The sequence below is a fragment of the Ursus maritimus genome, unplaced genomic scaffold (genome assembly GCF_017311325.1).
Source record: "Ursus maritimus isolate PB19 unplaced genomic scaffold, ASM1731132v1 scaffold_17, whole genome shotgun sequence".
Classification (NCBI taxonomy): domain Eukaryota; kingdom Metazoa; phylum Chordata; class Mammalia; order Carnivora; family Ursidae; genus Ursus; species Ursus maritimus.
In genome coordinates this window covers 32,753,457-32,897,635 of record NW_024424119.1, presented here as the reverse complement: position 1 = coordinate 32,897,635, position 144,179 = coordinate 32,753,457, and the positions used below count along the sequence as shown (strand labels likewise).

At 38.0% G+C, this 144,179-nt stretch overlaps 1 protein-coding gene across 1 annotated transcript; it reads right to left on the bottom strand.

Annotated features, from left to right (window-relative positions):
* Positions 1 to 45,705: 45,705 nt before the first annotated feature.
* SMC2 (structural maintenance of chromosomes 2) lies at positions 45,706 to 119,884 on the bottom strand. Its single transcript, XM_040631670.1, has 25 exons — positions 119,683 to 119,884; positions 118,611 to 118,839; positions 117,841 to 117,990; positions 115,576 to 115,698; positions 114,484 to 114,522; positions 111,220 to 111,330; positions 110,992 to 111,036; positions 109,525 to 109,758; positions 109,165 to 109,314; positions 106,271 to 106,504; positions 104,671 to 104,830; positions 91,233 to 91,350; positions 90,181 to 90,319; positions 89,703 to 89,822; positions 87,790 to 87,994; positions 82,069 to 82,204; positions 79,586 to 79,710; positions 74,726 to 74,919; positions 73,616 to 73,759; positions 63,813 to 64,007; positions 61,624 to 61,824; positions 59,527 to 59,643; positions 56,370 to 56,530; positions 52,383 to 52,530; positions 45,706 to 51,377 (listed from the first exon to the last, which is right to left on the bottom strand). The coding sequence occupies exons 2-25, from the start codon at positions 118,776 to 118,778 to the stop codon at positions 51,219 to 51,221; spliced, it is 3,576 nt and encodes a 1,191-aa protein (XP_040487604.1). The 5' UTR covers positions 118,779 to 118,839; positions 119,683 to 119,884; the 3' UTR covers positions 45,706 to 51,218.
* Between the last annotated feature and the right edge of the window lie 24,295 nt (positions 119,885 to 144,179).

Sequence of the window (144,179 nt, the reverse complement as noted above, 5' to 3'; positions counted from 1 at the left end):
GAGCACCTACAGAGGAAACTATTAACAATAGTTATAGCCAGGGAAGGAAATAATGCTGTGAAAATAGGGAATTGGGTGATGGGAGGCTTTAGTTTTTATTTTATTTACTTTTGTTAGAGATAAGATTTTTACTTCTGTGTGCATATTCAGGGTTTTTTTGTGTAATTTAAAAATAAGCATTTTGTTGTTTGCTGATGCCTTTCTTTGCTATGTTGCAAATTAATTTAGAAGATTAAATTATCAAATCGGTGTGAAAGTTTACCAGAATCAATATATGGTGCAAATAGGGAAGTTATATGTAGAGATTAAGTAATTTCCAGCCCTTGAACTGAAACTGTTAGACAAGAATAAATTTTTGATGTTGGAAGCACTAGGGGGAAAACACACATTTTTGCTCTTTCAAGGAAATAAGTGTTTTGTTATTGTCATGAGTTTTAAGGCCTGAAATATTGACTTTTTATCCCGATAAAGATATTTGAGAGTTTTCTATTTTATTCAGCAGTGTTGTAATTGATAATGAACAGAGACAAGACTTCAGAAGCTTTTACAACCAAGCACAATTGTATGCATTACATTTATACATTTGACCTGCTCTGTCACATTTTCTGAATGTCTGAAAAACAAGCAAGCAAACAAACAAAAAGAGTTTTGTTTATTTTTATAGGCTCTTGGATCAATGGGGTCAGAAGGTATATGTCCTTTATGTAACTGCAAATTCAAACAGAAAAGATGATTGCAGAAATGCAACCCAAGGTTTCCTGAAAGAATTATCATAAAATGTAGGTCAGAGGGAACCTCACGAATTCCAAGCTCCTTACAGTATTTGACAGCGTGTGCTTTCTCACCGAGAGTAGGCACAGGTGCTAGACAACTTCAGGTTCTCAACGAGGAACATCCGATCAGAAGGCCTTAAGGACTTTCTCAGGGTTGCGCTTGAGGCCTCTTCTTTTTCCAAGTTCTGCCTTCAACTTTTGCCTCAGGTGTTAGAGCCCCTTCCTGTATTATTGTCATCTTGAACATTTTTGTCACCAACATGTGGGCTTCTTTTCCCAGCCTAGCTGCAAAGTAGAACACAGTCTCCCAAGAATCTACTCTCCTTGCTATTCTGCAAAGAATATAGCCTTTGTGCCCTTGAGCATGAAGTAGCGCAGCAAAAATGCTTCAGAGGCAGAGGCAGAGCAAGAGTGGTCGGGGAGAACATCCTATATGCTATATAAGGATTGCGGTATAAAACCATGGTACAAAATTTTAGGTCTCTGCTGATGCCCAATGGAGGAATTCCAAGATAGTCTGGATGGCTGCCATCTCACTGGTATATAGTTTCATGAACACAGATTTCCAAAAAGCATTTTCTTATTGAGACAATATATATACTAGAAGTATTTTTTCTTGCAATTCTTGATTGTAGGGAGGACAATCTTCTCCCTCACCCTATGGTCCCTGCATCTGACCCTAAAATAGGAACCACTATCCTCTTGAAAGTATAAGCAGAAATTGTCTGTCTCCTCCTTGTCACTCATGCTCACCAGTGAAGGAAGGCCTTCACTGAATGGAAGGAATCACCAGGAGAAAGGCCACTGACTTTCTATTTCTCAATTGTTCCAGAAGTGTAAGGGAGAAAGTTCTTATAGAAATGTTCACTGTCTTCTTGGTTTAAGTTTCTGGTAGATGGATGTGTCTCTGATCCACAAGCCACTGAGTAATGTGGGTGTGTGAGAAAGAAGGAGGTAACATTTTATGAATTTAAGTAACATTTACTGAACTTAGCACGGGAAAGACACATGTACCAAACAAGCCTGATGAAAGAATGAATGAAGACAAGAACAGTTAATATTTAATGAGGGTAAACTACGTGCCAGATGACACTCAATTGGAAACAGGCCACGTTAGAAGGTCCTGCAAGAAACAAAATTCCACCCAGATAATTTCAACTCAAGGGCCTTTAAAGAAGGTACTCTTTACAGAGGACTGGTCAGAGATAATGCCAACAGATGCTGAAGGGCCCAGGAGCTACAAACAGGTGAAAGCCATTAATTATGGCCCTCAGGCCTGAAGGACAAGAGGAAGAAGAGTATCGCGAAGTAAAAGCTGGTGCTGTGGAAGAGGGGCCATGGGACAGGAGGAGCGTGGAATCTTTCACCATAATGTGCCAGTACCAGGACACGTAAGGAGCAAGAAAGCAAAAAAGAAAGACCAACTTCCTTCTTCTCTCCTGTCTCCTATCAGTGCCTTGCATTGGCCAGAAGCAACCAAAACCAGCCAGCCCAGGGAGTCTGGGCAATGCACTGTGTAGGGATCAGCCTTGGGGCACAGAAGAGGGTGGAGAACGATAGAAAAGATGGACAGAACAGGGAGGAAGAAAGCAACCAACACAAATGCAATATAGAATTATCTTTTAATTTTCAAAACTATCTTGTGAGATATAGTTATTCTCATTTTAAAAGTGAAAAAGGTGAGATTTAGGGGCGCCTGGGTGGCTCAGTCGGTTAGGCGTCTGCCTTTGGCTCAGGTCATGATCTCAGGACCCTGGGATGGAACCTGCATAGGGCTCTCTGCTCAACGAGGAGTCTGCTTCTCCCTCTGTGTTCTCCCTCTCTCGCTTTCTCTTTCAAATAAATAAAATCTTGAAGAAGAAGAAGAAGAAGAAGAAGAAGAAGAAGAAGAAGAAGAAGAAGAAGAAGAAGAAGAAGAAGAAGAAGAAGAAGAAAGTGAGATTTAGAGATGGTAAAAATAAGTTGTTCCATTCCTGAGTCCAAAGGCTAAACGATGGAACTATTCGGGATGCAGAGTATGTGCCCCAAAACATTTGTTTTGATAATTAATTGGTTGAATGGGGGCTATATTTGATGTAATTAGGCATGCATTGTCTTTATAAATGTAAGCTAATTAACTACAGTAATTATTGGCCTGTAAAAAAGAGATGACTTTTCTCCCCCGAGTTACCAAATGCCACTTAATTAGGATTAAGCACAACTGAAGGAACATTCAGGATTAGAGTTGAAAGGCAGAAGGAGCAGAGATTCACTACTAGTGAAGAACTCTACGTGGCAGGTTTTCCTCAGGCAGCCAACAGAGCATAAACTAGCTGAGTTCCCCCGAAAACATTTCTCCTCAGGCCTCCTGTGAGATTCAGGCAAAACTCGTCAATCCAGCGTCTGCGCGCACAGCCCATGCCCTGACACTGAGCTGTTCCCTGGGCCTGAAATTCCTCTCCTCCCTTCTCCTGATTTAATTATCCAACTTACCTTTCAAAGCCTTTTCCTCTGTGAAGTCCTCCTGAAGGCAGGGGAGGGTCTTACACCTCCAGGTATTCCTCATGCCTTACAAAGAGCCCAAAACATAAGGCACTCAGTGCACGTGTTCAAGTTAATCAAACTGAGGAGAAAATGTGTTCTGAAGATTGTAGGCTTTGGGGGAAGAAATGTAGAGGGACATAGGCCTGAAAGAGGATAGGTATTAGAGGTTGACCAAAGAGATATAAAATAAAGAGCCATCAGTACAGTTTAAGCACATCTAGAACCAGATGGTATCCCCCTGCAATTGTCTGCAACGCCGTGAGGACGTCTGCTCAGTCTCCCACTCAAAGCCTCCCTCTGTGTTTCTTCGTTTCTCTTCATAGAATTATGCGCATGTATCTCATTACCTTTCTCACTTTGACATTTTCTCCTTTCTTTTATGACAGACAGCTAAAATGGACTTGAATCATTTTGTTCACAAATAAACGTACAGTATTCCTTCCCTAACAGAAAGACTACATTTTAATAGAATCTCTTCACATTAGTCATTATTCTTCTCAAATTTGATTCGTCTTGAAACCGATTATTAAAAGTTTCTCTTGCTCCCCAGTCCACCCATTCCCTCCCTTCCCAGATTTATATGATGAAGTTGATTGCTGTGGTATTAGTTAAGGCATCATACAAGACATGGAGAGCCTATGAAAATGAATAAGAATATGGTTTCTGATGCTAGGGAGTTTAAGCTATAGTAGAAAGAGTAAGAAAAATGCACAGTACTCTCAAGAGTAGAAGTTTTGAGGTGCAGAAATAATTGCTAGGGGGTAGAGAGATGAGAGAACTCATTTCTAATAAGCAGAATTGGAAGGGCTTCATGAAGAATCAAACGTATTTTTATCTTTACCCAGTTTTCAAAGTACAATAGACCTATGTTTATAAACAAAGGAGCAGATAGGAGAATGATGAAGATTTTATCCTATCTCTTCTAAAGAGATAAGAAATGGCATTCTGTAGTGAGAGTGACACTAGAAGAAAGAGGGGCAGCATGCATGCCATGGAGGGATGATCTATAAAATTATCCAATTCAGGTTAAGCAGAAGCTCAGAACCTTACATGACTCAGGAAAGTCATAAATCCCTTCCCACCCAGGACCACCATGTTGTACAACATGAGATGCCATGTACACCATAGTCTAGGTAAATGTGAAACAGTAGGGAGTCATAAGCAGTCTTTTTAGATATTTTTTCCCTTATCGCTTTCTCATGAAATTTTAATACCATGGATATACTGTATGTCTGTTTATGTACTTTATGTATATCTGTGCTTCATACATAAAAGAGCAAGCGGTTTTGTTCCTTCCCTTACCCACCCCCTACCGATAAGAACAAATGTCCACCCTCTTGGAAGTGAAATCATCTGTGTTGAGAATGTATGATGGAGGAGAGGTACCCATTTGTGTTGCAATGGACAACTTTAATACAGACCATAATGTGAATGGTTCTCCAGCTTCCCCATGGCACTTGGAATCTCATGAGAAAGTAGACAATCATTTAGCAGTCCTATGGCAGGCATATTTCACTCGGAGTCATTTTCATTTCAATCTCAAATATTAGGTTATCCCAGTTGACATCTAAGTCACATCATGAATAACAACAAAAGCCATTGCCAGATACAGAGGAGAATTCCCACATTTTTACAAAGCTAATGGAACTTTTCTGAAAAGCTCTAAATCATCAGTCACACAGGCATTTGAGTGGGTAGCAGCCTTTAATGAAAGATTAGGGCTGCCCGTACTCAGACTTTCCCACCCAACACAATTCTCCCCCTGCCCCTCCCCCCGCCAACTTTATTGCATGGGCGTTTGGCTCTTCCGGATTCTGCATCTCTAGCACCTTCATATCATTATTGGCATTATCTTCACTAAGGCTGTTATTCTGAACTGGCAAAGACTTTGAAATATCATTTGTTCATTCTCACTCCTCCTATTAAACTTTTCCATAGAAGAGGACAGTGTAGAGACTTGTTTTCTTTCTGATATGAATTGTCTCCCCAATACACAAAGATATTAAAAGGTTGAAGTGGTTATTGTTCATTATAGTTTTAAGTGACTTTTTTTTCCCATTAAGGTGAGTCATGTATCATTAGAGGTATTTTAGTTTAAAATTGAAAAGGCTCTATTTGGGGCTGCTAGCCAGACTCTTACTTTTCTTCCCATTTTTCAAGTATCGTTCTTGTAATGGCAAACAACAGCAAAACGCTTTCACTGTTCTTTAATGGAATTATCTGTCTTGAGAATAAATTAGATTCTCAAGGGCCTGTTCAAGCATAAGACTCAATGGCCACTTTCAAGTTTTATTAAATATAAGGAAAATTCTCACATAGAAAACAAGTGTAGACCTTGAAACCCCTAAGGTCTCCTCTAACTCTTAAGATTTCAAAAGCAGCGTTTTTTTGTTTTTTTTTTTAATACTGCAGAAAACTTGGAGGGTGCCAGTGTACCAGGTTCAGGTGATAAACTAGAACCACAGTAAATATTTCATCAGCCACTTTCTTCCCCAATATTAACCAGATACTGGTCTGTACCATGCCCATCAATCTCCTTTCTTGCCTAAATTTTTGTGATATTTTATTACTATAAGTTTGGGAGGTTTTACTGCACAGTTTAAAGAATGTGTCCACATTGAAAAGAAACACAAAAGTACCTAAGAATCTCTCTTCTTTAAAACGTCCAGTATTTCCTACAGCGTAATTCCTTCCTCATCCCCTAAAGACAGAGATGTGATCCCATCACGCCAGGCCTTCAGTAGCTTCAAATTGCCATCAGCAAAAAAGTGACAGTTGATTAGCATGACATACAAAGTCATCTCCAGCCTGTTCCCATCTGTATTTATGACCTCATTTCAAGCTAGCCTTTCTCTTACTGTTTCTCTTACTAGACTTTTCTAAACAAGGCTCCCCTCCTCATTTTTATGCTTCTTTGCATGTCATTCCTTCAGTCTAGACTTTAGTTACTTTCTCCTTGCAATGACCATTAACAATGAACAGCTGACGCCTCCTTTAACAAATTCTTATATAACTAGTCGTGCTTTCTTCTCTTTTGCCAGGACGCTTTGCACAGTCTCTGTCACAGTTCTTCTCTGAGTGAATTGCAGTTATTTGTATGCAGACGTGCTCCTGCTGATAGGCAGTCTCACTTTTGAGGGCAAGGACAGTGTTAACTCAGTAAAATGCTTATGACATTATGCATGTATTTATTAGGTGAACTACATAATACTGCTGATACTTAACCATTTTTGACCTACAAAAATGACAATACTTATATTATTTATAATCTACTTCATTCTCAAGCTACTTTTCAAAATCCTGTCAAAAATACACTGAGACAGAGGCAGTCTGCTCAGCAAGTATTGCAGCCGAACCCTTACTTTTCCTGACGCTTCTACCATTGGGTTGGGCCGTGCAGCCAAGTACAGTCAATAAAGCACCAAAAGGTGAACAGAAGTATGTTACTTGCTGGTTGAAACAGTGAAAATAGCATGTACATCTTTCCAGATTCTTCTCTTGCTACAATGACCAGTCTGCCGTTTCCAGATGGTGCAGCTACAGAAGATAAAACTTTAGCATGGGTTGCTGAGTGACATATGGAGCAGACCCCAACACTACCCATAATGGGCACAAATAAGAAATAAACCATTGTTGTGGAAAACCACTGGGATTTCAGCTGTAAATCTGGGTAACCTTATGCATAACCAAGTTAAATAATAACATAGACAAGGAAATGAGGGAAAGGGACATAAAGATAGAGAAATAAGACAGGATAAGATTAAACGCAAAGTGCAAACCATTAATTGTGTCTTCTAGGTACTAAAGGTATGATACAAATTTGATTTGAGCTTCCCTGTGATCAAGAAAAAAGGAGAAACACCATCTCTCACAGAGTTCAACATGTCCAAAAAATGAAAACTAACTTACAACAATGCTTTAAATTTTTACATATATTGAAGGAATAAACATATCATTTTTTTATGTGTAGGCTATTTATCAGGAAAATAGAGATAGCAACATTAGCTCTGGAAAGATTAAAGATTCTTTCTGAGAGTGGGTCAGAGAAACCTCTTAACTGTGTTGAACCTAGTCTAACATTAGATCAATTACCTTTCTATCTCCAGAGGTATTAACCTCAAATTTCCAATTAGCAAATGATTCTAAACAAAAGAAGGCTGATATTGAGGTAAACCATTCAATTCGTACATGCATTTTTAATAAGCTCTTTTTAAAAATATTATTTTAGATAATGCTCAAGTGCATATTAACAAATCCACAACAAAGGATTTTATATTAATAAATTCTTAGCTCAGAGGTGAGAATGACACCTCCAATAATTTGTGAGAATCATAGGGCATAGAGACTGATAATAAGATATGAAAAACTTTATCCTCCAAACTTCTGGTGAAACTAAGACAGTAATTATTTGAGTCATTCTCTCTCCTGTACATGTTTCCAAATTAAGATATAAAGATAATATTTATATGCATATTCAATATATGCATGTATAAGCATTTGAATCAAAAGGCTTGTGAGATTATGGATAATTTGTATTATCTTCTTTACACTTTGCTTTTTTTCAAAATATAATAATAAACTGCATTATTTTTACAATCAAAGAAATGCATTATTCAACATATATAAATTCAAACACTTTGGCATTTTGATCCCACCTCTACTCAATACTATCCACTCACCCACACTTCCTCATTCACAGCCTTGAACTGAAGTTTCTTTAAAGACAGGGATCATATCATATTTACCATTTATTACCCCTTTACTGCCTCTATCATTAAAAGCTTCTCTGAGAACAGAAATTCTTGTTATAAATAAGCTCGATAGGTCTATGAAATACCAAACTGCATTCGCACTGGCAAAAATTATAGAGAAGCCCACTCCTAGTTCATTTTCAAAACTCCTGCTTCAGCTAATGTGTGCCATCAGCTCACGCTCAGCAATGAGATATTCTTGTTTATTTAATATGATCTTGGGTCTGTTCTGTTGTCTCTTTTCTCAAAGCCAAAATCATTCAAACACTTCCTTTCTATGCCCTTTCTATCCACTATTGAAGCCACATGACTCATTTCCAGAAATGCACATCCAGTTTTTCTATTCAAAGCACATGGCATTTCTGCACAGCAGTTAACTTCTCATACAATGCTTTAATAAATTGGAAAGAAAGAAAACTATGAGTGCTTTTTTCATATTAATTGATTTAAAATCTTGAACACTAATCTTTTCACTTGGTGTTCAATAAACAATTATAAAATCAATTTGTCAATGAATTATGCCAAATTGTAATAATATCTTACTTTACCTAAAATTTAGGAAAGGAAACTTAGAAAAATAAAAGGACTACTTCCCTGTTCAAATCATCAAACCCTCCATGTTTTGAGTAAACAACATTTTGCACACACACACATACACAAACACACATATGCACACATAACCCTCCAGGTAGGGCTGAGTGGCTCACCGAAGTCCTCATTTTGTCCTCCCAGATCTTTAGATTCAGGTTCTCCTTAAGTATAGTTCTCACAAATAATCCAAAATAATGTCTTTATATTCCCAAAGTTGAGGCCCTTTTGTTTCCTTTACTCCTGGGACCCAATTTATCTCCACCACAAAGGAGCTATCTGGTATTTTCCTGAAGAAATGCAAAAGACTGCATCATTAATACTTTGATAGAGCTGGTAGTAATATTTAGTTCCCAAAGTCTTTGGGAGGGCAGTCTTGCAACGTATCCAAAATGTTAAATTTCTGCATAAACTCTGATTCCAAATTTTTACTTCTAATAATTTATCCTAATGAAATAATAATGGATGTGTGCAAAGTTTACTTAAAAGAATGCTTATTATAAAATTATGATGTTCCTGGAAAAGCAATCAACAGCTTTTATTTCAAGGTAGTGTGATTATGTCTTTTATTTTCTTCTTGAAAGTTTTATTTATTTATTTAATTTTTCCTATCATAAAAATTTAATCAGACATAAGAATTCCAGTTTCTGATCTGAGGATAGGCCTTGCCTACAGGCAATTGGCAGACTGAGATGACTGACATGAATAATTTCACCTTTCATGTAAGATTTTCCCTCTAGAATCAGAGGGAGGGTGTGGTCAAAGTCAACATTCAGGAAGTAAAAGGAGGGCCATTTACCCACATTGCCATAAGCAGGTTTTTGAAAAAAATCACTTCCCATTTGAACTATCTGAAGCAATTTCTGCTAAAGTCCTTTTTTTAGCTCTTTAGTTTAATAGTCTGTATTTGTTTTCTTCTACAGTTATAAGTCATCTGCCCCCTGGTTTAGTTTGAATTATTGAAAACGCCTCAATAGCAGTGCAAATATAGAAATATTGCTTCTATGTATTAATGTTCCAGGGAATAATCCTGGCCAAAGGCCGTAGCTGACACCCAATAGGTGGTTGATGACAGACATTTGCTGACAAATGTCTGAAACACTTGCCTCAATTTGTAAAAATCTCCAAATTGCCATTTAAACTCTAGAGTTCCCTGTGAAACTGACTGGGGCAGCAGTATGCTGGAGCCAGCTCATACCTACTCGCAAAACCCAATTTTTAAATATTCAGGGAAAGCACACTGGACTTGGTTATCAAAAGACACGAGGGCTGAACCTGGCTGGGTCATTACCTTATCATTTTGAGCAAAGTTATTTAACCTCTTGGAGCCGAAGTATCATTATTCAAAAATTCAATAATTCCTACCTCACAAGAATATTGTGAGGATTAAATAAGAAAGTGCCTGGCTCATAGTAAATATTTGCTAAAATAAGAATATGCTAGCAAAAATTATACCTGACCACGAAAATTCTCCAGCACGTCCAGTGAGCTCCTGGCCATTTTCCTTTACAATGACGCCCCCCCCCCTTTTTTTTTTTTTTTTTTTTTTTTTGGATTTTCTCTAGCATTTCCTTGACTGGAAAAAAATGTTGCAGTAGAAATAAAAAAGACTTGGGTTTCAGTCCAAGCTCTGAACCTGTGATCTGGAGGAACACTCTGGATTACAATGACTGTAACTAATACAAGGCAGGATGACTCTTTAAGGTCCTTGCAAGTTGCAAAATTATATGTTCTTGTTTTTTCAATTTTCCCATACAAACTTTCCTTGTGAATCAAGCTTGAGCCCTTCTGGTTCTCCCATTTCCCACAAAACAGCATCCCTTTCCAAGTAGCTTTAAATATTGTAGTCCCAGCTCAGCCGTGAGAATGTAATAAAGGTTCAAAGAGAGACCGGGAATGTTGCGATACAAGCTTAACTTTAATTACCAATGAAAGAAGCCACTGACAAAGAGAACTTGCTCTCGTTAGTATCGCAGTCGGGCGTCGGAACTAACTGCATTTGATTTACCACGTCCCCACTGACCTTCCAGCTCACTGCCTAAGCTGTTAGGTTTGCCTTGAAGTCCATAAACCTTGGGTCCCTCTTGTTCTCAGTCTGGACCTTGGGCATCACGTAGGCATCATTCACCTTGATTGCCTTAGTGACCTTTCCCTTTCACTCACTGGAGCTTCTGAGATGTTCTCTTTTTATCCTCCACGGTAAAATATCTCTCACAACTGAGATCTCAGAGCCTCAGATAAGAAACCAGTTAAGGTATCTTGGGCCATTTTTCTGTACCTTGAAAAGCTCTTATTGCCATAATATATTGTGTTAGTTTTTTTTCAACAGAATTTCCCTTCTGAGATCCCTGTATCTCTCTTGCGGCCTCTAATTATTCCTGATCTTGAATAGCAGCGTTATAGATTTAATACAACATGTGATACTGATAGTCTGTACCAAAAGCCCAAATTGCTTTAAAGACCATGTATGTAAATTTAACTCGTACCTAAAATGTGTAAAATGTTACCTTTTCACTATGAGGCCACTATTTTCTTTTCAATATTTAGTTCACAAAAGAATTTCTGTAATTCACTTAAGAGGCAACTTGGTAAGGAGGAAATAATCTATTAGGCTTTGAGCTATAGGTTGGATCCAGTTTCTATGGGTTCTACAGAGTCTCCGTCAGAGAAACCCCCGTGTAAACCACGGAACAGCTTGAAACTTCTCATTTCGGGGGAAGCTTGCGTGGTATGTATTTTAAGAGAAGAAATCCAAGACAGCTGAACTACCACTTGAGGGACAGGCACCTGAATAAATCGTAAGGTATAGCTTCTGCTATATATATAAGCACTCTCCAGTTGTTTGGGGGCAGAGCTCTCGCTAGCCGAGGAAGATTTTTGTGAAGACCAGAGTGCTCAACAAGACCGGGGACCCCCCTGGAAGCGGCTGAGGTTGCAGCAGTGATTGGGACAAACTTGGTGCCTTAGTCTACAGCAACAGAAGTACTAAGTGCAGGCCTAAGTGAAGACATGTCTATGTGGTTGGTGAGTGATGTCCAACAGATGCTGAACAAAATTCAAGGGGATTGTGAAATCATGGAGGTGGTCCTGACAACTGTTGGTATTGAGCCTGGAGCTCACCCAGTCCCTCACTGTACTCCCTGCAATGCTACCCAAAGGTCATACCTTTAAGAGATAATACAAAATGTATGAGAGGATCTTGCAACCCGAAGTAAAGCAAACTGAAACAGAATAGTCGCGGCTCCTTTTTGGTCCTCGTTGGATAGAAGTAGGTTCCAGTTCTAGTGCCAACATGCACCAGCAATATGATTTGGGACAAATTCCTTTAACTTTCTAAGCCTTGCCTTCCTCATCAATAACTTAGACAAAATAATGTATACCTTATAAGGTCATTGTAGGGATCAAATTTAATAGTGTGTGTAAGGTCCTTGCTGTATAGTAGGTCGTTAGTTAATGGCAGCTGTCTTTACTGTTAGGCTGATGATGAGATGATGATGGTGGTACTGATTTTTATTTTTATTTATTTATTTTATTTATTTTTTTAAAAGACTTTATTTATTTATTTGTTAGAGATAGAGAGTACAAGCAGGGGAGCCCCAGGCAGAGCAGGCAGAGGGAGAAGCAGGCTCCCTGCTGAGCAAGGAGTCCGATGTGGGACTCGATCCCAGGACTCTGGGATCATGACCAGAGCCGAAAGCAGACATTTAACCAACTGAGTTACCCAGGCATCCCTGGTACTGATTTTTAAACAAGCACTTATCACAGAGTTTGGCACACAGTAAAAAATTAATATTCGTTTTCCTTCGTTCTCGAGATTTCTTTATGTCAAATATTTATAGTGTAGTCTACCTGTAGCTTTTCTCCCTGGTGCCTTAAAGAAGAATTACTGTGTCTTTCAAGAGTTACCACTAATCTTTTCTCCATAGGCACTCTTATGTTTTGTGCTAAGATGTGGGGAACCATGGCCTTTGGAGTCAGAATACCTGGGTTTTTCCTCTTTAACCATTCTCCAAGTATTAATGAACGTTTGTTCTAGAGTCATTTTTCTCTTATTAATGTAGAAAATAATTCATTAAATTAAATAATAGGAAGCATTAATTGTACCAAAGCTCCTGAATCTTACTCCATCCAAAATATAATGACCATTTGAGAATACTTACGGTGTATAGGTGTACTATCTCATTTAATGCTTACAATTTTATTAAGTGATTATTACTGCCATTCTAACTTTACAGATGAGAAAAAATTGGCTGATAAAGGTAAAATAAACCTGGACCAAGGTCACATAGCTAATAAGCAGCATAGTTGGGATTTAAACTTTTGTCTGACTCTAAAGCCTGTGCTTATATCTGTTATGCCATACATCTCCTTGTCAAAGACGGAAACTCTTAGAAAGCTTATTCTCTTAGTGAACTATGAAATAATAAAAATTGAGTGAACAAAATGTCAACTTGTTCATTAAGATAGGAAGTACACAGTATAAAAATGATAAATCAGTTGACTTTTTTTTATAATTTCCTAAAATAAATTAGGAACTGGGAATTAATTTAATGAGTTTTTCTTCCTAATGACATAAGCCTCATATCATTGTAGTTTCCAAAGCAAATTGCCATTTAAGTTATCAAAAGCTATGGATATCAGCCCTTTATGGGACTCAGGGTTAAAAACAGAATTTAATAACTAGAATTTCTCATTGAAGTGGACACTTCTCATTCTCAAAACAAACAAACAAACAAAACTTGTGTTAACATAGATCGTAGCCTACTTTCCTTAACAACTTGAGGATTTTTTTTCTTGTCATGTGTTACCTGCTCCACAAAACACATGCTGCCGATATAAAATATGGCTTGTATACATTTTTAAATACACAATTATAATCTTCAATGAGCCACGTACAAGAGATATATTGGTTCATGTCACTTGCATAAAATGTCAGTCAAGTTGGCAGCTAGTTCACCCTTTTGCTGTCCTTGAAACAGAGCACAGAATGCTGAATCTCACACTATCATTAGTGATGCCAATCAGAATAAGAATCAGTCACTCACTTTTAACTAGAAGAATGAAAAATTGAATTACCTCTGATTTGTCAAATCATTCCATGGAGTAAGGATACTATTAATAAATCATATTAGTCCTACAAATGGACCAGAAGTCCCACCATAACATTTATGGGTGAGCCATTATATTTATGGATTAGAAGGATTCAATCAGGGGTGCCTGGGTGGCTCAGTCGTCAAGCGTCTGCCTTCGGCTCAGGGCGTGATCCCAGGACTCTGGGATCTAGCCCCACATCAGGTTCCCTGCTGGGAGCCTGCTTCTTCCTCTCCCACTCCCCCTGCTTGTGTTCCCTCTCTTGCTAGCTGTCTCTCTCTCTCTGTCAAATAAATAAAATCTTAAAAAAAAAAAAAAGAAGGATTCAATCAAAAGGTTTGGATATTTCTTTAAGTATATTAGTACTTGAAAAGGATTAAATCACTTGAAGTATTATCTGTCCAGTCAATCTACATTTGTTTTGCTCGTTTGTTTATGTGAATATCCACCCTGGACAAGACGATTCTGATCAGGGGATGACAGAACAGTACAAAAAGTTGAGTTGTCTCTATGCTAAAGAATGAGTAATTTACAAAGTCTGCGGAAGAGGTGGCGCTATGATGGGAACAAATGAGGAGTGGTTGAGGAAACTGGACTTATTTAGCCTCAAGAAGATTCAGCAAAGAACATGCTAGATGTTTTCATTTATTTGAAACTGTCATATGGAAGTTGATTAATAAACAAAACAAAGGCGAATAAGTAGTAGACACAAGAAGGCAGATTTCTACTCATCATAGGAGGAGACTAAACATTACAGCTGTGCGTTACTGTTTAATCTGGAAACCACTGAAAATATTCAACAGATTGAGGTTGAGAACATTATAGGGGGAAAATGTATACACACAGAAGAAAACTAGATAGATGGCCAGTAATGTTTCTTTCAGTCCTAAATTCCTCTGGTCTAGAAAATAAGACACAGAGAAGAAATTACCCAAATACATTTTAAAAGAAAAATGACAGAAATTAACAAATACAAAAAAGAAAAATTCAAATTGAGTGTAACATATTGTCACAGGTTGGATTCCTCCAGAAGCTGACTCTAAGACGTAGTTTGCTGAATGCTTATTAAGAAGCTCCCTTAGAGACATCCCTGTGGAAGAGAGGAGAAGGAAGTAGGACTGAGCAGAGAGGGAGGTCACACTATGAAGTAGCCAGGACCAATGGCAGCCTCAGCCTACTCCCAGAGTTGCTCTGGAGCTAGAACACCCCTTAACGGTCATCCTGAGTTGGTTCAAGATGGACAGGTCTTTATTTACTTTTAGCAATCATTCACTAGATGTAGACTCCCCCAGGAAGGGCTGCAACCTTGGGCAAGGTGACTCCCTGCCGCTGAGCCAGACCCTGAGATAGCCTTCAGCTGTCAATCAGCAGCCCTCCCAACAATTGGGGAAGGAGTCTGGGACAACGGATCTCTGGCACCTGGGGCACCCAGGTGTTTCTCATCCTAGGATTCCCTTACCACGCTTTCCTAACTCCCTTATATTTCCCAAGATTCCACAAGATTGGGCTTCCTCTGTGAAGAATGGTCACGGCAACAGCACCTCGTGTCGGATTCCACCATTCTCTGAGCTAATGCTCAGCGCATGCCAGCCCATCCTCTCCGGGTATCTCCACTGGACCCACACTTACTCCCCCACATGCCCTAAACCACCTGGTCCACCCTTTGGGCTCCTGTTTGCCTTCCTGGGAAGCGTCACATTCCCTTCCCTTCCCTGGTTCTGGCTCTCCGGTGTCACTCATGGTGTTCAAAAGAGAACCTTTCCTGTTGGAGGGGCTTGGGTGGAGGGCCCTGCTCCCCCATCTCTGGGTGTTGGAACTTGGGCTGGGTAGAAAGAGGGAGCAATGTGCTGATGCTGTTCTGGGGAAGGCCAGAGGGGCAGACCACGATGGTCTCCTGCGTTGAATTCAAGACCTCCTGCAGCTGCTGGGAGGAAAAACTGCCCCTGAGGATGGTGTGCTGAGCGATCATGTTGCTACAGACTTTGACCTTGCTGGAGGTAAGCTTTTCACCCCTAGAGCCTGTGCTGTATCCTGGGACTTTGGCCACCAGGGACCTGGGCATCCTGAAAGGTGATAAACTCTGGGTACTTGCTTGTGTCCCTCACTCCTTGCCAGCCCCTGGGATGAGACACCGTTACAGTGTGACTCTGACCACTGGGTTAGGGGAAGTTTGGTGTATGGAGATCACTTGATGCAGTTTCCCAGTATTGAATGGGTGAGGACGAGATTGACTCGATATGTACAAGGACGGTAGTGTAACAGTGGTAAATTGCATGGGGGTCGTGGCCTAGCTGATAAGGGACTTGTGCTTGATTCTTGATGTTGCAATTTTATCTTAAGATGGATTGTTGTTGGGCCCACCTAATTTTATGGCGTGGTAAATCTGGAAGAATCAAGCTAATGATCAGCACTTGGGGCTGTGTGGTCACTTGGTACCCCCACGGGTCGGTACTTTACCTCTACAAGGGCTCAGTAGCACACCAGGGGTTGTTTTTCAGAAGATATTGGAGTTTCAGCTGCAGGTGGCTTGGCCCTGCCCTCTGTGTTGTGAATATCTCACTGGAGCTTGTGGGGAGTTCCAACATGCTGTTTTTTCTTATAGCTGGTAATACCACAGGGTCTGTCTGGTTATATGTTCCAAGTGGCAAAGCTGCTTCCACCATAGCCTGGCCTTGCTAAAGAGCTTTTCCTGTTTGGGACCCCACTCAAAGCATCTATGTCACTTGGTAAATGGGTCAGCACATTATTCCCAGTTGTTGAACATACTGCCTTCAGAATCTGAGGAGGCCTATTAGTCATTGTTTTTCCTTGTATTAGAAGGTGAAGATGCATTAGTTTATCCTTTACTTTGTATGGGATGTCCTGGAATACCTGTGACCACTAAACCACTAAATTTTACTGATGTGGCATACTGGAGTCATCCTAGGGTTTATATTCCATGCTCTGGAGTACATGTATCGTAACAAGTTCCCTACCACGTTAGCCCTTCTTGCTCCTCTAGCATAATACACATAATGTCATTGGTACAGTAGATCGACGTGGTATTTTACGAGATGTTTAGGTGGTCCAGACCTCTTCACAATATATTATGATAGCAGAAGGAAAACGTAACATAATCCTGGAACTAACCTGTAAATATATTCCGTTGCCTATTATCTGAATTCAAACCATTTCCGATCCCCTAATCTGATAGTGATGGAAAAAAACGCATTTGATAAATCAGTGGCTACATTTCATGTAACCAGGGCTGTTTTAATTTGCTCGATATTCCACCTGGCTGTAATTAGGACTACTCTTTGGTTGAGTTTGCCATAGTCTAATGCCAGTTTCTAGGATCCATCTGGTTTTTTCAAGAGCCAGAGTAGTGAAATAAGCGGAGAAAGGGCTGGACCACCAACCCTACATTCTGTATCTTAAGACTGGCACTAATTGCTACCAATCCCATGGGATATGGTATTTTCGATTTGCTGTTTGGGAAGGGAGTTTGGCAATGGTAGAAGCTTCCACTTAGAATTTCACACTAGAATGGAGTTTACCCCATAGGCCAAGGACCCAATGTAGGTGGTGTGCCATTATGAACTGTGTCTATTCTGACTACACTTGGAATAGGAAAATGACCACTAGGTGGGTCCATGCACTCAGTGTCCCCCTGTGAGCCAGTATTCATTTATTATCTTGTCTCCATATGCCCCCACTCTAACAGATCATGATGAAACTCCAGGCCTCCTGGTATCAGTTTAACTCTGATTCTTTACTCATTATTCCATAAAGTGTTTGGGTATTTACTTTTCCTTAGGTCACAAATTATCCGAGCATATAACTGGGTCATCTTTGTTAATTTAATCTGAAAATCTGTCTTTTTAATTTATGTGTTTGCATCATTTTCATTAATGTAATTATTAATATACTTAGATTTTGGCCTAACACACTCTTATTGTTTTCCCTTCGTCCTTTTGTTTTTCATTTTTCTGTTTCTCTTGCCTGATTTGTTGTAGGTTATTTGAGTATGTTTTAGTATTTCATTTTAACTTATCTACATAGCTGTTTGATTTTATGTCTTTAGTTTTGTTAGTGATTGCTATAGGGATCTATACAGACACACACACACACACACACACACATGTGTGAGGAGAGAAAGAAGGGGAAGAGGGCAGAGGACATGAATCAGAAAGTAATGAACTAAAGAAGAAAGACTATGCAAAAGCAGCTGTGAAAAAGTACCTAGCCTCTTAATATTTACACATTCTACTAAAAGACAAATTCAACTCTTAGTTATTTTTTTAAATACTGAAACTTTAATTGACATTAAGAATTCTTCTTTTCATTCTTCCTGTCAAAGGTAACAATATCCCAGCTAAACATGCTCCTTATTTCATTTGTCAATATGCCTCTTTTATAATTTGGCCATGGCTAAGAGAGGCTTGGAGGCTGCCAAGGTGGGGCAGAAGTGGTACTTTGGAGAAGAGATGTATGTTTAAGATCAGAAAGACCCATTGACAACCCTGTCAGACAAATTTATAAACTTTTGCTTCCTACAGTCATACATAGTTTAAAGAACTGCAAAAGGAATAAAGTTTGTTTTTGTTTCTATGTTTCTTCCTTCGTTCTGAAGTTTCATGTTTCCCTCTAGTATCATCCTTCTGCCTACACAACTTCCTTCTTTTGGAGAAGATTGAAACAAATTCTCTTCATTTTATTTCATCTACAATGTCCTTATTTTTCTTTCTTTCTTCCTTTCTCTTTCTTTCTTTCTTTCTTTTTTCTTTTTTCTTTTTTTTTTTTAAGATTTTTATTTATTTGAGAGAACTAGAGAGCAAGAGAGAAAGAAAGCATGAGCAGGGGGAGGGCAGAGGGAGAGGGAGAAGCAGACACCAAAATCAGCCACTTAAATGAGTAAGCCATCCGGGTGCCCCTTTCCTTCATTTCTGAAGGCTGTTTTCTCTGGGTAGAGCATTCTGAAAAGACAGTTTTTTCTCTTAGCACTTCAAAAATACTTTCGCACTGTTTTCTCCCCCTCGTGGTTTCTTTCTTTCTTTTTTTTTTTTAAAGATTTTATTTTATTTTATTCGACAGAGATAGAGACAGCCAGCTAGAGAGGGAACACAAGCAGGGGGAGTGGGAGAGGAAGAAGCAGACTCATAGCGGAGGAGCCTGATGTGGGGCTCGATTCCATAACGCCGGGATCACGCCCTGAGCCGAAGGCAGACGCTTAACCACTGTGCCACCCAGGCGCCCCCCCCCCCTCGTGGTTTCTGATAAGAAATCTGAGGTCATTCAAATTGGTGTTTGCCTGTATATCGGGTATTGTTTTCCTCTGGCTGATTTCAAGACTTTTTTCCCCCCTCATTTTCAGTTTTTAGTAGTTTGTTACATATTGAGATGTAGCTTGTTTCTATTTTTTTGTTTCTGTTTTTGCATTTATCCTGGTTAGATGTCACCAAATTTCTTAAATCTGCTCAATTCTTTCACCAAATTTTGGGAATTTTAAGTCATTGTTTCTTAAAATTTTCTGCATTGATTTTGTCTCTCTGGGACTCCAGGGACATGAATATTTATTTTTTAATATTTTTAATAGTGTCTCACAAGGTCCTTGAGGCTTTGTTCATTTTTTCCAGTCTGTTTCTTTTTTCAGATTGGAAAATTTCAATTGGCTTGTCTTCAAAGTTCAACTTTCCTCTGTCATATCCAATTTGCGAGTGAGCTATTTAAGCAATATTTTAAAATTTCATTATTGTGTTTTTAATTCTGAAATTTCCATATTTTTTTCTATAAAGCTTCTACTTCTTTGCTGAGAACTTCTATCTTCCCATCATTTCAAGAATATTTGCCCTTACTTCATAAACCATGGTTATTTCTGCTTTAAGTTGTTTGGTAATTCCAGCATCCGGGTCATTTCAGAGTTAGCATCTGTGAATTTTTTAGCGTCTGTGAGCTTTGTTTAGATTTTACTGGTACTCCGTGTCCAGTACTTTTCAACCGTATCCCAGACTTTTTAGATGTTATGCTGTGAGCGTGTTAAATTCTTCAGAGAATGTTGATATTTTATTTTAGCTGCAACCAACCCTATTAGGTTCAAACACAAGTCTTACCCTGTCTTTTGTGGGCCGTAGTTTAGATATCAGTTTAGTTTTCAGCGTTTACGCAGTGCTGTTTGTGCCAATGTGGGAACTCGTCAGTGGTTCACGCTATAGTGTGACAGCACACCACTGGTCAGTCTTTTGCTTGTGCGGTTCAGAGGCTGAGTGCCGGACATTATACACAGACTTAGAGATCTCTTACTATAAATTGTTCCTCTCTGATTCTCCCTGCTCCCACCACCCCACACTGGGTCTTCAGGAGATCCTTTTTGTTGATTCTCTGGCCATTAAGCTGAAGTTTTAGTGTCTTGTGCTATCATTTACTTCCTAGGATTGGTTCTACCCAGCAGCAAAATGGTGTGAGGAAAGAGAGAAAAATAACCTGAATCCCATACTCTTTGGAGCATGGACACTTCTTTTCTGGATTCTTTCAGTCTGAAAGAAGGATTTTATTTCCGTTTTAGGTGCCTGAGTGGTCATCACTGTTGCCCTTGCTCAGCAAGAGCAGCTTCGGGGCTGGGGCTTTGCATAGGCTGCCATGGGAGAGTATGTTTTGTTTTGTTTTGTTTTGTTTAACTGGAATTTCCTTTACAACGATTGGGCAGGGCTCCCTTTCTTCAACCTTTGGCCAGAAAAGGAGAGAATTTCTTGGTGATTTTTTCTGTCCATACCCACAGATTTGGTGTGCCCTTAAACCTAAGGTAAGAGTCATGGGGAAAAAAACCAAACAGGAAACTCAAGGCTGTATTGGTTATTCTTTGAGTTTTAATTTCTCTGAAATCTCCTTGCAGTTATTTACTTTTCAGACTTCTCGGTGCCTTCATGTATTTGGTCTAGAGTTTTTAGTAGGTCTTAATAAGTGTGAGAAATAGGGTGGAGTGTGTTTACTCCATCCTAATTGGAATTTGAACCCCAAAAACCAGTCTAAAAATTTTAGAAATAGGTTATTGTGAACCTCACAAAAGAATGTTAAGCATTACTAAGTCATTACTATTCTGATAAATTAGGGTCATGACATTAAAGAAATCTAAAAAAAAGTAACAGTAAGGAACATTCAGTAGTTTTTTCTTATAAGACCATTTTTACTTAGTTGGTTTTGAATTATCCTGTAGCTTCAGTCTTCTCATGCGTTAAATGATGTCACCACTCCTTGACATAATAAAGACTAAGTGTTTGTTTGACAAATGGCTCATTTGACCTATTTATGACTGAATGCAGTTGTTTGACATTTCTACTACAAAGAGTAAAGATCTCTTAATTTTTGTCTTTTTCTTCCTAAGTGAAATGACTTCTTAAATGTTAAGGATTTTTGAGAATAAATTGCTTTTATTGCAAAAATGATTTTAACGTCTGTATCACAATAAATTATATAATAGCACCTCTGTGCTCTTTGCGCAACTAAAATTTCTTTAAATGCAGCATAACCAGCAAGAACGTTGACCATAATACTATGCCTTGGTGATGCACTAAATTAAATAGTTTTCATAGTAAAAAGGAACAACTTAGCTTCTAATAATTGCCATGACTCCTAGAAATTCCTACCTTATCAAATTCCCATAAATATTTTAGCCTTGGTCATGAATTTTAATTAAAAAAAAAAACTTTTTTCTGTTCCGCCTCTAACAGCCTTTCTAAGCAAGTTACTTCATCTGTCTGCGCTGCAGCTTCTCTGAGTGGTGTTTGTGCGATGCAGTCCTTGCTCTGTGCCTCTCGTTCTGTTATGTAAAAATCTTGCCGGAACAACGCACTATCATTGCACTGAGCAAAAATAACAAATTCTATTCTTTGTTACATTTTCATTAAAATAGTGAGAGTCAGAGGCCTGCCATGGAACAGAAGAATGAAGGATGCTCTCCGCCCTGAAAGCGCTTGTAGTCCTAGCAGCTCCTACAAAGTCTCGTAGACCACAGGGAAGGACGGGCTTCTATGGCAGATTTGCCTAAGCCTGTCAGCTTACTTCTAGTTTCTGTAAGTGTGTTTCAGTGAGATATTGTAAGTCCCAGTCACATCTGTTCTCTCTCCAGTTCCTCATTTTAATCCATATAGCTCCGAATTCTCATCTCTAAGTGCTCTATAGGCACAAATACAAATATAGAGTGAGAGCAAGTTAAGCCCGTTTCTAAGGGGATGGTGAGAAATAACTGAGTTTGAATTAAGAATGTCGATTAAAATATATTACGTATTTGAATGTGTTATAAACTGCTGAGCTTAGCCTCCACCCCTGCCTGACCAGCAAGCCTGGTCCGAGACCGCAGGCTGACACGTCTGCCCTACAGCCGAGCTGCTGCGTGAACTAGGGCCCGAGCCCGGCCCCCCTGTGCACCATAGGCTCCAGCTCCACCTGAACAGGGGAGACCGATGAATGACTCCAGGCAGCCATGGGGCCCAGACTTCAATGTGTATTTTTCCCCAACACCACCAAGCAATTAACTCAATTCTCGGCAGACACTGACTCCATGTGCCACAATTTTAACTCCATTCTGACATTATCTGCCTGGGGATGGTGTCAGATTCCGCAGGTTAAGGGCTCAGTCCCAGAAGCCTGCCCCCACCTCGGATATCAATTTCAGGTCCAGATTGTTACCTGTGTTTCTGACCACTGGCTCTAAAGATCCCACAAGCTTTTCCTTGGGTTTCATTAATTTGCTACAGCAGCTCACCAAACTCAGGAAACCAGTTTACTTATTAGATTATGGGTTTGTTACAAAGGGTATTAAAGGCTATGAATGAACAGCCACACGGAGAGACCTGTAGGACGAGGTGTGGGGAAGGGTCTCAGAGCTCTCACGCCCCCTCCCTTTGTGTCACTCTCCCAGCACCTCCACAATTCACCAACCTGGAAGCCTGCCCAAGCCCAGGCTTTTGGGTTTTTATGGAGGCTTCCTGATTGATTCGGTTACCATTGGCCAATGATTTAATTAATCTCCAGCCTCTCTCCCTTCCAAAGAGGTTGAGGAGGGATAGAGGTGTGAGGGCTGAAAGTTCCAACCATCTAATGAGGCTGTTGGTTCTCCTAACAACCAGCCCCAAAATTTAGGTTACCTGAGAGTGGTTCAAAAGTCGTGCATTATCATAACAAAGGACGTCTTTATCATTCTCATCACTTAGCAAATTCCAGGAGTTTTAGGAGTTCCTTGCTGACAACCCAGGCAAGGCCAACTATAGATGCCTGTAATCACAATATTACAAAAACCCACTGTTCAGAAAGCCCAGCCTGCAGCTCCCCCCAGTAACCAGTCCAGGCCAAGGCCCTGCCCAAACGCAAAGCCCAGCCTATGGCCTCTGTGAGGCAGGGAGCCCAGCCACTGCCCCCACCCAACTATAAAGCATAGGTTCCATCCCCACTAAACTGCATGGTATAGCTAGAGGCCCCATCTGAATAAGCTGGGGAGCACAGCCTGAGGTCCCACCCAACCAGGGGTCATTGGGGAGCCCTACCCAATTTTGGAATTACACTGAGGGCACCACCAGGCCAGGGAACACTGTCTGCCATTCCCACCCATCCGCTGCGATTGAGGAGTCCAGTGACGGTCCCTGGCTGACTGCAGAGCCCAGCTAGCAGCCCTGCTTGAACTCAGAGCCCAGCCAGCAGGCCCACTGGCCAAGGAGCCCAGCAAGTGGCTGTTCCCCCCGGCCCCCTAGCTCAGAACATGGGCAGTATCCTCACCTGACTAGAGACCCCAACAGCAAGCCCTGCCTATTTATGGACGCTACCAGCTGTCCCACCCAACACCCCAGGGAAGGTCTTTCCCTGCCAAAGCAAACCTGTAAAAGCTGGTGGAGATCATAACCTTAAATGCAGTAAGGTGTTGTTCAAAGGGTGCAAACTTCTAGCTACAGCGAGTAAGTTCTGGGGATCTAACGTATAGCATGGTGACTACAGTTAACAAATACTGTATTGTGGACTTGATAGCTGCTAAGAACGTAGATTTTAAATGTTCTCACCACACCCACAGAAACGGTATGATGGTTTGTTAGCTAACCTTACTGTGGTAATCATTTTGCAATATATATCAAATCATCATGTTGTATACATTAAACTTATAGTGTTGGATGCCAATTATATCTCAATAAGCCTGGAAAAATAAGTGTTCTAATCTTTTTATTCTCTTCCATGACTGGTAATAAGACCAGTGTAGAAATAGAGAAAGCTTGTTATTTGTTTTGTAATTCATTTGAGCACTTCCTTTTCTCTTTGTTCCTCTGTCCCTTCAATCTCCACATTCCAGAACCTCCTTCTCCACCATTGATTCCCCCCTCCACATCCCACCTCCTAACAACTACTAGCATTGGTCTTCTCTGGGGCTTCACTGGTAGCCAGAATACTTTAGTACATCAGGGATAAAACCTGGTGGTACCTTAGGTGACATAAAACTCCTTATTCACTCCCTCCTTGGCCCAGATTTTAGGACTGTGTTTCTTTCTTATTTACTATTCATGTTCTGCTTTCCTGGGAATGGAGCTATATAAATTCAACTTCAAGTTATGTCCTCAGGACTACCTCCCTTTCCGATATTTCCAGTCCTAACTGGTCCTGTACAGGACCCCCGCCACTTGGGTAGATGTATCCGTTCTAATTCATCGGGCTCTTATGATTTGTATACTTTTCTATACCATGTTGTATTTAACAAGATGCTTATTAAAGTAAAAAATATAAACAGAAAACAAGAGGGCTCAGTACGAAATGCCAAGGATGTGGGAAAAGTGGTTATATATCTTAGAGGAAATAAGATTTGGGAAGAGAAAGTCTGCGTAGCTGAGGGGTCTGATAAAAGCTGCTCAGGGTGGGTGGATAAAGTGATCTCTGTTTGGCCTGGAGAGGGGTGTGTGTGTGCGTGCGCACGCGCGCGCTCAAAGAAGGCAAGCCACTAGAAAAGCCCCCAAAGACTGGGGAGTCTTGCCTTTTAGTTAAACCCAGCAATGCTTTTTATAAAACGGCTGCCCCGTGCTTCTCTGCTGAGTTGTTTCCAGAGCTCCTTGGCGACTCGGGTCTTCCTGGATTCTCCTTGCTATGTCCATAAATGCCTAAGTGGCATCTCCAGGTGACAGAATCAGGACTCTTCCACCCCAGTGCCTTCTCAAGAATCAGCCCGTTTCTGTAGACCCTGCCCCACTTCCTGTGCCCTCATGAACACGCGTCTTGTAGTGACCCCAATATGCCCACATCAGCAGCCTTTTATAGCCATGTCACATGTTTTCACACATAATATAAATGTTTCTGTTCTCTAATGTGAGGCAAGTCATAAAACATATTCACTGTTATTTAAAGTTCATCTTGACCTGCCTCCCTGGTTGACTGGGGTGAGAAAATTCAGAGCTTGAAAAGGTTACTCGTTTCCATGAATCAGGAAAGTTCATTTAAGTGATAAATCTGGAGGACAAGAGTAAAAATGGTCTATAGATAAGTCATATCATGACAAGACCAAATAACCCTAATCTACCTAAACTATGCTACCTTGGATAAAACTTAAATTCTTTTTCCTTTAGGACACTCTGAGGTTGCTATAGGCCCTACTTCCTAAATGTTGTGGAGTTTTATTCATTTGTGGACTTCTCTCCCAGTCACACAAAGAGGAATACGGAGCTTGAGCAAAGAAAAAATGAAACCGTATCATAGAGGTTATATTTTAAATTCCTTTAGTTTGAAATTGGAGCTAGGCGAACTCCGGAAGTCAGTTGCAGTATCTCTCTTTGCCAAAAAAGTGGACTTTATAAATGCCAAATTCCTGAGACTACCAGTTCTGCTCTGTACAGTGTGACAGGATTTGGTCACTTTGAATACTGAAAGCAAGGTGCTAAAAATCATCAGAAGTGTGTGAAGCATTGTAGTTACTCCCTTTGTTCTGAACCCACACTGAGGAAAACAGATTACTCACTGAAGTGCTAGGGAAACAGGTGAAAATACTATTCTTGAACTCAAGCAGTTGATGGTCTAATTTAGGATATAGAAATAGAAACAAATAGATACAGTTCAGAGGCGTGAGGGCTATGATGGAAGAACTAGCTTCTTGGAAGCCTAGGTGTGGAGAAATGCATGACGCAAAGAAAGTCATGCTTACATTGGGCTTTCAAGAATGAGTGTTCCTCAGGAAGAGATGCTGCCTGAGGTGTGGGGCGAGAATGTGTGTGGGGGCCTCACGCTGCACTGAGCAAGCTAGCAGGAGCCAAGGAGTCCCAGGGTGGAGGCTGGCCTGGCAGCGCAGACCACAGTTTAAATATGACTGCCCTTGCATACTGAGTTTGTGGCTGGTGGGGAATATACAGAGTTCTAAGAAAATGAGATGATCAGATCTGCATTTTGGAAGGATACTGGAAGTAGTGTGAGCAATGGACTCACGAAGAAACAAACAAAAGACGAGACCTGTTACAAGGCCCTGGCAAAAATCTCAGGAATAAAACTATTATCATATTTAACATATTTTCAGTGTTGGGAAGATCTTATCAGAGGCATAATTATATGTTTGAAATTATATCTATAAAGGCTTTGAAAATTAATAAACGCTTGTTAGATACCTGTCATGTATCAAGCATTGAAAATGCAGATATATAGGGTGTGTGCAAAGATTTAATTCTAGCACTGTTCATTGCAAAGTTACTTACAACTTAAAGATCTGCAAATAATCAAAGGACCCACAATTATTAGATTGCCTAAAATATCTATTTTTCTATTTTATATATACACACTGTGTATATATAGTGTATATATGTGTACAATTTCTTTTTTTAAAAGGCATATGAGTTTTGGGGCGCCTGGGTGGCACAGTGGTTAAGCGTCTGCCTTCGGCTCAGGGCGTGATCCCGGCGTTATGGGATAGAGCCCCACATCAGGCTCCTCCGCTATGAGCCTGCTTCTTCCTCTCCCACTCCCCCTGCTTGTGTTCCCTCTCTCGCTGGCTGTCTCTCTCTCTGTCGAATAAATAAATAAAATCTTTAAAAATAAATAAAAGGCATATGAGTTTTGTACATTTTTTTTTACAAAATATGAACAATTTCCATAATTATTTGTCATTTAAATGTAAACACATTCCATCATAGTGTTACCAGATAGAGAATTGGTTCCAAACTCAGGTTCAGCTGCTTACTGCTTGAAAATTAATACTCAAGAAACAAGTGATGGTGGGAAAGAAAAGTTTGCTTTATTCAGGAAATTGGCAACTTAGGAATGGTGAACTAATGTCTCAAAGGCCATCTTCCCCGTCCAGGCAAAGCTAGAGGAGGGTTTTAAAGGGGAAGACATGGGGAAAAGGGAGGGGGCTACATGCAGGAAAAGCAGGTGCCCAGGCGGTGAGTGGAATGTGGACGTGACCCTGAACAGACTTGCTGACATCCGCAGCAGCTGTTTGAGAATGGTGTCAGGCCTTATCTTCTGGGAAAGTTTGGTCCTCCACTCCTCTAAGGCCAGTGGTCTGCAAATCTCAAGGAAAGTAAGTTACGCTACAGATCAAGAGACAGGTCAATAAGCAAGGAGTGCATAAACTTAAAGCAAGTTAACCTTTAAGACCAGTTGGAGCGCTGTTATAATAGTTAAAGCATAGATGTAGACTGTGAGTACATGTATATGGTAAGACGTCACATATAAAAACAAATGCTATAACTGATGGAATGCACTTACACAGATCATTTTAAGTTATGTAGTAAAACATTTAAAGATATGCAAGTTTTGTTCATATGTTAAAGAAAAAATAATGTAAAACATACACCTTTAAAAAAAGTATATGCCTTACATATAATAGAAGTACCAAAACGTGACCACTGCAAGTGATTTTTATTGTCTTTCATGTGTTTTCAATAGTGAAGCACATTTTTGTAAAGAGAAAAAATTTGTTAAAATATAGTCAAAACTTGTCCTTTTTAGGAGGTTGTGAAGGCCAATGAAAATTTGTACCATCTATTTTATGACCTATGTATGCAAGATGAAAGGTGAATGTTTGCCTGTGTTTGAATTGGTGACTGTACATGATGGTTACTTATAAATCTTTTGAACTTAAGTATCAATATCTGAGTCTTAGTTCTGTCATGCTTTTCCTGTATTTCTGAGTGTTACCTTAACTTTAGACCAGAGTGTTTTATACCAGACAATGACTGTCTCCAAGTTCATGGCACAGAAGTACTCATCCTAAATCCAGATCCATGGGCACCAATCTGAACCACGTGCACTTAATTAATGTTTAAAAGCACACATGGAGTTAATTTGGCCTGTGAAGTTGACTTTTTCTTTAACAGTATGTCAGTATATTGGGAGCTAAATTGTTTCTAATTTCATTTTAATGCTTCTAATAAAATTTAAAGCCCCAATAAATTTAATACGGCATAATTAGAATACATTATGGTTATAACAAATTTTTATTTTCATGAAATACAGATTTGTGACCACTTAATAATTAGAATGTAGACTTCTAATGGAAATATAGTAAACATTACTATGCTGTACAGCTTCTCTGTTTTATGAAACTCAGTTGTACACTGTATACCTAACCTATCTGAATTCTGTTCAGGCAGTTTGTTAAATTTACAAATCAGAAGGAAAAGCATTTAAGTTGGGCACCACAGGGATATAATAAAGATGACAGGCAATCAAAAAAATTTTAATTCTGGTATAGTCAACATGCAGGGCTATATGAATTTCAGGTATACAATACAGTGATTCAACATTTCTATACATGACTCAGTGCTCATCATGATAAGTGTCCTCTTAATCCCCTTCACCTCTTTCACCCATCCGCCCACCTGCCTCTTCTCTATGGTCATCTCTTGGTGACCATCGATTTGTTCTCTAGAGTTAAGAGTCTGTTTTTTGGTTTGTCATTTTTCTTCTGCTTGTTTGTGTCTTAAATTACAGGACTGAAACCATGTGTTATTTGTCTTTCTCTGACTTATTTCACTTAGCATTATACTCTCTAGCTCCATCCATGTTGTTCCAAATAGCAAGATTTCATTCTTTTTTATGGTTGAGTAATATTCCGGTGTGTGTGTGTGTGCGTGTGTGTGTGACATCTTTATCCATTCATCTATCAACGGACACTTGGGCTGCTTCTATAATTTGATTATTGTAAATAATGCCGCAATAAAGATAGGGGGCATATCTTTTCAAATTAGTGTTTTTATAATCTTTGGGTAAATACCAAGTAGTGGAATTACTGGATCATATGACAGTTCTATTTTTTAATTTTTTGAGGAACCTCCATACTATTTTCCATAGTGGCTACACCAGCTTGCATTACCACCAATGGTGCACAAAGGTTCCTTTTTCTCTGCATTGTCGTCGACACTTGCTGTCTCTTGTGTTTTTTATTTTAGCCTTTTTGACAAGTGTGAGGTGATCTCATTGTGCTTCTGATTTGCATTTCCCTGATGATGAGTGATGTTGAACATCTTTTCATGTCTCTGTTGGCCATCTGTATGTCTTCTTTGTATAAATGTCTGTTCATGTCTTCTGCCCATTTTTAATTGGATTATTTGTATTTTGATGTTGAGTTTATAAGTTCATCATATATTTTGGATACTAATCCTTTATTGGATATGTCATTTACAAATATCTCCTCCTATTCAGTAGGTTGTCTTTTAGTTTTGTTGACTGTTTCCTTTGCTGTTGAAGAAGCTTTTTATTTATTTATTTTTTAATAATAATTTTTTAATGTTAGTCACCATACAGTATATCCTTAGTTTTTGATGTAATGTTCCATGATTCATTATTTGCATATAACACCCAGTGCACAGTGCAATATGTGCCCTCCTTAATACCCATCACCGGCCTATCCCAATCCCCCACCCCGTCCCCTCTGAAGCCCACAGTTTGTTTCCCAGAGTCCATAGTCTCTTGTGGTTCATCCACCCTTCTTTTACCCCCCCTTCATTGTTCCCTTCCTTCTCCTACCGATCTCCCTGCTATTTCTTATGTTCCATAAATGAGTGAAACCATATGATAATTGTCTTTCTCTGCTTGCCTTATTTCACTTAGCATAATCTCCTCCAGTCCCGTCCATGTTGTAGCAAATGTTGTGGAATCGTTCTTTCTGATGGCTGAGTTATATTCCATTGTATATATGGACCACATCTTCTTAATCCAGTCATCTGTTGAAGGGCATCTCGACTCATTCCACGATTTAGCTATTGTGGACAATGCTGCTATGAACATTGGGGTGCATATGGCCCTTCTCTTCATTATGTCTGTATTTATGGGGTAAATACCCAGTAGTGCAATTGCTGGTCATAGGGTACCTCTATTTTAAACTTTCTAAGGGACCTCCACACTGTTTTCCAAAGTGGCTCTACCAACTTGCATTCCCACCAACAGTGTAAGAGGGATCCCCTTTCTCCACATCCTCTCCAGCAGTTGTTGTTTCTTGCCTTGTCCATTTTTGCCATTCTAACTGGTGTAAGATGGTATTTCAAGGTGGTTTTGATTTGGATTTCCCTAATGGCTAATGATTTTGAACATTTTGTCATGTGTCTGTTAGCCATTTGTATGTCTTAATTGGAAAAGTGTCTGTTCATCTCTTCTGCCCATTTTATGATTTGTTTATTTGTTTCCCGTGTATTGATTTTGAGAAGTTCTTTGTAGATCTTGGATACTAGTCTTTTATCTGTAGTGTCATTTGCAAATATCTTCTCCCATTCCGTGGGCTGCCTCTTAGTTTTTTTGACTGTTTCCTTGGCTGTGCAGAAGCTTTTAATCTTGATGAAGTCCCACAAGTTCATTTTTTTTCTTTTGTTTCTCTTGCCTTTGGAGATGTGTCATGAAAAATGTTGCTGTGGCTGATGTCAAAGAGGTTGCAGCCTATGTTCTCCTCTAGGATTTTGATGGATTCCTGTCTCACATTGAGGTCTTTCATCCATTTGGAGTTTATCTTTGTGTATGGTGTGAGAGAGTGGTCAAGTTTCATTCTTTTGCATGTAGCTGTCCAATTTTCCCAGCACCATTTATTGAAGAGACTGTCTTTTTCCCACCGGATGTTTTTTCCTGCTTTATCAAAAATTAGTTGCCCAAAGAGCCGAGGGTCCATTTCTGGGCTCTCTATTCTGTTCCATTGGTCTATGTGTCTGTTTTTGTGCCAGTACCATGCTGTCTTTGTGATCACAGCTTTGTAGTACAGCTCGAAATCCGGCATTGTGATGCCCCCAGCTTTGTTTTTCCTTTTCAACAGTTCCTTGGAGATTCGGGGCCTTTTCTGTTTCCATACAAATTTAAGGACTGTTTGTTCCAGTTCTTTGAAAAATGTCCTTGGTATTTTGATCGGGATAGCATTGAAAGTGTAGATTGCTCTGGGTAGCATGGACATTTTAACTATGTTAATTCTTCCGATCCATGAGCATGGAATATCTTTCCATCTTTTTGTGTCTTCTTCAATGTCTTTCAAGAGTGATTTATAGTTTCTAGAATATAGGTCCTTTACGTCTCTGGTTAAGTTAATTCCAAGGTAACGTATGGTTTTTGGTGCTATTGTAAATGGGATGGATTCCCTAATTTCTCTTTCTTCAGTCTCATTGTTTGTGTATAGAAATGCAACTGATTTCTGAGCATTGATTTTGTGTCCCGCCACATTACTGAATTGCTCTATAAGTTTTAGTAGTTTCAGGGTGGAGTCTTTTGGGTTTTCCATATAGAGTCTCATGTCATCTGAGAAGAGAGTTTGACTTCTTCTTTACCGATATGGATACCTTTTATCCCTTTTTGTTGTCTTGTTGCTGTTGCAAGGACTTCTAGTACTATGTTGAATAATAATGGCAAGAGTGGGCATCCTTGTTGTGTTCCTGATCTTAAGGGAAAGGCTTTCAGCTTCTACCCATTGAGAATGATATTTGCTGTAGGCTTTTCATAGATGGTTTTTATGAAATGGAAGAGGAATGTACCCTCTATCCCTACACTCTGAAGGGTTTTAATTAGGAAAGGATGCTATATTTTGTCAAATGCTTTTTCTGCATCAATTGAGAGGGTCATATGGTTCTTAACTATTTTGTTGTTGATAAGATCTATCACACTGATCGATGTGCGAATGTTGAACCACCCTGCATCCCAGGGATGAATCCCACTTGGTCATGATGGATAATCCTTTTAATGTACTGTTGGATTCTATTAGCTAGGATCTTGTTGAGGATTTTGGCGTCCATATTCATTAGGGAAATCAGTCTGTAATTCTCCTTTTTGATGGAGTCTTTGCCTGGTTTGGGGATCAAGGTAATACTGGCCTCGTAGAATGAGTTTGGTAGTTTTCCTTCTGTTTCTATTTTTTGAAACAGCTTCAGGAGAATAGGTATTCTTTTTTCTTTGAATGTTTGGTAGAATTCCCCAGGAAAACCATCTGGCCTGGAGTTTTGTTATTTGGAAGGTTGTTTATCACTGACTCAATCTCTTCATAATTAATTGGCCTGTTTAAAAAATCAATTTCTTCCTGTTTCAGTCTTGGTAGTTTATAGGTTTCCAGGAAGGATTCCATCTCTTCCAGATTGCTTAGTTTATTGGCATATAGCTGTTGATAAAAATTTCTAATAATCCTTCCAATTTCAATGGTGCTCGTCGTGACCTCTCCTTTTTCATTCATAATTTTAATAATCTGGGTCCTTTCTCTTTTCTTTTGGATAAGTCTTGCCAGTGGTCTGTCAATTTTATTGATTCTCTCAAAGAACCAGCTTCTAGTCCTGTTGATCTGCTCTACTGTACTTCTGGTTTCTGCTTGATTGATTTCAGCTCTAATTTTGGTCAACTGCTTCCTCGTGCGTGGATTAGGCCTGTCCCTCTGTTGCTGTTCCAGCTTCTTGAGGTGAGAATATAAAAACTGCATTTTAGATTTTTCTATTCTTTTGAAGAGCTGTTTTGTGACCCAGTATATGGTCTATTCTGGAGAAAGTTCCATGTGCATTTGAAAAGAATGAGTATTCTGTTGTTCTGGGGTGTAGTGTTCTGTATGTATCTATGAGGTCCATCTGGTCCAGTGTGTCATTCAAAGCTCTTGTTTCTTTGTTGATTTTATGCTTAGATGGTCTGTCTATTGCTGAGAGCAGAGTGTTGAGTTCCCCTACTATTAACGTATTATTATCTAAATGTCTCCTTTTTCTGGTTAAGAGTTGGCTTGTGTATCTAGCTGCTCCCCTGTTGGGGGCATAGATATTTATAATTGTAATATCCACTTGTTGGATACATCCTTTAAGAATAATATAGTGTCCTTCCGTATCTCTCACTACAGTCTTTAGTTTAAAATCTAATCTGTCTGATATGAGAATTGCTACCCCAGCTTTCTTTTGAGGTCCATTGGCATGAAAAATGGTTTTCCATCCCTTCACTTTCAGTTTGGATGTATCTTTAGGTTCAAAATGAGTCTCTTATAGACAGCAAATGGATGGGTCATGTCTTTTTATCCAATGTGCAACCCTGTGGTGTTTTATGGGAGCATTTAGGCCATTCACATTGAGACTGATTATTGAGAGAGATGATTTTAATGATGTCATGTTGCTTGTGAAGTCTTTGTTTCTATAGAGTGTAGATTTCTGTTCTGTATCGCTCTTGGGGACTTTTTATAGAACCCCCCTTAATACCTCATGTTGGGCTGGTTTGGTGGTTATGAATTCCTTCAATTTCTGCCAATCCTGGAAGGTTCTTATCTCTCCATCAATTCTGAATGACAGCGTTGCTGGATAAAGGATCTTTGGTTGCATGTTTTTCTCAGATAAAGCCTTGAAAATACCCTGCCAATCCTTCCTAGCCTGGCAAGTTTCTGTAGACAGGTCTGATGTTATTCTGATGGCCCTCCCTCTGTACGTGAGGATTTTCTTCCCCTTGGCTGCTTTCAAGACTGTATCCTGGGATCTAATATTTGCAAATTGCACTATGACATGACATGGTGTAGGTCTGTTGTCATTGACCTTAGGAGGGGTCCTCTCTGCCTCTTGGACACGAGTGCTTGTTCCTTTGCCAGATTAGGGATGTTCTCAGCTACAATTTGTTCAAATATCTCTTCTAGAGCTCTCTTCACCCCCTCAGGGATGCCGATGATTCTGACATTAAAACGTTTCATTGAGTCTGTAATCTCCCATGGTCTACATTTTTGAGATTGGATTTTTTTGAGCCAAGTTTCTGTTTTAACTTTCTCTTCTACCATCCCATCCTCCAATTCACTAATTCATTCTCTGCCTCATTTACCCTGGCCATCAGAGCATCTAGTTTAGACTGCAGTTGATTCATACCATCTTTAATTTCTGCCAGATTTGCTCTCATTTCCACCCTTAGAGATTCTATATTCTCATTAATATTTTCATTAATATATATTTTTTAAGCCTACACATCATCTTGACCATTGTTACTCTGAACTCCATTTCTGACAATTTGGTTATATCCATATCCATCAGTTCTGTGGCAGAGGCCACAGACTCTATATCTTTTCTTTGTTGGGGGGGATTTCTCCTCCTCTTCATTCTGCTGAGGAGAGGTTGCAGGGATGCCTAGAGCCCAAATTATTGACCAGAACCCAGGCAGTGTGCATGTGTTTTATAGGGACTTTAGGGATGTGGGCTTCTTTATTTTTTAGCCTGCTTTCTGGGAAAGGGGCCTGCCACGCTGATACTCAGGCAGCCCTGTTTGGGTAGAGTCACCCCATCCCCTGTGAGGGGGGAATGGGGATGGGCACAATGCGAACCAGTATTTCTGGGCTTTTGTTCTCTGGCAGCTTTTCCTGGTGGTTTTCTGTGCCTCTTCTGAGAGTCAGAGCAGCAGTGGCGGTATCCTAGCCTGTCTCAGAACAGAGAGATTGCAGTCTGCTCTCCACTGAGCTCTCCTGGCCACTTTAACTCTGTTTCTGTCAGTGCTGCTAAAAACTCGGCAGCATCTCAGATTGTGCACCCCACAGCCTGTGTCAGCCCTCACTTCCAGGGCCAGCACGTCTCTGTCCTTTGTGCTTCCAACACCACCAGCCGCCCCCGGTTCCCGCGCGTGCTCCCAAGCTCCCTGTTTCAGTGTGGTTCGCGTGCGCTCCAGAGCGCCGGTTTTCAGTTTGGACGCATGTGCGCTCCCGAGCTCCCGGTATCAGTCTGGTTCCAGTGAGCGCTCCGGAGCTCTGGTTTTCAGTCTGGTCGCGTGTGTTCCCAGGCTCCCGGTCTCGGTCTGCTTTCCTGCAGGTGCCGGTCCACGAGTCCACCTGCTCCCCCGTGCAGGTGGCTACTGCTTCCCGGCGCCCGAGCAGGTCAGCTCCCTCCCCCTTCCATTTATCCTCCGATATCTGTGCATGGATTCATGGCTTCCTGCTTCATACCTCAATACTCAGCGCTGGAGATGTTCGTTTGTAGAGATCCAGATGCATCTTCCTGCGTCTCAGGCTGATTTCGTGGGTGTTCAGGATGGTCTGGTAGATATCCAGCTCGATTCAGGGGACCAGCTGGTTTTCCAGTTCTTGTTTTTGATGTCTCCTTGAGGTCACTTGAAAGGATCACAGAAGGCTGATATCTGTCACCTATTGCAGTTTTAGTGTGCTAGATTAACAGAAACAAACAAACAGAAGTTAAATAACATATATATACCTCCTGTGTATATGGGAGATACCAGGAAAGCTCCTTGAAATGGCCCCTAGAAATTTTTATTTTGATGTACTTTATTTTTGCTTTTGTTTTCCTTACCTCAGGAAACATATCTAGAAAATGTTACTGTGGCTGATGTCAGAGAAAGTAATGCCTGTGCTCTCTTCTAGAACTTTTTTGGTTTCAGGTCTCACATTTAGATCTTTGATCCATTTTGAGTTTATTTTTGTGTGTGTGAGGTAAAAAAGTGGCTCAGTTTCATTCTTTTGCATGTAGCTATCCAGTTTTCTCAACACTGCTGAACAGACTGTCTTTTTCCCATTGCATAGCCTTGCCTCCTTTATCAAAGATGAATTTTCCATATAACCATGAGTCTATTTCTGAGCTCGTTGTTCTGTTCTATTGATCAATGTCTGTTTTTGTAACAGTACCATACTGTTTTGATTACTACAGCTTTGTAGTATATGTTGAAATCTGGGATTGTGATACCTCCAGTTTTGTTCTTTTTTCAAGATTAGTTTGGCTATTTGGGGTCTTTTGTGGCTCCATACAAATTTTAGGATTATTTGTTCTAGTTCTGTGAAAAATGCTGTTGGTATTTTGATAGGGATTGTATTACATCTGTAGATTGTGGACTATATGCAATTTTACATGGAAACATTGCTTTGGAATTATTTTGCTGTGTGAAATCACAATTAGGACATGTTTATTGTGGGGTTTTCCTGTTTTAGAAGGTGATATATATGGTATATGGTTCTCTGTGATGATTCATGAGAACAATCATCATGGATTTTAAAACAGGACAAACAGTTGTAATCTTAGCATAATTTATACATTACACATTTTCTACTGATAAAAGGGAGGCCACTCAATGTTAGACTGCTAAGCTTAGCCTAGGATAAGATGAAGATAAAAAGTTTGTTTTAATGATTGGTCAAACCATTTACCTGGACATTGATGGGAATGGTATAATGTGGACAGAGAATACCCAGGCTTTGGAATGACAGGACCTGTATTCAAATCTCAGCTCTATCATTTATTATCCATACAACCTTGGACACATTACTTAAACAGCCTGATTCTTATCGTCCACAACTGTATAATAGACTTGATGATACTACCTTTCAACAGGTTATAAGAATTAAGCATGTGATAATAGCACCCAGTCGAGACAGTAAAGTGCCTAGTAGAGATATTACACAAATATGAACTAAAACAGTTGTTTTCTATCCACTTTATCCCATGTCCTATGGACAAATAGGACACCAGTACTTGTCAGTGTACATCTATGGACGCAGGATTAAAGCCTTTTTCCCTGTAACATCCAGCTGACATTCCTGATAATTATTTAATAAAAGTATGTGACATTTTGGCGCACCTCAAAGATTGATTTTGCCTACAGTGCTCCATTTTTTGGTCAGGTACATCTCGTGGTCAATTGTTTTCTTTCAGTAATTATTTTTACGTTTGCATTATTTTATAAGCTTATTTAAAAATAATTTCAACAATGCCGATTCCAGTGGTCACCACTAAACATCTTAAACTGCACCTTCCCTATTTGATTCTGTATTTTGATTCATCCCTTGTGTAGCTGGACTATTTACTGGAGGGTATTTTTGCTTTCCCAGGAAGACTAAGTAGGTGATACTTTTTTTTTTCCTAATTTTTTGCATATCTGAGATGCTACTCTATTGCTTCCTCACCTGATTTAACAAATTGGCTGAATATAGAATTTATCTGTTACAATTTTTTCCCATGCAGATTCTAAATATCTTCTGATATATAATTTTTTAAAGGAAATCTCAAGACCAACCAGAGTTTTTCCCTTGGTACAGCATCTTTGCCAAAATGCTTATGAAATTATATATATTTTAAATGAAGTAATATTAATATATTATCTACTTATATTTAAACTACATATATATTTATATATTTAAAGGATTTATCCATGTGTTTTTATTAAGCATGAAACACTCAGTGAGCTCTTTTCAACTCAAATCTTTCTTCACCTTGGGAAAATATTCTTCTATCTTTATTTTTTTTTTTTTTTTGGTTCATTTGTTCTGGACTCTTCTTCAAGCAGTAATTATTGTGTTTTGTCTCTTTGGGCTAAACTCTAAGTTGTTATTTTAATTCTTTTTCTCTGTTCTTTCTTTATCTGTAACTGAAAGAGTACATTACATTTTTTTCCATAATATCGATTTGATTTTTCAGACTGATCTTAACTACTGGTAATGTAAATTTTAATTCTATTTGCTTTTTCATATCACCACAAATTTTTTCATCTTACTCAGTTTCTTTTAATTTGGCTGCCTCTCAGCACTATTTTATTTCAGGCTTTTGTTTCATTTATCAAATATTGTTTTATATATTTTATCTTGTTTCATAAATATTAGGAAAAGGAATTGCCTAATTCCCCCTAATTTTTTGAGTATTTATAGTTTTAAAAGTTGTAAAGCATATTTTCTCTGTATTGGGAGTACTTTATGCTTTATATTGCAGAATATGTCATATGCAATATTCTAGGTGATTTTTTTTTTTTTTTTTGACTACTAGAAGCTTCTGACAGCCTGGTTCTCACTCATATGTAGATCATTATTTCTTAGACTCTATCCACTTTCACTGCTGTTAGAATCTTCCATTCTTCAGATGATGGCTATAAGTGTGTATGATCAGCTCAGACTAGGCTGATTTGGAAACATAATACAGTTAAGGATAGTTCAAGCAGGGAAATTTCATATTAGTCACCAGGCTTCTACACTGAATCCATTTTTAACTTCCTTTGTGTGCCAGCATCCAATTCAGATACAAACTATGGTTGTTCCTAGCCTTTTTCACAATGTTATCCTGAAAAACATTTTAAACACAAAGTATACTACTGTAACAATAATATGAATGAATTATTCATATATAAAGAATTCATAATATCACTATCCTGTGATTTCACATTTTTTTTGCATACCATCTTCTAAAACTTTTATGTAATCTTTTACCACTTGATTTAATAAGGAAAAATAAATAAATATATGTAGTATTCTCCTAAAAGCAATCATATTTATAAATAAGGAAAAATTAGGAATAAATAAGGAAAAATTCATATTTGTTTGGACCGGGAAAAGCTTTATAAGGCACTGGGGCCTAGAGAGTTTGTTACTCCCTCAGGATATAATTTTCTTTCTACCCAGAGGGGAGTGAGGAAGGTCAGTGGACCATGGTAAAATTGATTTAAAATTATCTAAACAAAGTTCAAACTATACACAAACTATACCATTCACTGCTGAAACATAACTAACTAGACACATGAGCAGCAGCAGAACACCTGACACAAAACATTCTTGAATTTTTTTGTAAAAATAACTGAATGAGGTCAGAGATAAACTCATGTTCTATGTTTAGAGTAAGAGTGAACGAATGTTATAGCACTCAAATCTGAGTCTTCTCGTAGGCTAGAGTTAATCTGCCATGTCTAGTTTGTGAGAAGTCCAATACCCTACAAGGACTAGTCAGATGACAATATTTAATTGAGAATGCAAACAAGTAGAATGCATGAGCGCCGGGGTGGCTCAGTTGGTTAAGCGTCTGCCTTCAGCTCAGGTCATGATCCCAGGGTCCTGGGATGAGGCCCCACATCGGGCTCCTTGCTCAGCGGGGAGCCTACTTCCCCCTCTGCCTGCTGTTCCCCCTGTTTGTGCTGTTAAATTAAAAAAAAAAAAATCTTAATTAAAAATAAAGTAGAACGCATGCTGGAATTTCTGCTCAAAGCCAATTAAATAGGAAGGTCACTTACATATCTCCTAGGTCAAAAAGAAACTTGCTCAAATAAAACCTTGGAACTTTGTGATACTGACACGTGATACTAATGCAGTGGGATGGGAATATTAATTAGAAAAGAAAGACTAAAACAGAAGTGATTTAAAGGGGTTAGTCTGGAAATAGGAATGTGGGTGGAGGGGAGAGAAATAATTTTGTTTTTAATTTACAGATATCAATTTTGTACTTTTGCTGTGCACATCCATTTTTCTTATAACTAAGAATAAATTTTTAAAAATTTAATGATTTTAATGATGTAATTTAAAGTTTGAAAAGAGTAGGAATACCCCAGAGTAATTCTAAAATCCTAGCACTATTAGAACATTTTAATTTTGTTCCAAACGCATAGGGAATGGAAAACCTGTATGTTGTTTGAGGCTGTTTTGCTTTAAGAAATTCAGATAGCAGAAGTGTTCAGCATATAGCCTGCCTCCATTTTATTTTCTCTCAAAATAATTGCTGCCTACTTATTTTATATCCTGAATCATATTAATCAAAAAGATGTAGGTTTTAATTAAAAAAAGAAAACTCATTTTTTTGAAACCTTTTAACATTGAGTAATCTATACATGCTGTAAGAACATACTAATTGAAATGGAGTGTTTTCTGCAAACGGGAATTTGGGTTAAGAATGGCAATTTGGGGGGGGCGCCTGGGTGGCGCAGTCGTTAAGCGTCTGCCTTCGGCTCAGGGCATGATCCCAGCGTTCTGGGATCGAGCCCCACATCAGGCTCCTCCGCTAGGAGCCTGCTTCTTCCTCTCCCACTCCCTCTGCTTGTGTTCCCTCTCTCGCTGGCTGTCTCTGTCAAATAAATAAATAAAATCTTAAAAAAAAAAAAAAGAATGGCAATTTGGTTGAGAGGTTAAAAACTAGGACTGAAAAGCTATGAGCATGTGTTCTCAGGAAAGACGTAAAAACAAATTGCAGTTTCAGTGGAATCTGTAACAAACTGCACATGCCTGAACAGGCTTTTGTACGAACACGTTAATCTGATTTTTCAGCCTGAATGATGCAGCACTAAGAACTTCTTCCTGTGGCAGTAGCTGCATGTATAAACTTCATGTACAACAGGACTTCTTATCTGGATTATTTGCTAATGTTTCCAGTGATATGTTAAAGGACATCATTGACTTAAGGGATTCTGCAATAACTAGGTTTGCTTAGATTAGTTGGCATTACTCTCAAACTGGTGTTTTCTGGTTTTTTTTTTTTTTTTTAAGATTTTATTATTGACAGCACGAGCAGGGGGAGCAGCAGAGGGAGAGGGAGAAGCAGGCTCCCCAATGAGCAGGGAGCACGATGCAGGGCTCAATTCCAGGACCTTGGGATCATGACCTGAGCCAAAGGCAGATGCTTAACCGACTGAGCCACCCAGGGGCCCCACTCTCAAGCTTTTGATGTTCTTTTAGAGAAAGAAAAAAATGTAATGACTCAGGTTGCTCTTTAGAATATTTTTAGCTAAAAATATTACAAGGGTCCAAATTTCCTTCCCAGACAAGCAGGGGATCCAAGGGTTAGCCTAGCTTGGGCTATGGTTCTAGAAGCTAAGGCTGGACCTAGGAGTCTGGTAGGAACAGGGCTTTGGGAAAAACCTGTGATTTGAGGGGGGGAAATGTCCTGCAGAAATTCTGGCACAGGACCTACAAGAGCTTGCCAGTGATTAAAGACCAAAAGGAGGCTGGGTGAAAATGTGAGATCAGATTTGTCAGCAAGACTTGACTGGGTAGGTTCAGGACAAAGGAAGGAGAGAGGGGGTACCTGAGGAGGGTTAAAGACACTTGATTCTGATACTCTGTCATATAGACTCTAAGGATTAAGCACCTAATATCGGTCAAACCTGATTCCCATCCTTATTACTGAATTAGGTCTGTCTTCGTGCCTGTAGTTTAGACAAAGCAAGTGGCAGCAAAAAAAAAGTGTAGTAGATTTTCATAGTGTGCCTGGAGTTGAAGAGTTAGTGAATCGACAATTGACACATCATGAATTCAAGTTTGACTATATCAAACTTCAGTTTAGTTATGGATGATGCCTTTGTGACAAAAAGCAAATCAGAAGTGGATAATTTCTGGTGTGTTTTCTTTTCCACTGATTTTGCCAAAAATACATGAATATCTTTTACCTGTCTCTACAGTGTTTTTCTCCCCATTCAAGATTTTAATCATGTCTGGTTACTGCATTTGTTAGAATTGTGCTAAATTTTCAAGGTTGGATCTTGGGTCCATATCCACGTATTAGTGATCTTTTGTCATACTGTTTTTCTCCTGTTTGACCATTTTCCTTTTTAAAAAAATTTTTACATTAATTTTTTAAAATGTTTTATCTATTTTAGAGAGAGCAAGCAGGGGAGGAGCAGAGGGAGTGGGAAAGGGAGACAATCCGTCACCAAACGTTGTTACAAATTCTTTTCTTGTGATGGGAACTTTTAAGATACCTTTAAGAACTTTCAAATATACAATACAGTATTGTTAACTATAGTCCCCATGCTGTATGTGCCCATGACTAGATATTTGTACCTTTTGACCCCCTTCACCCATTTTACACACCCCCCACCTCTGGCAACCACCAATCTGTTCTCTGTATTTATGAGCTTGGGGGTTTTTTGTTGGTTTATTTTACATTCCACATGTAAGTAAGATCATACAATATTTGTTCTCTGATTTATTTCACTTTGCAAAATGCCCTCAAACTCCATCCATATTGTCACAAATGGCAAGATTTCCTTTTTTTTTTTATGGCTGGATAATATTCCACTGTATATAACACACCACATTTTCTTTATCCATTCATCCATCAATGGATGCACAGGCCATTTTCATATTTTGGATATTCTAAATAAAGCTGCAGTGAACATGGGGGTGCAGGTATCTTTTCAAGGTAGTGGTTTTGTTGTCTTCAGATAAATACCTACAAGTTGAATTGCTGGATCATATAGCAGTAATAGTAATAGTAATTCTATTTTTAATTCTTTGAGGAACCTCCATGCTATTTGCCACAGTGGCTGCACCAATCTCCATTCCCACCAGCAGTGCACGAGGGTTCCTTTTTCTCCATATACTCACGAACACTTTTTATTTCTTTTTGATTTTAGCCATTCTGACAGGAGTAAGGTGATTCATTGTTTTGGTTTGTATTTCCCAGATGATGGGTGATGTTGAGCATCTTTTCATGTGTCTTTTGGCCAACTGTATGTCTTCTTTGAAGAAATGCCTGTTCAGGTCCTCTGCCCATTTTTTAATAGGATTGTTATTTTTTATTTGTTTTTTTGTGTTGAGTTGCCTAGGCTTTTTATATATATTGGGTATTAACTCCTTATTGGATATATCATTTCAAATATCTTCTCCCACTCAGTGGATTGCCTTTTTGTTTTGCTGATGGTTTCATTCTCTGTGCAAAAGCTTATTTTGGTGTTGTCTCAATTGTTTATTTTTGCTTTTGTTTCCCTTGCCCAAGGGGAGAACAGAGTTATTCTTCATCTGTACGTGTTTATTCCTGGTAGGTGATGACCAAATGCCATTATGGCACACTGTGCAAGGTTTTATTGTAGCGCAAGGTGAGGGCAGTGGTGGGAAAAATTAGTCATGGTTCACATTAACGTGTGAAAATTAAAAGAATTTGCTCTGCAGCAGATAGCATCATAGTCTCATTCTAAGCAACAACTTTATTTCACCCTTCATCAGCATAATTAGATAAATGCTGAGCTAAACTTTTGTTTCTCTGGTGGTTTGTAATTATTTCATGTTTTTGTTGTTGTTATTTTAGTTTTATGAAACTGGAGGCAAAAGGAGTTCATTTCAAAGTTTATACTCATACATATTTAAATCTCTTGTGAAACGTTTTCCCCTTTAAATAGTTTTTACATTACTAAATAATGTGTTGGAAACAACTGTGTAGTTGAAAGATCATGAACTTTGGAATTAAAGAGACATAATCAAATTCTGATTGGCTGCACCTTAACTGAGCAAGGAAAGTAACTTCTCTGAGCCTGTGTTTTCTCAGCTGTGAAAATGATAACGGCAACTTTGTTGAGCTGTTAAAATCAGGTCATAGATGAAACTAGGCGCAGTCACTGTATGCTTTTCTTCCTTTCTCTTTATCCTAAATCTGCATTTTGCCATCTACATTTTTCAGCAACCAGGTAATAGCATGGCCATAGAGTAGCAGCACAGTGCATTTTTGGTCCATTTAGCCCTGATAGAAATTGAGAGAGGGAGTGGAAAAGATGGCTTACAGTATTAGAACGATTTATAAAAGTAAACTCATGCTTTTTCTGGCCCCCAAAGCAGAGGTAATCAGGAGGTGTTTACTACCTGCTTCCTTATGCTGACCTAGAAGCAATCTCAGGATAAACATTGTTTTAGATTTTTTTCCCCCTCCTCTTCAAATTAACATGCCTTGAATTGTTAATCCTAATGAGCACAAAAGCAAACTCCTAGATCTACATTACTAAGCGATTTAAAGTTTTGTATATTCTTGCTTCCTTTGTGGCACATTAATGACCAGATAAGCAGCTTTATTTCTGAGCACTCTGTCCTGTTCCATTGATCTATAGGGTCGACCTTTGTGCCAGTATCACACTATTCTGATTACTGCAGCTTTGTGGTGTAGCTTGGTACTGGGGATTGTGGTACCTCCAGCTTTGTTCTTTAAGGTTGCTTTGGCTGTTTTGTGGCTCCACAAACTTTAGTATCATTTTTTCTAGTTTTGTGGAAAATGCTGTTGGTATGATAGGGATTGCACTGAATCTGTAGATGCTCTGGGGACTATGGACGTTTTAACAAAATTCTTCCAATCCATAAACACAGAACCTATTTCCATTTGTGTGTGTCATCTTCAGTTTTTTCGTGAAAGCTGACAGATGTGAAATTAAAACCTTTCAACTCTGAAACACAATAGACAATTTGTATACTTCCCACACCTACAAAAAATAGAATAGGAAGTAATAGATACAACATAAAAAAAGGGCTGATACTATAGATTCTTTGAATTCCTTGGAGGAAAAAGTCTCTAGCATGAAATCTTTGCTTATAAAATTTTACTGTGAGACTTCATTACACGTATGATTGTATGTCAAGACTCTAATGGTAATTTTTCATAGTGACTATGGGTCAAACAATCTCAGTTTGCTAATCCATAGTGTGGACCACACTATTTCATCTTTAAGAGTTCTTATACTCTTTCATTAAGGAAATCATCTTTGAGATCAAGTCATTTAATAGGTTATGGGCTCTAAGGAGTTGCACTTAGCAGTTTACAATCTACTAGAATTAAGGTGTGTTCAGTTACTACTATTAGGCAATATTTTCTGATACCTTATGAAAGGAAGATGGGAACAGAGGATGATCCACAGAGGTGGTGCTTTCTGAGTAGAACCTTGAAAGATGGGTATGCTGTTGACAGGAATGGTATAGAATGACTGTTCCACAGTGACAAGAGCAGGAGCCAAACAGACAAAGCAGCAAGCTGTGTCCAGGAGTGGCAACTATTGCAGCTCGGGTGGCATGTGGGGTTCACAAAGGCAGTTAGGTTAGGATAGGCTGGAACTCCATAAAGTGGGCAGTTAGAGGCGCAGAATGCCAACTGTTAAACAGGGTGTAATGTGCATGAGGAACAACATGCAGAAAGGGGCCAAGAGGCTTGAGGTAAACTTGGGAAGATACTTAGGACCATTGAGTAACAGAGCCCATCCTCCAAACCACATAAGAAAAGTTGTCTTGGGTAATATGTAAACCCTCAACCCATCAAAGAAAACTCTGGTCCTTAACTGGTGGCAAGAAAAGGGGCAGCTTATGTGTACCATTCTGTCATACAGTTAAGCAATAGTAGCCACATTATCTCACTAGATTGGTATAAAATGACCAGTGGCATGAGCTTTAGTATTAAACTGCAATCTTTGTTCTGTGATGGATTTAAATGTACCCCTCCTTGCTCCCACCCACACGCATGGCAAGTAACGAGAATCTTGTCTATGTTAGCTCAGCTCTAGGCACAAACGCAGGAGGATACCTAGCTCATAGTTTGTTATGTTATAATGGCTAGCAGTATGGAGGGGGATAGTCCGAGTTTAAATCCTGGCTCCCCTATCTCCCCCCACTCACTTTCTAGGTGTGTAACACTGGACAAGTTATTCAAGTTTCATACCTAGAGTTGAGAATAAATATGTAGCTGGAAAGGGAGGAGTGTTAGATAACGTAGATATTCTTTCTTGACACAACACAACACAACAAGTGATTCCTTCTTAATAGTTTGTTGCCATGTGGAATCTAAAACCCTATCAAGGGGCACCTGGGTGGCACAGCGGTTAAGCGTCTGCCTTCGGCTCAGGGCGTGATCCCTGCGTTATGGGATCGAGCCCCACATCAGGCTCCTCCGCTATGAGCCTGCTTCTTCCTCTCCCACTCCCCCTGCTTGTGTTCCCTCTCTCGCTGGCTGTCTCTATCTCTGTCTAATAAATAAATAAAATCTTTAAAAAAAAAATAAAAAAAAAATAAAACCCTATCAAAATTATTGTACTTGGTAACATTAAAATTGTTCTTTCTTGTACTTAGAAGGGCTATTTTACCCATGCAGGATTTGTAGCATCACACATTCGTCATGGGAAAATACCATTTATTGAGTTATGCAAATCTTCAAAATGTTAACACATTTCATAATACAATACTAAAAAATCCTGCTTGTTAATATTACCACCAGTATTATCAGAAAAGTCTTTGAGAAGATGTCCAGCTCACAATGACAAATACAAGTTTGCCCAAATTCTAATTTTCATTTGAAAGCTACGATGTTATTATTTGCAACAGATGTCAGGTTAATATGACAGGCTCACTTTGTTCATTTTTAAGAAATGTCTGCCAAATACCATAGACTTAAATAACCATAGTTTGTCTTAGTCATCTACTCAAGTAAAAACGGTATTCATGAAAAAAAGCAGTTACTTCAGACTCCAACTGAAATAACTGCATTTCTGCAAAATAACCCTGTTTTGGTATGCAGAAGTGCTTTTGTCTAATTTCCATTTTTCCCTCAGATTATGAGAGATGGAGGAGGAGGAGATTAAAAAAATTAATTTTTACGGCTTCATCAAAGCCACCCTTGAGTCTACCATTAAAAAACATTCAAATGCATGGCAGTGAAAAATACAGTCAGCATTGCTAATAGAGTGCGCTGCCCTGCCTTGGTTTATGCTAAGGAGACAGCAGTTTTATCCACCCTTCATGCAAATGTTGACATGGGAACTGCAAGTTCTTTATACATTCTGCACGCAATTCTGTCAGCTCTGTACCTTGCAAATAATTTCTATTGTGCTTTGTCTTTTCATTTTCTTGAGTCTTTTGAAGATATATTTTTAAATTTAATATTGTGTGTGTGTGCACGTGCGTTCTAGGAAATCTTTGCCTAATCTAAGGTCACAAAGATTTTGTTTCTTCTAGAAGTGTTAAAACTATTACTTTTTGTGTATGTTGTGAAGGGCAGTGTTTGTTTTTCTGCATAAATATCTAGCTGTCAGTACCATCTGTTAAAAACATGAAAATGGTTTATTACCTTTTATAGATGTCATTAGATTCAGTCTGCTAATATTTTCTACCGTCCTGTAATTTTGTTTTGTAATGTCTTTGTCAAGTTTTAGTATTAAAACCCTGACCTCATAAAACAAGTTGGAAGTGTTCCCCTCCCCCTCTATTTTCTGAAAGACTGTAGGATTGGTGTTACTTCTGCCCTGAATGGTAAAATTTACAAGTGGAAACCACATGGGACTAAAGTGTGCCTTGCAGGAGGATATTTAATCATCTGGATTACATTAATAGATGTGAGGCTATTCTGGTTTTGTCTGTTCTTGTCGGTTTTGGTTGAGTTTTATTTTTGTCTAAGTTGCTGCATTTATTGGCATAAAAATCATAATTTAATTTAGGTAAGAGCCATAGTAGTAACTCTTCTTTCCTTCCCCATATTAGTAACTTGTACTTTCTCTGGCTTACCTGATTGGTCTAATTAAACATAGACTGATTTTGTTGTTCTTTTGAGAACCAGTTATCAGTTTCACTAATTTTTTCCTCCACTGTTTTTCGGTCCTATATGTGCTGACTTCTACTTTTTATTATTTCCACCTTTCTATTTAATTTGGGTTTACTTTGTTCTTATTTATCTAGAATATAGATTAGGGTAGAAGCTTAAACCACTGATTTGCACCTCTTTTTGTTGTCTAAATCTATCATTTTTTTAACAAAAAAACAAAACAAAAAAACGATTCCTAACAGACTGAAGTAGAAATCACTAAGAAAATACTACCTTGGAAAATCTCCAAATATCTGGAAAGTAAATACAAATCCAACAGAAGAAATGTCAAAGCAAATTGGGATATATTTTGAACTTAAAGATGAAAATGCAACATATCAAAATCTGTGAGATGAAGCTAGATGGTCTTGCTTGCTAGAAAAAAGGTCTCAAATCAATAGTCTAAACTTCTACCATAAAACTAGAAAAGAGCAAACAGAGTAAGCCCAAAGCAAGCAGAAAAAAAGGAAAGCAGAAATCAAAGAATTGTAAACTGAAAGGCAATAAAGTCAATGAAACAAAAAACTGGTTCTTTGAAAAGACAATAAAATCAACAAACTTCAGCAAGATTGACAAAGAAAAAAACACAAATTACCAATATCAGGAAAAGTGATACCACTTCACAGCTTGAAGACATCAAAAGGATAATGAGGAAATACCGTGACCTCTACACACAAATTACAAATTTGACAATTTATATGGAACAATTCCACAAAAACTATCACAAGTCACTCTTTATAAAATAGATAATTTAAATAGCCCCATAACTATTAAAGAAATTGTACTTACTTTATATTCTCCCCATCCTACCCCCCAATCTCTAGGCCCAGACAGTTTCACAGGAGAATTCTAATATTTAAAAGATTAAGACAAATTCTATATAATTCTACAGAAAATGGAAGAAAGAACATTTCCCAATTCATTTTACAAAGGTAGTAGTATCCCAAAACCAAATAAAGCCAGTAAAAAAAAAAAAAAAAAACCTACAGGTCAAAGACTTTCGTGAATATACACAAAAGTCATGACCAAACTATTAGCAAACAGAATCCTGTGGTAAAGCATACCCTCGAGATATTTCGGTTCAGTTCCATATGACCACAATAAAACAAGTATCACAAAGCAAAATTCTGGGTCTCCCAGTGCATATAAAAGTTATATTTCTAATAGTCTATTAAGTGTGCGGCAGCATAGGACTAAAAGTATATACCTTAATTAAAAAATACCTTATTGCTAAAAAATGCTAGCCATCTATCTGAGCTTTCAGTGAGTCGTAATCATTGATCACGGATCACCGTAACATATATAATAATGAAAAAGTTTGAAATTATCGGGGAATTACCAAACCGACAGACTCAGAACAAATGCTGTCAGAAAAATGGTGCTGGCAGACGTGCTTGCTGCACGGTTGCCACAAACCTTCAATTTGTATAAAACAAACACGCAGTTATCCATGAATCACAATAAAACAAGGTATGCCCGTACATAAAAAGAAGTATAGACCATGGCCAAATGGGGTTTAATCTAGGAATACCAGGCTGGTTTAATATTCAAAAATTAAGTAATGTAATTCATAGTACTAACAGGTTAAAGAAGTTACATGATCGTATCAATGCAGAAAAAGAAAATTCAATAACCCATCCATGACAAAACTGATTAAGCTAAGAATAGAAGGAAACTTCTTTTCCTTAATAAAGAATATAAACCAAAAGCCTATAGCAAACATTATATTTAGGTGGTGAAAGACTGAATGCTTTCCTTAGAATTCTGGGGAAAAGGCAAATATGCCAGCTCTCATTATTACACTTATACAACATGAGGCTGGAACTTCAAGCCAGTGCAGTTAAAAAAAAGAAATAAAAGGCACACAGATCAAAAAGGAAGAAAACCTGCCCCGATCAGCAGATGACATGATTGTGGGAGTGGCTGGTCTATTTGATTACTTCACCATATTGGAAGAGGGATTCTCAAGTTTTTGCTTTTCCCTTTGTTAGTGTACCTGAAATGCCCAAACAAACCAAACAAAAAAAGGTAAGGTAAGGAATCCTTTTCAAATGTCTGACATTCTTCCTAAAATAATTTTCTCACATTGTGCATACTGCTTATCCAGGTATGTCTTAAATTTATTATATACAATAAACACAAATGTTCAAACTGTCAGAAGGGTAATATATCATAGATTCTGGAGACCAGCTACCAAGACTGGTATCTTGGCTCTGCCTCTCACTAACTGTATTGTCACTGTGGACAAGTTTCTTAACTTCTCTGCTCAATTCAATTTCCTCAATGATATAATGCTGATCAACAGTACATACCTCAAATGTGAAAACATGTGCAAATGAGGATAGCATCTGATGTATAAAAGAGCTCAGTAAATGTTACTCCTATAATTGCAGCTGTGTGAAATCAATGTCCCCATTTCCCCTTCATGTCTTCTTCTAATGAAAGAATATGACTCACAAAAATTTAATGTTTGAGGACTTTCATCAGAGTGCAGGATTATATATGACAAAAATTAGGGAAGCAAAAATATAGAAAATTTGTAGTAAAGAAAATTAGTTCACATGGCAAAATATTCAACCTCACAAGTTATTTATAAAGTGCTAGTTAAAACAGCAATGAAGTGCCATTTTATAACTAGCAAATCAGAAGTGATAGAACTACTAGCCAGTGCTGACTAGGTTATGGTCAACAGGTATGTGACCTTGCTGAAAGTGTGAACTGACAGAAATGTCCTGGCAAACAATCTGCAATACATTTGAGAGGAAAAAAACCCCTGTATATCTCTTACATGTGGTCTTAGACTTCCTGTAATTCAGCATTTACAGCTTTGTCTCCCTCTCCTCCCACGGTGAACAAGAACTAATTCCAGATTCAATCCTTTCCTATGTGTCCCATTATATCAGTTACCTGGATGTTATCTGACATGAGAAGGAAGGATGAGAAATGTTAAAGCCAAGTCCAAGGACTATAAGCATAGATAGGGGAAAGATAACATAAAGGAACTAAGACTCAAGTATCAAGAAGGGATGTGGGGCCAAAATAACATACTCAAGATCCGATGAGATCATGTAAGAGCTTTCAAGATCCGAAGTTTGGAGACACTGCTCTGGCGATGTGCCTAGAGATAATAGGAACTACATACAGTAATCTCACGGCGGTTGGTAGTGCCGCTTTGGAGTTGTTAAAAGAGAGTCAACCTTTTGGACTGGAAAGCAGAAGACACTAAGAAATATAATAATCAACAAATTTTGAATTCTTTTGGTAAAACAGATCGATCTATTCATAAATGTATCAGAACGAAGGAAAAATAAATACATTCTCATTCACCAATGGATTGTTACTAATTAGATGATGAAAAGCCTGACAAAAATCTTTGAAAACATGAGACTTCAGATAAATGTGGAGGGCAGTATGCAACAGACCTTTTCCCAGGTTTCTATTAAAAACCAGCAGACTTTTTAAAAACTTAAGATTGCACAGACCAATTACTAAGCATATAGAAACATGATACCCCAACATCATGGAGTCTAAATCAGGGCTCTGGCATTGTATCGTCACAGAACTAACCACAAACAGCTCGTGCATGCCTAACAGCTTCCTCTGTGTTCCCTTTGTTGGTCCAGATACTTGCTTTATAAGTCTTCCTTACCTAGATGACTCTTAACAGAAAACACACTAATATTACCTTAGGAATTAAGCTAATTAAAAGCTGACTATCCTATAATTTCATCTGTCTCTTTGTATTTTGATTTTGCAAACAGAATTCACCACCAACCAGGTATCTCAGGGTCCCCAATATATATATAAAAGAATTGTGTAAGAAAAAAGCAGCTGAGGACATGCATAAAATCACAGTCATAGCAATTGGACCACAGTTACACTAATTAAGAGAGGAATCTATACTCATTTGTAAGTGATTACATAAAGGGAGAGAAGATATGGGTTAAGTAACAAAACATTACATTTTTACATAAATAAGTAAAACGCAAGTTCTTTGTTTAAAAAAACAGGTCAAGGTGAAGGAGTAAATTTGTACTTTTAACTTCCAGATGTGGTCATTTGGGTCCTTTTGCTTTGGATGTAGTTTCCTTTGGAATCTTTCCATTTTGACATTGAGTAAATCTGGCTACTGTCGAGACACCATCCACAAACTTGGTTTTGAAAAGGACATTTGCATTGTTGAACATACCCTCCTTTAGTGACACCACAATGAACTAAGGGAAAAAGAAAAAAGCATAAGATACTTTTCATAATCTGAAGAAATCCATTCCTGTTTTTATTCTGGGATTAAGAACTGTCTGGAGATATTCTGATCTTGTTATTTCTTTCAAAGCTTGGCTCAAAGCAAATGCACATCCTCAAATGCAAGTAACAAATAGTCTAATATTGGGCACCTAGATGTATTCTAGCTTTCTATATTTGGGTTTTAGGAGTCTCTTAATTTTACCTTGAGTGCTTCATTACCCAGGTTTACTATTTCCTGCGGGTTGAGTGCTGATTGCTGTCCTCTGCCCTAGCACCACCGTTTTGTTGCTAGCTCTAAATGCCCTGGTGAGATTGCTTTCTCTGTGATATTTTAAGAATATCAAAGGCTACAAGTTCCTACAAGCACTACCACTAGCTCAAATGGAACATTTACAGAATTAAGAAAAGGTACCACTTCGCTGTTACCTGCTAAAAAGACTACCATCATAATGTAGTCTGTGACGACTATGGTAAATGGAGCCCCGGAATCGTCCGCTGCGTTATCTATATAACCATATGTGGCAGCCCCAGGTCCTGCAGCAACAGCTCAATAAAAACAGCTCTGAAAGGGGCTTTTCTCTATTTCCTACCCAGGAAAAATGACAAGTACCCCCATCAAGTACCACATGACTTTCTGATTTCCTGAAACAGTCTTGCTTTGAGTATTCTCTGGCAGCTAGTTAGAGAAAATAATCTTAACCGTAAATTAATTCCAAATTATGAAAACCTTAGATTCTCCCTCATGGTACAACAATGGTTATACCTGGCTCTTTCTTTAACAGGAAACCAAACCTTTTTTCCTTCTATATCCATTTGAATGTAAGTATATGTAAATATGCACTATATATTTAAAGAGATACACAAAGCTTTAATATTCCTCAATCCTAAATATCTTCGTATTGGCCATTACTAAAGAATAGTTTTAGAAGAAGAAATACTAAAACTATCATGGAGACCATCTTCCTGGTTCTTACCTGAGAATGTGTGAAATGAGTACGCAGCATCTGTCCGATATTCTGGGTGTGCGAAAGGTCCAAGGCTGCGTCTACCTCGTCCAGGATATAAATAGGAGCAGGTTTGAAGAGGAGCATGGACAATATTAATGACAAAGCTACTAAGGACCTTCAAGAAAGACCAAAAGAGAAGTTATCAAAACTTGATTTTACCACTCTTTACCGAAATACTGAAGCAAATCTGCTATCCTCTTACTATGGAATAGTGCAGATTTAACTGAAAGATCGCCATAGAAGTAAATAATCTCAAGTTTCAAACTTCAACACTTTTGTTGTATTAAAATGGTTCTTTTATTTTAGCTTTTCCTTTTTTCTCTTCAATGAGTTTTATTTTGAACAGGTTTGTATTCTTTCCAATCGAATCATCAGGATAATTGTCACTTAAGGAAAGATCATGTTAAGTGTTTTCTTTCCTTCCCCTGTTGCTATTAGATGCCTAAGTAGCAGGTGAGTGAGGGCTACTTACTGATTAAGACAACAGCTACTGTCTTGGTGAAACTATAACTGGTTTAGGTGCCGTCTTTCTAACTTTTACTATGCACGTACCTGTGAGTATACACACACACACAAATACACACTTTTTATTGGCACCATTTAAGAGTAAGTTGTATAGATTATGGCCCATTACTTCCCAGTGTCAGAAATTCGAACAATTATTATGTGGTGGTTAATTTTGTGTGTCAACTTAAGTGGATCATGGAGTACTCAAATATTTGGCTAACCTTTATTTCTAGATTTGTCTGGGAGGGTATTTCTGGGTGAAATTTGCATTTGAATTGGAAGACTCAGTCAAGCAGTTTGCCGTCTCCAATGTGGGTGGACGTCACGGTCTGCTGGACTCAACAATAAGAAGGGTAGAGGAAAGAACTTCTTTCCTGCCTCATTACTTGGGCTGGGACATGGATATTCTGCCTCAGTGCTCCTGGTTCTCAGGCCTTCACACCCACGCTGAGTTCCCTCACTAGCCCTCCTAGGTTTCCAACTTGCAGACAACAACCTGTGGGACTTCTCAGCCTCCACAATAAGATGAGCCAGTTCCTTATTAAAAAAGAATCTCTTCATACACATACACACTGTACTGGTTCTGTTTCTCCAGAGAACCTTAATAATACACCTTATTTAAAATTTGTAGTTAGGCATCTCAGATTCTATAGGTCTTTTTCAGTTCTCTTACAGCTAACCATCCCCTGTAACTATATCTGGTTTTGTTCTAATCTGGTATGAAGAATCATAATTTTTATATTTTTTCTTAAATACTTTAAAAGTCCTTTTTTTTTTTTTAAGGTGAAACCAAAATTTCTAGCAAGGGAAATGTATGAAACAGTGTAATAAAAAATAGTGAGACATCTACCTCAGTAGAGGGGAGTTGAGGTCATTCAAGGATCCTAAAATTATTTTTTATTGGCTTTCTCTGTGCCAAATGCTTACAGCACTGAGCTTCTTTCAATTTAATCTTTCAGAAAGAAAAAAATCTCACCCAGAGTTAAACTGTGCTGGATATACATCTAAAATAATGGTATAGGGGCGCCTGGGTAGCGCAGTCGTTAAGCGTCTGCCTTCGGCTCAGGGCGTGATCCCGGCGTTCTGGGATCGAGTCCCACATCGGGCTCCTCTGGTGGGAGCCTGCTTCTTCCTCTCCCACTCCCCTGCTGTGTTCCCTCTCTCACTGGCTGTCTCTGTCACATAAATAAATAAAATCTTTAAAAAAAAATAAAAAGAAATTAAATAATGGTATATATCTAAAAATAATTTTATATCATCTCAATTATGGAAATAATTTTCAGGTCCCAGTAAGAAAATAAACATACATTTTAGGTTTTCCTCAAAACACTTTCTAGGAATTTGGCAAAAAACATAAGATATTGGGATCTTAACTGTGGAATTCAATTTTAACAGTTACCAGAAAGTGTCTTATACTGTTAAAATATTTAGGAATCTTATCATAATGAAACAAATCAAGGGACCACTATTCTAATCATAAAAAAGGATTTCACAAGGAAAGCTAACAGGTCTTAGTGTTTTCTACATATGTAAGAGTTACATGATGGCATCATCAGCACATGAGAACAATTTAAGGACTAGGATTGCACATCCTGAAGGGGAAAAATACAAAATTAATAACCATCTTTATGTGAATATTCACAATTTTCTCTCAGTAGGTTTTAATTATTTGGTTCTTGGCAGCAGGTAAGGAGTTAGGCCACATGACCGCCTAAGTTTCTCCTTAGTATGCTGATTGTCTAGATTCATTCCTTTACGTAGATCCAAGTTTCCTTCTGGTATCCTTTTCCTTTCACCTGAAAACTTCCTCTAACGTGTACAGTTCTGCTAGGATCAAACTCCTCCAGCTTTTGTTTTTCTGAAAAAAATATTTATATTGATTTCGATTTGAAGGCTATTTCAATTAGACATAGAATTCTTGGTTGACATGTTTTTCTTCTAGCGCTTTTTAGATGTTATTCCAGACTTTCTGGCTTGTACAGTTTTTGACAATAAGCCTGAAGTCATTTTTATTTTGTTCCTTGGCATACAATTTGCGTTTTTACCTTTGGCTACTTTATGATTTTTCTAATCACTGGCGTATAAAAAAATCACAATTTCATATAACATGCTTTACTGTGTTATTGTATGTGTGTGTGGGGGGGGGCAGGGGATGTGTTTATCCCACCGAGGGTTCACAGAAATGAAGACTGTGGGTTTATAGAACTCATCAAACTGGGAAAATTTGGGGCCATTATTTCAAGTATTTTTCTGTTTTGCCTCTTCCTCTCTTTTTGGAACTCCAAATACATGTATGTTAGATGGCTTGATGGTCACTTAAGCTCTGTTTTTTAGTTTTATGTTTCTCAGTTTAGTTTTAATAGTTTCTTTTTTGCTGTGTTTTCAAAGTCATTCATGTTTCTTTTACACTGTCTAATCTGTTAATGTCATGTAGTGAACTTTTCCTTTCAGGCATATTTTTTTATCTCCAGAAATTTCACTAGGTTCTTTTTTCCCTGTAATTCTTGGAAATAATTAATGTAATTCTATAACTTCCTTGTGTCTTATTTTTATCACCTGTCATTTCTACATCTGTTTCCATCGAATAATTTTTCTCTGGGTTATGAGTCACATTTTCTTGATTTTTGTCCAGTACTTTTTATCAGATGCCAGACACTGTGTCACATGTCACGTTAGAGTCTCAAGTTACATGAGGATCAGCTTGCTCCCTTCAAGGCAGGCGCTGAACTGCTCTGTGTGTACAGTAGCTTTCACTTCCAGGACAGTACAGACTGAATGCTAAGCCGGGGTTCTCCCAAAATTCTAATCTCTTGCCTGAATTTAGTGAGACTACTAGACTTTGTGTGGATTCCCCTCCCTGCACGTGCAAACCAGAAATTCTCCTATGGAGAAAGCTGGGGTGAACACTGAGCTCAGCACTTTGGTTTCATTGCTTTCAGGTATCATATTCTTGACCTATTCATTTCCCAAAGTCTGACAACGCTTGTTTTTCATATATTTTATCTAGTTTTCTAATCGCTTATCCTTACTTCTCCCTTGTTGCCTACTATCGTAAACGTTTATTTATTTACTTGAGAGAGACAGCGCGTGCATTCAAGCAGGGGGAGAGGGAGAGAATCCCAAGCAGACTCCCCACTGAGCACAGAGGCCAACGCGAGGCTCAATCCCATGATCCTGAGATCATGACCTGAGCCGAAATCAAGAGCTGGACGCTCAGCTGAGCCGTCCAGGTTGCCCCCTGTTGCCTACTATTTTAATCAATGTTATAAAAAAAAATCTGCAGTCTTACATATTAAGCTCCTTAAATTCTACGTGTAAAGATTACCTACCAATTTTCAATTTTGTTTGCTTAGCGGTGAGATGATGGATTATAATACAACAAGAGGAATGAGATTATAATTATAATAAATTATAATAAAATTATAATACTGCAAAGGGATTACTCACCTCTGACCACCACTAAGTTCGGTTAGGTTTTCTTTCCAAGTATTTCCTAAAGCAACCTTGAACTCCAGACCATCCAATACAGTTTGCCCCTCTGGTGGTGCAAGCATAGCATTAGCACCAGGCAAAAGAGTAGAAAAAATAGAGCCAAAGTCCTTGTTCACCTGGATTTAAAAAAATACATACAGAAGGCTTTCCAAGAATAATCAAATGTGGCTATGTGTATATTCAATCTAGCAGATGCATTTTGTTGTCTGTTACTAACTCAGGTTGTGACATATTATGGCCCATGTGACAAATCCAGCCATGCCCATTCATTTATATACTGTCTGTGGCTGATAGCGCCAAAACAAGTCTAATAATTGCAACCGACTATATGGCTCACAAAGCCAAAAATATTACCTGCCCTTTTACAGAAAAAATTTACTGAGCTCTGCTCTAACTTCCAAGGGAAACTAGAGGCTATACTTCTAACTCTACCCTGAAATTCTGATACTTTTGTAAGCTATAGGAATCTTCGGAGACACACAAATATATAATAAAGGAGACTAAAGTTGCAGTTGGGAGAGGCAGACATGAAAAACTGTTTTTGGCATAAAACGTTCTCTTATAAAACCTGTTTTCTTTTGACGGCTTTGATAGGCCAGGGGTTATCAGCTAACCTTAAAAAGTCAAAGATTAAGGTGAAGTCTAGGAAAAAAAGAGGCATGAAATCAAGCCACCAGATCTGTTCAAGGTGTTGAATGGTCCTTTTCTGTAGGCTTCTTCTCAGCCAAAGAAGTTGTCAAAAGACAGGAACAGGATGGGACCCCAACAGAAAAAGGCTAAAGAAGCTGTTTGGCTTATCCCCATCAAGCCACAGACTACCTAGAGGTTTAGGGTCAATATTCTAATTGTAATTGGGTAATTTTTGTGCATACACACTTGATGAATGATTAGCGAATTGGTCATCTGTCTTCAAATACACAACTAATAATCTGAGAGTTCAGTAAATTTGAGTGTGTACGTGTATACAGGCACAAACCCGTGAAGATCTGACAGTCATGTTCTCTAGAGAAATCCCCAAATTCAAGTGCATGAATATTTGTACTAATAAGGAGATCTAGATACAATCAATCCGTGCTACCGAATGCAGATTTATAAAGGAAAACAGTTTTAAGAGCAACTGCATACATGCGGAGTAATATCCTACACAGAGTTAATAGGCTTTCGTTTACCTGGGATAGATTTCTGGAGCTAGGTGAGGTTCATCACAATGGAGAGGACCACTGTCTTTTTGGGGAATGATAAAGATAGCAGAGTGTTTTATAAACACCTTTGGTTCTTTTTCTTCTTTAATTTTTTGGCCAGGCATGAGAAAAGCACTAAAACAGTAGACGACTATTAAACCCTGAACATGACCATGGATCCCATGTGGAAATTCCTCCAAAGGGTAAAAGAGTAACTTATCAGTTAATGGGCAGAGAAGAATATAGCCCTATTCAAGATAGAAAATGCACCACAGTCATGGACAGATATAAAGGTGAAATGCAATTGAATTCTGAAAATCCAATACAGTTAGGGAGGAAACAAACACCCAATGCCGAAAATACTCTGGGTTTCTGAATCGAGTGTGCTGGAAGCCAGAAAGAGATATATAATGCTGATAACACTACTTCTCTCAAGAGGTTATTGTGAGGATTAAATGAGAAAATTAATTAGTATGAGAATGGCAGCTGACATATAATAAGCACTCATAAATTTACCAGCTTTCAGAGAACCTTGGAAATTGGGGGAACATTAATTTAAAGGATAAATTTGTACTTGCATTAAATCTAGGAACCATGGGGAAAACAAGAGACAAAATCTCTCAGATCCAGTGTTAAATCCACGTTTATACAAGAATGATGGGACCAACTTTTTGCATGCATTTTTAAAAAGCAAACACCCCAGGGAGACGAAGCACTGAAGATAAGTTATAGAGTAGTAAAAACAAGGTGACTGAAAGGGATAATTGTCCTGCCATTACTGAAAATGAAGTTTTCAGAATTCTGAATAATTACAGAATTAAAAAGCAAAAAAGAGGCAAGGTGCCCAATTAAATCCCAGCGGAATGGGATTGTAAAAGCACCAAACAGCACAGTAACATGTTTGGAATCTTTTGGCTGAGAGTCCTTTGCTAGGATAGATACAGGAAAACTTCCACATGAGAGGTGGAGGAATTATCCTAAAGGAGAAAAATACATGCAGCCAGGGAAGCAGAAATAATAGTAAAGAATCTTGAAATCTGCCAAAGTCGTCATAATACAAAATGAAAAAGGTACTTGGGATTTTGCTGAATAACAGTCCAGTGAAAGAGAATTCTAAACTTCCTTGCTTACTGCCCAATTTAAGGGCAACAAAGGTGACAGCAGTTAGCAACTAAAGGCAATTTTAACTTTGGTTCTAATTTAGGAAAAGAGAATTCCAGTTTTTCCACCTTTGGCTATATATCTTAGGCTATTTCAACTAAGCTTTGATTTCCTCATCTATAAAATATGGATGGTTAACTATCAGTTATGGAATTGTTAATTTAACATACAAAATGCATAATTATGAATTCTGAAATGCAATTAATAACTTCTAAGTAGTAAGGAATATGCCAATCTTATTAGAGAAATGTTCTGAGAAGGAATATTTGAACTCTGTGAGCCTGGGGAAGAGAAACCAAGGAAGCTAGAGCCAAAGGGGTCCTTGGGAGTGCTTTCCAACACTCAGAGCTTCACCAGTGCAAAACTGAGACTGCTTCCAGCTTCGAGCAGTGGGGCATGGCACATATTGGACAGAATCTAAGGTTTCAGACAAATGTATCTCCTTTGAAAGTAACACAGATGTGGAAACAAGGTTAAGAATGAAAAATAAAGAAATCTAGAAAGTTAGAAATTTAATATAACTTAGGAACTAGGGAAGTTGACTGTGAGAATATGATGGAAGGACACAAATTTACCTTTGCAAATCTGTAGTAGTCAAGTCCAAAAGGACAGATGCATTTAAAAGTCTAGAAGTTTTTAATTAAGGCATGAGTGTGTGCCTCTTTCAAACACAAATCAGCCATTTAAAATTCATCTCAGTGTATAAACCTACTGACAAAATTCTTCATCCTTGCCACATATAGAATAAATGATATTTTTGGTTCAAATACCTTTTGCCAAGCAATATTTAGGGCTTGGTTTTTCTTCTGGTCAAGGTCTTCTATAGTTGCAAGGATTTTGGATTTGTCATTTTCTACAATTCTCTTCTTCTTCATCAAGTCATTATACTAGTAAGACAAAAAGCATACTTAGTTGGAAAAATATATAATTTTCTTTATATTCTAGAATTCAGTCAGGAATAGAGGTTTAATTTTTATATATAATATATACACTCCTGTTTACCAGAGATATACTGCATTAAGAGTCATAATGTAAACCAAACTATGAAGAAAATAAATATATCACCTATAGGTAAAATTTAGTTGCTATTATTGAGAATTTATAGGACAAGCTCCTGAAGTATTTTGATTCCACTAACACTCCCACCTGATCTTTCCAGCAGCCAAGGCAAAAAAGAAAATGTGTCGTATGTAAACTCAAAAGTAGCCCTGGCACGCTTTCTTAAGGTCTTAGCAGTGACACAAAATTTCAATTCCTCATCATGAGGTACAAGTCCTTCATAATTTTGCCCTTACTTATCTGACTTTTTGGCATCCCACTCCTCCCCAGGCTCCAGCCATATGGTCTTTTTTTCAGTTCCTTGTACATAATAAGCTCATTACAGCCTTCTAGCCTCTGCATTGTTCTCTCTTCCCAGAATGCTCTTTCTCTGTATCTGACATAACTGGTGCCTCAAGTTTCAGTTCAAACATCACATCTTCAGAGTGGTCTTTTCCTGGTTAATACAGAAACTCACTGAAAAAAAAACTTTTGAGGGAGGCTGCAGAGGGATAATTACACCATGAGTAGTAGCAGAACTTTCTAAAAATCCTCTTAACTCATTTCTCCTCAAAGGAGGCTTCAAATTCTCCCTTAAAAATTCCAGCCAGTCTTGCTGACTTCCTTGCTGTCTCTCTGCTTTATGGCCAAGCTCCTAAAACCTCCTCTCTACAATTTTCTCTTATTTCTTGCATAATTCCATGTAGTTTCTTATCTGGACAGACACAAAATACAACAAAACAAAAGGCCATCTTACTTAGCAATAGAGCCTTTCCCTCTGGTAAGGAAATGGGAGTTGGAGAATTCTTTTAAAAAATATTAGACCAGTTATCATTATCTAATAAAAGCAAACAAGTGAATAAGTTTCACAATGATATGTAGTTCAAATTCAGACCAAAGCTTTTCCTCCACAAATATGGCATATATTGCAAAGCTTTAATGGAGAAATAAAAACCAGCAGGAACATCTTATAGCTAGATCACAACATGAGCATTATTAGCCTATTTGGTATCTAACATAATACAGATTCTTTGTAGATACTAATGTCAATAACAATTACAAAAAGCCCCATTATAGCAAAACTTCTTAAAAGTAATTGAGCTCATAAGTATTACCACTTTCAGAGAGCTCTCATAACTCTGTGATACAAATTCGAATAGAATTTTGCAAAATTAAAGAAGGTAGAGGGCATAATATAAAATTACTCAGACAGCTATTTCCTATGGAGCTGTCAAGAATACGGATTGCCTTCCCCTGTGGATTTTTCTAGTAACATGGCAGACTATAAAAGTTTTGTCAGGGTTGGGAAGATGGATAACATTATCAAGTAAGTGAGCATTAAAACAGAAGATGCTGCTGGACTTACAGATGAGTAGAGGAGTGGTTATGCATATAACAATATTAGTCATTACTTATGCAATGGTTCTAGTGTACCCTGGAGTCAAAGAAGACAATAGTTACGAAACAACTGGTAAGGAGGCGGATAGCAGAGTACACCTGATCTTTCAAAGCCCTTTCAAGGCAAGTGAAAGAAAGGATAGAAATGTAAGAAGTTAAACAGAACAAAAAGTAGTTTTTATTTACACCAAGAATGAGAAAAGAGTTGAATATGTTCATGGCAAAGCCAATAGAAAAGTTATTCAAGGTACAACAGAATATATAAATAATTGATGATGCAAAACAATGAAATAAGAACTGAAAAGGGAGAAAGGAAAAACAAAGAAATTCAGAATCAAGGGCATCAAGCAAAAGATTTCCTCTAGTTAATTGTTGCAGGTGTCACAGAGAGCCATCGAAGCTACTCAGGTGGCCAAAGGAAAAGGACTTACCCGCTCTTCAGCTTCTGTCAGAACATTCATAGCTCTCATGTTGACATTCCTCCCCAGTTTCTCCTTCATTCCTTGCAACTTCTGAAGTCTCTGACCAGCTGCTTTTGGGTTGTTGGTTTTGAAATCATAGGCACTATTAGGTTGCCCAAAGAGGTGTTTCTCTGCATTAATCCAGTCATAGTCTTTCAACATTTTGGAGACCTAGCCACAGAGGATAATAGAAGCATTTATCATTGTTTACAAACAGGTATTTAAAAACCAGTTTCTTGGGGTGCCTGGGTGGCTCAGTTGATTGAGCCTCTCATTCTTGGTTTTGGTTCAGGTCATGATCTCAGGGTCCTGGACTCCAAGTCCAAAAAAGTTTCTTAAATACTTAGCAATTTTAAATCAATGACTCATTTGTAAAAATTAGGTTCACTGTTAACAGTAAACTTATACTAAGTATGAATATTTTTACCTAGAGGATAGGCTCAAAAAAAAAAGATCTTCCTATTACATAAGCATTAGAAGAAGAGCCAGCCAGCTCTGACAAATTTATACAAAGTATATGTAAAACACCTCCATTAGAATGAAATGTAAGTCAGATAAGGCTCCTTCAGATTTTACAAAACTCAATCAATTAATTCAAAAACAACTTGTGAAATTTAAAATTCTTATAGGAATACTTAATCACAGATTTGGTAAATTTGTGGAAGCCTAATCCTGACTGACAATTCTGAGAAGAATTATTAAATTTTTTTTAAATTTTATTTTTTATTTTTTTTAACTTCCCTAAATGCTGACTCCATTCCCTTAGCCACTGTCTTTTGACAAGGCACAACAATGTACTTTATATAATAGTTAAAAATTTTAAATTATAATGCTTAAGGAAGACTTTCTTCTACTAAAATTGTTTAAGGTTGGTTCTGACTGGTAAAATCTAATCCTTGTCAATTTGTTCATCCTTATTAATTCCATGGGTACAGTCTCACCTCCAGGCTCCAAAGACGATCATTTCCAGTCTGCCTTCCCTGCTGATCCATAGCTCTATGAAGGCATTCTGGGTACGTGTTGCTTATCCTTATCTTTAGTGCCTGGCCTACTATCTGATACTAGTTGGTATGCAATAAATATTGGATAAACTATATACTTCAAAGAATCCTTGACTTTTTAGCAGTTCCACTTGCGAGTCTCCTGTTCACCTCCGTAACTGTAAATGAAATCCCCCAGCAATCACCACTACCGGCATTTTCAATTACAAAAAACTATTAACAGTAATATTGGTAATATTTCCACAAATCCACTAATATTAGGCTATCAGGCTAATGGGAAATCAATAATAATATTAATGGATAATAATAATAATAATTAATGGATAAAGGATATTAATGATGTGGCTATGAAAAAATATATATTTTTTTAAACTAAGTAATGAACCTGAACAGGCACACATGGCACTTTCAGAGGGTGGGGTGACTGTTTTGCATGTTCTGACTTTTTTGAAGTTAAATCTCTTCTACTTTTAAGGTGCTAAAGATTTTTTAAAAGGCACCAAACTGTTACACACTCATCAGAAAACATGATGGGTGAATTACTAAGACTTCATGGGTGCAGCCTCTTAACCGAGCAATGAATTTCTGCAAAAGCATGTATTCTAAATACTTAAGACACTGTGACACATGGAAGGAAGAAACTTTTTAAGAGTGACCAAAAACCTGAGATAACCTCAAAAAGATAGCTGTTTAGCAAAACATCAGATTTCAAATGAGGCTGCAAAACTGACTGTACTGACCCTCACAAGGATATCCGGAAGCCAATTAAGTCCTTATTTTAGAAGTTGCCTGTATATATATTTCTGTGAGTTTCTAAATCACTTTGAAATAAGGTAAATAATATATATTATTACTACTAATATATTAATAGTTCTATGAATATTTAGGTATTAAAAAAATGGTCAGTTCCATGGGAGACCATCATTTGGTAAAAACATCTTGGAGATAGGAATAAACACCTGAAATTTAGAAACAAAACATTTATGCCATTTGGTAAAAATGAACATTGCTGAGAAGCCGTTAAAATAACTAAGCCTCAAAATTATGTGACACAGCAGTTCTGCCATTTACTGAATTCTTCACTGAGTTTACTAGACTATTTCAACAACTCAGAAGCAAAAATCTGATTACGGGTAAAAATAAACACCACACACGTGCCTTTGCAGCAGCATCTTCAGCCTCCCGTTTATGTTTGCTGATGTTGTGGTCCAGTTCCTTAATTTTAAGCTGAGAATCATTGTTTTGTTCCTTATGTGTTGCTACTTCGGCATATTTAGCTTTAATTACATTGTCTTGGGCGGTTATCACTTCTTTTTGCTTGGTCACCTCTTCTTGAGCTCTATTTACAGACTCCTGAAACATAATTCCAAGACCACATATAGCAAGGTAATATGGACATATTTTTAATTTATTAAAAGATCATCTAACAAACTTTTAGGCAAGACGGGAATATGATCACAGGCAGATGGTCACCTAACCCTCTACATTTTATATCCCCATTAAAATGACTAATTTACATACAGGAGAAAACCTGTTTACCACTAGAAAAAAGATGCGATGCAGTGTTCACGCTGGAAGCAATAAAGTTTCTGCTGGATACAGTGTAGTTGGGATCAACTTGGTGGGGTGGGGGGAACTATAGGAATCTGACTTTTGAAGTCTTGGAAAAGTGGCATATTTTGGTAGTTAACAAGAAGATAATATGACAGATCCCCAAATATCATTTACCAGGAGGCGTAGAATGTAGGCTGGGGCTTTCTACTTTTCCCTTCTATCGATATAAGTCATATTTACCAGTGACAACAGAAGTCACAATGTTTGGTTCTAGCACAGGGGTCAAAACAGAAAAATAAGAGAAGCTTTTTTGAATAAATCGATCTATGGCACACAGAAAAACTTTCTTGCTTTGACTTTTATTATCTCCTTACTTCTCAAGGTTGAAGCTATTCAATCTCCAAAGTGTTAATTATTACTGCAATTCAGTCTATCACCAACCCCTGCAAACCCCTCTGTTTCATCCTAGATCTTAGAACTCACACAAATGTCTAAACCAAAAAAAATCTAGTTCAACTCATATTTAGGTAGAGGGAAAACCTAAGTAGGACAACCTGCTACAAGCCTCTAAGGAAGAATGGTTCTTCATTATGAAAAGCACAGATAAAAAATTTAGCAATTTTTTAGGCATGCTCATTAGGAAATGATCGTTTTGAGCAACAGAGGATACTTAACATTATGGTTAGGTTATTGAATGGGCTCAAAGTGCTTTAATTTCCTTATAATGTTTAATCTGTGTCATGAGAGGTCTTTTGAGGAAGGAAAATAAATCATGGCATTCATATAAAAACCTGAAGATATTTTAGCTTTTTGAAACCTTCGAAGAGCAAGAAAAGAAAGTGAAAAATACTCTGGTGATATTAACCGAAGGGAAAAATAACAGACACAGGTTTATTAACACCACATGTTAAAAAAAATTATATATATATCTATAATGTTTATGAAGATTCTCTCATGCCTACAGGTTAAAAACTGCATTGCAGGGGCTCCTGGGTGGCTCAGTAGGCTGAGTCTGCCTTCGGCTCAGGTCATGATCCCAGGGTCCTGAGATCGAGCCCTGCATTGGGCTTCCCGCTCCGTGGAGAGCCTGCTTCTCCCTCTCCACTGCAGCTACCCCTGCTTCTGCTTATACTCTCTCTCAAAATCTTGAAAAAAAAATTGCATTGCAGTTTTGACTATTTTAATCTTTTTTATAATAGGAAATCTGTCGCTAAGGTTGAGCAGAAATGAAATTTTGGTTTTGTCTAGTTAGTTAGTAGGCAGTTTCTTTTCGTAGCCTCCTGGGAGTGTCCTTTGATACTCTTATCTAGAAAAGGAAACAATTTAGAATGCAGAGAGAGCCTGAAAGAACCACCTTTAAAAACTAAGTGATCCATTTTATACTTTTCCACAAAGAGAAATGGAAATAGGTAAATGTTCTGACTTTGACTTTAGATTGAGAATGGAGTAGCTTATTTATTTTCCCATTTATCTTTAGAAACACATATCTATTTTTTTAAAAATTCTACAACATGATGTCCGTGAAAACAAAAAATATGGAGGGATAAAATGAAAAATATGAGATTAAGACAATAAATCAGAAAAAAAACTAAAGATACTTTTAAAAACTAAAATTTACTTTGGAGGCAAAATAGAAACTGAACAGAAACTAGAAAATTTAATCAGCAACACCAAAGACAAAGCTGAGAAGCATTCTGATCTCTTAATTTCAAAAAAGAGAGTAAAAATTATTATTCTATTGATTTGACAATGTGTTAAAAACAAAACAAAAAAAACCCCTTGAGTTTTGCCATGAAGAGAATCAAGAGGAAAGACCTGGTTTCCAAAATACCACACACTACAATAATTAAAACCATAATTTCAAAAGAAAAACATAAAAGAAAATGTGGAAGTAGATGACACAAGTAAGGCAAAACCACAATGAATGTCAAATGACTGCAACTCCCCCTTCGAAAGCTATCTACATTCAGTTAACAGGAAAATCAAGATCCGGTTAAGATGGCGGAGGAGTAGGAGACACCGTTTTCAGCCGGTCCTCCGAGTCGAGCTGGATCGGTACCAGACCAGCCTAAACAACCACGGAACCAGCCGGAGACGCAGGAAGACGCATCTGGATCTCTACAAATGAACATCTCCAGCGCTGAGTATTGAGGTACGAAGCGGGGAGCCGTGAAACCGTGCACAGATATCGGAAGATAAACGGAAGGGGGAGGGAGCCGCCGCGTTCGGGTGCCGGGAAGCGGCAGCCACTTGCACGGGAGAGCGGGCGGGGCTCGCGGACGGCACCCGCAAAACAGCAGACTGAGACCGTGAGCCGGGTGCGCGCGCCACCAGGCATCTCGCGGAACCCCGGAATCCCGGTGCGCTCACTGGATCCAGACTGAGACCGGGAGATCCGGGAGCGCGCGCGCGGGGCGGCTGGCGGCATTAGAAACACAAAGGACAGAGACGCGCTGGCCCTGGAAGTGAGGGCTGGGACGCCGGGTGTGGGGCGCACATCCCGGGACGCTGCAGGGTTGAGCAGCACCAACAGAAACAGAGTTAAAGTGGCCAGAACATCAGTGGAGAACGGGCCGCAATCCCTCTGTTCTGTGACAGAGGCTGAAATTCGGCCGCTGCAGCTCTGACTCTCAGAAGAGGCACAGCAAACCGCCAGGGAAAGCCGCCAGAGAACAAAAGCCTGGAAATACCGGCTCAGGGAGTGCCCATCCCCATCCCCCCTCGCAGGGGACACGGAGACTCTACCCAAACAGGGTGGCCTGAGTATCGGCGCGGCAGGCCCCTCCCCCAGAACACAGAAGGCAGGCTGAAAAATCAAGAAGCCCACAACCCGGGCACCTGGGTGGCGCAGTCATTGAGCGCCTGCCTTCGGCTTAGGGCGTGATCCCGGCGTTCCGGAAAGGAGTCCCTCATCGGGCTCCTCCGCTGGGAGCCTGCTTCTTCCTCTCCCACTCCCCTGCTTCTGTTCCCTCTCTCGCTGGTTGGCTGCCACATAAATAAATAAATAAAATCTTTAAAGAAGAAGCCCACATCCCTAAGATCCCTATAAAACAAGGGGCACGGCCTGGGACCCAGTCAATAATTTGGGCTCTGGAAACCCCGCAACCTCTCTTCATCAGAATGACAAGAAGGAGAAGCCCCCCCCAGCAAAGAAAAGACAGTGATTCTGTGGCCTCTGCCACAGAAATAATGGATATGGATGTAACCAAAGTATCAGAAATGGAATTCAGAGTAACGATGGTCAAAATGATGAGTAGAATTGAAAAAACTATTAACGAAAAGGTTACTGAGAATATAGAATCCCTAAGGACAGAAATGAGAGCGAATCTGACAGAAATTAAAAATTCTATGAGCCAAATGCAGGCAAAACTAGAGGCTCTGACGGCCAGGGTCGCAGAAGCAGAGGAACGGGTTAGTGAATTGGAGGATGGGTTAATAGAGGAAAAAATGAAAATAGAAGATGGTCTTAAAAAAATCCACGCCCACGAATGTAGGTTACGGGAGATTACTGACTCAATGAAACGATCCAATGTTAGAATCATCGGCATCCCCGAGGGGGTGGAGAAAAACAGAGGTCTAGAAGAGATATTTGAACAAATTGTAGCTGAAAACTTCCCTAATCTAGCAAGGGAAACAAACATTCGTGTCCAAGAGGCAGAGAGGACCCCTCCCAAGCTCAACCACGACAAACCTACGCCACGTCACGTCATAGTGCAATTCGCAAATATTAGATGCAAGGATACAGTATTGAAAGCGGCCAGGGCAAAGAAATTTCTCACGTACCAAGGCAAAAGCATCAGAATTACGTCAGACCTGTCTACACAGACCTGGAATGAGAGAAAGGGTTGGGGGAGCATATTTAAAGCTCTTTCAGAGAAAAACATGCAGCCAAGGATCCTTTATCCAGCAAGGCTGTCATTCAGAATTGATGGAGAAATAAAGACATTTCAGAATCGCCAGTCACTAACCAATTTTGTAACCACGAAACCAGCCCTACAGGAGATATTACGGGGGGTTCTATAAAAGTAAAAAGGCCCCAAGAGTGATACAGAACAGAAAGTCACAGCCAATACAAACAAAGACTTTACTGGCAACATGGCAACATTAAAATCATATCTCTCAGTAATCAGTCTTAATGTAAATGGTTTGAACCATCCCATAAAACGCCACAGGGTTGCAGATTGGATAAAAAGAAATGACCCATCCATTTGCTGTCTACAAGAGACTCATTTCGAACCCAAAGATGCATTCAGACTGAGAGTAAGGGGATGGAGTACCATCTTTCACGCAAATGGACCTCAAAAGAAAGCTGGGGTAGCAATTCTCATATCAGATAAATTGGATTTTAAACTACAGACTATAGTTAGAGATGCAGAAGGGCACTATATTATTCTTAAGGGAAGTATTCAACAAGTGGATATGACAATTATAAATATATATGCCCCCAACAGGGGAGCAGCAAGATACACAAGCCAACTCTTAACCAGAATAAAGAGACATATAAATAAAAATACATTAATAGTAGGGGACCTCAACACTCCACTCTCAGAAATAGACAGAACACCCTGGCAAAAACTAAGCAAAGAATCAAAGGCTTTGAATGCCATACTCGACGAGTTGGACCTCATAGATATATATAGAACACTACACCCCAGAACCAAAGAATACTCATTCTATTCTAATGCCCATGGAACATTCTCAAGAATAGACCATGTTCTGGGACACAAAACAGGTCTCAACCGATACCAAAAGATTGAAATTATCCCCTGCATATTCTCAGACCACAACGCTCTGAAATTGGAACTCAACCACAAGGAAAAATTTGGAAGAAACTCAAACACTTGGAGACTAAGAACCATCCTGCTCAGGAATGACTCGATAAACCAGGAAATCAAAAATCAAATTAAACAATTTATGGAGACCAATGAGAATGAAAATACAACAGTCCAAAACCTATGGGATACTGCAAAGGCAGTCCTAAGGGGGAAATACATAGCCATCCAAGCCTCACTCAAAAGAATAGAAAAATCTAAAATGCAGTTTTTATATTCTCACCTCAAGAAGCTGGAACAGCAACAGAGGGACAGGCCTAATCCACGCACGAGGAAGCAGTTGACCAAAATTAGAGCTGAAATCAATCAAGCAGAAACCAGAAGTACAGTAGAGCAGATCAACAGGACTAGAAGCTGGTTCTTTGAGAGAATCAATAAAATTGACAGACCACTGGCAAGACTTATCCAAAAGAAAAGAGAAAGGACCCAGATTATTAAAATTATGAATGAAAAAGGAGAGGTCACGACGAACACCATTGAAATTGGAAGGATTATTAGAAATTTTTATCAACAGCTATATGCCAATAAACTAAGCAATCTGGAAGAGATGGAATCCTTCCTGGAAACCTATAAACTACCAAGATTGAAACCGGAAGAAATTGATTCCTTAAACAGGCCAATTAATTATGAAGAAATTGAGTCAGTGATAAACAACCTTCCAAATAACAAAACTCCAGGCCCGGACGGTTTTCCTGGGGAATTCTACCAAACATTCAAAGAAGAAATAATACCTATTCTCCTAAAGCTATTTCAAAAAATAGAAACAGAAGGAAAGCTACCAAACTCATTCTATGAGGCCAATATTACCTTGATCCCCAAACCAGGCAAAGACCCCCTCAAAAAGGAGAATTACAGACCGATTTCCCTAATGAATATGGACGCCAAAATCCTCAACAAGATACTTGCTAATAGAATCCAACAGTACATTAAAAGGATTATCCATCACGATCAAGTGGGATTCATACCTGGGATGCAAGCGTGGTTCAATATTCGCAAATCAATCAGCGTGATACATCATATCAACAAGAAAAGACTCAGGAACCATATGATCCTCTCAATCGATGCCGAAAAAGCATTTGACAAAATACAGCATCCTTTCCTGATTAAAACCCTTCAGAGTGTAGGAATAGAAGGTACATTTCTCAATCTCATAAAAGCCATCTATGAAAAGCCTACTGCAAATATTATTCTCAATGGGGAAAGCTGGAAGCCTTTCCCTTAAGATCAGGAACACGACAAGGATGCCCACTCTCGCCACTATTATTCAACATAGTACTAGAAGTCCTTGCAACAGCAATCAGACGACAAAAAGGGATCAAAGGTATTCAAATTGGCAAAGAAGAAGTCAAAATGTCTCTCTTTGCAGATGACATGATACTCTATATGGAAAACCCAAAAGAAGCCACTCCCAAACTATTAGAAGTTATAGAGCAATTCAGTAACGTGGCAGGATACAAAATAAATGCTCAGAAATCAGTTGCATTTCTATACACGAATAACGAGACCGAAGAAAGAGAAATTAGGGAATCCATCCCATTTACAATAGCACCAAAAACCATACGTTACCTTGGAATTAATTTAACCAGAGACGTAAAGGACCTATATTCTAGAAACTATAAATCACTCTTGAAAGACATTGAGGAAGACATAAAAAGATGGAAAGATATTCCATGCTCATGAATCGGAAGAATTAACATAGTTAAAATGTCCATGCTACCCAGAGCAATCTACACTTTCAATGCTATCCCGATCAAAATACCGAGGACATTTTTCAAAGAACTGGAACAAATATTCCTTAAATTTGTATGGAAACAGAAAAGGCCCCGAATCTCCAAGGAACTGTTGAAAAGGAAAAACAAAGCTGGGGGCATCACAATGCCGGATTTCGAGCTGTACTACAAAGCTGTGATCACAAAGACAGCATGGTACTGGCACAAAAACAGACACATAGACCAATGGAACAGAATAGAGAGCCCAGAAATGGACCCTCGGCTCTTTGGGCAACTAATATTTGATAAAGCAGGAAAAAACATCCGGTGGGAAAAAGACAGTCTCTTCAATAAATGGTGCTGGGAAAATTGGACAGCTACATGCAAGAGAATGAAACTTGACCACTATCTCACACCATACACAAAAATAAACTCCAAATGGATGAAAGACCTCGATGTGAGACAGGAATCCATCAAAATTCTAGAGGAGAACATAGGCAGCAACCTCTACGACATCGGCCAAAGCAACCTTTTTCATGACACATCCCCAAAGGCAAGAGAAACAAAAGATAAAATGAATTTATGGGACTTCATCAAGATTAAAAGTTTCTGCACAGCCAAGGAAACAGTCAGAAAAACTAAGAGGCAGCCCACGGAATGGGAGAATATATTTGCAAATGACACTACAGATAAAGGACTGGTATCCAAGATCTACAAAGAACTTCTCAAACTCAATACACGAGAAACAAATAAACAAATAAAAAATGGGCAGAAGATATGAACAGACACTTTTCCAATGAAGACATACAAATGGCTAACAGACACATGAAAAAATGTTCAAAATCATTAGCCATCAAGGAAATTCAAATCAAAACCACACTGAGATACCACCTTACGCCAGTTAGAATGGCAAAAATAGACAAGGCAAGAAACAACAATTGTTGGAGAGGATGTGGAGAAAGGGGATCCCTCCTACATTGTTGGTGGGAATGCAAGTTGGTACAGCCACTCTGGAAAACAGTGTGGAGGTCCCTTAAAAAGTTAAAAATTGAGCTACCCTATGATCCAGCCATTGCACTACTGGGTATTTACCCCAAAGATACAGACGTAGTGAAGAGAAGGGCCATATGCACCCCAATGTTCATAGCAGCAATGTCCACAATAGCTAAATCGTGGAAGGAGCCGAGATGCCCTTCAACCGATGACTGGATTAAGAAGTTGTGGTCCATATATACAATGGAATATTACTCAGCTATCAGAAAGAACGAGTTCTCAACATTTGCTACAACATGGACAGCACTGGAGGAGATAATGCTAAGTGAAATAAGTCAAGCAGAGAATGACAATTATCATATGATTTCTCTCATCTATGGAACATAAGAACTAGGATGATCGGTAGGGGAAGAAAGGGATAAAGAACGGGGGGGTAATCAGAAGGGGGAATGAAACATGAGAGACTATGGACTATGAGAAACAAACTGAGGACTTCAGAGGGGAGGGGGGTGGGGGAATGGGATAGACCGGTGATGGGTAGTAAGGAGGGCACGTATTGCATGGTGCACTGGGTGTTACACACAACTAATGAATCATCGAGCCTTACATCGGAAACCGGGGATGTACTGTATGGTGACTAACATAATATAATAAAAAATCATTTAAAAAAAAAAAAAAACATGAAAATCAAGGATATTATTTACCAAGAGTATCAACAGCAGCATGACAGAAAACTTCAACATGGTGACTGTCGTCAGTGATACTGTACTGTATATTTAAAAGCTGCTGAGAGAGTGGATCATAAGAGTTCTCATCACAAGAAAAAAAAGTGTGTAACTTTTATATGTGGTGACAGATGTTAACTAGACTCATTGGGATGGTCATTTTGCAATATATACAAATAAATCATTATGCTGTACGCTTGAAACTAATATATATCAATTATACCTCAATATGAAAACAAAACAATTCAAAGTCAAAAAGAAAGGGACAAGAGAGTAGCCAATATTCATGAAGGATGATCTCTACTAAAGATATACCACAACATGAATTTGCAGGTGACAGAATGTCTTCTAACATATGAAATCCCCTCAGCCCTAAATCCATCCTTTACTTCCCTGCTTCTGGTATCACAACATTTCTCCCCCACCAGCAGCAACTATAGTCAGCCTCACCAGAAAAAGATGCTGTTGGGAAACTGGAGAAAGAGGCTTTACAGTCCCGGTGCTGGCATGCTTTTCTCGAAGGCAAGTTTGTCACGTGACAGAGCTAGCAGCTTGCATGGCTGCCCTGACATCCAGCAGAGGCGGCGAGGGGAGCGGGACTTTGCAGCATATTCACATGGCCAATTTCCCCTGGCATCCCATGTGGCATTTCCCTATAGATGGCTTCCCCTGCATGTCAGCAAACTTCACCACCATGGGGCCACAGTTATGCCTTCTCCAACTAGATCTGGTTTTCAGCCCTACAAGTGCAATGAGGCTCTTTGCCAGATTTGTTCCCTTCATGGGGCATGCCCCTTCCTCAGCCCTACAGGTGGTAATGGCTGTTCTCCATATCTGCTTTTCCTGTATCATTTAGCGTTCTCTTTACTCACTAGTGATCAATCCCACATCATTCCAAACTCCTCTTGTAGTCAATTTTTAATTTAAACTTTGCCTGTTTGAATTACTGCATAATTTTTGTCTTCAGAGGAGAGCCAGACTAAAACAATCAGTATTATTATTTCAGAACTCTTTCTGGATCACTAAGCACTGTTTTTGCCTCTCATCAAGACAAGAATGAAGATATCGAGACCTCTAAAGTCAAACATCTTCAAGCCAACATTTCAATTAACATTTGCTATTTCTCCAATATGGTAAGTAAACGTTACCTTATTTTTAGCCACCTCAGATGCCATTACTTCAATCTGTACTTCATAGGATTTTATAGCTTCATTGACAGCTTCAAGCTGTTGTTTATAGGATGCGTGCTCTCTCTTGAGCTCTTCCAGCTCCAGAGTGATAGCTTCAACTTCCTATAAGAAACCATTATCTACACATTCAACAGGCTATTAATTACTGAAAAATGCATATATTAGTAAGATTCTCATGCAAGTAAGACCCACAGCTTGGTTATTCAACTACCAAAACACATGTAAGCTGTTTCCCCTGAAGAAGGAAGGAGAAAGGAAATTTATTTTCCTACACTTAAAAAAAAATGACAAATATATATAGTTTTTACAGGTTCAAAGAGCTTAGCATGAGCTATTTCCTTTATCCTTTTATTCCTACAGAGAAAAACACAGAATTCTACATAAGAGAAAAATTAGCAGAGGAAAAGCCTTTTTTAAAACATAATTATTCAATGTAAAAAAAAAATAGTTTCTCAATTTTCTTCTTTCCCATTATAACCTTCAGTTCATTAGAAAATACTCTGTGCAGGTTATTTAGTGGCAGAATATGAAGAAAGATTTAAGTAAAATTGTCGAGAAAAGTGATTCAGAGCACAGCCTTTGTGGACAGAAAAAGCTACGTTCAAATTCCAGCTTTGGCACTATCCAAAAGATAAAATCCATTATCACCATCGGTCTACAACTGAATGGCACTTTGTAAATGTAACATGCTTTCTTTCACAGTATCCATTCACACAGATGATCACCAAATAGCAATGTCACAACTCGAGCCAATACGACATAGCTCTACTGCAGAATATAAGCTTTGGTCTGCTCTTGAGTGAAGCATTTACAAAAAAGCAATTTTGCTCTTTCTCTAAAATTAGCAAGACAATGCAATCCATCCTTAAATTATGACCCTCCATTACAAGATTTTCAGCAAAATGTGTTTTAATTTGACTTAGAAGATGAATAATTTATTTCCTGAAGAAGTATAGTGTGCTTTTAGATGTGGTGAATACTGATGAGTAAGGCCAGCAAAGAAGCTCTACCACCTTCAGCACTATATTGACAATAAAAGATTGGCTCCACTTCAGGAAAGATTATTACCTGTTGTTTTTCTTTCATTTTCTTACTAGAAGCATCTGCTTTCGTTTTGGCAAAATCCAGTTTTTCCTGTGCATCCTTTAGTTCTCGCTCTCTTTCAGCCTCTGCATTTTTCATTTTATTCTCCAGTACTTCGTATTTTTCTTCTGCTTTTTTCTGAATTTCTTCGGTGTTTTTTAAGGTCTCCTCACTTTCCTCTGCATCATAAGGTAGGCAAATGTGGCTAAATGAGGTCCTCCAACTATTAGCAGTTATAGGTAATGGTTTTTTATAAATGCCTTATAGTCTCACCTTTTAAGGAAGAAATGGTCTGAAAAATTTGAGGCTAAAATTTTAAAAAATTAACTGTTCCAACCTTATTCCAGAAATGTTACGTTGAAACACAGATCCTACCTAAGAGCCATACTTGAATTATCTAAAGATCTACAAAGAAAGTATTTCCAAGCATATGAACTTGAGGAACATAAACTTTACCTGCAACTTATTTAAAAGCTCAGACTATCTTTTTAATATATTTAAATGCTTTAATATGCGTCCTAAACCAGAATCAACAGTATAACTACAGTATTTTTCCCTTATTATTTAGTTGCCAAAAAGCTTGCAGGTAATTTCATAAGTAAGGTTATATTGTATTCTTTGCTCATTTATGCCTTTTCTTAAAGTAGAGAAATACTATGAGAACATGTCTAGGATGAAGCATAGAAGAAATATCTCTAATTTACAAAGAAAAAAATAAAAGCAAGATAAAATGAGCACATTACTGTTACAACTGCCATACACTGTTTTAGTAATGGTGACCATGACTACACAATGTCCTATACTGCTTTTCAGTGCATAACACTATAAGAAATCAAAGAAAATTTTTAAAAAATACCTTAAAACAAATGAAAATGGAAATACAACATACCAAAACTTAATGGGATGCAGCAAAAGCAGTTCTAAGAGTAAAGTTTATAATAACTGCATACATCAGGAAACAAGAAAAATCTCAACAATCTTACACGTACAGGAATTAAAAAACAAAACAAAGCCCAGCGTTAGTAGAAGGAATGAAATAAAGATCAGAGCAAAGGTAAAATGAAAGAGACCAAAAAATAATAGAAAAGATCAACGTAAGTAAAAGCTAGCTCTTAGGGGCACCTGGGTGGCTCATTCGTTAAGCGTCTGCCTTCGGTTCAGGTCATGATCCCAGCGTTCTGGGATCAAACCCGCCATCAGGCTCCCTGCTCAGCAGGAAGTCTNCTTCTCCCTCTCCCACTCCCCCTGCTTGTGTTCCCTCTCTCGCTGTGTCTCTGTCAAATAAATAAAATCTTAAAAAAAAAAAAAAAAAAAAAAAAGGTAGCTCTTAGAAAGATGGAATTGGCTCACTTTAAGCTAGCCTAAGAAGAAAGGACTCAAATAAAATCAGAAAAAAAAGGGAGACATTACAACTGAAACCAGAAATACAAAGGACCCCAAGAGACTATTATGAACAATTATATACCAAGAAATAGGACAGCCTAGAAGAAACATATATTTCTAGAAACCTACAACCTACAAAGACTGAATCATGAGAAACAAAATCCGAATAGACCACTGACTCAGTAATCAAAAACCTCTTAACAAACAAAAGTCCAGGATCAGATGGCTTTACTGGTGAATTCTACCAAACATTCAAAGATTTAGTACCTAGTCTCAAAGTCTTTCAAAAAACAGAAGAGGAGGGCACACTTTGAAACTCGTAAAGCTAGCATTACCCTGATATCAAAACCAGACAAGGACACCAGAGGCAAAAAAAAAAAAAAAAAAATTACAGCCTAATAACCCTGATGAACTCAGACACAAAAATCTTCAGCAAATATTAGCAAACTGAATTAAATAATACATTAAAAGGATGATACACCATGATCAAGTGGGATATGGTCCAAGATACAAGGCTGGTTTAACAGCTGCAATCAATGTGCTGCACCACATGAACCGAATGAAGGATAAAGCGCATGTTTTCAACAGATGCAGAAAAAGCATTAGAACAATTTCAACACCCATTTATGATAAAACTCAAAATAGGTATAAATGAAATGCATCCCAACATAAAAAAAGCCATAAAAGACAAGCCCACCGCTAACATTGTACTCAAAACTGAGAAGCTGAAAGTTTTTCCTCTAAGATCAGAAACAAGACAAGGAGGACTCTTGCCATTTTTACTCAACATAGTACTGGAAGTCCTAGTCAGAGCAAGAGGCAAAAGAAAGAAAGTAACAAAGGCATCCAAATTAGAAAAGATTTCTATTTGCAGATGACATATACAGAAAATCCTAAAGACTCCACTAAAAAACTGTCGGAACTAACAAATTCAACAAAGTTGCAAGATACAAAATCAATGTACAAAAATCTGTTGCATTTCTATATAATAATGAACTGCCAAATAAATTAAGAAAACAATCCTATTTATAATTACATCAAAAAGAATAAAATACCTAGAAATAAATTTAACCAAGAAGGTAGAAAGATGTGTACACGGAAAACTATAAAGCACTGATAAAAGAAACTGAAGAAGACACAAATAAATGGAAAGATACGCCATACTCATCGATGGGGAGAATACTGTTAAAATGTCCATACATCCCAAAGCAATCTGCATAATTGCTGAAATCCCTATCAAAATTCTAATGGCATTTTCTCAGAAATAAAACAATCCTAAAATCTGTATGGAACCATAAAAGATCCTGAGTAGCCAAAGCTATCTTGAGAAAGAATAAAGGTGGAGGCATCATACTCCCTGATTTAAACTATAATACAAAGCTATAGTAATCAAAAGAGTATGGAATTGGCATTAAAAATAGACACATCGATCGCTGGAACAAAACAGAGCCCAGGAATAAACCCATGCATGTATGGTCAATTAATTTATGACAAAGGAGCCAAGAACATACAATGAAGGGACAATTTCTTCAATAAATGGTGCTAGGAAAACTGGACCACTACCTTATACTACACATAAGATTTCACTCAAAATAGATTAGAGACTTGAATGTAAAACCTGAAACCATGAAACTCCTAGAAGAAAACATAAGTGATAAGTTCCCTGACATTGGTCTTAGCAGTGATTGTTTTTTGGATTTCACACTAAAAGCAAACGCAACAAAAGCAAAGATAAGTGGACAATATCAGAGCAAGGGGCGCCTGGATGGCTCAGTCATTAAGCATCTGCCTTTGGCTCAGGTCATGATCCCAGCATCCTGGGATTGAGCTCAGCAGGGAGCCTGCTTCTCCCTCTCCAACTCCCCCTGCTTGTGTTCCCTCTCTTGCTGTCTCTGTCAAAATAAATAAATAAAAAATATTTAAATAAATAAATGAATAAAAAATAAAAAGCTAAGGCAAAAAAACCCATCAACGAAAGGCAACCTAATGAATGAGAGAAAATATCTGCACATCATTTATCTGGTAAGGGGTTAATACCCCAAACACATGAAGAACCGATAAAACTCAAAAAGAAAAAGCCAAACAGTCTCATTAAAAAATGCGTACAGTATCTGAATACATACTTTTCTACAGAAGACACACAGTCAACAGTTACATGAAAAGATGCTCAACATCACTAAGCATCAGGGAAATACAAATCGTAACTACAATGAGATACTATCTTACACCTGTTAGAAGGGGCTATTATCAAAAAAAAAAAAAAAGAAGAAGAAGAAGAAGAAATAACAAGTGTTGGAGATGACTTGGAGAGAAAGGAACCCCCACACACTGTTGGTAGGAATGCAAATTGGTGCAGCAACTATGGAAAACAGTATGGAGGTTCCTCAAATAATTAAAAAAATAGATATGATCTAAATAAAAGTTCCACTTCTGGGTATTAGAAGAAAACAAAAAGACTAACTCAAAAATATATATGCACACTCCCATGTTCATTGCAGCATTATTTATAACAGTCAAGATATGGAAATGACCTAAGCACCCACCCTTGGATGAATGGATAAAGAAAATGCATGTGTATATACATAGTGGCATATTACTCAGCCATAAAAAAGAAAACCTTGCCATTTGCAACATGGATGGACCTTGAAGGCATTATGCTAAGTGAAAAAAGAGAAAGAGAAATATGATACAATATCTCTTACATGTGGAATCTTACCCAATTTTTAAAAATCCTAGCTAATGCATACAGAGAACAGATTAATGGTTGGCAGAGGTAGGGGAGTGAACAAAATGGGCAAATTTTTAATTTTATAAAAGGGGAAGAAAATATATTAGTGGGAAAATTGTCCTAAGGAATGAGAAAAACTAAAACTACCATATACAATTCTAATTAAGTGTAAGACAAGTTCTTAAAATTAGGGGTAGAGACAGCTATAAACTGAATCACGTCAAACATTAAAAATTTCTGCCTAACAAAAATACTATCAACAAAGTCAAAAGACAAACACATAAACCAAAAGATATTCATAATGCAGATAATCCGTAAGAAATCAGAACTCTTAAGTATGAGAACAATAGAAACAAACCATAAACAACTCAAAAGAAAAATGGGGAAAAGAAATAGAAAATTCACAGATGTAGAAACCAAAAGGTCCAAGGAACATATATGGATCCCAAGCTTCACCAGCAAATCAAGGATCTGCAAGTTAAAATACTAATGTGCTATCTCTACAGAACAATCAGATTAGAGAGAGCTTAGTCTTTCGAGAATGGAAAGGATTTGGAGAAATGAGAACTTTCATATGCCACTGGTGGAAATGTGTACTGCTGCAAAGGGGCAGAACTTGGCAATATCATAAAAATATCTGGAGTGATCAATTCAAATATATAATAGGAGATCTAAAATATCTAAAGTAAGGTTATCAGTAGAAATTGATTAAACACAAAATGTTTTTATCTCACCAATGATTTTTTTAAGAGCATCTAATTCTTCTTGTTGCTTGTGATATGAGCTTTGCTGGAGCTTGGTTTGTAATAAATCTGCCTCCTCAGTTTTCATCTCCCACTGCTGTTTTAGTTGGCGATACCTGAGAAAAAGACAAATTTACAATAAATGATCACAACTTTTCTGGTATTTGAGAAATGCATTTAAACTATAGGCTCTTACCTAAAATAAGCTCACAATATAAACAGTGTAAGATGCCACTGGTTACAAGAATAGCTTTGATGACTCATATTTTTGAGGCATCAAATTCAAGTCTGATTTGGTCACTGAAGGTAAAGGACTCTAAATGACCAATACTGATAATAACTACTTACGGAAATACTCTTAATTTTAGAAAACACTAAAAATAACCTTGGAATAAATAGGTTCCCTTAAAAATGGTCTCTCCTACAGATCCTTACCAAGAGGAAAAACTCCACAATAGCTCCCCACCACAAAAGCACATTAAAATGTAACCTCCACACCAAATTTCAAAAATCTGGTTATCGATTCCCATTTTCAAATATTAAACAAAGTTCCCTACTTTTTGTAATGAGACCGATAGTTTAAAAAGGCATAGTACTGAACTTAAACATTACAGTGTGCTCTTCTTGCAAATCCTGTAATTCTAGCCCATTTCTAGCTGCTGAAAATTCTTTCTTTGGAAGGTGTTTAGCTAATTCAGCTGCAGTGAAATTTCAAGCTGTAATAAATACACAAGGAAGCTTCGCACTAGAAATTCATGAGGTCTGAGGAAAAAGGAAGGAAGCAACTTATAAAACATAAATACTCCCTTGAGTATTCTTGCCTGAGAATTCCTGACAGCAATTAAAACCATAATTTTCAAGCCATTTCTCAATTCATTTAAAAACGTGGAGTGCAAAAATTTGAAAAAACTTAGAATGCTATTTTCTTAATATGGTCCATAAAAGAATGGCTTTAGGACCTTTCTACTCTCATATTTTAAGTAAGCTCCACGCCCTGCATGGAGCCTAACACGGGGCTTGAACTCACGACCCTGAGATCAAGACCTGAGCTGAAATCAAGAGTCGTATGCTTACCTGACTGAGGCACCGAGGTGCCCTTCACTCTCATATTTTTAAAAATCTATTTCCTTTCCTTGACCTCAATGCCACAATCAGGCCACCAGACAATTCTGCAAAATAACTTTATTCATAGTATTGGATCATTTAACAGTTCCAAGCCAAATGCAACTACATACTCAGTGCCTTGCCAAATCTTCCAAAGATCTCAGAAATCTTCCTTTTTCACAGAGAAAAGTTCATTCACTTTTTGGTAATGTATGTTAATGAAGGTAAAAGGCTCTACATGTATATGTTTGAAAGTGGGCATTTTGTTACAATTTCTATCTTTGAATGATTATGACCATCTCTTCCATATGTATAGTATTCCAAAAAAGTTTTGGCACCATTCCAAGCTTTGATAATTCAGAAGATGAATGCTAAAAATTTACAAATATTTGAAGTTTGTCTACGTACATATTTTAACTTTTATTCAGTATTGTGAATTCTGAATAAAATGTCTGATTTTAACTCTCTTTCCACTTGTCATCTTCAGAGAGACTGGAAAAAATTAGAAACTTTCAAATAATGTACTTTTTAAGTTTGTGGCATGTTTCCTCTTAGAACTTTAGCATTAGCTAATATGTTTTACCAATTTAACTTTTTTTTATTGTGTTTTCCCAGCTATATATATGACAACAAGAAGAAGGAAGAGATTTATCTGTTTGGTTCACTGCTATATTCCCGCTCCTAGAAGAGTACTTGGCACAAAGGAAGCACTCAGTAATAAATAACATTAACTGACAAAAAGAGGTTACATTAAATAGCATGATCCCAATTTAAAAAAAAATAAAAATATCTCCCCATATCATACACAAACAGAAATAATGTTGAAAAGCACACACGCATACCCATATCCACACCCATACAGAAGAAACACTGTAAGGAAACACTTTAACAATGACTTTCTGACATGAACTTGTTTACTTCCTCAGTAGGCAACCCAGTGATCCTTGTATGTACAGCCACAAGCTGCTAAACTTAATGTTGGCATCTGATCGATGCTATACTGTTTATCATTTCAAATGAAGGACTCCAGTATCCTCTGGTGTGAACCTCCAGAATATCTACGGATTTCCCCACCAATCCCAGTAGAGTAACGGTATATCTCAACAGGGAAAGAAAAATATTCGGCTGATGGTTTTTTTCTTCCTTTTGTTTAATTACCTTTCCTATTTTCTTATAAAAGACATTATTTTTATCAGAAAAAAGTAACTGATATACAAGTTATCTACTCACAATTTATTCAAATAAAATCAAGGATATTATGAAAAAGGGCAGAAGTTGTATTTCTTTAGAGAAAATTCTTTCATTTTCTACCGTGAGTCTCTGACCAAAAAGAAACTTAAAAATACAACTTAATTTGACAGAAGTCTTACTTTTCAGCTGTGTTTTTAAGACCTGCTAATTCCTCGTCTAGAGCCTGTAGCTTATTCTCCTTGATTCTCAACTCATCTTGAACATCTTTGAGTTCTTGAAATTTGGTTAAAATAGAAGCTGCCTGGGATCGAGCACCTGATAGAAACAAATTGTAACAAGCCTTAGACATTAAGTTACCACATATTTAGTAGACAATAAAAAACTTTGTAAGAATTATACTTGAAAAGATTCAATAGCAAATCTTTTATAGTAAGCTTATAAAGGTACAGAATTCATTTTATCATTAAAATCTTAGGACATACATACTTGATAATACTTCTAAGCAGATGTGATGGATTGTTTATTCAAAATAATCACTGCCCCTTCCTACTGGGCCCATCCTTCTCAGGGCCATTTTCCTCTCTAATATCAGCCTAGCCATGTGATTTGCTCTGGCCAATGAAATGGAAAATGTGCCTCTTTTGAAAGTAAGCTTTAAAAGGCAGCACATAATTCACCATTTGTTTTCCCTCTCCCATTAGAAAACCATGTTCAAAGTAGGGGCTATTTTTCCTTCAGCCTGGATTCCAGAATGTGAATAACACTGAACAGAGATAAATGACCTACAGGTAAAGTAGCGTAATTGTGGTACTTACTATAAGCCACTGAGATTTGGGGGCTATTTTTTTTACCGTACCATAACCTGGCCTAAACTTTGATACAGCAGAGGAAGCTGGTTTCACTTTACAAGCAACTATAATTGTCTGACAACAACAGGTTGAGTTATGTTGGCAAGAAAACTCTAGGTTTGATGGGAGAATGCAAAGGTCAATTAGCAATGCTATTATGAGCACTTTGGTAATATGATACAGGGATAGATATTTGCCATCCCTAAAGTAGGAACTTCAAGAACATTCAAACCAATGAAATCTAAAAAGTTTCTTCTATTTTATATATTTAAAAATACTTGATCTCTCTTTATCCTCCAATTACAGATACTAATCCTCTTACTGTATATACTGGAATTCACTTCACTGCCTATTGTTTTCTTGGCCTAGAAAGAAATTAAGTCCCTTGATATCTCAACAGGCATTATATAGTCTCTTGGTTTGGTTAAAAGCACAAACTGTGCAAACGGATAACCTGAATTCAAATCCTGGGCTTTGCCACTTACCCGCAAATTATATAACCGCTCTGTACATTAGTTTCTACAACTGTGTACTGCAGATGATAATAATATACCTACCGGATAGTTGCTAGAAAGATGAAAGGAGTTCATTATTTAAAGCCCTGAGAATAGGTCTTCAGAAAATGACAGAAATGTTGTGTATCTGCACTGCCCAGGTACCCATTAACTATTTGTGGTCACAGAGTCCTTGAAATGTGACTAGGACAACTGAGGAAATTATTTTTATTTAACTTTAATTATCTTAATTAAATGTTAAGAGACATATGGCTACTGTACGGGACGGCACAGTCTTACAATGTTGCCTGGTACACAGCCAAGTACTATTCAGTGTTTGTTAGCTACTTGATCACTCGACACAGATCTGGAAACTCAATGTGGCAAATATTAGAATAAGAAGAATATGATTATTATCTTATTCTCAAGGGCAGATTTAATTTTTTCATTTTACTTTTCACAGATGCAGTGGCGTATACTCAAATTAGAACTTAGCGTTTCCTGAATACGGGTAAAAATGTACTGAATTTAAAAAAAATTTCCAGTAGCTAGAATATCCTAATAGGGCAAAATGCAAGAGAGAAAAAAGAAAAAGAACAGACTTACTTGAGAAAAATAAATAACAGCAACAGGACTGATTACTACACTATGAGCTCCTTGAGGGCTAAGACACTTTATAATTTCTCAGTATTTAATTAAATAGCTGCGACACCGTAGGTATTCTAAAGAAAACCCAATCCTTAAGTTGAGTAAAACTCTGGATTAAATCGTCCAAACTCACAATTTCCGGTTTTAAAAACAAAACAAAAATTTCCATCTTATTTGCCACACAGAATTTTGAGGACAAAATGATATAAAACCTACATCCAAGATTTGCGAGGAAGATGGAAGCAGAAGCGAAAGACCCTGGGCTCACCTCATACCATGAATACAACTAGATAACTATCAAATCATCCAAAATACCCCAGAAATCGACCTGAAGACTGGCAGACCAAACTCCACAAGTAAAGGCAGAAAAGAGACCACATCAAAGAAGGTCGGAAGTGTGCAGACCGTGGCTTGGGAGAGAAACGGCTGTCATGAGGGTTGGGAGCTGTGGTCAGAGCCGGACTAGCACACAGGGGAGGCCACACAGGGCAGACCAATCCCCATAACAATTGGCTCGAAAGTGAGAGGGGCCAAATTTCATGAGTTTTGGCAACCAGGAGAGCTTAAAACCTACGGTTTTAAAGGTCAGTGTGCTTGGCTCTGGTAGAGCCCCAAGGATATTGTTCTTTGGACAGACAGCAGGGCAAACAGCCCACCAACAAACAGCATAGTAACAGCTTTCTGAAGAGCACCTGGGGCACACGGTGGGGAGGTCATGAGCTCATCTGGAAGCATGTCCCAGAGAGGCAGTGTTCACAGAGAAACCCCTCCTAGAACAAAGAAACGAGCAGGCATCATTTCCCTCTCCCACCCCTCAGTATAAACAGAGGGCCACATGTGGGAACCAACCCAGCAGACACTTGCTATGTAACATCCTTACACCAAACTCCATTGCTCAGGTGGATTCCCCCTTCCCAATCACTCTTGCCTCAGTCCCAGAATAGCAGGCTCCCACCCCCAGAAGACCGGTCCAAACCCCTGGCAACATCATGTCTCCCGACCTGGGACATATCTGATAAGGATTAGTACCCAAAATATATAAAAAACTGATAAAACTCAACACTCAAAACCCAAAAAATCTAATCAAAAAATGAACAGAAGACATGATGAGACATTTCTCCAAATAAGAAATATAGATGGCCAACAGACACATGAAAGATGCTTAACATCACTCTGCAACTACAAGATATCTATCAGATACCTCTCCCATCTATCAGAATGGCTAAAATAAAAAACACAAGAGACAAGTGTGGCAGAGGATGTGAAGATATATGAACTCTTTTGCACTGTTGGTGGGAATGAAAACTAGTGCAACCACTGTGGAAAACAGTATGGAGGTTCCTCAAAAGGTTAAAAATGGATCTATCAATCACACCACTAGGTATTTATACAAAAAATACAAAAACACTAATTCAAAGGGACACATGCACCCTTATGTCTACTGCAGCATTATTTACAATATCCAAATTATGGAACCAGTCCACCTGTCCGACTGAAGAATGGCTAAGAGGTACACACACATACATATACATGTATATATATATATGTGTGTGTGTGTGTGTGTGTATATATATATATATATATACACACATACACACACACAATGGAATATTATTCAGCTAAAAGAAAAGAAATCTTGCCATTTGCAAAGACATGGATAGAACTAGGAAGTATAAGGCTAAGTGAAATAAGTCAGAGAAATACCATATGATTTTACTCATATGTGGAATTTAAGAAACAAAGGAGAAAAAGAGAGATGAGACAAGAAACAGACTCTAAACTATAGAGAACAAACTGATCGTTACCAGATGGAGGGATGGTAAGGTGATGGGTGAAATGGGTTACAGGGATTACTAAGGAGTGTACTTGTTGGGATGAGCACTAGGTATTATATGAAATTGTTCAATCACTAAACTGTATACCTGAAATTAATACATCACTGTATTTTAACTTACTGGAATTAAAATTTAACAAAAAAGAAAAAATGTATACAATCAATACTGCATGATTCTTTTTACTTTGTTTTGTTTGATTTTTATGTAAATTCAATTTAACATATACTGTACTATTAGTTTCAGAGGTAGAACTTGGTGATTCACCAGTTGCATATAATACCCAGGGCTCATTCCATCAAGTGCCCGCCTTAATGCCCATCACCCAGTTACCCCATCGTCTCCCACCTCCCTTCTGAGCAACCCTGTTTCCTAGAGGTAAGTCTCTTATGGTTTGCCTTCCTCTGTTTTCCGCTTATTTTTCCTTCCCTTATGTTCATTGGTTTGTTTCTTAAATTCCACAAGTGCAATCATATGATTTTTTTTCTCTTATTTCGCTTAGCATAATATCCTCTAGTTCTATCCATGTCATTGCAAATGGCAAGATTTCATTCTTTTTGATGGCTGAGTAATATGCCACTGTGTGTGTGTGTGTGTGTGTGTGTGTGTGTGTGTACCAGATCTTTATCCATTCATCTGTCGATGGACATCTGGGCTCTTTCCATAGTTTGGCTATTGTGGACATGGCAGCTGTAAACATTGGGGTGCATGTGCTCCTTCAGGTCACTATGTTTATATCTTTGGGGTAAATACCCAGTAGTGCCATTGCTGGGCTGTAGGGTAGATCTATTTTTAACTTTTTGAGGAATGTCCATACTGTTTTCCAGAGTGGCTGCACCAGTTTGCATTCCCACCAACAGGTAAGATGGTTCCCCTTTTTCCACATCCTCACCAACATCTGTTGTTTCCTGAGTTGATAAATTTAGCCATTCTGACCGGTGTGAGGCGGTATCTCATTGTAGTTCTGATTTGTATTTCCCTGATGACAAGTGATGTTGAGCATTTTTTCTTTCATGTTGTCTGTTGGCCATTTGTATGTCTTCTTTGCAGAAGTATCTGTTCCTTTCTTCTGCCCACTTCTTGACTGGATTTTTTGTTTTTTGGGTATTGAGCTTAATTAAGTTCTTTATAGATTTTGGATACTAGCCCTTTATCTGATAAGACATTTGCAAATAACTTCTCCCATTCCATAGGTTGCCTTTTAATTTTGTTAACTGTTTCCTTTGCTGTGAAAAAGCTTTTTACCCTGATGAAGTCCCAATAGTTCATTTTTGCTTTTGCTTCCGTTGCCTTTGGCGGTGTGTCTAGTAAGTTGCTGTGGCCAAGGTCAAAGAGATCACTGCCTGTGTTTTCCTCTAGGATTTTGATGGATTCCTGTCTCATATTTAGGTCTTTCATCCATTTTGAGTTTTAGTGTATGGTATAAGAAAGTTCCAGTTTCTTTTTACTTTTAATACATTTAGTACTGAGTATTAATCTTGTCTTCTAGGCTTTCTTTTTGTTGCTATTTGTTTCATATCTTGTGTATCATTTTAATTATTTATTTTTAACTCTTTTTTTTTCATCATTTAGGTTTAAACCCAAAAGTAAAGCCCAAAAAAACCACAACCAGCCCTAAAAGTAAATAAATAGAAAGTCAAATGCATAAATCTTTCCACTTCAGTAGGAGATTTTTTACGTCACTAGTAAACTGATACGCTTAAATAACTCTGTTTTCTGCTTCTCCTATTTACAATCTTACCTGTCTCCTAGAGCTATTGAAATGTTAAATGAACTAATGGTATGGTTCCTGGCATAGCCTAAGTTCTTAATAAACATACAGAGGAAAGAATGCTTAGCAGCAGTTCAACATTAGCTCTGAAGTCCAACTCTGAGTTAAAATACTAGCTCTAACACTATTTGCTATTGAATGAATTACTAAATTTTTCTAATTTCAATTTCATTCCCTAAAAAAAGGGAAAAAGAATAGTTGTAAGGAATAAATGAGAAAATAAAGCAAATATGTATAGCACCTGGCAAAGAATGAGTTAAATATTAGCTATTTTTATTCCCTGCAAACAAACAAAAAAGCAACCTACCTCCACTCAATGTCCCATGAGGATCAAATACATCACCTCCTAGAGTTACAGTTCTAGTCATTATCCTTTTATCAAAGGCCACTTTTTTTGCATTATCCATATTATTACAAACAAACGTTGTTCCAAAGACAAATTCCATTGCTTTCTGAAGTTCTGGGTTGTATTCAACGAGGGAAAGAGCCACATGAACATTGTTAGGGCCAACCTGTGGGAAAACAACAGATATGTCACAGTACATACCACCTCTCCTTTCAAATATTATTTTACAAAACAGTACTGCCATACTAGAAATTTAAGTACTACTTACCGAGCATTAGAATTCCTTTTGAACTTTCTAAAATACTATGGAAAATTCAAGAGTTTTAGAAAAAATTTCAAATTTAAACATTGAAACTCTATGGTTAAGTAAAATATTTAAAGTACCAGGCATTAGGAGAGTATCTATTAAGCAGGAGCCAGTACCAAGTTTCTAAATCCAAAATGGACTATTTGGACACACTCTCTCAAGTTAAAATACAGCAACCGCTGTATCAACACAATTATATAAAATGTTTTGTTTCAATTATTGATCTACTTATTCTATAGTGAATACTTTTTCATTCAAATTAAACACGCTAGAGCAGCCACCTATCAGTTACAGAAAAACACAACTAACATTGAGACGGCAAAAAAAAAATTTTAATCCCTGTGTTTTATTTTGATCCAATTGCATCTTCTCAACCTTTGTTGATGTGCACTCTGCCCGTCTTTTTAAAATAACTAAGCATTCTTTCAGGAGCTTAGTAGCAGCAAGAGAAATCCAAGTGAAGCCAGCTCTGTATAACAGACGTTCAGCACTGCCCTCTGACACAGCAGCTACCGTTAAAAAGGTTTGGCTAAGGGACCTGGGTAGAAGTATTTTTGCTACTACCTGAAACCCCAATTTACTTCTTACACTGGGACTTGTCCAAAAGCTGAAGTAACTTCCAAAACCTTCCAGACCCAATGGTGATTTTTCAAAGTAACCAAAGTTCTAACCAGAAACACCACCTTTCAATTTCTCTGCACTCATTTTCCTTCTCCTGAGAGTATACATGTCAATACAACTGTATTTTGAAATAATTTTCATTGATGGATTCTTAATTATAAGAAAACTGAGTATCCATTTAGTATTTTAATTATAAATATATTTCTATGTTTCATATAACTGTCTTTTCAACTGATGCACTTGGAATGCCTGCTCAGTAACAAACTGGTAACACTGCTGAGTATTAGGACTGGCTTCGTGTTATTACCCAATATCACACAACTATAATTGCCTTGCAAATGTATTGCCTTGTACTCCTCTGGGGTTTGTTTTTATTTTTTTTGTTGTGTGTGTTGTTGGGTTTGTTTTTGTTTTTAATAATAGCTGTACCACTTAGATCCACACCTCAGCAGCTCACTGGCTATCCTGGTCCCCTGCTGTATGTCCAGAGGTTGGAAGGCGACCTACAGAAAGCATGTCTGTAAGACTGGTAGATACCTCCCATAACAGTTGTCACTGTGGGCAGTTAAACTGTGCTTAGCATGCAAAAAACTAAAGAATTCTGGTATCTATAAGCTCTGCAATTCTAGTAACTCAGAGATTGGAAATTTAATGTTATCATGTGATAGTCATGTGACCTGACTGAAGGTTTAAAGACATTTAAACATTACAACATTGAAATATCAAAGGTAGTTTTAGTTTTCCACCATTTCTATTCTCCTTCCATCTATTTTCACAAAAGCCAACTCTTTTTTTGTAGCTTAGGCATGGTAACAACAAAATTTTGCACTTCTACATGATTACGTATGATTATGTCCCCCAAATTAATGTCCTCTAACTAAAACAAAACAAAACAAAAAACAAAAAAACAAGTAAGATACAGATAAAACATATAAAGGCGACTTACAAGATTTTGAGCGACCCTCAGAGTTTCTGGAGCAATACATCTGGCTGAAATTTTATTGAGTGGAATTATAGTGTATCGACGTTTCAATTCCCCCTTTTCTAGTAACTTTTTCCCAGTAACCTAAAAAATTATGATTTGAAATAAGGAAATAAAATATTAATGACAGAAAACATTCAGAGGGAAAGAGTACAAGTTTAGGAATCCACAATTAAATGTTTAGTGCCTAGTATCCTGAACAATGGAAAGTCTAAAACTGATAATATGCATTCTAGATTCCTGAGTAAGCATGAGATTTCCCTGGGAATAAAGTTAATCAAATATAATATAAGCAATAATATAATAAAAAGTCATTAACTGAATAGCTGTACTGTAAAGATAAGCAACCTTAGGAATAGCTTAAAACATCAAGAAAGTACTCAGTTCTAGCAGCTCATGGTTTTTCCAGTTAAGGAGGAACTGCAAATTTTAATTAATTTACCTCTGTGTCTACTACAACATTGTAGAGCCGTTCCCCAGCCACCAATTCTAAAGCTGTGGTTGCAGAAGTATCTTTCACACTAATCAGAGAAGCTACAAGTCCTTTCACACAATTTCTATTCCAGTTCTTTTCTGGATCCCTAAAATAGAACAGTTGACAAAATTAATCTGAAACAATAAAACAGAAAAAGTTGTATTTTACTAGTCAAGAGCTCTTCCTACCAACACATTAAAAGAGAAGCATACACACTTTTAAGAAAAACAAAAATTTAATGTTCAGATGACTAGCCAACTATTGTTAAGTCAATCAAAAGATCTTTTGGTACATATTGTTTTCAATAAAACAAAAATAACTTTGATGCTATGATTTTTTTTTTTTAATTATTTATTTATGAGAGAGAGAGGGAGGGAATGAGAGGGGGTAAGAATCAGGGAGAGGAAGAGGGGAAGCAGACTACCTTCTGAGTGCAGAGCTCCACACAGGGCTCAATCTCAGAAGCCCAAGATCATGACCTGAGCTGAAACCAACAGTCGGACCATCAACCAACTGAGCCACCCAGGCGCCCCTGCTGCTATAATCTTCGGGCTGCTATAATCTTTGTAATAAACATATTACTCTAAGTACTCCATGAAAAAACCCATGTAAATTTGTAAATTGTAAAATGTTAATGTAGATATTTAAAGAAACTTTGGACTGAGATTTAATTTCCCTCATTTTGGTCTTAAGAATTCCCACTGCCAACGCTTGAAACATTTCAATAAACATTTAAGAAAAAAAATGTCGATTAAGGAAAAGCAGCTTATAATATTTTTCATACAAAAATCTTAATGTTAACAAAATTTTCAGATTGTCTTCCAGCTTAAATGAAAATATATCTTGGTTAACATTTCGATAAGTGTTTAGGGGAAAAAATACCAATTAAGGAAAAGTAGCTTGTGATATTTTTCATACAGAAATCTTGATGTAAATAAAATTTTCAGATTGTCTTCCAGCTTAAATAAAAATATATTTTGGCTATTACCAAGTTCAAATTTAAGGTTTAAATCTCTTACCTGTAGGCAAATTGAATATTAGGAAATCTGGCTAAGAGAGCTTCATATGTTTCCTTCAATCTACTGATATCACGAGATAGCTGCCTGCGCTTTTCCAGAAGTCCTTCCTCCTTGTTTTCTGAACAGTAAATCACAAGTAAATTGAAACGGAATTTTAAAAATGCAAATATTCTATGGGCTTTTTTTTTTTTTAAGATTTTATTTATTTGACAGAAAGAGAGACAGCCAGCGAGAGAGGGAACAGAAGCAGGGGGAGTGGGAGAGGAAGAAGCAGTCTCCCACCAGAGGAGCCTGATGTGGCGCTCGATCCTAGGACTCTGGGATCATGCCCTCAGCCGAAGGTAGCCGCTTAACGACTGAGCCACCCAGGCACCCCTATTCTACAGTTTTAAAGAAACCATCAGTAACCTCTATTTCCAAAGCATTCCTAGAAGCAAAATACAAATTTCTGGTATTAAATAAAAAGCACACTTAACATGAAAGATCAGGTAGACATTATTACCAACAAATAACAGAAATTTTCATTCCTGAGTTAAGATGGCGGAGGAGTAGGGGACCCCTTTTTCAGCCGGTCCCCTGAGTGGAGCTGGATAGGTACCAGACCAGCCTGAACATCCACGGAATCAGCCTGAGACGCAGGAAGATACATCTGGATCTCTACAAATGAACATCTCCAGCGCTGAGTATTGAGGTAGGAAGCGAGGAGCCGTGAAACCGCGCACAGATATCGGAAGATAAACGGAAGGGGGAGGGAGCCGCCACATTGGGGCGCCGGGAAGCGGTAGCCACTTGCACGGGGGAGCGGGCAGACTCTCGGACCGGCACCCGCGAGAGAGAGCAGACTGAGACCGTGAGCCGGGGAACGCGCACCACCAGACTGAAAAACCGGAGCTCCGGTGCGCTCACTGGATCCAGACTGAGACCGGGAGCTTCCGGAGCGCACTGGGGTGGCGGGCGGCTGGCGGCATGAGAAACACAAAGGACAGAGATGCGCCGGCCCTGGAAGTGAGGGCTGGGACGCCGGGTGTGGGGCGCACATCCTGGGACGCTGCAGGGTTGAGCAGCACCAACAGTAACAGAGTTAAAGTGGCCAGAACATCAGAGGAGAATGGTTTGCGATCCCTCTGTTCTGAGACAGAGGCTAAGATTCGGCTACTGCTGCTCTGAGTCTCAGAAGAGGCACAGCAAACCGCCAGGGAAAGCCGCCAGAGAACTAAAGCCTGGAAATACTGGCTCAGAGAGTGCACATCCCCATCCCCCCTCGCAGGGGACACGGAGACTCTACCCAAACAGGGTTACCTGAGTATCAGAGCAGCAGGCCTCTCCCCCAGAAGGCAGGCTGAAAAATGAAGAAGCCCACATCCCTAAGATCCCTATTAAACAAGGGTGCATGGCCTGGGTCCCGGTCAATAATTTGGGCTCTGGACAACCCTGCACCCTCTCCTTATCAGAATGACGAGAAGGAAATCCCGCCCAGCAAAGAAAAGACAATGAGTCTGTGGCCTCTGCCACAGAACTAATGGATATGGATATAACTAAATTATCAGAAATGGAATTCAGAGTAACAACGGTCAAAAGGATGTGTACAATTGAAAAAAAGTATTAATGAAAATGTTAATGAGAATATAGAATCTCTAAGGGTGGAAATGAGAGCGAATCTGGCAGAAATTAAAAATTCTATGAGCCAAATGCAATCAAAAATAGAGGCTCTGACAGCCAGGGTAAACGAGGCAGAGGAACGTATTAGCGAATTGGACGATGGGTTAGTAGAGGAGAAAGCTAAAATAGAATCTGGACTCAAAAAAATCCCCGCTCAGGAATTTAGGTTACGGGAGATTACTGACTCAGTGAAACGTCCCAATGTCAGAATCATCGGCATCCCCGAGGGGGTGGAGAAACAGAGAGGTCTAGAAGAGATATTTGAACAAATTGTAGCTGAAAACTTCCCTAATCTAGCAAGGGAAACAAACATTCGTGTCCAAGAGGCAGAGAGGACCCCTCCCAAGCTCAACCACAACAAACCTACGCCACATTACGTCATAGGGCAATTCACAAATATTAGATCCAAGGATACAGTATTGAAAGCAGCCAGGGCAAAGAAATTTCTCACGTACCAAGGCAAAGTTATCAGAATTACGTCAGACCTGTCTACACAGACCTGGAATGAGAGAAAGGGTTGGGGGAGCATTTTTAAAGCTCTTTCAGAGAAAAACATGCAGCCAAGGATCCTTTATCCAGCAAGGCTGTCATTCAGAAGTGATGGAGATAAGGACCTTCCAGAATCGTCAGTCATTGACCAATTTTGTAACCACGAAATCAGCCCTACAGGAGATATTAAGAGGGGTTCTATTAAAGTAAAACGGCCCCAAGAGTGATACAGAACAGAAAGTCACAATCTATAGAAACAAAGACTTTACTGGCAACATGGCATCATTAAAATCATATCTCTCAATAATCAGTCTCAATGTAAATGGCCTAAATGCTCCCATAAAACACCACAGGGTTGCAGATTGGATAAAAAAACATGACCCATCATTTGCTATCTACAAGAGACTCCTTTTAAACCGAAAGATACATTCAGACTGAAAGTGAAGTGATGGAATACCATCTTTCACGCCAATGGACCTCAAAAGAAAGCTGGGGTAGCAATTCTCATATCAGACAGATTGGATTTTAAACTAAAGACTATAGTTAGAGACACAGAAGGGCACTATATTATTCTTAAAGGATGTATCCAACAAGTGGATATGACAATTATAAATATATATGCCCCCAACAGGGGAGCAGCAAGATACACAAGCCAACTCTTAACCATAATAAAGAGACATATAGATAAAAATACATTAATAGTAGGAGACCTCAACACTCCACTATCAGCAATAGACAGATCACCTAAGCAAGAAATCAGCAAAGAAACAAGAGCTTTGAATGCCATACTTGACGAGTTGGACCTCATAGATATATATAGAACACTACACCCCAGAACCAAAGAATACTCATTCTATTCTAATGCCCATGGAACATTCTCAAGAATAGACCATGTTCTGGGACACAAAACAGGTCTCAACTGATACCAAAAGACTGAAATTATTCCCTGCATATTCTCAGACCACAACGCTCTGAAATTGGAATTCACCACAAGGAAATATTTGGAAGAAACTCAAACACTTGGAGACTAAGAACCATCTTGCTCAGGAATGACTCGATAAACCAGGAAATCAAAAATCAATTTAAGCAATTTATGGAGACCAACGAGAATGAACGAGGTCCAAAACCTATGGGATACTGCAAAGGCAGTCCTAAGGGGAAAATACATAGCCATCCAAGCCTCACTCAAAAGAATAGAAAAATCTAAAATGCAGTTTTTATATTCTCACCTCAAGAAGCTGGAACAGCAACAGAAGAACAGGCCGAACCCACGCACGAGGAAGCAGTTGACCAAGATTAGAACAGAAATCAATGAATTAGAAACCAGGAGTACAGTAGAGCAGATCAACAGAACTAGAAGCTGGTTCTTTGAGAGAATCAATAAAATTGACAGACCACTGGCAAGACTTATCCAAAAGAATAGAGAAAGGACCCAAATTAATAAAATTATGAATGAAAAAGGAGACGTCACCACCAACACCAATGAAATTAGAAGGATTATTAGAAACTTTTATCAACAGCTTTATGCCAATAAATTAAGCAATCTGGAAGAGATGGAGGCCTTCCTGGAAACCTATGAACTACCAAGACTGAAACAGGAGGAAACTGATTTTTTAAACAGGCCAATTAATTATGAAGATTGAGTCAGTGATAAACAACCTTCCAAATAACAAAACTCCAGGCCCGGACAGTTTTCCTGGGGAATTCTACCAATCATTCAAAGAAGAAATAATACCTATTCTCCTAAAGCTATTTCAAAAAACAGAAACAGAAAGAAAGCTACCAAACTCATTCTATGAGACCAATATTACCTTGATCCCCAAACCAGGCAAAGACCCCATCAAAAAGGAGAATTACAGACCAATTTCCCTAATGAACATGGACGCCAAAATCCTCAACAAGATCCTGGCTAACAGAATCCAACAGTACATTAAAAGGATTATCCACCATGACCAAGTGGGATTCATCCCTGGGATGCAAGGGTGGTTCAACATTCACAAATCTATCAGTGTCTTAGATTTTATCCAGAAAGAAAAATTCAAAAATCATATGATTCTCTCAATAGATGCAGAAAAAGCATTTGACAAAATACAGCATCCTTTCCTGATTAAAACCCTTCAGAGTGTAGGGATAGAGAGTACATTCCTCAATCTCATAAAAACTATCTATGAAAAGCCTACAGCAAATATCATTCTCAATAGGGAAAAGCTGGAAGCCTTTCCCTTAAGATCAGGAACACGACAAGGATGCCCACTCTCGCCACGACAAGGATGCCCACTCTCGCCACTATTATTCAACATAGTACTAGAAGTCCTTGCAACAGCAATCAGACAACAAAAAGGGATAAAAGGTATCCAAATCGGCAAAGAAGTCAAAATGTCTCTCTTCGCAGATGAAATGATACTCTATATGGAAAACCCAAAAGAATCCACTCCCAAACTATTAAAAGGTATAGAGCAATTCAGTAATGTGGCGGGATACAAAATCAATGCTCAGAAATCAGTTGCATTTCTATACACGAACAATGAGACTGAAGAAAGAGAAATTAAGGAATCCATTCCATTTACAATAGCACCAAAAACCATACGTTACCTTGGAATTAACTTAACCAGAGACGTAAAGGATCTATATTCTAGTAACTACAAATCACTCTTGAAAGAAAGACATTGAAGAAGACACAAAAAGATGGAAAAATATTCCATGCTCATGGATCAGAAGAATTAACATAGTTAAAATGTCCATGCTACCCAGAGCAATCTAGACTTTCAATGCTATCCCGATCAAAATACCAAGGACATTTTTCAAAGAACTGGAACAAATAGTCCTTAAATTTGTATGGAACCAGAAAAGGCCCCGAATCCCAGGAACTGTTGAAAAGGAAGAACAAAGCTGGGGCATCACAATGCGATTTCGGCTGTACTACAAAGCTGTGATCACAAAGACAGCATGGTATTGGCACAAAAACAGACACATAGACCAATGGAACAGAATAGAGAACCCAGAAATGGACCCTTGGCTCTTTGGGCAACTAATCTTTGATAAAGGAGGAAAAAACATCCAGTGGAAAAAAGACAGTCTCTTCATTAATGGTGCTGGGAAAATTGGACAGCTACATGCAAAAGAATGAAACTTGACCACTATCTCACACCATACACAAAGATAAACTCCAAATGGATGAAAGACCTCGATGTGAGACAGGATCATCAACTCCTAAGGGAGAACATAGGCAGCAACCTCTACGATTATCGGCCAAAGCAACCTTTTTCATGACACATCTCCAAAGGCAAGAGAAACAAAAGAAAAAATGAACCTGTGGGACTTCATCAAGATAAAAAGCTTCTGCACAGCCAAGGAAACAGTCAAAAAAACTAAGAGGCAGCCCAGAATGGGAGAAGATATTTTGCAAAATGATGCTACAGATAAAAGACTGGTATCCAAGATCTACGAAGAACTTCTCAAACTCAATACGCGAAAAACAAATAAACAAATCATAAAATGGGCAGAAGATATGAACAGACACTTTTCCAATGATGACATACGAATGGCTAACAGACACATGAAAAAATGTTCAAAATCATTAGCCATCAGGGAAATTCAAATCAAAACCACACTAAGAGATACCACCTTCGCCAGTTAGAATGGCAAAATAGACAAGGCAAGAAACAACAATTGTGGAGAGCGATGGAGAAAGGGGATCCCTCCTACATTGTTGGTGAGAATGACAAGTTGGTACAGCCACTCTGAGAAAAGTGTGGAGGTTCCTTAAAGTTAAAAAATTGAGCTACCCTATGATCCAGCCATTGCACTACTGGGTATTTACCCCAAAGATACAGACGTAGTGAAGAGAAGGGCCATATGCACCCCAATGTTCATAGCAGCATAGTCCACAATAGCTAAATCTTGGAAGGAGCTGAGATGCCCTTCAACAGATGACTGGATTAAGAAGTTGTGGTCCAGGGGCGCCTGGGTGGCACAGTGGTTAAGCGTCTGCCTTCGGCTCAGGGCGTGATCCCTGCATTATGGGATCGAGCCCCACATCAGGCTCCTCCGCTATGAGCCTAATTCTTCCTCTCCCACTCCCCCTGCCTGTGTTCCCTCTCTCGCTGGCTGTCTCTATCTCTGTCGAATAAAAAAAAGAAAAAAAAAGTCTAAAAAAAAAAAAAAAGAAGTTGTGGTCCATATATACAATGGAATATTACTCAGCTATCAGAAAGAACGAGTTTTCAACATTTGCTGCAACATGGACGGCACTGGAGGAGATAATGCTAAGTGAAATAAGTCAAGCAGAGAAAGACAATTATCATATGATTTCTCTCATCTTATGAAACATAAGAACTAGGAAGATCGGTAGGGGAAGAAAGGGATAAAGAAAGGGGGGGTAATCAGAAGGGGGAATGAAGCATGAGAGATTATGGACCCTGAGAAACGAACTGAGGGCTTCAGAGGGGAGGGGGGTGGGGGAATGGGATAGACTGGTGATGGGTAGTAAGGAGGGCACGTATTGCATGGTGCACTGGTTGTTATACGCAACTAATGAATCATCAAACTTTACATCAGAAACCAGGGATGTACTGTATGGTGACTAACATAATAAAAAAAACATTAAAATAAAAAAAAATTTTCATTCCAGAAACAATATATGAATTGAATATGAATGTGGAAATATACAAATGACATTTTAGGAGTTTTCAAGTGGCACTTTGGTGACCGCAGCAGGAAAGTGTCAGTAGTGAGTTTTCAAATATTCAAAGAGCTAGGAAGATGGTAAAGTAGGAGAATCTTAACCTCACCACGTCCCATGGATTCAACTAGATAACACCTACATCAGTGTAAATAACCCAGAAAATGGCCCAAAGACCAGCAGAACAGACTCTCCACAGCTAAATGTAGAGAAAACACCACATGAAAGAGGGGAGGAAGGGCAGATACACACTCAGGAGCCAAGCAGACTCACAGGATTGTCAATGGGAGGGAAGGACACCGAGGGCATAGATATGGGAGAGAAATGGACTGTCAGTCACACCGGGCACCCCAAGCACAGGGAACCGCAAGGGGAAGACAAATCCCCATTCAGGGGCGCCTGGGTGACTCTCAGGCAGTCAGGCATCTGCCTTCAGCTCAGGTCATGATCCTAGGATTCTGGGATCGAGCCCCACATCGGGCTTCCTGGTCAGCAGAGAGTCTGCTTCTCCCTCTGCCTGCTTGTGCTCTCTCTCACTCACTTTCTCAAATAAATAAATAAAATCTTAAAAAACAAACAAACAAAACAAAAAAACCATTTGCCTTCGAAAACCAGAGGGTAATAATTTCACAAGTTCTAATACCTGCAGGGCCTAACACTTGAACTTTAAAACTCAGCAGGCTCAGCACTAAGAGAGCCAAGAGGGTGAGAGGAAACAGACTTCCTGTCCTTAAAGAGACAGCACGACAAACAGCCCCACAGAGACACAGCATAAAGGCAGCAGTTTGAAAAACTGCCCGGAATATTCTGGTGGGAGATTTGTTTACCAATCTCAGAGCATGTGCTGGAGGGGCAGGGATCCTTGGGAGACTTCTCCGGGAACAAAAGAGCTGGCAGGCACTATTTCCCTCCTCTGCCCCCCATCCCAGACACACAGACACTTGCAGGAACCAGCACAGCTCTCCACCTAGCTTGCTAACAGTGCATCTCACCCAAGTTTTGCAGACATGTCCCTTCCCACAACAGCCCTGTGCAAACCTTGATAAAACTGCTGCCCTACTCTTTCTCCTGTGGACCTACCCCTCCAATACACCCCGGGTCAGAGCCCATCCAAAGCAGTACCACAAGCCAGGCAGGGTACAAGCAGCCCCGACAGGGACCAGCACCCCTCTAAAATAACTCACTGCAGAGAGGGGAAGATAACTATATATACCAGTCCTACTGTGGCCTCGGCAATAGGCTGGGGTCGGATATCTGGTCTGACTGTAGGCCTCATCCACCAAGGAGTTTCTCAGGGGAAAACAACAAGCAGTTCTGTGCTACCGCATCTCTGGCAAACACCTGGTGACTCAACTCAAGCCCGAGGCAGCCCCAGACTGGCCCACTAACAACACAGGGCCCAAACCCTGTCCATGAGAGGCAAAGAGGGACATTCCAGGCGACTAGACTGAAGGCAAAAGCGGCTCAGCCACAGCAGCAGGGTACACGCATCACACAGGAGATACCACTAAAACATCAGGTTCTGGAGAACAGGGGACACTGCCCTGCAGGGCACTACGGGAACTCTTCTTCATAAGGCCATTACCTTCACGAGCAGGAGGCGTAGCTAATGTTCCTAACACGAAGAAACAGACAGACAAAATGAGGAGACACAGGGATATATCCCAAAGGAAAGAAGAGGACCACATCACAGCAAGAGAGCTAAATGAAACAGAGAGGAGTAATATGCCTGATAAAGAATTTAAAGTAATGCTCATAAAGATACTCACTGGACTTGGAAAAGAGTGAACTTCAGTAAGACCCTTAGCAAAGAGACAGAAAACATAAGAACCAATCAGAGATGAAGAATTCACTAACTGAAATTAAAAATACACAAGATGGAACAAACAGTAAACTAGAGGCAGCAGAAGAACGGACCAGCAACCTAGAGGACAGAGTGAAGGCAATCAAGCTGAACAGGTGATAGAAAAAATAACAAAAAATGAAAACAGACTTAGGCAACTCAGCACTACCAATAAGTGTAATAACTTTCCCATTACAGAGATTCCAGAAGAAGAGAGAGAAAGGTGGACAGAAAATGTGAAGAAATAACAGCTGAAAACTTCTTGAATCTAGGGAAGGAAACAAATCTAAATCCAGGAGGCAGATAGCCCAAGAAAATTAACCCAAGAGGGTCCAAACCAAGACACATAGTAATTAAAATGGCAAAAAGTAGTAATAAAGAGAGGATATTATTTTATTTAATTTTTATTTATTTGACAGAGAGAGAGAGTGAAAGTGAACACAAGCAAGGGGAGCACCAGGCAGAGGGAGAGGGAGAAGCAAGCTTCCTGCTGAGCAGGAAGCCTGACTCGGGGCTCAATCCCAGGGCTCTGGGACCATAACCTGAGCCGAAGGCAGACATCCAACCAATTGAGCCACCCAGGCACCCCTAAACAGAGAATTTTAAAAGCATCAAGAGAAAACACTTGTAAGCAAGGGAAACTCCATGGGCTATCAGTTGATTTTTCAGTGCAAACCTTGTAAGCCAGAAGGGAATGGCATGCTATATTCAATTGCTGAAAGAAACAAAACCTATAGCCAAGAGTATTCTATCCAGCAAGGCCATCATTCTTTTCAAGTGCACATGGAACATTTTACAGAATAGATCACGTATTAGGCCACAAAATAAGTCTCAACAAATTCATACCATGCGTCTTTTCTAACCACAATGCTAAGAAATTAACTACAAGAAAAAGTCTGCAAAGAGCACAAACACATGAAGGATAAAAACATGCTACTAAAGAATGAATGTGTCAACCAAGAAAAAAAACAGAAATAAATACATGGAGACGAAAATGAAAACACAGCGGTCCAAAATCTTTGGGATGCAGCAAGCTGTTCTAAGAGGGAAGTTTACAGCAATACGGGCCTGCCTCAAGAAGCAAGAAATACCTCAAACATCCTAACGTTATACCTAAAGAAGCTAGAAAAAGAAAAAACAAAACCCAAAACCAGCAGAAAGAAAGAATCTACTCTATAGAGTAGAGTAGAAATAAATGAAATAACTAAAAGAATAAAAGAAACTAGGAGGTTTTTTTTAAATTTTTTTTATTACATTATGTTCGTGCACAAACAATCATGGAGTTGGTTTTCTGAAAAGATCAACAAAATTGATAAACCTTTAGCTAGACTCGGCAAAAAAAATAAAGAGAACTCAATAAATGAAATCAGAAATGAGAAGAAATAACAACCAACACCACAGAAATACAAACAACTGTAACAGAATATTATGAAGAAATATATATCAACAAATTGGACAACCTAGAATGGATAAATTCATAGACACATATAACCTAACAAAAATTTTGCTTCAGTTTAACAGACTGACAACCAGAAATGAAACTGAATCAGTAATATAAAAACTCCCCAAAACCCAAAGTCCAGAACCAGACAGTTTCACAGGCAAATTCTACCAAACATTTAAAGAACAGCTAATACCTATTCTTCTCAAACTATCTCAAAAAATAGAAAAGAAAGGAAAACTTGCAAATTCATTCTATGAAGCTAGCATTACCCTGATAAAAAACCAGATATAGACACTAAAAAAAAAGAGAACTAAAGGCAGTATCTCTGATGAATATAAATGCAAAAATCATCAAAATAATATTAGCAAACCAAATCCAACAATACATTACAAGAAACCATTCACCACAATCAGGTGTGATTTATTCCTAGGTTGCAAAGGTGGTTAAATATTTGCAAAGCAGTCAACATCAACAAAATAAGGGATAAAAACCATACAATCATATCAATAGATTAAGAAAAAACATTTGACAAAGTACGACATCCATTCATGATAACAGCCCTCAACAAACTAGGTTTAGAGGACACATACCTCAACGTAATAGGCCCTATATGAATAACCCCCAGCTAACAACATACTCAATGGGGAAAAACAGAGCTTTCCCCCTAAGATCAGGAACAAGAAGACAAGGATGCCCACTCTCACCACTTGTATGCAACATACTAAAGTCCTAACCACAAAAATCAGCCAACAAAAAGAAATAAAAGGCATCCAAATTGGTAAGGAAGAAGTAAAACTCTCACAATTTCCAGATAACATGATACTAAATATAGAAAAATCGAAAGATCCACCAAAAAACTGCTAGAACTGATAAATGAATTCAGTAAAGTTGCAGGATACAAAATCAACGTACAGAAACTTGTTGCCTTCTACGCACCAATAATCAAACAGCAGAAAGATCTATACACCAATATTGAAACAGCAGAAAGAAAAATTAAGAAAATATTCCCATTTACAGTTGCACCAAAAATAATAACATACCTAGAAATAAACTTCACCAAGGGGGTAAGAGACCTGCACTGTGAAAACTATGAATACTGATGAATAAAATCGTAGATAACATAAACAAATGGGAAGATAGTCCAGGTTCATGGACTAGAAGAACAAATAGTGTTAAACTCTCCATACTACCCAAAACAATCTACAGATTTAATGCAATCTCTATCAAAATACCAGTCTCATTTTTCAGAGCTACAACAAACAATCCCAAAATCTGCATGGAACCACAAAAGACCCTGAAGATCCAAAGCAATCTTAAAAAAGAACAAATCCTATATTTCAAGATATACTATAAAGTTGCAGTAATCAAAACAGTATAGTACAGGCACAAAAGTAGACACACGGATCAATGGAAGAGAGCGCCCCAAAATAGATCCATGATTATATGGTCAATTAATCTTTGACAAAGCAGAAAAGAATATACAATGGGAAAAAGTCTCTTCAACAAATGGTTTTGGGAAACTGGACAGCTATATGCAAAAGAATGAAACTGGACACTTTCTTATACCATATACAAAAATAAACTCAAAATGAATTAAGGACCTAAACGTGAGACTTAAAACCATGAAAATCCCAGAAGAAAGGAAAGGCAATAATTTCTCTGATATCCGCTATACCAACATTTTTCTAGATAGGTCTCCTGAGGCATGAGAAACAAAAGCAAAATAAACTACTGGGACTACATCAAAATCAAAAGCTTTTGCACAGCAAAGAAAACAACCAACTAAATTAAGACAACCTTTAGAATGGGAGAAGATATTTGCAAATGACGTATCTGTTAAGGGTTAGCATCCAAAATATCAAAGAACTTATACAAGTCAACACTAAAAAAACAAATAATCTAATTAAAAATGGGCCAAAGACATGAACAGACATTTCTGAAAAGACAGAGATAGCCAACAGACACATGAAAAGATGCTCAACATCACTAATCACCAGGGAAATGCAAATCCAAACCACAATGAGATATTACTTCACACCTGTCAAAATAGCTATAATCAAAAAACACAAGAGACAAGTGTTGGCAAGGGTGTGGAGAAAAAGGAACCCTTGTGCACTGTTGGTGGCAATGCGAACTGATGCAGCCACTGTGGAAAACAATATGGAGTTTCCTCAAAAAATTAAAAACACAATTACCGTACAATCCAGTAATTCCAATACTGGGTATTTTTACCCACAGAAAATGAAAACACAATTTGGAAAAAAAAAAAAATACACCCCTATGTTTATTGCAGCATTATTTGCAATAGCCAAATTACGGAAGCAGCCCATGTGTCTTATTAGTAGATGAATGGATAAAAATATGGTACAGATATACAATGGAATATTACTCGGCCACAAAAAGGAATGAAATCTTGCCATTTGCAATGTAGATGGATCGAGTGAGTATAATGCCAAGTGAAATAAGTTGAAAAAGACAATTACCATATGATTTCACTCGTGGAATTACAAGAAACAAAAGAAACATATAAAGAAAAAAAAAGAGACAAACCAAAAAACCCCTCTTAATTATAGTTAACAAATTGATGAGGGACGTGGTGGGGGATGGGTGAAATGAAACAGGTAAAGTGGATTAAAAGTCCACTTATCATGATGAGCACTGAGTAATGTATAGAATTGTTGAATCACTACACTGGAACTAAATAACACTATGTTAACTATAGTGGGATTAAAAAAAAAAAACAGCTGTTTTATACTTCATTGACCCTTAAACAATGGTTTGGGTGGGGGGAGGTTGAGGCACTGACACCCTTCCCCACACAGTTCTAAATCCGTGATTAACTTTTTTATTTTTTAAGTAACCTCCATGCCCAGCATAGGGTTTGAACTCATGACCCTGAGATCAAGAGTTTGTATGCTCTACCCACTGAAGCAGACACCCCTAAATCTGTGTTTAACTTTGGACCCTCAAATTTAATTGCCAAATGTTGACAAGCTTTATGGAGAAGATAAATGGTTAACACATATTTTATATGTTTTCTATATTACGTATTGTGTTCTTACAATTAAATAAGCTAAAGAAAATCCTAAGAAAAATACATTTACAGTACTAAACAGTATTTATCAAAACAAAAAAAGCCTCAAGTAAGCAGACACATCCAGTTCAAGCTTATGTTCAGGTATCAACTGTATTTATAAACATTTCTTACACTAACACCCATTAATAGAGTAAAAAAAAATTCCTTCTTGCTATTTCCTTTACTTAGTTTCTATCGACAATCACTACCTCCTAATGATTTAATATCAAGTGTTTAAATGCATACCTTCATAATTTAGCTTTTTCATTTCGGCTTCAAGTTTTTCTTTAAGTTTCTTCACAGCCTCTAAAGCTTCTTGATCCTTCCTATAGCCATTATCCATCTTCTTAACTTCGGCCTGTTTAGTCTTTAATTCTTGCTGGGCATGTTTCAACTTCATCTGAGCCTGTTATTGAAAATTTAATAGACTATGTGGGCAGACAGTGCTAATGATTCAATGGCCACAGATGCAGACTGGGGTTTAAGAAACATCAGCTTTGAAAATGTAACTGTTAGGTCACTTGCATTAATATGTCAAGAGATGAATCATTTCCAAGTATTTTCTCCTCAGAAAACTACTCAGAGTCTAAATAATATATGCTTAACATAAATCGTCAAATAGCTTATAATTTAAGTCCATATTTTTTAATATTTATAAAAGATGACATTACTGAGTTCAAAAAATTATATCTAAGAATAACTGCCATTAGTTGGTTAAATTAAAAACACAACAGAAAGCTAGTAATCAGAACTCTAGTTCTCTTCCTTTCCACTTAGGTATGCACATTTGTATCTCTGTATTTGTGAATGTTGTTCAATTAACAGTGGAGAAACTGTATTGAGCAATAAGAAAATTACACTGGAATGGGAAACTAAACTGACAAGAGAAATATCAGTGCTAAGAGTCTGATATTCAAATGCTATTTTATATAACTGAGTACACTATTCCTTAAAAGCATGAACCAGTATTCTGAGATACGGCTGGATATCACCTCCATCTAAAACTGAATAATGGTGGACTTTTCCCAATATACAGTAAGTTAACAGAAAAACTGAGAGGACCTGAAGTTTTTCTGCTATTGATTTCTTCCAGATTTTTTGTGACCGTCATCTTTGAAAAGTTGCAAATGTGTAACAGAAAATGTTGAACAGGATTAATGTCAACACAAACACAACCATCTATATGTATTTTTAAAGAGTTCTCCTCTAAAAAAATTTTTAAATGCATGAAAAAATGTATATATTTTTTCTTTCTGCCCTCGAAACTCTTGCATCCATAGGACTTTCAAAGCTGAACAACTATCTAAACAAATTTGAAAGCCTTGACTGACAAGCCTTGAAGATGATGAAATCAGTGTAGGAAAACGGAAGACTAGAATGGGGGTAAGAGGGAGGCAGAGGTACTCCCAAGGACGAAAGGTAAAGACTAAGTGCAGTGGGCACAGAAATAGACAGGATGTTTCTTTTCCTGTTAAAGCTTAAGACTGCAACTTTACATTGCTAACAAAAACAAAAAACAAAAAAAAAGGAGAAGAAATTAACCTCAAATATTCTATACAATACTACAAACAGAAAAAAGCATTTATTGCATTTACATTTTCAACTAACCTACGAAAGCTATTTAATGTTTTATAGCATCGTAACTATCGTCATCAATATTTAGCAGTTAACATATTTGAATTTCATTGTCTTAGGTGCTATAGGGTGGCAAAATAACAAATACCTTGACATTGATCTGATTCTTGTCAACGTTTTATAACAACTGCCAAAGCATAATGTGAAGGAGCTTCTTAAAAAAAAAAAAAAAAAAAAAAGCAATCCCACAATCGTTAATGTCTGTATTTACCTGTTTGGCTTCTGTCTGAGCTTTACTTATGTCATTTTTACAGGCCATCATTTGACCGGCAAGAGTTGCTTCTGCTCCGTCTTCATTACTAGACAGCCCAGCGGAAACAGCATTGAAGTGCTGCTGGGCAGCTGCCAAAGCTTCAGCGTCTTTATTACTTGCTTCTTGAAGGGCGTTCAGCCCATCTGTTATCTTTTTAACCTCTTTTTCCTTTGCCGCTAAAGTTCTAGAATCCTTCAGGAAGAGTTTCAGATTGGAAAATATGTTTTAGGAAAGACATCCATTTTTTTCTTATATACCTATACCCTTCGGTCATCAAATTTCATAGCATTTTGAAGTGGGCATGGTTAAAAGGAAGATAATTTAACCATCATAACTTTAAATACTTTATTTCCATTTTTAAATTCACCCTGTTTTTAAGATATATGTGCCCTTATACTACCAGAAATACTTTCATTCCATATGTTATAGTCTAATCTATAAATTAGCTAAAATATTATAGTGCAAACCAACCATTTGAAGAAACTAAAAATCACTTTCCAGAGCTTTAAAATGGAAGTAATAACCATTCTACCCTAAACTTCAGAGTAGAGATTGTAGGATTAAGAGCGTGTACGTGAAAATTTATAAACTATCAAAGGCCATAAAACTTAAATATTAAATACCTGTGGGAACAGCAATTACTAATACTTAACGTCTTTTATGTTATATGCACTGTAACATCATATACACTAAGATACCAGCAGAGAACGTGATGGGAACTACTATTTTAAGGAGAACAATGAGGGAAGGCCTTTTTGTGATGACACTTTGAGCAGAAACCTACATGAAATAAAAGGAGTAACCATGCTGATACTAGGGGAACACATACTAGACAAGCTCTGCAGAATATGCTTGGGTGTTCAAGGAACTGTGGTTGGAGCACAGTGAACAAGTGGAAAGGAGCCAGGTGTCCTAGGTCTTATAGACCACAGTAAAGGCTGGATTTAATTACACATATGACTTTGAAACCATTAAAGAATTTTAAGCACAAGGGTGATGTGATCCAATTTATATTTTAGCTTCTGTAAAGAGCAGACTGTAGAGCAGCAAGAGTAAAAGCAGGGCAACTGATAAGGACACTATTACAGCATCCCTCATGGGCAGTGATGGCCTGCAGGTTAGCAGTGATGGAGGTGATGAAAAGTGGCTGTATTCAGGATGTACTTTTAAAATCAAGAGAATGTGTGATGGATTAGATATGGAGTTTGAAAAAAAAGGTGGAATGCAGGAGGACTCCAGGATTTCTGAACTAACAATTAGGTTAACAGTGGTGCCATTTTCTAACATGGAGAAAATTCAGCAACTCAAAGACGTTTGGGTAGGTAGAGAAAAATTAAGAGTTCTATTTTGGATACATTAAGTTTTAGACTTTTTGTTAATAATCTATGTAAAAACGTCAATCCAATAGCTGGACAAATAAATCTAGAATTCAGGGAAGGAGTCAAGTTAATTATAGATCTGAACATCACCCTGCAGATGGTGTTTTAGGGCTACCAGGCTGGATGGGATTACCTAAGAAATGAGTGCATATAAGTCTGAGCACTAGCCCTGGGGCATGCCAACATTTTGTGTTTTGATTTGTCTATCTCGACTGGATTCAGTACTCTTATATTCAACTACCTAATCAACACCTCTACTTAGATGTCTAGCAGGCACCTCAAGCCTATTATGTTCACACTATACTTTTTTCTATTCTCTACTAGTCTAATGGTAACAATATTTCCAATTGTCAAAGACAAAAATCTGGAGTATCCTTCAGTCCCTTCTTTCACATTCAACAACCAATCTGTCAGGTCTACCCTATTGGACCTACCCTTAAAATACTCATAAAATCCTACTTCTCGCAATACACCCATTTATCCAAGAGCTATTATTCGGACTGGCATCCACTACCTGAATTACCTGCTTCTTCCCTTTTTCTTTAGGTTATTCTCTAAACACCAAAAAAGTACTATTAAAATGTAAAAAAATGGGGGCACCTGGGTGGCTTATTGGTTAAATAACTGCCTTAGGCTCAGGTCATGATCCCAGAGTCCTGGATCAAGCCCTGTTTTGGGATCAAGCCCTGTACTGGGCTCTCGGCTCAGCAAGGAGCCTGCTTCTCCATCAAATAAATAAAATCGTAAAAAAAATTTTTTTTCATATATATACATACAAAATGTTCATATATATATACATATATACACATACATATATATACATACATATATATACACATACGTATATATATATATATATATATATGAAATGTTGTTCCTCTCTCTGAGCAACCAACTCCACTAACTTCCATGTCACTCAGAATAAAGGTTAAGTCCTTCACATGTCTTATAAAATCACGTTGATCCCTGATCCCACCCCTTTCACCTTTCTGCATTCCTACTACTTAGTGCTAACCAGCCACACTGGTCTCCTTGCATTTCCAATACCTTAGGTACCTGGGACAATTGCTGTTTGCCTGGTACATCTTCCCCCACAGCCAATTTATTTTCATGGTTCTCTGACTTCCATCAAGTCTTATTAATGAAATATCACCCTCTCAATGAGACCTCCAGTGGTTACCCAATTTAAAATCCCAAACTGTACCTACCTCCTTATATTCCTAAAACCTCCCTCAGCTTTTTCTCCAAATCAGTTATCACTATATAATATGCTATATATTTCACCTATTTTATCATCATTTTCCTCATTGGAAGGAAAGCCCAAAAGGCATTCATCCATATTTATCATTTTGTCCACTGCTATATTCCTAGCCTAAAACAACTGTACTTGGTCCATAGCACACACTCAATAAATATTAATGTAACAGACAAATGTACACTAGTGGAATTAAACTGAATTTTGTATTTACTTACCTCAATCATATTTTTTTCTAGCTCTTTGCGTTTGTTTTCTTCACTTGCCAGGTTTTTCTTCTTGAGATCAAAGGCACTTTGAGATTTAGTATTAACTCGCTGAGCTTCTGCAAGAGCGTCTTCTAAAGATCGGAGTATACCTCCAAGTTCCTATAATCGAATGCACCCAATTCAATCAAAGTACTTATTTTTTACTCATATCATCATTTCCTCTTATGACTTCTAGAAGATTTACTTTTTATAAGCTATTATCATACATTAAGATTAACAAATCAACATGGAAGACTATGTCCAGTGAATATTAGTTATTGTATATAATTTTTTCACAGTATATTATCTATTCTTACGTATATGTCTGACCTTATCTTTTCCTTTTTCCAACTCTTCTATTTCATGATTAAGTGCTTTTATTTTTTTATCATTCTCAGACAATTTTTCTTGAAGCTTTACAACTTTATCTTGCATTTCTTTTAACTCCTCAGCTGAGCGGTCTTTCGTATCTTCAGCCAGCAAAAACTGATAGGCAATATATAAACGACTCAAATGTTCTATTTCCCTCATTACTTTTTGGTATTCCAAGTAGGAAGATCTTTCCTGGAAAAGAAATCACCAATAAAGTATAACTCCGTATTTTTCAACAAATTTAGAAAGACTCAAACTATAGCAACATGTATAAAATTTCCCATCACAAAATAGATTTTGTCTTAGATTAGTGATCATGGATTATAGAAATCTTAACATTAGACCTCTGGCTTTTCAGATGGCGTTATACCACCTCCAGTGAATCCCATGTGGCGATTTCATCTAATATATAACCAGGCAGTTGGGATTAACAAGAAATATAGCTATAAGGTTCATCAACTGGGGGTAGTAAGTAGTCTATAAATACGATTTATACAACCACCAATGATACACTATTACATGTATTTTGTAGTATTACCAAGATGCCTACCCAACATTCAATCACGTAACTATTTACAAACATAGGCTCATACATTACTAAACTTGATTCCAGTAAGGATCTGAGAGGGCAGACAGAATAATTAAAACCTCCAACTTGCAGGTGAAGAAATGAATCCAGTGTGGTTAAATAACCTCTCCAATGGTGTCAGATTTAGAAAGAATTTAGCAAAATCAGGTAAAAACCTAGGTTTAACTCATGATCTAGTGTTTTCTACTAACCGTTCACATAAACGGGATACCTTCAAGATCATTTCAGTTTTCCCAATAACATCCACACTACTGTATGGATTCAGAAGACAACTTGGAGAAGTATCAAATTTTAATGAGCATTTAAGAATTCCTAAATGCATAACTTTAAAGTCAGTGTGCTCTAAGTGCATTTTTTCCACTGAAACATTGATGATGTCAGAAACTACAAAGATTATAGAAAAAATCTGGACATCTGTTTCAGTACCCTTCACTTACCAATCGTCTTGACAGCAGTAATTACAGTGATAGCCCCTATTATCCTAGAAGTTATTCGCTCTACCAACAGGGTTACTAGGACTGCAATATCTTCAAGAAATGTTCCACTCAATTCTAATTATCCAGGAAAATCTAGACTTCAACAAAGTATTACAATCTGGCATATCATTTTCTGAGATTATGAAGAGAAATTTCCAAAATCATTATGATTAATAGATATGAAGAACACATCCTCTACGAGCAGAAGGCTGATTATCAAGTATTAACTCTTAACTCCTATCTCATTCCACAGAAAAATTCCTGAGTTGTGGTAAACATTTCATTTCTATTTGTATGATCTTGAATACATCACCAACTTTGAGAGATGTCCTAGCTGGCTACCCTCTATATAGTATATACCTCTTTTAATTTTTGAATGGTTGGAGTAATCTCTTCTTCAAGTATCTGGAAAATAAAGGAAAATCAAATTTTTCAGTATATAAAGTACCATTAAAAAAAAACAAAAAGAAAAACAAAGGAAAAGAAGCATGAAATCTAAGGAAAACTGGGGAGGGAGAATTTCCTCTTTACAGGAGAGAAAATAAAATTACTCTCATCTTTAAAAACATTTTATATAAATTTAATTACCGTCTTAATTTCTTTCAACTTAGCCTCTTTTTTTTCTATAGTTTTCTGGGCAGCTATTTTTTTGTATTCATACATCCTCGTTCCAGCTGCTTCTTCTATCATGGACAAAATCTGAAAAGAATTATATTAATGTTTTAAGAATGCAAGATAAAAGAACTTCATTGGAGTTTACATCAAGTATATAATTTAAGGTCTTAACTTCACTAAGCATCTTACCAAATAATGTCCCAAATGGATCGGAGAAGTTAAGTACATAAAAATGCATGTATTACCCATCGCCCTAACATTCAAGAAACATTTCTGGCCTTTACTCCAATCCTAAAATCAAACTTCATGCTACACTGAGGTTGCAGAGTAAATCTTTTTTAAAATTGAAGCCAGGGGTGTGTGGTTGGCTTAGTCAGCTGAGCATGTGACTCTCAATCTTGGGGTTGTGGGTTCGAGCCCCACGTTGGGTATACAAATTACCTAAAAATAAAAACTTAAAAATAATAAAATTGAAGCCAATAATTCCTCCCTCCTCTTTTCCTTCAAATATAAGTCTAAAAAAAGTAAAGACTAACAACACTCAGTTGTCACTTTAGAAGTTTCTAATTAAAATTGTTCCAAGAGGGGCGCCTGGGTGGCACAGCGGTTAAGCATCTGCCTTCGGCTCAGGGCGTGATCCCGGTGTTATGGGATTGAGCCCCACATCAGGCTCTTCCACTATGAGCCTGCTTCTTCCTCTCCCACTCCCCCTGCTTGTGTTCCCTCTCTCGCTGGCTGTCTCTATCTCTGTCAAATAGATAAATAAAATCTTTAAAATAATAAATAAATAAAAAATAAATAAAATTGTTCCAAGAGATTTCAGTCTTTTTTTTGCCAACGGGATGAAGCATGACATAACACATGCATTCCAACCATGGCACATGCTTTAAGAACTTCAGCAAGTAACTTAATTTTTTGTGCCATAGTTTCTTCATCCAAAGGGTACTTAATATCTCACAACACTGTTGAGAATTACACAAAGTAATTCATGTGAAAAGCACTCTGAAAAAGGCAAACACTAATCAATTATGATTTTATAAGTAGAACAATTTCTCCAGCACTCTTTTTTCAGAAGCTTCTACTCACCATCAATCCTTATCTCAAGAGAATTATTTCTCTCGAAACCATTTTGATTTCTATGTATTTGGCAGGTTTCAAATTAGAAGTTTCCCTTAAGATGTTATCTAAAGAAGATATGCATGACCTATGTTCAAACCAGACTGGTGTTACCAATTATCAGTTTTCTTCTTAGTTCTTCTCAATAGAAAAGAATAACTATAGAGCCTTTGTTCTTATATGAAACATTCATTCCATCATACCAACTCTTTTCAAGGCGGCTCCAAGAAAAAAATTAAACCCTAAATAACCCGCTGTATGAAATCAATTAATTTCACTCAAATCTTTTTCTGCAAGGCTTAATTCTGACATGGAACACTGGTTAAGAAAGGCTGCTTGATACAAATTTCTTTTAATATTGGGCACATAAAGCTCTTAGAAGAAAACACAGGAGCTTAAGCTCCTTGACACTGGTCATAGGATTTTTTTGGATTTAACACCAAAAGCAAAGGCAACAAAGGCAAAAATAAACAAATGGGATCATATCAAACTGAAAACCTGCACAGCAAAGGAAACCCCAAACAAAATGAAAAGGCAACCTACGGAACAGGAGAAAATAGTTATTAGTCATAAATCTGCTAAGGGGTTAATATGCAAATACATAGGACCGTGTGTATGGGAACAAACATTTTTTCACAAAAGACATACAGATGGCTAATGTATCTATTAAAGGTACTCAACAACACTAATCATCTGGGAAATGCAAATTAAAACCATGAGCTACTCCTTCTGTTAGAATGGCTATTATCACAAAGACAAGAAATAACAAGTGTTGGTGATGCTATGGAGAAAAGGGAAACCTTATATACCGTTGGTAGGAATGTAAATTGGGTGCAGCCATTACGGAAAACTATGAAGTTTCCTCAAAAAGATTAAAAGTAAAACTACCATATATAATCCAGCAATTCCACTTCTGGGTATTTATCCAAAGAATACAAAGACACTAACTGGAAAAGGTATCTGCACCTTCATTTATGATACCAAGACATGGAAACAATCTAAGTGTCCACTGACAGATGAATGGATTAAAAAAAAAAAAAAGTGATATATATATATACATACACATACGCACATACACATACATACACACACACACACACACACACACACTGGAATATTATTCAGCTATGTAAAATGGAACAAGAACCCAAAGAGGGAGACAAACCATAACGGACTCTTGATCTCAGGAAAACAAACTGAGGGTTGCTGGAGTGGAAGCGGGTGAGAGGGATGGGGTGGCTGGGTGATGGACATTTGGGAGGGTATGTGTTGTGGTGAGCTCTGTGTATTGTTTAAGACTAATGAATCACAGACCTGTACCCCTGAAACAAATAATACATTATATGTTAATTAAAAAAAATACAATTTTGCCATTTGTGACAACATGGATGGAACTTGAAGGCATTATGCTAAGCGAAATAAGTCAAACAGAGAAAAATAAATACCATATAATCTTACTTGTATATGGAATCTAAAGAGAAGAAAAAAAAAAAACTGAGCTCATAGAGAACATATTAGTGGTTGCCAGAGACGGCGGTTAGTGGGGGGGCAAAATGGATACAGGCGATCAAAGGTACAACCTTCCAGTTATAAAAGTCCTGGGGATATAATGTACGGCATGGTGACTATATATATTTTAAAGTTGCTAAGAGAGTAAATCTTGAAGTTATCATAAGAAAAAGAAAATTGTTAACTGTGGTGGTGGATGTTAACTAGACTTATAAGGATCATTTTGCAATGTCTACATATATTTAATCACCATGCTGCACACTTGAAACTAATGTCACTTACACCTCCATTAAAAAAAATTTGCTCAACAACATCCTGTGCCTTTTCTTACACATTCTCATTTAATCCTCAGAAAAGACCTGAGGTAAGGACTTTCGACTCTAATTTACGGATGAGGAAACAAAGGCTCAGAAGGGTTATGTTTACAGCTTTAAAAAGGTGGAGTGACATAGTACCAAATAGTAAAAAACAAAAAATGACTTTCTTTACTAATCACTCTTAATAATGTTTCCAAGGATTTTAATTGAAGAAATTATGTTTAAAAAATTGATTTAAAAGATTAAAATAATATCTACAATTATAATTTTTACTGCCCGTAAATAGTATCCTTACCTCTGGAGGTTTCATATTCAATACTTTCGTAATTCGGCCCTGAAAAATAAAATGGCAGTTACTACAATGATAAATTAGAGTCTTTTAAAGGCATACATGTTTATCTGCACTGAAGTTGTTCCATCCTAATATACAAATCTTTTGGGAGTTCTTTTACCTACATGAAAAGATCTTTCTTTTATTACATTTGAGACCAAAGGTACCTTACAATTCCAGAATTTTGCTATTTACCTTTTCACTTACCAGTGATATACTGTTACTAAATAATACAAAGTTAACTGAGACCATATTTCTGAGACAATATTAATGATATAGAAGTCTCCAACAAGTATATAAACATATACATGTTGGCATATTATTGAACACTTCTTGATTTTTTTTTTTCTTTTAATGGCTGTGCTCCAAGATAATTTCTAAAAATATATTGCACACTTCTGGGCCTCAAATAAAATAGTAAAATCTTTTCTTTCAACACCAGAATATCAGTACCAAAAAACAAAACAAAACCCCACTACCCAACACTCAGAGCATCATATTACTTAGGATTTAGATTTATTTGAAATAAATTTTCAGCTTTGAGGCTGTGATGTGGTAAAAATAAATGTTATTCTGGTTGCATCAGAATCCTGCCATTGGCCTTGCTGTGACTTTCTAAGAGGACAGATGGTTGGGGCAAGTGAGATAATATAAGGGCAAGATAATATTAGCACTTATTTTCATTTGAATAAGTCTCTAGGAAGAAAATTACTTAAAACTTTATATATATTTGAAATAATAAAATGCTTGAATCCAGTAGTTTAAAAGGATACATTATGACAATATATTTTTGTAAATTTTTATAGTGACCATGTATTATTCTTATAATAACAAAATAAGTCAAGGAAAATTACTTGTAGACATTCTTCAAACTTCAAATGTGTATGTTAGAACATATCCGTACATATAACCAACCTATACTCTTAATAGGCACCCAAATACCAGTACAATAGAAAACAAAAAATGGAAAACCCAAAAAGAAGCACTTCTCCTATTATAATAACTTAAAAAATAAATGATGTCAAAACCATTATATAAAGACCATAAACAAAATACCTGCATGATGAGAAAGTGAGGGTTGTTAACATTAAGGCCAACAGAACAGAAGAGATCTTGTACTCTGGTGTTGTTTGCGTTTACTCCATTGATTAAATATTTATTTCTACCACCAATAACCACCTAAAAGGGAAGTATTTTAAAAAATATAAATGAACATACACATCTTGAATTCCCAAATATGTTTCACTTGTTTGTTCTGTTCAACTAACACTGAATAAAACCAATCCTGAGTAAATAATGGAGGAAGTGTGAGATAGTCAAAAAGAATATAGATTAGAAGTCAATTGTCCTGACTCAATCCAAAGACTATTGCTAATTAGTTATATAACCATGCACAATCCTCCTAACCTCCCCTGCACTGGACTAGAACTCTAACATCACTTTTGACTTTATGTTTCCAAGTATGTGTAAAACATATTGTATCCCTGATCGCTCTTTCTGCAATTTTTTCACTCTCCGAGGTTAACCCCTCTTTCTTCCACTTTTTAATCTCCAAAGAACAGAGGTGAGATACTAAAAACTAAAGACAAGCAGTTTTGTTTTGGGTTTTTTGTTGTTGTTTGTTGGGGTTTTGTTTGTTCTTTTAAGAGAGAAAGGGAGAGAGAGAATCTTAAGCGGGTTTCACGCCCAGCGTGGAGACCCACAAGTGGGCTTGATTTCACAATCCCAAGATCAAGACCTGAGCCAAAATCAAGAGTCAGACACTTAACCCACTGACCCACCCAGGTGCCCGAAAGACAAGCAATTTGATAACAATCCTTGACAAGAGTCTAAAAGGGGTTAATAAAGACATGACTTGTGAAATCTTGAAAGCAAAAGAGTAATCATAGAGCTTCAAAGAACAACTTCTACCAGACACCAGCTTGTTCATACTCTAGCAATTGTCACTTAATGGGCATAATCATCTCACCCACAGTATTTTGAGGTCCTTAAAAAGATGTTTCTCTTTCTTCTATCTGTATTTCCCAGTGCCTTCAAGAATGCCCAGCACACAGCAAACATTTAATAAAATACTGAATGAGTGTTAATTCATTTATTTTCTTGACAGGAGTATTAAGCTGATCATATATTAATATATTTGAACAACAGACCTAATATACATAAATATTTTAACAAAGTCCTTATGACAAAATTTCAGTGAAAAAACAGGCATATGGACTGCATGAGGACAGGAATTTTAGGTAGATTAGTAGCAGACTTACTGAAAATTCCTAAAAGGTATTTGATGGATGCTAAATGACACACAACAGGATTTTATCCTAATCTAGTCAATGCCTTTTTTTAACTAGAGATTTTTATGAAAATAGAAAGGGGACTTGTATGTTACATAATGCAAAAATGGAGAGTAAACAGGACTTAACAGAATTTTAAGAAATAAAACTGACAAAGTAACACTGGATGACTATAAGACAAAGGGACAAACATATGGTCCTGCACTGGTTTTAAAAACCTGCTTACATACAGAAATGGCTGTAACACAATTGATAACATATATTTTAAAAATTAGGGTGATTTTAAGTAAATCGGATATGAATCCATAATGTATTGTGAACTCTCCAATGTCCTATAGGAGAAAACAGAAGGGCACTTAAAATGAAAGAAATGACAATTCTGCTTAATCCTGTCCTAAGGAGATGAAACCTAGTAAATGCAATTTAAGGTGCCATGCATTAAAAATAATAAAGGCATAAAAAACTACAGCAAATTTGTATTCAGTGTGATTAGACAAGTGAAGGATATAGAAACAATTATTAGTTGAAAGACCTAGAGAGATTTAGCTTAAATATTAAATATTAATACCTAAATATTAAACCTAAATATTAAAATATGGAACACATTAGATTTGCTTTTCGATGCTCTCAAAGAACCAGATTTAATGTGTAAAAGTTGATGACAATACTTTGGCTCATTTTATAGGAATAACTTTTTAATTAGACCCGTCCAATAACAGACTAGATTACCACAGAAGGTACCAATATTCCAAGTATAGGTATTCCAGCACAGAGAAGATACAAATATGGTTCAAGATTTAAGCATGGCTGAGTACCTATACTGATCGATGGCTTTTCAGATCTCTTTCAATCTTCTTGGTAAATGGTGGAATTTGCATGATCAAATTTCTAACATAAGGAAGACATTCTTAAATCTAGTCAATATTTGATCAATTTTGCTCACAAACTTTCTCTCTCCAGGAAAGCCATATCGCCAAAAAACACCTCAGACCAAAGTTCTTAGGTATCCAAATATTTCGAAGCCACTTACCTGCCTTGTTACTGTAATTTCATCATGAACCTCAAATCCTAAAGGGCTTTGCTTTTTGTCGGAATTATCAAATGTGATTGACACTGAGGCTTTGGTAATACCAGCCTGCCCATTTTTGTAAACTAAATCTTGTAAATTAGAAGCCCGAACCTAAAACAAAAGAAAAGTTTATCAATTACAAAACTCCATACTGCACAAAATGGCACTAAAAATGGGTTTCTTGATATTGGAAAACCACCCATGTAGTATCCATTAAGTAGCCAAGGACAGACAGTTGCATTCAGAACCACGGAAAGCAAGGAAAATGGGAAACCACCTAAAATGAGTGCCTTTCTCCACAGGTCTTTTCCTCCCCTGCACTGAATTGTTTTCTACTCATTTCTTAACTGAAGTTCATTGGAAAGATTTAGAAAGACAGCATCTAAGAATTTCACTGTTCATCCAATTCCTTTAGATCCTGAAAGGCATTATAATGCAGGGTGAGTGGGTAGGAATACAGACTCTGGAAGAAGACTGCCTTAAAGAATGCCTGAGTTTGAGTGTTGCTCCAAACATCATAAACGGATGAACCTTAGGCAACCCTAAGTTTCTGTTTTCTCACCGGAAAAATGGAGTAACAATATTTACCTCTAAAGGATTGTGGTGAGGTGTAAGAAAATTTACATAAACAAATATGCAAATGAAGAGAATACTGGCAATAGTCTCTAAGGTCAATGTGGATTCCCTTGAGATTCCCCAAACTTATAATTCATGTAAATCAGAAAGTTTACCTGAGACAGGTTGGAGATGCCCAGCAAAAAGCAGATGGAGTCCAATATGTTGGATTTCCCACTACCATTTAAACCAGTGATAGCATTGAAGAGGGGGTCAAAACCATTGACTTCAGTCCTCTGAGCATAGGACTTAAATCCTTCAAGAATGATTGACTTAACATGCATTTTCACTACTGACTTGGACAGGTAAACTTCCGCTAGTAATCAAACAGGCCACAAAGCAGCTCTGTACAAAACAGAGATACATAAGCGGGACAGAAATCTGTAATCATAATGTATGTAAAAGACTAAAAAATAAGAATGATAGCTTAATAGAAATAAAGCCACTTGCCGAACTACTTCCTCTGATGTAAAGACACTTTCTCCAACTTAATTAACTGGAAGTTAATTAAACCAGTAATTCAACCTGGAAGTCAACGACTTCCTTTTCTAGGCTTACCTTCCATCTTTATCATACTCTAACAGAAACTAATTATTTCATATCCCACTCCCTTTGCCCATAATGTCTTGCTCCGCAATACTGACATGACTCGCTCTCCTTACTACATTCAAATCTTTGCTCAAACGTCACCTTACTGGGGTCTTTCCTGACTTCCTATTTAAAAACGCACCTGTCCCCATCCCCTCACTGTTTTTTCCTTCATCGTACTTAAAGATGACACTAAACAGTATTTATTTATTCGTCTATCCAGACTATCGTAATGCAAGTTCCTGTAGAAACTTTGCCTACGTCCACCGCCGTGTGCCCGATTAGTGCCTGACTCCCTGGCCCTAGGAAAGGGGAGTGACATAAATATTCACTAAATAGATGAATCCCATAATACTCTCCAGCTTGTTTTCACTCTGCCTGTTTCCTCGCCCCACCAGGTGTTTCTATAAACGCTTGTACGCTCTACGCCAAGGCTGGATAGGAAGTAGCCATTCTGCCAGGAAACCCCCTAGGACTGATTTTAGTTTGCGGTCCCTTCATGCTAACTCCTCTCCTCCCCCCGCCCCAGCAAAAAAACCACCTGTCCTGCTCTCCAGCCAAGGAATCCCAGACTAGGCCCAACCAGCCGCGCGCACGCACCGCCTCACCGCTGCGCCAGGCCGCCCGGGCTTGAGGCGCCCTAGAAGCTACTCCTGGTTACAAGAGCAGAAAGCCGGCCCACTTTGCCGGGCTTCGGTCGCTACCAAGAGAACTCCAGCATAGCGCGTAAGACACCGACCCCGCGCTCGGTACCCGGGCCGGAAATATTTATACCTTTGAATTTCGGCGCGAGCAAAGGACCCCACTTCCACCGCCTGTTTCATTGGCCGGTGCCTAGGAGATGCCTGACGTAGAGGTTCCATTTTTCCCTCCTATCGAATAATCAAAGTGACAGGGAGATAGGAAAGAGCGTCACGACAGTGGCAGCTCCGGGAATGAGACTGGTGGGGCCTGAGGACTAAAGAAGCAAGTGGCATGTGTTGAGCTCAGCGTCCGGCACTCCCTGGGCAGCCACGCACCTCAGCCTCGGGGCCTCGCGCTTCGCCGGCCCCGCCCCATGCCAGGCCCCAGCAGCCTCGGGTCCTCCCGGAGGCCCCGCCCCGCCGGGCCCCGCGGGACTCTCCGGTGCGGACTGCTGTAGTCTTAGAATTGTGGAGGTAGAGAAGCGGGGAGCTTTTTGCCGGTGTCTTCATTGTACTTTAGAAGCCTCAGAATTTACCCGATTTGGCTCGGATTTATCAAAAATGGGAGGCGCGGGACTTGGGAGGACTATGGGGCGTGTTCTGGCTCCGCCCCTCCCGGCTCCGGACCCTGGCGGGCTTTTCCATCTGAAATTTCGCTATGGGGAGGGACGTTAGTACTCGCTGCGGCTGCCGAGAGCTGTGCTGATGCCAGAGGAGAAATTGTGTGGGGCCGGCAGCAGGAGGTGGACAAACAGGTGTTGCCCTCCCTGCACTTCAATAAAGCAATGGCAGAACTAACATTTCAGAGAATTTCTTTGGAAACCCGACAGCTAATATATATTGAGTTTTGTGTGCCAGGCTGGGTCCCAAGGGCTTTAAAATCCTGCAGCAACTCTGTGAAATCCGTGTCATTGTTCTCATTTTATAGATGAACGAACTTCGAGTAATAAGCGGAGAAGCTGGGATTTGTTCCCAAGCAGTCTAGCTCCATAGCGCGTACTTTTAAATTGCTATATACTGTTACTCTTCATGTTCAGAATCCAGGATCACTAATAATAGATTCTGCATTTATTAGTGTGTGTTGTTCTTAAACAAAACTGACCAATTTACTTACAGTTGAGCACACTGATAGTAATTTAGGAAGGGCCGCTTCAGAGTGCACCACGGTGCTATCCCTACCTGATGTATAAAAAGATGTTGCAGTCGGTATACTATTTTAAACCATATATTTCAAATTTTCTTTCTTCCCCCCGGAATGGCTTTGCAGCATTGGACACCTCTCGAACTACCAAGAATTACCAAGAATGGGCCTATGTTTTGAAATTCTTCTTAAGAAGAAAATAAGTTTTGGGTGCTTTTGGTTTGTTTACTAAAGAATTAATTACTCTCCTATCCCACCCCCTTCTGTTCTGTCAGTGGTTACTGGCCTAACATCTTTTAGTTGTTTATCTTTGTCGGCTTTGATTCCTGCATCCGCTACATTCTACAACTCACATATATTGGTTCTATTCAATTTTTTATTCCATTTTTTATTTTAATTCCAGTGTCACTAACATAGAATGTTATATTAGTTTCAGGCATACAATATAATGATTAAACACTTCCATTCAACACCCTGTGCTTACAAGTGCTCCGCTTAATCCCCATCACCTGTTTAACCCAGCCCCACACCCACCTCTCCTCTGGTAAAACAGTTTTTTCTCTAGTTAAGAGTCTGTTTCTTGGTCTCCTTTTATCTTTGCTTGTTTTGTTTCTTAAATTCCACATATGAGTGAGATCATGTGGTATTTGTTTTTCTCTGACTTATTTAGCTTAGCATAATTCTCTAGCTCCATCCATGTCATTGCAAATGGTCTATTCAATTTTAATATACATTTATTTTCAACAATGCCCCCTTTATCACTTTGTGAGTAAAGAATTTTAATTTGCCAACAAACCCTAAAGTGGGTTTTACCAAGTTGTGAGATAAACATTTCTTTGGGGGTGAAAATGGACGCTCTTCACCTTGCACTTATTTAATAGATTAATAATTAGCTTATATATTTAAGTCAGATGGATGAAAACAGGTGCAAATGCACTTTTGCTGGATGAGCACTTCTGAGTTGTTATAAGAATATGCCTATCTACTTACACTGAAAGTATTTACTAAAATGAAAATTACTTATTAAAGGAGAGATCTATATCAATTTTAGTCTTCCAGCATGCCAGGAATAGTAAGGAATTTCCATTAGTACAGATGGACTTGAGGAAATAACTAATGGCTGGCTTACAACTGCCCCCTGAGATCACAGGGAAGTGGAGAAGATCAAGGCACAAAGCCACTAATACTCCCCTAATTTGGAGAGGGAAGGGCTGGAAGTAAAGATAGACCATAGGGTAAATGTAGTAAAAATAAAGCACTGTTCTTGTTTCATCACCATGGATCAAAATCTTTTGAAAGGTTCAAGATTGGCAGGCTGGTGGAGTTTTAGTCCTTATGTACAAGGCAGCAGCACCAGCAAAGGCACCGATAAAGCCATAAGGGGGAGCTAGGAAAAAGATTTGGTCTACTCTTCCAGGGCACTGGGAAGGACAGTCTTTCCCTGGGTGCACATTTCTAATTTTAGAGTTTTAAAGTAGCTCTTCTTGGGACCTAGATGAATCCTCTCTCCCTGCAACTTAGGACAGAAGAAAAAATGAAAGGACTTTACCTTCCCTGCAGACATAAGGAAAGGTTGATTCATTTTGTTGAGAGACGAATTTGGGGTTTAAAGGGATGAATTGATAATGATGGGAAGTTCATATTGTAAAACTATTGCACAGCACATTTTGAATACACCAAGTATAACCCGTTTGACAAGAAATACAGCTGAGCATAATTTAAGGAATAGCAAAGGAGGTGATTATTCATTCACCGATGGGATCTGGTTAGACCCATGCATTTTCATTTCCATGACAAAACTGTTCAGTACTACATGTTCTGTTGGGTTCTTTGTGAAATCTGCCTATATTCTTTCATCATAATTTCTATTATTTTGCCCCTTTAATCAAATATATCTTCTGTTTCAGGTACTTCCAGCTTTTGAGTTCCTAACTCTACTGTTTACAACATTTGCTGAGTTTTACTCATAGTGATTTATATCCTCCCCGGGTACTGTTCTGGGATGGGGTTGTTTTGTTTATGGGAGTCTCTCATGCCCTGAGTTGTGAAAGAGTCCCTTCAGAACAGTTATGTATTTGTTTCTGCCAGGGTTTTTTGGCTCTTAAATATCCTGGGGCATTTGTGAATGATTATTTCTCAGTTTGTGGTTCCTGAATTATGCAGATATTGTAAATTTATATCTTGCAGGCCTGGGGTTTTTATTTCTCACAGGTACCTTTTGTTTTTAACCCCTATCCAAAGCCCCAAGCAAAGAACAAACTTCTTCGCTTCTTCCCCAGACTAGCAGGTGGAATTTTTCCAGTCCCAGTGCCTGGCAGTTGTTTAAGGCTCGAAGTTTTACCTAAGGGCTTAGTTCCTGCTTCTCTGCCTGAGGCTCTAGGCCTTATGCTTGTGTGCTGAAACCTAGCCCCTGGCTCCTGAGCCTGGTAGCCAAGAATAAAATGTGGGAGGGCTGCAATTTTTCAGTTTGTTTCTGGCACTGAGAATTTCCTGTCATTTATTTTGTTTTGTTTTCTTGTTATTCAGCTTGGCATATCGTTTATATAATAATTATTATCATATTTTATACAGTATTACTATATAAAGGGAAGTTCCAACCATATTAGAGGAGGTCTTCTTGAGGGAGTTTTTGAATGTAGGTGAATTGGTGTTGGTGGGGTGAGGTCTGGAGCAAGGACCAAGAAAGAATTCTTGAATTCTTGAGACCTCCTCAGTGCAAAAAGGTGTTTTATTAAAGCACCGGGACAGGACCCGTGGGCAGAAAGAGTAGGGGCACTGGGGTTGTGAGGAATGGCTGATTATATTCTTGGGAGTTGAGGGGAGGTAAAGGAGGAGGGAGGTTTTCAAAAGAACTTCTGTATGCTAAAGAGGACCTACAAGATATTGGAGACTGTGCCATCGTCGTGCCATTGTCAAGGTAAGGTCATTTTTCCCTCTAGCAAACCATTAACATTAAGACAGTTGGGAGTTTCCTGGAGAATGTTTTACTCTGCTGATCACTAGTCCTTGTCAATGGGCTGCAGATTATAAGGAAATTTTATTTTATTTACATTCCCTTCTATCTTTGTTTCCCACATCATTATGGATTGGTAGGGCTCCTGGAAATTGAGTCTGTGGGTCTATGAAAATTAACATTTTCTCTTTAGTCTTCTACATCATTCTTCAGTCCTCTAGAGTCACAAGTATTTGTTATCCTTTGAATTCTGACTTAAATTCCTACTTCAACATTACATATTAGTACCAGTCTCTGCCCTCTCTAAAGTTCTACAAAATACTTATGTTTCTATATCAGAAATATGGTATCTCTGGCTATTCCCTTTCAGTCTCCACTCTGCTTCTACCCCATTCTCCCCAAATCCCACCTCTAACCATAAGGGTGGGGTTTGGCCTTTGTTTCCCAAGGGACTTCAGATCAGAATAATGTAACAGCAATGCATTTCTAAGAGTTTGAGGGTTTTTTCCTCCAAAATACAGCATTTGTGGGAAATTCATGGCAGAGCTCATGTGGGGCTTCAGCAATCCAGATCTAATTCTCTTTATATCCCTTGTCAGTGGGCAATGAAAATCATGTCTCCCAGTCTTTTCTGCCATTTCCACTTCTCCTCTTCCAATTTCTATGGGTCACTGCTTGGAAAAAAGAAATTGTTTATTGACTTCTGTAAGGACAAGCAGTAATGTACAGCATAGAATAAGCTAGATCCATATATAGTAAAGGAACATGTTTTTAAATGAAACAGATTTTGCCTACAGTAATATATGTTACAATGTTAAGCAAAGCTGTTTATTTTCTTGGTGCTATATATCTAAAATCTTTCTAGTCTAGCAGAGAACCATTGCTCTACATTTGTATAAACTTGAGTACCCATTCAGATGATTCTCCAAAAACAAAGGCTTTTTATCCCTAAAAGTTTAATCCTTTACATTTTAGGGGAAAAAAACAGGGCTTGCAACTTTTAAACAACAGTTTTGCCTATCACTACCCTTCAAGGATTTAAAATAATCTTATTTCAGACTTAGCTTGAGTCATCTTATTGTTATTAAATAATTTTATTGCTTAAAATATTGATGTATATTTGTGCTGTGCCAAGTTCCAAACACTTTTCCTAAGTTACTTTATGTAACTCAACAATTATTAATTTATGTATTTATTATTATTTTTTTTATTTTATTATTTTTTAAAGTACACCCGTGCCCAGCATGGAGCCCACTTTGGGGCTTGCATTCACAACCCTGAGATCAAAACGTGAGCTGAGATGAAGAGCCAGACACTTAACCAATTGAGTCACCCAGGCACCCCAAGAATCCTTTTATTATCTCCATTTTATAGATGAAGAAGCAGGATCACAGAACTAGACTTTGATCACAGAGAGAAGCCAGGACTAAAGTCCATCCATTTATTCAACAAATGCTTGAGTGCTTACAATGTCAGTGAACAGTACAACAAAAATTTCTGCCTTATGGAGCTTAGATTGTAGTGGATATCAGTTCTTATTTTATTGATTACATAGCATAACTTTTTGCAATAATCTTATACTGCCCTAGAAATAGCTAGCAGTTTTAATGCCTCCAGTAATTTTCCTTTCCATGTGACTACTGAAGCCATCAAGTCATTGAAACCCCAGCCGACCTATTTCACCAGATGCTGGACAGTCTCAGTCAAGTTTGGATTTACAGTGGGTACCCAGGGTTAGGTCAAAAACATAAAATCTGAACAACTTGAACCACTGCTCACAGGAAGTGGAGTCTTAGTGAAGAAGTAATATCTCACTAAGAATAAATGACAGGCTAGAAAGGTAGATTTGTAAATGTTTATAAAAAGCAGGTTGGATTTAGCATAGATCGTAGTGCGGAGCAGGGACAACTGGAGGAAATGTTCATGGTGCTGGTCAGTGGCATCTTCTTTTTATACAAAGAAATGTTGCCAGCAATTCTACTTAGACTAATTTGGAGTAATTTTTATTTTGAATATTTTTTATTAGTTAATGGGATCTAGGAGTGTAATAACCTGGTGAGAATTTCTCTACAAATGGCAATCAGATTAGTCTTATTCATGAAACTCATAAATAAGCTATAATTCAACATTTTATGTCTAGGGAAAATAAAACTGGGGTCATGCTGTTTAAGAGGATAAGGGAATTTAACGGAACACTGGGGGATTTATAGCCGATTTATGATGAAGATACAATCTAACTGGAATCTTAATTGTGATTTAAATTACAGGTCAAGCTGTGCAGTGTGTTTTCTTTTTAGGGGAAACTTTGGGGAGGTAGAATGTGCTTGTTTAAAGAAGAAACAGAAAGCAGATGAGAAAAGATTGCATTTTCTGTTTTTCTTTTAAAATTTCAAGCTGCTTTAAGTCAAATTGCCCCTGAGTTCCTGATGATGGCTGTTGTGAAATTTCTTTGTTTTACTTTCTTTGTGTTATTCTCACCCTCCGTTCCAGAGCAGTTATTTCACTAGACAGTAACGAGGAGATGTAGGCAGCATATCTGCCAGCAAACTAATATGGAAACCAGAGATAAGGTATTCTCAACCTTTCTAGAATTGTGACATCCTATCATTTTAGGCTGACTCACATAAAATTAGTAAGTTCTGCAGATGGAAGAGCCATTGAAGAATTATAACCACTCATTTTGCCAATGGGAAAATTAAATCTTCTAGTGATTTTCCTAAATTTACTCTTTATTTCAAGTAAATTAAGGTCTAATGAAGAAATAAAACATGCATATGAATAATTTTAATTCAAAGTATAAATAAATTACTTCCCTACAAAATAAAAATTAAAACAGATAATCAGAGGTTGACTCTGTAGAGAGGAATTCTGCTTGGAAAAGAACAGTTAGACCTGACAGCTCAGATTCTCACTCTCTGGCATTTCCCTCACCCTCAGCAGAATTCCTCAGTACTTACCACAACCACCACGCATGATGCAGCCATGAATGCGAGGGGATCAGGGGTGGGGAATGGGAACAGAAGGCCTTGAAATTACCTGCTCTCCCTTTAAGTCTCTGAAACAAGGCCAAGTCAAGAATGGAACATTTAAACAATCTTCTACTGAAGCTTTAGAATAATAGGAAACGGTCCATAGACTATGCTGAAAGAAGAACCTAGCATACAAGTCATGACATGGGACAGTGGATACTCTGGGACTCCCAGGCTTAGGGTCATCTGTGTGAGACCCCAGAGAAACAAATGGCACTAGAATGTCCTATCCGAATTTCTCATGTTATCCCCCTGCCCCCTCACAGCCCTACCATCTTCCATCTTAGTTTCTCTATGACTCAGGTTTGAGGAGTAGCTTCATAGCCATTCACTTAGGGGACCTTTTCCCCATTCAAAGCAAATGTAACGCAGGACTGGTGTAGAGTGCCAAGAGAGTCCAGGAAAAAAATTATGACTGAAAACAGCATCATTTCCTGGTAGGGTTTCCCCAGATGGCATTTGAGCTGAATCCTTAAAGGTAAATATGCTTTTGACAGCTGGAGGTCAGGAAACAACAGTCTAAGTGGACAGATCATTGTAGACAAAAACTAAGAGGTGACGGTTTCCATAGGAGATAACCAGGTACCATGTTATTAGGAATTTATATTACTCTTGTCGTGGGTGATGTGTTGGCCCCCACACAATGCCCTTCGGGTCAGAGGCAGAAGTTCCCTCGGCTGCCAGGAGTGGTGGCTGCTGATAGCGCACAGCTGAGCCCCTTCCCAGCCCTGCTCTCCCCTGAGGCAAGCTTCCTGGCTGAAATTGCACCTCCTCTTCTGTGATCAGCTGCATCCAATGACTGGTTGATGCAAGGACACAAAATCCCCTTTGCTTCACCCAGGACAAATATAAAGGGTCATCTGAACAGTTCCCCCTACAGTCAGCAGGAGCCTTGTGATTGCATTGCAGCTCAGCTTCTCCCTAGGGCCAGTTCTGTTTCCTACACTTGGTCAGCACTCTCGAACTGACTTTCTGCATAGCAATCTCTGGTCTCACTGTATTCTCTGGGGAATCCCCTAAGAAAACTCCAGATATAATTTGAGACACTATAGGCTATTTTAACAACATTTAACACAAAATTGGGAAAGCCTAAACCGTATATATGATTTGAAGTGCTGGCTTGTGGTCACTGTGGTAATAAATTGGCATCGCAGATTAAGTGCTGAATTACTAAACCAATTTATATTCCACTGACAACAACTGGAAAGGAGAGAAATTGTACTTGAGCTGTGATTCGGCTATCCTCAAGCTTTGCCAAGCCCACCAATCAGTTCTGGCCACTAAGTGTTAGGAGCTCTATCAGTAAGATTGTATCAGGAAGTTATGCTGCGGCAAAACAAAACAAAACCAAAAACAAACAAAGAGTATCATAGCTTAAGAAGCAACAGTAGTGGGGCGCCTGGGTGGCACAGCGGTTAAGCGCCTGCCTTCGGCTCAGGGCGTGATCCCGGCGTTATGGGATCGAGCCCCACATCAGGCTCCTCCGCTATGAGCCTGCTTCTTCCTCTCCCACTCCCCCTGCTTGTGTTCCCTCTCTCGCTGGCTATCTCTGTTAGATAAATAAATAAAATCTTTAAAAAAAAAAAAAAAAGAAGCAACAGTAGTTTATTTCTTGTTCATGCCATATATCTGCTGTAGGTCTGCAAGGGGAAGCGGTATTGCTGCTTATCATAGTCACTGAGGGAGACAGTCTAATGGAGTAGTCCGTCCCTCCCTTAGAACCTTACAGATCTTGGGGCACTTGGGTGGCTTGGTCAGTTAAGCATCTGACTCTTGGTTTCAGCTCAGGTCATGATCTCAGGGTCGTGAGATCGAATTCCGTGTCAGGCTCAGCTATTGCAGAGTCTACTTGAAATTCTCTCTCTACCCTCCCCCTTGCTCACTCTCTTGCTCTCTCTCTAAAATAAATTTTAAAATCTTAAGGAAAGAAAAAAAAGAATCTTACAGATCTCTTCCAGAGGGAACATGAGCTCTGGAATAGTCCAAAACCAGAATTTAAAATGCTCCACCCCAAGTAATATTATTTATACTCACAATTTACCACAACTATTTACCACAAGGGGCTCGGGAAGTGCAATCCCAAAGGTGCCTGGAAAATCAAGAAAGGAGCAGGGACTGGAATAATTGGCAGGCTGCATTAATGAAGACTCGGAGAAAAATCTTGGAACCTAGAACATAAAAAAAAAAAAATTGAAAAATCTGGTTAAAGTGGTAGTTGAATTCTCAATTTTCAATGAAATTTTTAAACAGCTTGGTAGTAAGCAATCATTGATCTTTTATTATCTTTCAAATCATATTTGCATTGTTTAGATTTTACATTTATAAATGTGTTAGGCACCTATTTATTTATTTATTTTAAAGATTCTATTTATTTACTTGACAGAGAGACAGCCAGTGAAAGAGGGAACACAGCAGGGGAGTGGGAGAGGAAGAAGCAGGCTTCCGGCGGAGGAGCCCGATGTGGGAGTGGCACTCGATCCCGGAATGCCAGGAACACACCCTAAGCCGAAGGCAGATGCTTAACAACTGCGCCACCCAGGCGCCCCATTGGCACCTTCTATTTAAAAAGTGCTATGATTGTTACTCTTAGAACGTAACTATGAAGTATCTCTGGAATGTTTCTTTAAATAAATTTGTATCTAGTTGGAGATATAGCCATTTGAAGTATATGGGAGGAGAGAACAAAGACAGGATGGGGCAATGTTAAGTGAGTGCAAAGGAGGAAATTGTTAAGTGCTAAGTTCCTGGTTTCTATGTTTGAAGCTGGAGAGGACAAAACTGTACCCTCTATAAGGACACTTGAAAATACTCTTCTGGGGCACCTGGGTGGTTCAGTTGGTTAAGCGTCTGCCTTTGGCTCAGATTATGATCCCAGGGTCCTGGGATGGAGCCCCGCATCAGGCTCCCTGTTCAGCAGAAAGTCTGCTTCTCCCTCTCCCTCTGCCTGCCACTCCCCCTGCTTGTGCTCTCTCTCTCTCTTTCTCTCTCTGACAAATAATAAATAAAATCTTAAAAAAAAAAAAGGAAAAAATACTCTTCTGATTTGAGCTATACAGAAGAGCTAGATAAGGAAAAGTGAATGTTATATTAATGTTTTTAAACCCACTTCCTGATTTTCATTTCCCCCTGCTATTTAAAGACCCTTCTATTTACATTTAAATTTTTTTCCATATATAGCACCACAAATCTTCATGTGCTTAGGATAAATTATAATGAACTGAAAGCTAATATCGTTGCCCCTTGAAATCAGGAGCCATGCTTTTTTTGGTATTCTGTACACAGTCTTTCAAGTTAATGATAATTTATGGTGGTAATTACAATAAATTGCACCTCTAATGCCTCTTACAGCTTATAAAGCAAGTTTACATATACTATTAAAGTTATTTCCACAACAAGCTCATGAGATAGGTTCGGGAAGTTTTAATAAAATTATTCCCGTATCATAGATAGAGAAATTGAGGCTGGAAGAAAATAATTTAATTATAGTTGCGTTATTTATAGCTGTGAACAAACCACCTTCAAATGGTGGCTTAAAACAATGGCACTCACTTACTTTGCTCGTCTGAGGGCTGACTGGGCTCAGCTAGTCAATCCTCACTTGGGATCACGCGCTGGGGTCATGGACTACACATGACCACTAGGGCTGAGGTCACCTCAAAGGTTTCACTCACATGTTTGATGCCTGGGCTGGGAAGACTCAAACATGCTGTATGAGAACTGCTGGGGCTTCTCAGGTCTAGCTCTCTCTATGGCCTGCCCACACTCTTTCTAATTTAGACGTGGACCACCCCAGGAAGGGGTATGAACTTAGCAAACATGGTTCTCTGCGGCTGAAGCAATCCCTGAAGTTGGTGACGGCTGAAGACCATCTGCCAACAGGACTCCCAGCCACTGAGAAGGAGAATTAACTTGCTTTGGCTCCAAATCTAGTACCCTCCTATTATACCATACTGTCTCCACTAATGCCACATCACTAATCTGAAGACTTTAATAAATGTTAATTGTGAATTAATTATATAGTGAAAATATATAATCACAGTGGGACACTTTAACAATTATATAGCACTTTGCACGTACATCTATTACCAGAACATGCCATACCTTACTAATTTGAAGTTATCGATGAGATCACATCAGCATTAGCCTCAAATCTTGCTCGCTTCAAGCTCCCACATACTCCTCCCACAGTTCCAGCTCCTTTCCTTCCAGAGTAACCATCCTTGACTATGCATGGGAATGCCCCTAGATGGGATATATGGACTACACGTCAGTCCAGGGGGCCAGTGGCTGTCAGCCTTTATTTACTCCTCCAGGCTGCACTACCTTTGCTCCTATCCCTGATTCCAGGCTTGCTCCAGTGGAGAGTCACTGCTGTGATCCAGCCTATCCATCAAGCTCCAGAGACTCCTTTATTCAAGTGCTTAATCAACATTTTCATTACTATTGAGTCAGCATCTCCAAAATTACTTGTCTAAAACCAAACACCTGATTTTGCCCACTGAAAACCCTATGTTTCTATATTTCAGTAAATTGCTTAACCATTCTTCAAAAGCTAGAAGTCATCCTTGATTCCTTTCTTTTTCATCCTGGATGTAAATACCTGAAATTATATTACTTATCTCCTCATCTATTTATTTCCTGTTTCCTCCTCAAATTTCAGCTCCACGAGAGTGGAAAATTCATATATTACATTCCCTATTCTGTGTTCAGCACCTGTAAAAACTTAGGTCTACATTTTACATAGAGTAAGCACTAGGTAAATATATGAAAAATAAATTGGTGAAGAAATTAACTAATTACATTCTTTTAACTAATTCAGGAATCCACAGCCACAAGCCTCAACAATTGTACAGAGATGCTTCCCCAAGAAGATACATCTGCTCTAAGCAGAGATAGCTCTTAGTGGCCTTAGAATCAGGCCATCGCTACCACCACTACTTAAGGAATACCAGCCACTCTCAAGATTTGCTGATGTCACAGCCAGGATCACTAATATGAAGATTTCCCAGGTGCTTGCCTCCAAAACAGTTTTGCCTTTATTTTAATGGCATCGTGTCCAGGGGCCTATGATGGCATCAGCCAGCATTACTGCGGCCACTATGCTAATACCACGGCATTTGTGACGTATGTTATGTTCAGTTGTAAAAAGAAGTATACCACAGCAGAGATTATTTGAGTCCCAAATCATTACTGAGTCTAGTGAAACAGACCTTTCAATTGATACATAGCCCCTTTTATTCTCCCTGGACCTATACACAATCGTAGCTGGGTTAGGATGGATACAAATAAAAACTTAACACTGAAATGGGCCAGTCTCTTTTCAGACTAATTCCTGCCGTTCTTAAAGAGACTTCTCTTGGCAGAAGCCCTATTGTCCATTGCAACAGCCTTCTTCCAATTTAACACAATCCACCTTTCCTACTTTCTTTCCTTCTTCCTCTTTCTCCTTCCTACTTACCTTTAACAAATATTCACAGAGCACCTACTCTGTTAAATACTGGGCAAACAGATGAATTAGAGTCTGTAATCCCAAGGTACAGACATATCTTTGGAAATGTGCAAAAAAAATATTTCAGGTTCATGAGGGATATATACACGTTCAAGCCACAGTAGGTCACAAAGATAGGAGAGACCGATTGTTAGTAATTAATAAGATCTTAATTCAGAAGGAGAAGCAAGTTGTATCTGGAGATGTGGTTAAGTTTTCTTCTTTAGGGTGATAATGGAGTGTTGGAGGCAAAAGGAGAAAACGGGATACAGGCAGTCGGAACAAGCACAGGTAAAGCCATGAAGAGGCAGCCTAACTCATGACATAAAGTATTAAATCAGTCTAAGGTGGACACCTGCAGGTTTGTCTTTGTCTTCAATTAAAAAAATGCATTATGTTTCAGATATAAACAAATTACAGAGGGGAGAAGACATCCCTTCATTTTTCTTTTATGAATTTTCTTATTATAAAAGTACCATAATTCATCCTGGGAATTCAGAAAATAAAGAAAAGTACACAGTAACATCCTGGCATATTTTCTCCTAATTTAAGTATATTTGTGTGTATTATGCATATATTCTTAATATTAATATGCAATTTTTTATGTATAGCTAAGGTCATATTTTATAGACCTTGTCACTTTTTTCTCATCTGTAATTTACATATAAATCTAACTGCTCCAGACGAAGGGGTGGTTGCGTGTGTGATGCAAATGCTTCCACTGAAATGATTGTTCCAGGACATAATTACTTTTTGGGTGTGACCCAGTAGGATGCCAACTCCTAAGGTAAAATCATGGTTAATAGCTCAAGTTTCTGATTGATCTGATAGATGACATTATAAAAAAGGAGAGAGGGGGCACCTGAGTGGCTCAGTCAGTTAAGTGTACGACTCCTGATCTTAGGGTCATGAGTTATAGCCCCATGTTGGGCTCCACACCGGGCATGGAGCCTATTAAAAAAAAAAAAAAAAAAAAGGAGAGAGAATCACACACACATATAAAGAATATAGAGTATCCCATGTAGAACTAGAACTGTGTGTATATAGCCAAATAGAATACACATGAAATACAAAGTATCTTTCCTATTATAATGAAGCACACATCTATGTTTTCACTAAGAATAATAGTTATGCTTTATCGAGCACTGATAATGGGCAGATATTGTTCTCAGTTTTCTCATGTATGACGACTAATCCTGAAAACTATTTCCCAGTATTTACAGATGGGGAAACTGAGGCTCAGGGAGATTAAATAATCTGCTCAAGGCCACATATCTAAGAAATGCCTAGACTGAAATTAAACCCAAGTGGAAGGGTGCCTGGGTGGCTCAGTCGTTAAGCGTTTGCCTTCGGCTCAGGTCATGATCCCAGGATCCTGGGATTGAGCCCCGCATTGGGCTCCCTGCTCCACTGGGAGCCTGCTTCTTCCTCTCCCACTCCCCCTGCTTCTGTTCCCTCTCTTACTGGCTGTCTTTCTCTCTGTCAAATAAATAAATAAAATCTTAAAAAAAAAAAAAAAAAACCAAGTGGATTACAGTAATTATTGTGGTATTAAATAAATACCCAATTTGGTTACCTATTCTCCTGTTAATGGATATTTCGATTGGGGAAACAGTGATATTTTAATAGTTGTTATCTATGTTTGCTAGGATTTTACAGTTTACTTTTATTCTTTACTGTTACAATGAGGAAAAATTACTATGACTGTGGCTCTGCCTGTTCCTCGCAGCACGACACTGGGCAAATACGCTCTTTATATTTAATTTTTCGTCTTTGTCATATCTGGAAATTGAGAGTGTTGAGACAACTTTTTGAGGATCCGTTCCTTCTTGCTCTGAAATTCTGTGGCTTGTAAGACTTGACAGGAGATAGAATATTGCATGCAGAGGACCTAAATAATGTTGAGACTAAAGTTCATGTTTAAATAATATTATTTCTAGAAATACATTATAAAACTCAGTTTTCTCTAGAAAGTACAAAAAAAAAAAAAAACACAAAACCAAACAAAACCCTCAGAGGAAAAACTAGAGAAAGTAAAGGGAATCATTTTGGAAGAAAGGTATAATAGAAAAGCATTTTTCTAAGAAGCAGGACCGAGTTACATTTCAGGATTTGCCACTTTCTGGCTGTGTTGGAAAAATGCTTTGATTCCCAATTGCCTTTCCCACCATAAGTGAGGCAATCAGGAATTGAAGAAGTTAATGTTTTGCTGTAATATCAGGCAAACTTGATGCCGCATGGAACACCAGAATCAGAGCAGCAAGCAAAGGGGGTTTATGACTTTCTGGGGGGTGGAGGGAGGAAGGCAAACACTGCAGACTCTTGGACAGTAACACAACACATACCAGAGGTGCCTCATTCCAAAGACAAAATGAGTTTTTCAATATAAGACTTCCTAGGAGAATCTGGGGGCGGAAATTATAAGGATGTTGTGATTCCCAGGCTACATAATATCAAGAGGCTTATCCTGTGAGATCTGTATGCTTATTTTCAGAGGACTCACTTGGAGATAGTCAGCCTTTAATCAAACATTCCCTCCATATGGGAGCAAAGAGAGGAGCCCCTACTCAGCATTCCTCATTTCTTCCTCCCACAGAATGAAACCTCTTCCTTACTGCAAATCATGGTGGAGGGACTGATACGGCTCCTCTCTACTGCGTAATGATGATCCATGACCTTGATGAAGAAAGAGTCCAACAGTTACATAGTTGAGTACACCCTGAGGTCAAAGAGGAAAAAGGGATCACAGCACATTACGTGATAACAAGAAAGCACGTAACTTACTTTAGGGAAAAAAATGTGGAACTCTCATACACAGTGGATGAATTGTAAATGGGTAATATCTAGTGCTGTTGAAGGTGTATATTCCCTACAATTCAGCACCTTCTTTTCTAGGAGAAACTCTTCCATGTGTATAAAAAGAGATATGTTCAAGATTTTATGGCAGCACTGGTTGAGAAAGGGAAAGAATTAGAAACAAAGTGTCCATCAACAGGGTAAAAATAAATTGTGTGATTTAGTCATGAAATAGAAGGCTACAAATATAAAGCTGTCAAAATAAACAAACCAGAGCAACACGTGTATTAATATGGATGACGCTCGCTAACATAATGTTACATAAAACAAAGCACTTTGCAAAATAATACCCATAATATGACACTGTTTATATAAAGTTTAAGATTCTGCAAAATTATGATATGTATTGTTTAGAGATAAATGCGAGTGTAGAAATAGCAGAACACCTAACCATAATTGATAAACATTGGATTAATGAGACTACCTCTGAGAAGGAGCAAAGGTCATGGAAATACCAAGGATTTTAGAGAGAACCCCAACAATAACACAAGCCAATATGGAATAATGTGAAAGGATGATAAAACTAGATGCTGAGCAGAGGGTCTTTATCACGGTATTCGATTTCGTTGCCTGAGTTTTTTAAATTACTTAATCTTGAAACACTAATTTAAAAAGCTTAAACATTATATATGGCATATTCAAACTTGTGTATTTTTTAATGGGTATAAAAAATTGCCTTTGACATGTATAAAAGATAAGACGCCAATCAAATGTTACAAACATTGAATTATCACCTCCGGATTCTGTAGAAACATATGAACCTGTAAGAGGAGATAAATTAGGGAAATTATGGGTTTCATTATTGCTGAGGATTTTATCCTCTTATTGAATGCAAGAAATTTTATCCATTTGTATGACTCATATTCCGGCTCCGAGTTTTACCACACATATAAGCACAGGTATTTCAATTTTCTGTAATTTATCCATTTCTAAAATTGACATATTGGTTTTTTCAGATTATTGTTTCCAAGCTCTTTGACAAGAAAAGGTAGCTTCTAAAATTGTAAGTAAAGTCAGCACATTTGTTTGGCTACTAAACCCGACGTGTGCTTTATTTCAACAAGTAAAACTCACAGGAACGCATTCTCACCATGTCTGTGGTGAGAGCAGTGAAGTTCGAAGGTGTTATGTTCCTATAGATTTCTATTATAGTAAAAATCCTTGAAGCATGAGAAGTGTGTAGCCATACTGATTTTCTCCCAGCATGCGATGCAGAATTTATATACTCTATTTCGCTCCCATAAAAGAAAATCTATTGCCAAAAATAATGGTCCTGCACAAATTATATATTGAAAATGATCAAATACCTCCTTTTAAAATTCCCACTTTTTATATGACATAAAAATATAAATTAGGAAGCCAGAGTTTGAAGAAAAATGGTTAAAATTGTCATGGCTTTTAGCATCAGTTTTTATTTTTGCTATATCTTTTACATAACTTGAATTAAATATAATTTTGGGGCAATAATGTGTCTGTTTAATTGCATATTTTTCTTAAAATATTTTTTAAAACTTTTCAGAACGTCCTCTAAACTATGTATTTCTATAATCCATTCATTTGGTACTTCTTGTGGACTTACCATGTGCAGGATATGGGGGACCAGATGTATAAGGAACACACACTTTAGCATGTATTGAATATTCAAAGCATTTGCCAAGTACTTCTTAATCATATCTTATCTTACAGTAGCTCTGAAATGTAGATATTGCCATTATGTTGATTTTGGCAGCTCCTCCCAACAAGTAGAGTCTATTTCCCATGCTTGAATCTGAACTTCCCTTTTGGTTAATTTTTGGTCAACAGAATGCAGTAGAATTGACTGTCATTTCTGAGCTCAGGCTCTAAGAAATCTTCTACTTACTTTCTCTTGGCATTCTCACAGCCATGTCAGATTTTCTAGCTCAGACTAGCTTCCTGGAGGATGACAAATTATGTGGAAAGAGCCAGTTGTTCTAAGAGCCAGTTGTCCTAACTGAGGCTAACCTATATCGTCTTATTACCAGCCAGCTACCAAACATGGGAAGGAACCCAGCCAAGATCAGTAAAGCTGCACCTTTGACACGAGTCTCATTGCAGATGTTAGTAAGCCCAGCCAAGCCCAGAAGAACCATGTAGCTTACTCATAGATTTAAGAAAAATAGGATTCTAAGTTGCTAAGAGTAAACCTTGCAAGTTCTCATTTTCTTAAAAAAATCATTCAGAAATGCCTATTTTTTTCTAAAGATTTTATCCATTTATTTGAGAGAGAGAGAGCATGAGTGGGGCAGGGAGGCAGAGAGAGAGAGGGAGAAGCAGACTCCCCACTGAGCATGCAGCCCAACACCGGGCTTGATCCCAGGACCCCGAGATCATGACCTGAACCGACGGCAGATGCTTAACCGACTGAGGCACCCAGGCACCCCAGAAATGCTTATCATTTTAAGCCACTGAATTTTGGAGTGATTTGATACACAGCAATAGTTCAGTGACACACTGATCGCAAAAAGGTGACATAATTTAGATTAGAGGTGACTATTGAATCACACTTGTATAACTTTAAAGCTCATGTTCGTTCCATACACTGCATGGGATATAAATAATGTAGAAGTGTATAGACCAAAGTAGTAAAGCCATTCCGAAGAGGTAGGAGTAAGTTTGATTGACATGATTAAGAAAGCTATTATAAGGAAGATTTTCTTTGGATAGTGCCCTTAATAGCTAAAGAAGGAGGCTTGCTAAGTTACAAAAGCAAGAAGGTGAAAATCATGTTCAAAGAATGGCCAATGATGCTGTTACCCACAAAGTACAGTTGGCAGAAAAGAGCATTGGGAGATAAGGCCCCAAGAGTGGTTTTTACTCATACTAGTTTTTTTTTTCATTCAGATGAAAATTTATATGGAAAGAAATTGTTATTAGTTCATAAGCAGAAATAGTAATTGGTTGAGTGTATTGATTACTTGGATTATATCTCATCATGTTTTGAATTAAAATATACAAATGTCAAAACATAATTTATAATAAAAAATTTGGGTTTCAAGAAGAAAATACTCTTACCCTTTTAAATGACTAGATATAACTGAAAGGTCAGAGACATCAGAGACAACACTGGATGTGAAACTCAGCTTAGCCATTTACTGCCTGGACATGGACAAGATCCTTAACTCTCTGAGTCCTAGTTTCCTAACTGGCAGAATGGAGACAAAGAATATCTATTTCATAGGATTGCTGGGAAAATTAGATATAAGGTATATAGAAATGTCCAGCACACAGTAGGCACTTGGTACATAGTAGCTATTTTTACAAAATCCACATTTAATACGTTTTTAAAAATCCCCTTAGAATCAAAGTTTCACTAGCGACCCTAAAGATGGACACAACCATGAGTAAGTTCAGTGGAGTTCTTAAGTGCAGTGATTTCTTCATATTTTACTTACATGATTTCTTAGATTATATGTCAAATAGAAATGTTTATGCTATTCTGCAGCTATGGGACCTGCAGAAACTCATCTTCGTCTCTCCTTCCTCCACAAGATGAAATGCAGAATCACATACATCATGTTCCAACATCAGAAAATATTGAATTAGCGATTTTGTGGTAAGAATAAAGTGTAAAATGAATTTCTATCAAACACAGTCGGAGAATGACCCAGCAAACTGGAATGGGGTAAATTAGGGGTGGGATCATTTTCCCCTCAGAGGTGTATCAACTGTCCTTATAAACTTGCTGTTGTCTTAAGAGTCCTTCTATCAGGGAGCAGCAATCTAGAAGGGGCTAACGAATCCACACACCAACAGTCACATATGAAACGAAACTAGTGTGACTATTAAAGAAGTAAAATCCAGGGCTGTATCTTTTTCCAACCCTTAACAAATAAGTGCAGGTGAGTTTGTGTTGAAACGATGCACTAATGCACACTGCTGAGAGTGTAAATTGTAGTCCTCTTTTGAAAACAAAGTAGCAAAAGCTTTGGACACTGTCAAGTCTTTTGACCTGCTGTTGCTACTGTTAACACTCTGTATTATTTTAAGGAAAAAGTAAAAATCACATGCAAAAGTGCTCATTGCTGACTTATTTATAACAGTGAAAACCTGAAAGCAGCTTAATGTCTAAAAGCTGAGAAATGGTTCAGTAAATTATAGAATATCAATTTGTAAGCTAGAAACTATCCATTAAAAAGTATTATTGTGAAGAACAGCAACATGTAAAAATGTTTATAACATAGTGTCAAATGAAAAAAAACATTAAAATGTACACTATATTTCCAAACACATAAAATTGTTTTCAGAAAACACAAAATTGAAAACAAAGGATTTGCTAGTGAAGTGGGATTGTAAGAGATTTTTCTTTTTATTTCTTTCATTATTGGTCTAATACTTCCAGTGCTATAAATAGAAGACAGAATTAGAAATTAATAATATGGAACTAATTACTCCTATGTCAGGTCTTGAAGGCACCTACAGGTTGACTCTTCACAGTTTACCAATATTGGTATAATTTCCTACTTCCAGAAATGCTTCATGTCCTTTCTTCAACAAATTCAATTAAATGTTCTTGTAGCTATAAATTGACATCAACCTGAGATAAATGCTGTAAGAATAATAGGCTGGAATTTATGTAGCCTCCATTGTGTAGAGTTTAGAATGAATGATAAAACAATTACTCACCAGTTCCTCAATATTTCACTACATCTTGGACTGGGAAAAAGGAACAAATGAATTCTTGAAAACGGTATTTCAATGTCTGTGGCTTGTGTTTTGAAAATAATGGGAACACTTTTTTTTCCCAGTAATAATAGCTGTATGAATTTTAGCTAATTACATCATTCAAGTTCTACATTAAGTTATACGATTCTTTATAAGAAATACAGAGCTCTTTCTTTTTCTATCCACATCACAGAAAGACCATCATAATATCGAACATTTGAGAGAATAATTTTTGTGTGCTGAATGCTAATTTTTAGGAGATTTCGATCCGAAAGCTAGCACTCACTGCTGAAAGAGATATTACCTGCTTTGAGTTTCAATGATCTTATTTATAAGCTGATAGTAATTTCTCTTTCCTCTGCTTCTCAGGAAAAGTTATAACAAACTATAAATTAATGAAAAGAACTGTGAATTCACTGGAAAAATATAAAATAATAAAATTGCATTTGCTACTCCTTAGAGAGGTGTTAATAAATATTGAAAACATTCTATTACAAAAAGAAAAAAATTATTATCTTTCTATTTTACATATCAATTCCTTGGTCAATGAATAAATATTTATTTGGGGCCTATAGTCACTGTGCTAGATGCATGGAATAGAACCATAAAAATGGCAAAGATTTTATTCCACAGTCCAATAGGAAAGGCAGACAAGTGAACAGGGAATAACGGTACAAGTTGATACATTTTCTGGTAGGGTACTATGGCAGTGCTATGGATTGAATATTTCTGTGCTCTCAAAATTTGTATGTTGACTTCCTAATCACCAATGTGATGGGATTTAGAGGTGGGTCCTTTAGGAAGTAATTGGGTTTGCATGAGTTCATAGGAATAAAAACCCCCTGACAGGAGTTAGAACTAAAATTGAAATTAGTACTGAGAAGGGGGCTTCCATTGTAACAAATACCTAAAAATGTGCAAGTGCTTTTGGAGGTGCATAATGGGCAGAGACTAGTAGAGTTTTGAGGTAAATGCTATCAAAATTCAATATTGCTGTACAAAGGATTTTTAAAGGCAACTCTGGTGAGGGCTCAGAATGGAAAGAGGAAAGCTGTCGAGAGAGTTTTCACCTTCTAAAAAAATACATTAATAATCATGTACAGAATGCTGGTAGAAATACGGATGGTAAAGGCCATTCTGATGAGGTCTCAGATGGAGATAAGGAACATCTTACTGGACAATGGAAAAAAGGCAATTCCTGTTATAAAGTAGCAAAGAACTTGGTTGAATTGTGTTTGTGCCCTAGTGTTTTCTGCAAGATAGAACTTGCAAGCAATAAGAATGGATTTTTAGCTGAGATTTCTAAGCCAAATTTTGAAGGAATGGCTTGGCTCCTCCTGACTACCTTTGTTAAAATATGACAGGAGAGAGATAAATTGAAGATGGAATTGTTTAGCAAAAAGAAATCAGAACTTGGAGCTTTGTAAAATTCTCAGCCTGTCCATATCACAAAAAATGAGAATATCAAGGGTTTGTCTTTTTTGTAAGGAGATTTAAGTTTGGGCATGAACCACAGATCTTATCAGCCATCTCAACAGAAGCAAAGAATAGGGACACGATGACACCAGAAGACCCTACTGGTCTGAATTTAAGAGGACAAAGTGGGATGAAATGAAGGAAAGCTGCTGGACTTCTTAGACCCTACAGGACTGGACCATACAGCTGTTTGGCTGTGAACTTGTGCTGTCCTTCAAGAAAAGAGAAGAAGGCCCCAAGGATGATCCAGAGATCATACGGTGACCACCTCAACAGGCCAGATGGCTTCCGACCAAATTTTTGTTGCCACCTCAGTAGGTCTGGAGTGCAGAGTTTCAAACCAGAGAGGACTATTTTTGAGCCATTAAGGTTGAATGGAGTTTGCCTTGCTGGGTTTTAGACTAATTTGAAATCTGTCATTCCTTTCTTTCTCCCCTTTCTCTCTTTCCGAATGGGAATGTCTACCCTATACCTGCCCCATCATTGCTGGTATTTTGAAATATGATTGACTTCTATATCGACTGTGTATCCTATGACCTTGTTAATAAGCTCACTCAATTAGAGCTACTTTTGTAGATTCTTTGGAATTGTCTAAATAAACAAACTTGCCTTCTATGAATACATTTTTTTCTATCATGTCTACCAGTCTTTTACTTCTACTTCTTTTTTTATTGTACTTACTAGTCACTACTTATGGTTCCATGTTGACTAGGGGTAATAAGAGAGTACATCCTTGCCTTCTCAATCTTAGAGGAAAAGCATTCAGTCTCTCACCAGTAAGTATGATGGTAGCTATAGATTTATATTTTGATGTTGTTTATCCTGTTAAGAGAATTCCTTTCTAGTCCTATTTTTTTTATTGTTGAATGCTAAAGTTTGACAAATGCTTTTTTCTGCATCTACTGAGATAATCATATAGGTTTTCTTATTTAGTCTATTAATATGGTCACTTAATTGCACAAGATGTCTTATCTTTTTTATATATTTTTATGGATATTTCACATATTGTTAGATTTGCTAATGTTTTGTAGCTGGTCTAAAAATATAGTCTTCTGATAGCAGCTCTGAAATTTGTACTGGGGCAACCAAACCTTTTGGTTTTTCATTTAACAAAATTTAGGAGTGGCCATTAAAATTTTTTTATTTCTTATAATCCAGTAATGCTTTAAAAAGCATATACATACATACGCACATACAATTCCTATTTGTTTAGTCTTTAGAAGGCCCTTCAGAATATCTTGACTCCACAGGGTTATAAATAGAAGTCACCTGATCAGTTGAGTCAGAAGTACACACTCTGCTACATTTTAATAAGAAGAAAACAGAATAAAGATGATAGGTATTTTGCTCACAACCACATAGCTAGGAAGTGTTATATCCAGAGTTGTCTGTACCAATGTCCATGATATTTCAAAAAACCATACTCCCATCTTCAGTAGGGTACATATAATGGGAAATATGAGGCCTTATAAAATTTTTCATTCTTACATGTGTTTTCATATAATCTTATTTGCAGGAAACCAATTCTTGGTTTTATTGGGAAATCAGAATATTTTATTGTCTGAGCATTCAACCATAGCTTTTACTTTTACCTCTGCTTACTCTTTATTTTACACCAACCATATTTAGATTTTTAAGAGCAAGAGTTTCTACTTCTTTGTCAGGATTCCATGGCTCCTGTATTTTGCTTGTAATCATTTATGTGTTTGGCAATTAGAGAATCTAGATTTGCTTTCATTAAACCAATCCTGAAATCACAGCTAGTACTTCCCTGTAATTGGAGTACAATAACATTAAATACATTAATTTGAAGGCTAGGATGAAAGATTTTTATCCAAAGTTTTTTGTCTTCATACCCATTTTGTCATTCAAACATTTTGAGCATGTTGCATTATTGTGTGCAATTTTTTTTAAGTAATAAAAATCCACACCTAATTTGACATGATTTCTTTGGCAGTTAATAAGAACACATTATACAGTTTAATGAATCTGCAAACTAAATAATGGTTGTAGTGGGTGTGAAAATAGGGATATTTAAATGCATAAGGAAATTTAGCACACATCCCAGTGGCCATGTAAATAGACTTCTGATTCTTTTATAAATTGCAAATACTTTCTTGTGCAGAAACACGGTGAAAAATATAGTCCTGCATCCATACATAGAGCTCATTATCATACCTCAGAATGCTTACTGCATGCCTATTATCCACTTAAAAGCTCCATTAAAACAGCCACTCTGTTTCAGCAGCAGCTAAACAAGTCAAAAACTAAGCCTCATTTGTCACTATTTATCCCTGGAGATTAAAGACAGCTGTATTGATGAGGTGTATTTAAGATTACATCTTCAGTTATTTTGATAAAAAGCTTTCAAATATGACCTTGTGTCATATAGAATCAGCATTCAAAAGCTCATTACCAGCATAAATTCTAGAACAGACAGACCTAAGAGGAATGTACATGAAGAAAAATGATTGTGGGTAATGGACATTTGGTAGATTGTATGGTTAACTTGCTATAAGAAACTTAAGCCTTTTGGTGTGATAGTTATTTATTGTTATTTACAGTGTATGCACAATGATATCTAACATGTTCAATGCTTTACAGGAAAGTAAAATAATTAAGAAGATAATATATTACTGAGAAACAGAAATTGAGCTCCAGCTTAGGGCCAAGTAAAGAAACCGTAATACAGAGGCTACTGACATTCAGAATGTGTCCTACAGACAATGCATTTTGAAACCTACAGTTTTAAAAGGCTGTGATAGTCTCTTCTCTTCATTTGGCCACA

What these genes read in the sequence shown, in the direction of transcription:
- SMC2 (XM_040631670.1), bottom strand. Translation starts at nt 118,778, where the DNA reads ATGCATGTTAAGTCAATCATTCTTGAAGGATTTAAGTCCTATGCTCAG. An exon ending in TAGAAAAAAATATGATTGAG is followed by an intron (nt 106,505 to 109,164) that starts GTAAGTAAATAC and finishes CTCTTCCTGAAG; the next exon opens with GATTCTAGAACTTTAGCGGC. An exon ending in CTTAAAAACACAGCTGAAAA is followed by an intron (nt 79,711 to 82,068) that starts GTAAGACTTCTG and finishes TCTTTTTCTCAG; the next exon opens with GTATCGCCAACTAAAACAGC.